The sequence below is a fragment of the Cynocephalus volans genome, chromosome 12 (assembly GCF_027409185.1).
Source record: "Cynocephalus volans isolate mCynVol1 chromosome 12, mCynVol1.pri, whole genome shotgun sequence".
NCBI classification, from domain to species: Eukaryota; Metazoa; Chordata; class Mammalia; order Dermoptera; family Cynocephalidae; genus Cynocephalus; species Cynocephalus volans.
Genome location: NC_084471.1, coordinates 65,782,671 through 65,924,446, shown reverse-complemented (window position 1 = coordinate 65,924,446; position 141,776 = coordinate 65,782,671). Strand labels below are relative to the sequence as shown.

Below are 141,776 nucleotides of genomic sequence, written 5' to 3'. Positions count from 1 at the left end.
TGTCATGCAGCAATAGATAACTAATACAACTGGATATAGTACAAGGTACATAGATGAAGTTAGCCTTGAAGAGGAAGTATACCTCTGAGAAAAAGGAAGAGAGATGCTGTAAGAGTTAAATAGTAACTTCAGTTTGATAACCAGTATTTTCTCAAGGAAGTTAGAGGCAAAGTCATCTGCTGAAAGTGGGAGGTGGGAAGTAGGGACTACAAAGCTGAGGATAATAGTAAGAGAGTTGCAACAGTCACCAGGTCAATCTGAAAAAGCCGAACAGGAATGAGTGCCTGAGTTGAGAAATCATACATCTGCAGTAGATTCAGATGGCATATTTATGTGATTTTTCTATAAGTATGCTTAAAAACCTAGAAGGAAAAGAGTAAAAGATGGTGGGTTTCACTTGACTTGGGAATTGATGGAGCAGAGACAACAGAAAATGGGGAAGGGGGTGTCAAAGGAATTCAGGGTGCTGGTTTAGGCTACTAAAGTAATTATCACAGAGTCTACGCTGGCAGACATGGAGAATGAAAAGTTGAACATAGAATCAACATGTAGGGAAGCAGGGTGATACCGAAGCCAAAAGCAGTAAATTAGAAATCAGAAATCCCTGGTTATGGTCACAGATCACTAGCAACAAGTTGAGTATCCTCAGCAAAGATCAAATTTTAATGGCCTGTTTTTTTTCTCTCCTGGGTTGAAATATGTAATATGCTAAGAACAGTGACTTGCCTACAGTGACCACTCTGCAACTATTTTAGCAATTATTCTTAAATGTTTTAAAATTATACAGTATTTAAGACACACATATGAAGTATAACAAAATAAACACCAGGAAACCCACTATCCAACTTATCAGACTACTACTAATACTCTGTTATTTCTTCCTGATCTCATCATCCTGGCCTCTTCCCTAGAGATGACCACTGTCTTTAACTTTGTGTTTATCATTCTCTCTCCTTTTTTAAAAAAGTCATGGTTCACATTTATATAAGGCCTATTTTTTCATATGTAAGATGGAAGCTTTGGATTAGGTGCTAAACTCTCTTCCAGCTCTATATGAGATTATGATAGGTAAATATCAAAGTTACATACCTAGTGGAACCATATCAATGCTTATTTTTCAAGGGGTTTATAAAACACTGACATCTGTCAAAATCTCCAATTCAACAAAAGGATATCTCAATATAGTTTCTAATCTCAAGATCAAGACTTTCCATCACTTTCAACTTGCACCTCTGCTATAAAGATCTACTCAAGAGAAAATCAACACAAGGAGCTAAATAATCTAAGCCCCTGACCCTGTCCGATGAAAACCTCAAACCCAAGTCTGAGTAAATAGAACTGAAACAGATGAACTTGAAAAGCACACTTTATCTCAGTGATAAGCATTTTAATAAAAAACAAGAGGCATGGTCGGGTTCATAAGCAGTAGTGTTTCATACCACTTGATTTCCTCTTTGTATATATATAAAATATAAAACAACTAAGCTTGTCTTCTTCAGGTTTTCTCAAAGTTTCTTAAACAGTTTTTAAATAAGGTAAACACAAATGCAAATCTGATCAAATAGCTATCCAGCCTAGGATGCTGTTCTTCTCAGCTATAAACAATCTTAGATTTCATATTTGTCTCACTAGTTACCAAGTTAGTTGGACCAGGCAGTGAATTGCTGTATGCCTTGGACTGAGTCCCCCCAAAGTTTGACCTGCACTTTGACAGTGTTAAGAGGGTGGGAAATCCTATTATGGTAATTGAAATGTGGGGCCTTAAAGAGGTGATTAGATTCTGATGACCATGCCCTAATGAATAGATTAATAATGGTGGTCATGGCAGTGGTTCTGAAAGCTTTAAAAGGAGAGCACATGAGAGTCTCTCTCTCTGCTCTGCCATTCTCACCATGTGACAACCTGTACTGCCGTAGAATCACGTCAGGAGATGTGTTCCCTGGACTATGGACTTCCCGGCTTCCAAAACTAAGCAATAAATTTTGTTTTCTTACAAATTACCCAGTTCCAGGTATTTTGTTGTAAGCAACAGAAATGGACTAATACAGAAAACTGGAACCAGAGAAGTGGGGTGTTAGGCAAAGGTTGGAGGAGTTTGGAGGACTCAGAAGATGACAAAAAGACAAGGGAAAGTTTGGAATGTCTTAGAGACTGGTTACATAGTGGCGACCAGAATGCTGATAGAAATATGGACTGTAATGTCCATTCTAAGGAGGTCTCAGATAGAAATAAGCAGTTTATTGGAAACTGGAGCAAAGATCACCTTTGCTATGAGCCTGCAAGGAACCTGCCTGCATTCTGTTCATGCCCAAAACCATGGAATGTGGAACTTCAAGGCGCTGACCCAGGGTATTTGGTGGAAGAAAAAAATTTCTTCTTTTTTTTTTAAAAATTTATTTTATTATTTTTATTAAAAAGATGACCAGTAAGGGGATCTTAACCCCTGACTTGGTGTTGTCAGCACCACGCTCTCCCAAATGAGCTAACCGGCCATCCCTATATAGGGATCCGAACCTGTGGCATTGCTGTTATCAGCACCACACTCTCCCAAGTAAGCCATGGGCCGGCCCTCAAAAATGTGTATTTTCTTAAAGGTCTCTTCCTACCAAGGCCAGTCCAGCTTTGATCACTTAGAATATAACATAAAAATTGCTTTTTATAACCTCCCTCTTTAAAAACGGTAAAATTAAGTATAATGTTATCTCCTCATTTTTTTTCCCATTTTGGAGCTTAATGTGAATTGTAAAAAGTACAACTGAAGGACTCCAAGAATGCCAGTATAGTATATACTGTACACATTTTGTCTAAGAGACTAAAGCAAGCAGCTGCCGTTCTGCCTCACCAATGAAGGGGTAGTGCGATGTATTATTTGAAATTAAATCCAAATAGTCTCCCTGTTTAGCTCAGGAACAGCTACCAAGAGAGCTAAGCATCACTTATCACCTACATTTGTTTATTCCTGGTGAGAACATTTGCAAATCACAATGGCACCTCTAGAACCCTTACAGAGAAAGGCAATCTCTCAAAAAGCAAATCCTCTCCTTTAGGTAGAGTATGGAAGCTCTGGTTAAGACCAGAATGCAGGACTCAAAGTTTAGCTGTCTAGGCTAAGCTTTTTAAACACCCCTGCATTTAACCTTTAACCATAACACCTGAAATTGAGGCAGAATATTCAACTATTTACTTTCCACTATTCACATTCCAAAGGAAGGGGATCCTCTGAAAAAGAAGGTCTCAAAGATAAGTAAGTTTCTGACAGCAGTAGAGATAAAGAACTACTTCTTTGTACTAGTTCTTGGGATTCTCCAAAAATTTCTAGCAAACTAAATCCAGATTAGTGAATCCTAGGCGCAATAAAAACCCTAAGCAGTCTCTTAATGCTTTGGACCAAATTGGCAGCTTTAGTCATTGGTGTACCAAAAAACAACAGGATTGTCTATTCTGTGAGCTAACAAAATTAACACAGGAAGGCACTCTCCTATAATGAGTGCTAATCACACTCCAAAAGATCAGATGTTTTGTGATTAAGTTCTAGTAGTCATGAGCAAACAGATATCCTCCTAAAATAACAAAATTAAGTTTTTCATGAATGACTGATGTGCTTTAGATATTTAAAAAGCACAAAGTAACTTTTCTATTTAATTCCTTGGTTGAGTTGTAGTCAAGTAGGTAATTCTTTGCAGTGGGACACACACCATTACTTGTTTTTCCTAAACTAGATAGGAATTCTGGGTTACAAGTGTAGTACAGTTTTGTTGTCATCACCAAAACAAAACAGAAAGGGTTTTGTATTTTCCAGTAACATGACTACTTTAAAATAAAGTTGTTGTGAGGTGTTGATACACAAACATAAATGATCAGAATAAGGGGGCATATGGTTGTTAATTTTTTCCTCCTCAATATATTACCACCCTCTCCAGAAGAAATAGTCTAATTACTCACTTAAGATCACACAGCTAGAAGCAGAAATACTATTATATTGGGGCTTATCTTGAGCCTGTTTTTAGAGCTTGGAACAAAAACAGAGAGCTCTGCTTCATTAGGAAAGAATCCTATTTTGAGTAAAACTCTTGAAAGGAGGCATTCCACAGAAGCCCACTCCCGCTTCTTATCTGTTAACTGCAAACAATGCTAGAGAGATCATTTTTGAAAATATTTGTCACTATGCCTCATCCAAGTCCCTATCTATAGAGATGCCAAATTCCTCCCCACACTAGTTTTAAAACCGAACTAAACCTGAAAACACACAAATAAAAAAATAATCCAAACAAAAAACTGGTCCAGGGAGATTATGAAGTCTCCTTGTATGGGCCCATAACATGCTAGGACAGCCAGAGCCTTGAGTGTTTCAGAAATCTAACTTGTTATACACACATCCCAGAGTAGTCAGCAGGGCCCTAACACATTTACACTTTGAAGCTTAATCAAATTTCACACACAGGTGGAAAGCCTATCTCTTTTCTCATGTACACTAGTTTCTCCCCTCCATTTCAATCTTCATCCCTACACGATCCACACACCTAGTTCGACAGCTAGTACAACTCCTAGCTGGAATGTGGGGAGATAAATAAAATAAACCTACTCTAGGTTAGAAATATTGAGGTAGCAAGATGTCCTAAAAGATTCTCAAAGAATAGGGTGTTTTGTTATATAAATGGAATCGACATCTTAGAGACTATGGATAAACAGGTGCACTGATTAGAAAAAGACCATTTCTATAAATGCTAAAAAGAATTTGGTCCACATGTGTCAGAGAACACAAATACACACTTTTTCCAACTCAAGTTTCCTGTGTACTTTAGCTGGACACTTTAGATAACTTTAAATCATTATGTTTCATTAATATGGAATGAGACGTGATTTCTAATCTTGTGGCTGCAAGTACTTAGTCAAACTACCAAGCTATCTACAGTGATGATTTATTTGGAAGTTATTCTGAATATGAGGGTCCTTGCATCAAAGTGGGGAGAAAAAAAAAGTTCTTTTTCAGTTTGAAAGTCACAGTTTACTTGCATCAAAGTGGGGAGAAAAAAAAAGTTCTTTTTCAGTTTGAAAGTCACAGTTTATCATTCTATAATTAGATTAGAAGAAAAACGAAGAACCCACTGATAGCAGGAAGAAGCAAGAGTCTTCTAGGATCTGGCATCTGTGAGGAAATGGGGGAAAAAAAAGAGTTCTTAGTTCCTTTTGGTGACAAAAGCACCACTACATCTGACAATGGGCCACACAAATATCTTCTGGAGGGGTGTTCTGTTGATAATAGAACACCAAGTACCTTCCGACCCTTAGATCTTTAGTACCACTAAGCACACAGAAACTTGTTACTTGAATTAAAAACATTCTATACAGACATCAATGTACACTCCTTGTGTCAACGGTTTCCCAGGTGAGGAGAACATTAGCAATGATTATCCAGGCAACTGACTCCTTCAGACAATTGTGGGTTAATTCTAATTAACTTGTATCCATCTTTTTCTCCTCTCATATACTCTACTCATTCATTTAACAATATTTTTTGAGCTGTTACAATGTACATTAGGGGACAAAAATTAATGATATCACCTGCTTTTGAGGTACTTATCTAGCAAAAAGTAGAGCTGGTGATAAAAACACAAATGGGATAAAGCACATTAAGTGCTAAAAGAAAAAACTCTTCTCATGTATGTACATTCAAGAAAATTCCACCCACATTTAACTTCCTTAAGGGACTAAGTCATGTCTTCTATTTCTTTTGTATTATTCCAAAGAAGCTAGAGAATTCTGCAGCAGGCATTCAAAAAATGATGCTTCATTTTTCTTAAGAGGATAAGAAGGTCTGTGGCTTCTTAAGAATTATCTCATCTAGGATAACTTTTTTCCTAAGGGGTTACATGGAAAAATAAATTTTCAGTGTATAAGGAGCTTAACAGCAAAGAGTTAAGTTCCAAAGGAGAAAAGTATCTGGTCTTTTTACAGAAGTTTCTCCTAGGTTTTCATCTTAGCATAGCCATTTTTACTGGATAGCTATCTATACTGTATAATCTCCAAGTATCTTGTGCAGTACATTGACAGGAATTCAAAGTTCCCCATTTATCCAGGTCTGTTCAATGTATGATTTCCTGATACACCCCAGTGCTGTTGAGTCTCTTTCCCTTCTGGGGCCAAATCCATTTTCTGGCTTCCAGATGTGTTTAACAATTTGGTATCAGAACCTACCAACAAAAATGGCTGGTAACTAAAAGCAACTGATAAATATTGTTGTCCATAGTTAAGGGGTGTTCACTTTGTGCTTCTTCTTACAAGAAACATCAGTTTTCTTACAAAATGAACAAAGTTCATTTAAGTTGTCTTACAAAATGAAACATCAGTTCTCTTACAAAATGAACCCTTAACTCAGAGATTCATCTGTGTCACAGTCCAGAGAGTGAATGGACTGGAAAGCAACAGGCCAATTTTATTCATTCATTCAGTATTCACTGAGGGCCTGCTGTCTGCAAGACAGCTGGGATATTATCCCATTCCCAACCTTTATAATATTCCCTTTGCCAAGAGCAATGTGGCTAGGCAACCTCAGCCAAAGTAGCATTTGTAGCATCAAACTTGGTTCTCCCATGACACATGGGGTAACCTCAAGGAAAGGCTTCATCTGTGAAAAAGCGGGAGATTTTAGTCTCTTCATACAGATTTTGTGAGGTTCTGCTAAATCAACTACTCAGATAAGATCAACAGTTTAAGACTTTTAGGAACCCAAAACTTTTATGTGCTCCTTAAAAAGAGTATGAATTTTTTTGATGAGTACTAAACTGTACTGTGTAAGGAATTTCAGAGCAGTGAAGCACAGTTGTCTGATTAATATCAGTCCATTAAAAGAGGTGTGATATAGAATGCAACTTTGATAAAAAAAAAGAAAAAGGTAATGTATAATAATGTTATGGAAAACAACTCGGCATGTTAACACAATTCTAATTTAACTAGTAAATGCCTATTCATTAGCATGTAAAGCCATACAGAAGCTACATACTTAAAAAGAAAACACATGCACACACACAAAGCTTTAATTTGGTATCGTAATCTGAAAGAAAATTGGACCCAAACTGCTTTATGTCCAGTTAAATCTTAACTACCATCTGAAGAGATAGTGAAATAAAACAGAAACACTTACTTGTTGAGCTAGATATTCAGTTACTGTGCATTTCCATCTAGGAGTAGAAATATTTAAAAATAAATACACCACCTCAACTGAAATTCACTATTCTTACTAAACACGAATGACTTATTCTTGGGGTATATTGAATAATAATATAAAGTAGAATTTAAAATTAGTGATTGAATTCCATTCAAGAGCATGGGAAAAGAAAACGCTCCTTCCCCTACCAAACTTTAGTCATATAATTTGATCTCATTTTTTGGGAAATACAAGTATTCACAGGAAAATATTTTAAAGGGAATCCTATAGCCACCTAAAAATTAGCTCAAACAGTAGCAAAGAATGAAAGGAAGGAAATGTAAATTTGGAGGTAACAGGAAAAGAAAGTTTGTGTTAAATAAAAATGACAATATCTTTGGTGCTTTGTATGTGAGAATTTCTTTAACAAGGTAGTATGATACAAATTTAGTACTTGTTTACCCAGCACAGTCTTTGATGTCTAGAGAAGACATGTGAATATCATTCTTTATGTTGGTTCTTATAACTTATCACTTTCATTTTCTCTCCACCTATTTCCTTTCGGGCCCCTGCAGTCCAATTTCTGATCCCAATTCCCCAATATTAAGCCTTGAAAATCAGAGATGACTTCCTCCTAGCCAAAAATGACTAGCCTTTTTAGTGGTCCCCAAATTTACTCACGGTATTTGATGTCAGTGGTCACCCCATCTTGAAAATATTCTTTTGACTTCTATGATCTTTCACTTTCCAGCTCATAAATTCTTACCAGGGCCAGGAGGGGGTGAAGTGAGTAAAGTGCTTAGGGCACAAAATTTAAAGGAAGCACTCACTTTCAGGGTCATGAAAATTGCAAGGTTCTTAGACTGAACACATCTGAATAATCAAGACCAACTGTATTTTGCACAATGAAAAGAATAAAAACGTTTTGTCTCTATTTCACTTACTGTTTTTCCAAGGCAGAACATATGGCAGAGATTTGGGAACTCTCATGCCTGAAACCAGGTTACTCTTATGTTCCATAACTATGTTGCTTGCAGGGCTGGAAAAAAAAGACAAATCTGACTATGTCGACATATCTATATTCTTCAGGCAGGCACATAGACAATTGAAATGTGTTTTTTTGTAATTTTGGGGAAAACAACAACGTACATTCATCTGAAATGTAAATCCATTTCCATCAAAATGTTACTGCAATCAGAATGATTACCATTTCTCTGGAATGTGCCCCATTCTGTACAGGCATTAAGATGGGTCTAACCATTTTCATTTTCCAGAAGTTGAGATAAAAAGCAATGCCGTCTACTGTTCAGCTGTATGACAGGCTCATCAACTCACTCAATAAATATGAAATAAAATAAAATGCCAAGACAGCCAAACCAAAGGCAGTAAATCTTGAACTGAGGTAAAATTATAGTAGTAAACCATGGAAATCATCCTTAAGTTTTTCTATCTTAGTGCATATAAAATAGTATACACTTAAAACTATTAACTAACCTCAGCAACTAAGAAATAAAAAATTGATAAATATTCTATTTGTGGGAAAAATGAAGTCTAGCATGTTATTCCTTCATTTATCTAATTCGGAAATATTCTCTCATTTGGGTTTTCATTGAAACTTGATCTTCTAAGGTCTGAGTCTTGGTGGTAATAACAAATCTTGTAGTTTTAAATTAGACATAAAATCAGTGGGAAGAAGAGATGCATTTTCTTTCCTACTCAATAGGTACTCTGAATTTCCCAATCTCAAATAAAGAGCTTTTAAGACAATTTTTTCCTCAGACACTAGTTACCTGGAGTAAAAATGATCCCAGTGGGGTATAGCTGCAGAAATTATAATAATGTAAAACTAGCAAAACACCCAACTGAAACACAAGCATGTCTGGTACCACTGTCTCCCTTGCTAGACTATAAGGTAGTATTTTTGTATCCTCAGTGATTAACACAAAGCAAGCAAACTTTTCATGAATCAAGAAATAAATAAGGGAAGGAAACCCACCAAAACAATACCTAGACTAAGCTACCGTGAAGGAACATCATCAAGGAAAGAATTCAATTCATACTTGGGTGGTGTTTGTGGTAACAGAACACTCTGATTTTGGGAGGACGTGCTGGGAAGGAAATTGTTTCATTTACCTGTTGTTGCCACGGTAGTTGGCTGTGCCCCAGACAAATGGGGCACTGGTCTGTTCCCACAAATCTGCCAAAGGAAGCAAACATAGTTTGTAGTATTACTAGACACCAGTTCATGCTAGTTGCATTTGTAAGATGGGAAATAATACACCTAAGTTTGGAGAAGTAAAAATTGATCAAGTACCCTACCTAAGTGACATAGTGGCAAGAATTTAATTGAAGGATATAAACACAAGTGACATAAATAATAATAAACGTACCTAGTAAAAATCAAGCACAGACGGTACAACACAATTTATGGAACAAAACAGATGTAAAGAGGTGCTTTTTCTAATCAAGAGGGAGAGGTTGTTCCATGTGTCTGCACAAAGATACAAATGTGCTCATTTGGAGGCCCAATAAAAATAATGATGCATTCTGAACATGGTATATTCATAAAAAAGGAAAATATTCCTTCTGTCTTAAGCAAATGCCTTGAGATTTAGACATTGTGAAGAAAAAGATGTAGAAGCACTTCACCTTTATCCCAGTCTTCATCACAAGGAGGGCACTCCCAAGTGCTCTCAGCTACAGTCTCTTGTCCAAGGTTCCTGGTTTGGTTAACTGCAAGACGACAGAGATTTGACATAAGGGGACACTGACAAGTTATTGTGTTTAAAAGAGTTAGTAGCCTAAAAGTTTGCAGGATAGCCTAATGGGTCTGTTTCTGAAGAATGGATAGTATGAAAGCTAAGATCTTATCTTTTCGCTGACAGCAGACAAGAAAGAGAAGCAAAAACAAAGAGGTTTACCATATTTATGGCAATAAAAGGATTTTTATTTTTATTTATTATTTTTGGGGGTGGTTGGCCAGTATAGGGATTGAACCTTGAACCTTGGTGTTATCAACATGATGCTCTAACCAACTGTGCTAACTGCCCAGCCCAGGATTTTTATTTTAGATGATTAGTAGAACAAATCAGGCTGTTCAAAAGAGAAAGCAGACTGACACACACAACCTGACAGCCTATTGTAGCTATGTGATAAAATCTCAAAGGCAGAAAAGTATTGTTCTTCTGAAATGATGAAAGCCAAAAATCAAGCTGACAACGTGTACCACAATATAAATTTGAAGGGGGCTAACCTTCAGTCCTAAAATATTTTAGCTAGTCAGTCTTACCAACATCTTGCTCAATACAACTTCTGTCGTCACAGCTTGTGATATGATGACTGATTTCAGTGCGAGGAACCTGGTGGCGAGCATTGAAGGGACAAGTGGCCAATTTGTTTGCAACATCAGGATGATTCTGTGGAATCAAAATAAAGAGATCTGTCAGTTCTTGGGATCTCTTCAAGTCCAATGGGAAAGGCTCAGCCTTATTCTATAAATGGTTCCCCTAAACCTGCTCAATAAACTTACAGCTTAACTATGGTAGGCAAACTCATAGTAGAAAATTAAGGGAATTATTTATGGTTCACGTAAACCATACAGACATTGCTTCAAAAATCATTAAAATGGGCCGAGCCCGTGGCGCACTTGGTAGAGTGCTGCGCTGGCAGCGTGGTGACGCTCCCGCCGCGGGTTCGGATCCTATATAGGACTGACCGGTGCACTCACTGGCTGAGTGCTGGTCACGAAAAAATGACCAAAAAAAAAAAAAAAAAAAAAAAAAAAAATCATTAAAATGTAAGCCTCTTTGTTACAATTGTAGAGATTGACATACAGATACTGGGGTTTAAGTCATTTATAGAGAGCTAAACAGTGAATTTAGAATTGGGTATTCGAAACATATCTTTTCCCTATTTATTAGGGTCACGACATTCAGGCGGCACAGTCTGTAATGGTAGAGAGCTCCCTGGATATATTTGAAAGCTGATATTCAGGATGAATTGTAACACTTAAATACAATTTTAGTCTGCAATGCAGTAGCGTCCCTGCTACTGCAATACAATAGTGCTGGAAAATAGGTGTTGTAAGAGAGCTGCAAAAGAGGCAAACCAATGATTTTTCAGATTAATACAGTGACACTTGTTTCAAGCAATGATGCCTGAAATGAGGCTCTGAACAATTTGACCTTTATTTCAGCTATTTCACTAAGGAAAAAGCCCAAATGATAGAGTCTACTTTGCTGACCAAGTTCTTTATTTTAAAACAAAACAAAGAGGTTAATAGAACCCAAATTTTATGACAGATATACCAATAATTAACAAATTTATTAAGAAAAAGTTATGTCACAAATGAAACTCAAAAAATAAAAATAATGTAAAGCAGGGAGAATATAGGATGGAGAAACTTGTGATGGCAGCAATCTCCATCATTTTTATCAGGCATTCAATGAAAGGTTTTGTGGCCTAAGATTAAGAACATTACAAGAGGGGAGTTATGATAGTGTCTTTTTATCACTTAGCTCCCCGTCCTAACCTTTATCCTTGGGAAATGTTTAAGAGCCTAGAGGAGGAAGTTGTAGTGGTATCTGCTGATCCATAATTGCCCAGGTTTAACCTTAAGGGTTCCTTCCTCCGGAGATTAAAAAAAGCTAGAGAAATAATCAAAGACATATTATGTTTCCAGGTTTATAAGAGAAATATTTTTTTAAAGGATGTTAAATCTGAGTTGTATGCTGTTTACATTAAATACCAAAATTGTTTCCAAGCATAAATCCTGGCAGAATTTTTGCCCTCTAGCTGACATCTGCATTCTAACAACCTTGTCAAAGTGCCTTGATTAATATGGCATTAAAGTAGTTTACATCATCTAAGTCTACAAAAGAGTGATCAGACAGAAAACCTGATTTTTTTTTTTCTTTAAAGATGCTTACTCTTGAAACTTGGAGAAACACAGAGGTAGATTCCCAAAAACAATTCTGGCATTTGATTAAAACATTTCTGCTAAAATCATTTGATGTTTACAAACCCTGGCTTTTAAAAAATCCAGGAGGGCATCAGAGGACACATTAAGAAAATAATACCTTTCTGCACTTGATAAGATGATAAGGAAACCTGCAGGCCCTGATCTGGTGGTTTTTATCGTAGGGGCACTGTAATAGCTTTTCAGGGTCCAGGGAGTCGACTGAAAAGAGAGAAAAATACAGTAAGCATAAACTATAACAGGCCCTTGTAAAACTACAGCATTCCAGGCACATTGGATTTTTTCAACAGAATCTGTAATAATAGAACAAGACAGTTTAAAGAAAATGGATTAAAAAAATGGGGGGTGGTGAAGGGTGACTAAATATTTAAAAATGAAAATGTAACTCGGAGAAGATAAAATTGTGCTATCACCAAATCTTATTAGGTCCAGTGGAACTGGCAATTGTGGAGTGAGGTCTCAGTTCACATTTGATTGAACATAAACATTGTTTTCATTATTGGTTACCCTTTCTATAAAACAAAAAGTTAAATGAAATGACATCTACTTAAAAGTACTAACTCAGGGGCCGGCCCATGGCTCACTCGGGAGAGTGTGGTGCTGATAACACCAAGGCCATGGGTGTGGATCCCGTATAGGGATGGCTGGTTAGCTCATTGGGTGAGCATAGTGCTGACAACACCAAGTCAAAGATTAAGATCCCCTTATCAGTCATCTTAAAAAAAAAATAAAGTACTAACTCAGGGTCATTCCTAATCTCTAGCTAGTCCAATCAGAACTTCCCAACCAGTATGCTGAAATTGGAATGGATTGCTGGTGTGCCAGTATATTGATTTGGGGGCCCACTACACCTACACATTCCCCTCCCCCCACATCAGAAATATTAGTGGATAAAGATTTCTTGTCTGTCTTCTTTAACTTACTCCTATAAGTAGTTCCTCATCTTGGTTACTCTATATACCTCTCAAATGAAATCAATACCTTTATCAGATAAGTGGTTTTACTTTTCATATTCTGGAACACAGGTGAGGAAAAAAACAGGAAATTCTTTAATTTAGTGATTACCAAACTGGCCAGCTTAAAAAAACAAAAGAACAATCTGCAAAAACAAAACCTCCTGAGGTTAAGGTAACTGCAAATGTATGGAACCGCTGTGTGAAAGAAAGCCCTTAACCTAACCTATAAAATGCTACCCTTAGGCAATATGAGATGTCCAGGCTAAGTACCAAATTTTAACAAGCCTGGTTAAGGAAGGGAAATTAAATGGCTAAGCACATTCTCAGTATATTATGAGGACAAGAGGCAACCTAATAAAGTGCTCTTGCCACCCTGAAGGCAATGATAAAAGTGAAATAAGATAAACAATTTACATTTGATAAGAAGCTTATAAACCTGGAGACTGCTATGAAAATCAGAAGCCAGTGGGGAATTGAAACAGTTTCACTGGAAGAGTGGTAAACATGGAATAAATTGCTAACCATGATCGTGATGCAAATAAGCCACAAAGGTGACTTGAAGGACAGATGATTAGGAAGGAAAAGTCTTAGAGGACAGGCAGGCTTATTATGCTAACCAAGATCTTCTTGACTAGCAATCTTTTCATATTTCCGAAGCTTCAGGACACCGAGAATTTACATATGAAATTCTTATTAGTTTCCTTTCATTTAATCTATTCCATCACTAGCAAACATTAGGCCATGTTAGCTGACAGACTGGATGTACCTTATGATTCATATACATTATAATCCCCATATAGTGGTATATGTTAGAGTTAGTGAGAGTTTCTGACCATAAAGCTACTTCTTGGTTTCTGGCAATTTAGGTCAGTTCTGATCTGATTTTCTAGATTTTAAAATATTTTATTTTTAATTAAAAAAAATTTGTTACAAGTAAAATACATATAAAATTGAACATTTTAATCATTTTAAAGTGTATAGTTCAGTAGTGTTGAGTATATTCACACTGTTGTGCAATCAATCTTCAGAAATCTTTCATGCTGCAAAACTGAAACTCTATGCCCATTATACATCAACTCCCCATTTCCTACTCCCCCCAGCTCCTGGCAACCACCATTCTACTTTTTGTTTTTATGAATTTGACTATTCTGAATATATCATATATGCAAAATCGTACAATATTTATATTTTTGTGGCTGGGTTATTTCACTTAGCATAATGTCTTCAAAGTTCATCCATGTTATAGCATGGGGCAGGATTTCCTCTATCTTCCACTTTGCAATTTGCTTTTTTCTTTTTATGTAATGTATATTGGAGCTCCTTCCGTGTCAGTATGCAAAAGAAATATTTCATTGCTGCATATGGATGCACCATAGATTTTTAATTAGTTCCCCTATGATGAACCTTTAGGTTGTTCCCAGTTTTTTACTACTGTATACAATGCTGTAACTAACAATCTAGTATATACTTCTGTGTGCACTGTAATTCTCTTGGGCAGAGACCTAAGAGTGCTGCACTGAAGTGTATGTGCATTTAAAGTTGTAATAAATACTATCAAACTGCTCTGCAAAAATTTTGTCTGGCTTTCTGGAAATATAACTTACTTTGGAAAACAAAGTAGGTCCTGTTGACAAGCTTCCTCCAAAAGTATACTCAGCTGTTCTTTATATTTGGGTAAGACCTGGAACCCATGGTGAGAAATGTAGAAAACTTCATGGAAATAAGGAAGTATGCCTGACAAAGTATCATCAGCTAAGAGGTACAGCCCAAAGACAGAAGCTGGAGATCTTCAGGGATCTATCAGATTAAGGTTGGAGTTCCAGGTCAATTTGGGAAAGAGATCAAGTATATTCTAAGGCAGCATTTCTCAAACTTTAACATGATCCCCAGGTATTAAATCACTTAGGGATTGTTAGCAGATTCTGATTCAGTAGGTCTGGAACGGGGCCTGAGATTGTAAAGTATATTCTAAGGCAGCATTTCTAACATTCTACCAGGTGATTTTTTTTTTTTTTAAAGGAAAAGTAATTGTGGCTGAGAAAAGTAAGAACTGAGAGATAGAAAGGGGAGACATTGCTTTCTAATTTAACAGAGTAGTAAGCTTCCAGGAATAAATATATATACGATACAGGAATTTCATATTTTAAGCAAAAATGTTTTAAGAAAAATTAAGAGGCAAGGGAGCTCTAAGGAAGATCAAGGAGAATCAGCCTTCTAGATCACTGATTTTCAAAGTGTGATCCTCAGATCAGCAACATCAACATCAACCTGGGAACTTGTTAGAAATGCAAATTCTAAGATCCCATACCTTCTGACTCAAAAACTCTGGGGGTGGGACTCATCAACCTGTGTTTTAACAAGCCCTCCAGGTGATTCTCCTGCATGCTAAAGTTTGAGAACCACTGTGTTCTAGATATTTAATAAAATAAGATTATTTCTATGTAGTTTCTATATTTTGGAGGTAAAGATTTCCACTGGACTCTTCCTACAAGGTAGGATTGGGCTAAAATATTCTTTTGTTGGATAATATTATAAGGAGATTCTGAACAAGACAGCAAAGTAGGAAAATAACGTAGGCCCTGTTGACAAGTTTTATTCGCAGGCATTGACTCCTCCTCAAATTTGGTCAGGGCCTAGAAATCATAGTGTCTGTGGTATCAAGTAAGGTATTAGGTATAAACAATATAGAAGACTCTGGTTCTGACTCTGTCCCTAACTAACCAGGTAACCTTGGGCAAATAAATTAATCTAAGTTCTATTTTGTTGTAATAAGTTAACGTAATTTTTCAGGTCCCTTTTGATTCTACACTTGTATGATTCTAGATGCTGGCTCCCCTTTGATTTTTTTGGGCCATTTAAGGTTCCAGGATTACTTGAGAAATAAGAATCCTTCCCAGGATTTATCTAAAAACTCAACGTACATCAACATTATTATGTATACCATGTTACCCATCAAAATGGAAAGGTTACTACTCCTTTGTCATACAAGGAGAAGCTGAAGTCCTAAGGAGGTAAAAATGCCTCATTTAATAAAAATATAGTTTCACAGAGGTGCCTTAACTGCAGCCTTTTCAAACTTCTATGACTTCCCATACCTCTTTAATTAAATTTCAAATGTTTTATTTCAAATTTGGGCACTTCTCTACATCAATAACACACAGACCTTTCCTCCTCAGCAGTTCAGGAAGAAATATGAGTTTTTTCCAACACACTAAAAGTCGCAGATACAGAACTATACGTAAATGATTTAACTTATTTTCTAAAAGCAACAAGAAGTACATACTGTAAGTTTCTTCCATACTAGAAATGAGGGCGCTGAATCCAAGTGCTGGGGGAAAAAAAAAAAGTATGGTTTAGGGAATCAGAAATGAAACGTACCGAAACGTAGCCCTAGGAAGTGGAGTCACTTCTGGAATTGAAGTTACCCAAGTTCCATTAAAAAAACAAAACAAAACCCTTAGTTCCTTGCCCCTCCCCGCCCAACATTTTCTCCTCTTTAAAACATTCTTTACTTCTTTGAGACATTTTAACATCATTGTGTAATTCGCATTCTTGTAATAAATTCTAGGGCCTGCCAATAGTTTAAACTACTAATTTAAACTGTATTTTGGTGACAAGATGTCACTCTATTTTAAATGCGGTTACAAGTCTATTACCATCTATTAGGTTTGATGGTATTTAACATTAGAGAGAACAAGTCAAACCACAAGAATACGGTTATTTAAACTTCTGGATAAACACTGGAATAGTGTACTTTTTATTTTTTAATTTAAAGCTCAGGAGACAATAGGGTACTATTTTAAAGCTCTCCTCTCAAGTTCTTAAAAATATAATAGGACAGGCAGGCTACCAGCCTTGCTCTCTGGGATCTGAGAATGCCGGAAACCTATGTCAGACAGCTCACAACCCATCCAATTTGCTTAGAGACATTCTAGTTTACCAACTCTTCTTAAAAAATGATCAAGAAGTGACACACTGACATTCCCCTTTTTCTAGTGATGTTTCATTTCTCTTCCCTCAAGGTCCTATGCAAAAATGGCAAGACTTGCTGATTTAAGCCTCTTCAGTTAATACACATTTCCTTTATGCACTGAGGGAAAACTTCTGAATGTTAGGACTTAAGAACTGTCCATATAATGGATAGCAGAGTCATAAGAGAACAAATCTGTAACAGAAATGTGAAAATAAATGGTTTCACAGTTTGAATTCTCTTCTACTGGAGATCTTTATTGAGCATTGTGACTAAAATTATGGGAAAAAAATTTAACTTATATTAAACTACTCCCATAGGAAACTTCTGGAAAATGGCTAGATTTACAGCTGTTGTCTCTAGAGCAAGCTCTCCTTTGGCCCTTCCTACAATTCCACACCCCTTCCCCCCATTCTATGACATAAGCAATGTTGGAACCTATGACAGGAAATACAAGTGATCAGCTGGAACTCTAGTAATTTGCTGCAGAGGCTATTTGTTAAGAATAATCATTAGTAAAACTGTCTTAAAAAATATCTGTCATGTTTGGATTAAGAAATCCTGACTTTTTTTTTGACAGGTTTTACTTATCTATAGTTACTTCATACTTCTTCATTACAAATTAGAGGTTCGGAAGGAAGAACCAAGTATTATGTTTCTTGGGTTTAAGTCATATAAAAGAGTGATGAGCGCCAGATCCAGCAGCTTCTAGGAAGCCGACCTTGTCTTCCAGGGTAAAACAAAACAAAACAAAAAAAACCTAATTACAGTACACTAAGGGCACTGGAATTCACAGTATCATCGTTCAGTCATGTCCCTTTAAGTATCTTCCACATCAAAGTGTTAACAAGGGACTCTTCACCTTTTCCTTAGTATTAGACCACAGAGAAATGGACAAACTACACGAATCAGTCAAGTTTGGGGACTGGATGTAGATGGCGTTCCTGGTTAAACTGTTAACAGAGCTCGGGGCCTCAGTAAAAGAATCATTTTTCTTCCTTTAAACAAAAAATCTGAGTAGACTTAAACAAAGGGACTAAATAGGAGAAGGTGGTTAACTTAGAAAGAACGTAGAATTGGTGGGAGCTAAAAATTATTATATAAATTCACACACACACACACACAAAAAAAAAAAAAAACCGGGGGGGGGGGAGGGAAGAAGATATAACAACCACAATTACTTGAAGTTGATACGACAAGCAAACAGAAAGGACATTGTTGGGGGGGAGAGGGGGAGGGAGAAGGGAGGGAGGTTTTGGTGATGGGGAGCAATAATCAGCCACAATGTATATCGACAAAATAAAATTAAAAAAAAAAAAAAGAAAAAAGAAAGAACGTAGAAAGACGCTAGGGAGGCCCTGCGGAGCGGAACCGGCCGGCCGGTAGCCAAAACAGCTGCGTAAAGCCCACAAGGCCGAAGGCTACCGGCCCAAGTCGGAAAGGGAAAAGAGACGACATTAGACAGCGAAGGATCCCAGGACAGTAAAGGTGAATGGTTTCGAGGCGCCAAGCAAGAGCCCACACGCCTTTCTTACCTCAGCCCACACACACTCTCCCCACACAGGCCTTGGCCTCACATCCGTGCCCCAGCAACGCTCACTTCCGGTGCCTCACGTTGGGGGCTGGGGCCCCCACTTCCTGTGACGAGCAGCGTCGACGCTGGCTGAGCGTGAGGCAGTGATATCAGCTGTGGGCCTGCGGGGCCTTCCTTCTTTGGGCCCTTCCCCCCCCCCCCGAGAGGGGGGTCCCTTCTCGAGCCCATCTCTATTAGTCCATCCTCCTCTGGCCCCAAGAATGATGGCGGATTTGCGTGGGTGGAACTCGTACTTCCTTCCTTGGGCTTTGTGGTGGCCATCTTAGGAAAGAGACCTGGGCACTTGAAGGAATGGGCCTAGTTAGAGGTCTTCCTGGGAAGAAACCTTGTTTGTGAAAGTTGTCTAGATAGAAAGGGAACTTATATTTTGAGGGGAGAGAAGAGGAATTATAAAGGAGATAGGCATAATCAGCCACAATGTATATCGACAAAATAAAATTAAAAAAAAAAAAAAAACATTGCCAAAAAAAAAATAAAAATAAAAAAAAATTAATTAAAAAAAATAAATAAAGGAGATATGCAGAACAGCCAAAAAAACAATCATCAAGGACAGGAATTCTTTGTCTAGCTGTTTTTGTTTAGCATAATGTTGTAGAATCTCCAAATTCAAGAGGCAATAATAGTATCAGAGTGCTTGGTAAGAAGATGGATGCCCTAGTCAGATTAAAGGGAGTTTTAGGATTGGGGGGAGAGCTCGATGAAAAGAGTTGGAGAGAACAAGAGGGACAGAAAGCTACAGATTCATAGTGGAAAGCCAAACATACTCTGAGCTTTTGTTCTGAAAACTGTGATCCTCCCGCCTCCACCTTACAAAAGCATAAGAACCAGTGTTTATCCCCAAAGTATTTAGAACAGATCCCAAGGTGGATGAAAGTTTAGATGGCAGTACAACAGCTGCTAAGAAAGTGTTAGACTATATTCCTATAAGGAAGTAATCAATGGGGTCTAAAATGACCTGGAAAGGCATGGAAAAGACTTATGGCCGTTGAAGGTTAGACAGAAAAAAAGGTGTGGACACTACACATAAATCTGGATATTTTTCAGAACCAGGAAATAAAAGATGTGATAAGACAAAAACCTTTGTGCTGTCTAAGGTATAGGAAGCAGTCTGGGAGATTAGTCTGGTTGCTGAAATACTGGGATTTCTGAAACATTTCAGTGATTAGTGCCTAAGTATGACTCGAAAGAACCTACCCCTGACAGCAAAAACTGAATGTAGCTTTAGTGAAAAGGATCATGGGAATTGGACATCTTATTTTTACTTGAACAGTTTGTAAACAAATTGTTTTTTCAAATTAGCAGTGCTTAGGCTGAAGAGACTGCTTCACGGCCTTCCGGCCTTCCGTTCAGACTGAAACCCTGGAAAGAAAGAGGTGTTGATGGAAGCTCAGCTTAAGCTCTCCTCGTTGTAGACTAGTGGTTCTTAATCTTGCCTGCACATTAGACTCATCTGGGGAGCTTTATAAGACATACGATGCCAACTTCCCAATCCAGACCAATTAATCAGAAAGAGGCAGACTTGGTTATTTTTAAAGACCTACCCAGATGATTCTAATGTGCAGCCACGGCTGAGAACCACTGATCTAGGCACTGTTTTGAATTTACAAAAGCTATTCTTTCACCTGGGTGGCCTGGATGATTCATATGAAGGAGAAGCAAGCTGTTAAAGTGCTTCTTGAAAGATAATTGCTAAGAATGAAAGCTTTATTGCAGGTTTAGCACAAAGCATTTTAGAAAAATCTGCTGTTTTGGCAAATCAGTTTTAGATTGTTAGGAAATATTTTAAAATAGTTTTTATGAAATCCTAAATGTCTGGATTTATAACATTTATGCAGATTAATGGGGCTAGTGTGATTTGAACCAAAATGTGATTTTTCAGGCTTTAAATTGCAGTAATCTGGTGAAATTGCTGACACGTTCCTATGACCCATAAGTACTTTTCATTCAAATATCTGCAGATGGAAGTTTCTGAGGAAGAAAGAGATAAGGACTTGGGAAGATGGGGAGTGGGTACTAAACCAGAATCCGAAGTCAGACTTCACTGCATTCAGTAATGCTTTGTCAGGTTGACAGGATCCCCAACTGATAAAGCTGTTCCATTTAGCACCAGTGAACAAGCCCATCAACTTTCAAACAAATGAAAATCACACCTGCCTTTCAGTGGTGACTTTGAAGTAAATATGCACCACACATCTGTTCTTTCTATTCTTAAATGCTTTGTTCGTTCCTTTCCAACCCAGAAATTTCCTGCTTTATTTGAGATACCTGCTGAGCTTTCTTTCAGGCTGGTTTCCCAGACAGGTTTATTATATTTGAAAAGGAAAAAACAATGAGAGGCCAAGGCATTTACACAAAGGTCATTCTGGGAGCTAGCGGGGGATTAATATTCTAAACTAAATCTGATCCTTGCTGGTTGTATCTGAGCATGTATCCCTAAAATATAGATTATATTTTTAGAATTAATAATTCCTAGTTAAAAATAAGGTCCCCCAACTAATGAGAAAAAAGACAGATCTGTACTCTAGTGATTGAAAAAAACGTTGTAAGAAAAAGTTTTCTCAGCTCTTAGGATTGAAGGAATAATTTCAGTAGTCCTTGAGATTCTTTAGAAACTTTGTGTTTCAGAATACCTAAAAAAATTTTGCCTATGGAAAGACTAAAAAATTTCTTTGTTTCTGGCTTGAATTTTATCAACTAAGTCCTGGTTCTCTCATCTAATTATAATTTCTGATTGGTAAAGTATATAATTAAAAATAGAAAAATTATTCAATAAATGCAGTTGCAAAATTTTTCAAAATGAGCGATCTATGTGGGAACATAATAGGTGTTCTCATTGGTGAGGATAGATTGGGAAACATTGCTTAAGAGGAGGCTGAAAAGTTGGGTTTTTTTATGGTTGCTGAGGCAAGGTAGCAGGGAAGAGGTAGTAGGAGCCAGCGAAAATAAATTTATTTTTATTAAAGAGTTACTAATGGGAACTTGCCAAGAATAGCCAACATCCAGCTCTAGAAAGCTAAATTAAGATACAGGATGAGTGAAAAAAAAAAACCTCAAAAACCAAAACGTAGTGCTATTTTGTTTGTCTATACTTTAGATTGTGTCCTAATATGTAAATATTCTATACCTCTGTAATAATTCACATTGCTTGTAATACTTACCAGTATACATGAGAAATGTGTTCTGTTTTTCCTTGACTTATAGGTAGTTTTTTTCCCCCAGGACTCAGCAACAAGTAGCTCCTTATACCCTTTCTAGTGCTGGCATCTAAGATGTAAATTGTAAGCCAGTTTGCAAGCCATTGTTAGTATGACTTTGAAAGGTTTAATGAACAGATAGGTAAGTAAATGGGAATGGAAAACATTGTTGAGAAGATGGTAGAATGGCAGAATTATGCTTAGGAAACTTCACCTACTAAAAATTGTGTCAATACTGGTCTTGTACAGAGCAGTCTTAAAATTCCACTACTGTCATTTTTCGGATCTGTTATATTAAGGACTGTCAGATGTTTAAACCCAAGGGTCATTTTCTCTGTTAAGCCTTCTTCTAACCTCTACCTGGAATTAAGTCCTTACCTTTTCTTGTAGCCATCCTCCACCCTCTTCCCCTCCCAGCACTTAAACTGTGCCTTATACCGGTGCTTTTCAAAGTGTGGCACCCAGACCCAGCAGCATCAGTATCACCTGGGGACTTGAAGAAATGCAAATTCTTGGGCCGTACTACGGACTTGAATGTTTGTACTCTTTGACCAACATCTCCCTTTTTACTACGGACTTAAATATTTGTACCCTTTGACCAACATCTCCCTTTTACCCCATGCCTCTACAGTTTTTAAATAGTGTCATAAACGTAGTAGACACTTGATTATTGGACTTGAGAACATAGGTATAATATGTCAAGTGCTGCAGCAACTGTAAGACATCATCTATCTTGTAAAGAACACGTGGGAAGAAGAGACTAAAATATTTGAAGTTTTTTTCCTTTCCTGTTTTACTTTCCACAGCTGATTGGAAAGCCTGCATGAAAAAGGACCATAAAGTGTGGACCAACCACAGAATAAAGATGTGGAATCAATGGGATATGTTTTGGTATGTATCTAGGACATGAATAATAGGTCTTAGCAATTTTTTCCCCAAAATTCATACTATAATTGTAAGGGTGAAAACTTTAAAACCTAATTTTAGGAAAGAAACTTTGTAAGTAGAAAGTCTTATTACTATTCCATAAATTAAATTGCTTTAATAGGACAAAAATGGAGAAGAGAACCTGATTACTAAGGTTTTGGAAAGGTTGATATATTGTGAAAGAAATATTTACCCCAGTGTACTGAGTCTCTTTTTACTCCATGTCTATAGAGTATAGATTCTCCACATTCAACAATCTTGATTGTTTATGGGCACAGGACTAGTATATAATCAAGATCATGTCTATCCTAAAGCATCTTATAGTTTAGTAATAATAAAGTAGGATGAAAGGTTATATAGAGACTTAAACTACATGTTATGGGAGCATGTGGGAATAGTTAGGACTTTGGGGAATCTAGAAAGGCTTTGAGGCAATTGCTTTTAAACTTTTCTTTTTTAGAAAATAAATACTTTTCCCCCAAGTTTATTTGGTTTTTCTTGAAGCTTAGACCAAATGTTATGTTAGAAGCCAAAAAAGTGATGTTTTAGCTTCTATTGTGCCTTCTTCCAACGGGTTAAAAACTTCTTAAATATTTGAGTATCTCTGGCACCCGTATTTTGAATGACACAACTGCCTTTTAAGAGACGTTTTCTCTTAAAACTAGGGTGGCCAGTCTGGTTTGTCTGGTTGTCCCAGGATAATTATTGATAGTGTCCCCTTTCATGCTCAAAAGTATCCTGGTTTGGAGGAAAAGTTATGTGGTCACCCTACTGAAGACTGCATGGCCTTTTAGGGGAAGATTCTATGTATCCAAAATATGATAAAGGAAGACATCTGATATTGGGCCTTTTCCCTAGGGAACATCCTTTTGTTTTTATAGTCTGATAGTAATATACCAAAGTGTAATTTAAAAAATTGAAAGTATGTGTAAGGCATAAGTCAAGAGATGAAAGTAAATCTTATTAATATTATGTAAATTTAAGGGAGAAAGTCAGTAGCCCTCCTTTGTGCAAAATATACTAGGATGTACTAAATATTAAAAGTGCCAAGTTTTATCCCCTGCCATTTTCTGCTTTAAGTGAAGAAAAAGATAATTTGAGAAGAATATAGAAAATACTTAGGTAGGAATGAGCCTCCTAAGGGCAGAAAATATTTGACTGTAACTTCTACCTTTAATTGTAAATCTAAATACACCTGAGCCAATCACTAAACTAGCAAAACCCAGTGTCACTATTTTAAAAGGATTAACTAACTTCAATAAAAAATTACAGCTTAAGAGGAACTGATTTTGGCCTGTGATAAATTGGTTCTTGGTTCAGTATAAGCACCAAGTATTTGAATATCTAATAGATGCATAGCACTGGGCTAGTTGTTTAGCAAATACAAAGCAATACATGATTCTGACTTCCCTCATGAAGGCTTGGTATGGTTGAGGTTGGAGAAAGTTGTCTATATTTAACTGCCACGTTAAATTTAAAAGACAGGGAAGGTTTAAATGAGGTGAGGAATAAAAGTTGGATTTTAAAAAATCTAGAACAGGGATTTGAGTGGTTGAAGGGCAAGGGGTGACATTTTAAAATGAACTGAGTGAAAAAGAATAAGGTGTATTTAAGATGGGAGTAAACTGATTGAAGGGCAAGGGGTGACATTTTAAAATGAACATAGTGAAAATAATAAGTCATATTTAAGATGGGAGTAAATTGACTTTTACAGAGTTAGGAAGGCCATTTTCCAAGCTCAGCTTCTCATAAAAACAATATCCTTTAAGCATGGAAGATTTATATAGAGAGGTGATTAAAGAAGGTTGATCTGATGGTGTATTAGTTTTTCAAAATACACAGAATTGGGTAATTTGCAAAATAATAAAGTTTATTGCTTACAGTTTCAGAAACTGAAGTCCAAAGTCCAGGGAACACATCTGGTGAGGGTATTCCTTGGTCGCAGCTTTACAGCAAGGCAGGGGTCTCACATGGCAGAAAATGGCAGAGCAGAGAGAGACTCTCACATACTCTCCTTTTAAAGCCCTCAGAACCATGCTCCTGACCACTATTATTAATCCATTTGCTACATTATGGTCCTACAGTCCAATCACTTCTTCAAGGCCGCCCACCTTTCAATTATCGTGATGGAATTTCCCACCCTCTTTACACTGTCACAGTGAGGACTAAGCTTTGGGGGGACATCAGTCCACAGCAGATGGTCATATTGTAAGTGATGGAGAAAAAAAATTGGAGGATAAAGAATCTAATTATGGAATAGCTTTGTAACCCCATGCTGAATGTATTTCCCCTACTAATAAGGGAAATAGGCAAATAAGCCCTATAGCCTTTTGGTTGACGAATGAGAATATGAAAACAGGAATAATAATAAAAAAAAATGAAGTTTTCATAGGAAAAATATTCTTTATTTAAATAAATGAAAACTTGTTAAGATGCCAACAATGACAAGAATTTTTCATAAAACTTGACAGTTAAGATTTCCCCAAAGTTTAAAAAGAGACTTAAACCTTACGTCTGCTGTCTCTTTAATCTACAACTTCTCCCTCAATTTTCTGACCTGTGGGGAGAAAAAGATTGAGGTAGTGTCATTTTGATAGCGACTGTTTTTATGGAAGACCTAAGCTTGACATGTGTTAGTAGCATTTCAAATAGAGCCCTAGACAGCCCTTTCTTCAAAGTCTGATTTAAAGCTATCAGGGCTTTCCCTGTGTTTTATTGTGGGCGATGGAGGGATTGTAATAGAAAATACAGTTTAAGGGCCAGTCCTGTGGCTCACTCGGGAGAGTATGGCGCTGGTAGCACTGAGGCCGTGGGTTTGGATCCTATATAGGGATGGCCGGTGCGCTCACTGGCTGAGCGTGGTGCAGACCACACCTTGCCCAGGGTAGCGATCCCCTTACCATTGAGGAAAAAAAAAAAAAAAAAAAAGAAAATACAGTTTAAGAAGAAAAGTTTGTCTAAATCTTTGAAGATTTAGGACACATTAGTGATATTAGTTAAAACCATGATATTAGTTTAAAAAGTTGTTTTACCTTTTCTGCAGGTCTTATGATTGTTAGGATGTTTATTATCCAGAGCCTCTTTTTTTTTTTTTTTGGTCTCTTGAATCACTATAGGAGATGACTGTAAGAGAAAAGTCATTTGAAAACCAGAACTGGAGAATTAGTCTAGATAACCAACTCTAGGATATTAAAGTTAGTAATATCTTCTATGTTTGATTAAGTGTCAGAGTAGGAATCACTGATTTTTTGCTAACTTCTGTTTTGTTTAGTTCCCTTGCACCTTCCCTACCCAATGTGGTGGGTAACCCCATTAATGGCTCCTGTAACTCTTGGATGTTCCCTTCAAGCTTGTTTGGTTGGGGATCCTGACTTGGTTCACGTATAGTATGCTTATTCTTTCTCCTTCTGTCTTAGGAATTGGTCTTTTATTCTTTGAAAATCTCACACAGAATTAAGAACGTTGTGTATGCAAGTCCTTGATGGAATTCAGTCCCAAGTGACTTCCACTGAAAAGTAATGGAAGTACTCCGAGCCCACCAACACAGATCTTTTAAGTTTTTAATTGAAGCTTAGGCATCTGCCATGCCTATGACCTAATGGCCACCTCACTTTAAAAGTCCAGCTATAAAGGTATTTTGTTCTCTATTCTGGCAATGAAAAGATGGTTTATCTTACCTTTCACAAACCAGCATTTTTGGAACAAGAGGCTTAAGAACAAAGGAAGGAGTATGATGTGTGTAATTGTAAAGTAAGGCAAATCATAACTAAAGCCGAAATGTTTCATTATTTTAGTTATACTAAATTTCCATTTATATTGTCAGAGCTAGGCCTCAGACCCTTCAAACCCATTGTACAGACTGGGTCACCAGATCCTTCACATGCAGGTCCATGCTAGGTAACTGGGAAAGATTCCGGGAGCTGTTGGCAGACAACACGACTTCAGTCCTCAGCTTCCTCAGTGGCAGCGGCTTACAGGTCTGGCAGCTTACAGGTCCGGTGGTGGCGGTGGCCTTGCAGAGGGTCCCAGGGGCACTAACAGCAGCAGCAGCAGCTGCTAGCCTCATGTTCCTTAAGCCTTTTGATTGGGACCACATGACAAGCATTATATTTGTAGTTAGCCATCTTTTTAGCTATCTTTGGATTTTCCTAGAAGGAAAAAGTTCTTACTAGGTTTTGTCTGTATTCTACCCTCCACTCCTTTCTGGAAGTGCTGAAGAGATACCATGTTCCAACATTAAGAACAACCAGGTGTTACATATGGTCAGAAGCTTGTTGTTTTTTTTAAAGAAAAACTGTTCATATTAGCTTATTTTCTCCCTCAAGTGATTTAGTTATTATTAGGAAAACTTACCTTTTTGCATGATGCCAGGTGGTACTGTAACCTACTGGCTGGCATCCTGTGATTTGAGTCATAAGGACATATTTCTAAGGCTTGTGGCTCCATGAGGCCTAAATGGCAGGAACCAGGGGTTGGCAAAGAAAAGATTGACATTTAAGATCAGGTAGTCTTGACATAGGCCTATTTTCTATTCTCAGAGTAAAAGTGATGTGAAAGATATGGGTATCTCGAGTCTTACCTATGAAAGTTTTGAATAAGCAAAGCAATAACCTAGCCAGTAGTAGCGGAAATTGAAGACTGAAAATTCACATTTGTACATGTTTTTAGTCCTATAGGTTGTTTTAAATGGAGTTCTTGGCTCCCAAGTAGAGTATTAAACAGGGAGAAATCCTTGGAAAACTCAGTCCTGGGGTAAGATGAAGTTTAACACTGTGAGCTTGAGTGTTGGAGGAAGAAAGGCTGGGGCAGCTAGTTCCTTTACTATTCAATATTCCTCCTTTCCAGCCCTTCTCCAACTTATGTAAATTAGGCTCTTTGCCAGGGAAGGATGCTAATTGTCAGATATGTCAGTATAACCACTTTTGGGGAGAAGGAATCAGAAGAATGGACTGTACAATGTTTAAGTACAGGCTACTTTATAATTACCTGAGAACACCACTCTGAAATCTCTACAGTTGTATGTATTAAGATATGAAGACTTCAGGCCGGCCCCGTGGCTCACTCCGGAGAGTGCGGTGCTGGGAGCACCGAGGCTGCGGGTTGGGATCCTATATAGGGATGGCCGGTGTGCTCACTGGCTGAGTGTGGTGTGGGTGACACCAAGCCAAGGGTTACAATCCCCTTACCGGTCACACACACACACACACAAAAATGATATGAAGACTTCTAGAAGTGAACCAAGAATCTATCTCAAATCTGCTGCATTTTACTGCCAATAGGAGGTCTGTTTTCCCCTATAGCTAGTTGTCTTTAGCTATCCTAGCAGATATTCATTTCAAGGCTCCCAAGTTTCCAGGCAACAGCTATAGCTGAGATTTCTCCAAGACAGGGACCTTATAGCTTGAAGGTGGGGAGGGGGGTGGTTTGAGATAAAGGCAGACTGGCATAAGCAGTAGGGATAGAAAATAGTCTTAGAGTAGTCCATTTCAGTTCTGCTTTGCATCATGCCTAGGGCATAGACAAAGGGCACAGAATTAGACTGTCAAATATCAGGTTTTCCTGAGGGCATTTTGGTGATTAAATCCAGGAATTTAGACTCAGGTAACTTTCAAGAACACAAGTCAGGGTGTGTTTCACTGCATATTAATGATTATATTAGAGCCATAAACACATTATAAAGTGAATTGGCTCTCTGGAAAGTAAAGGCTGCAGTATAATCCAATATTGTATACTATTATCTTTAGGTTCTGAAAGGTAAGGGAAGAAAAGCTTCAATACCCAAATGTAGTCTTCAGACAACCCCAAGCTCTTATTTTATTTTATTTATTTTTTTTTAAAGATGACCGGTAAGGGGATCTTAACCCTTGACTTGGTGTTGTCAGCACCACGCTCACCCAGTGAGCGAACCGGCCATCCGTATATGGGATCCGAACCCGGGGCCTTGGTGTTATTAGCACCGCACTCTCCCGAGTGAGCCACGGGCCGGCCCCAAGCTCTTATTTTAGTCAGCAGCCTAGAAAAGTATAAAGTTGACCAGACTGATAAAGCTGGTCTTAATAAACAAAGACTGCTTCAGAATAGGCAGCGAGAATTGGCAATGCTCAATCATTCATCTGATTATCGATAGTCTCCGTACATGGGATATTCAGCTAAGAGTATAATGGAGGCCATTTGGTTTAATACATTAGATTTGGCAAGTAGAGTATTCCAACCTTGATACTATCTTGACACTAGTCTAAAGGATCTTGAGACCTACCTTATTCTTGAAGCAGTGTCTCTCAAGAATCTGAAGGGCAGTGTTACTTGAAGAGGAAAACAATCCTTCTGTAAGGCAAAATAAGGCAAATAGCTAAAGTTTGAGGAGAGGAAAAGCACAGTACCTTTCAGTCAAGTGATGTAAATTAACTTTCTGTTCAAGCTACTGAATTCTCTCCTTCCACCATATCTTTTATGGTATCTCAGAGGTTTGTCAATTTTTGATGTCATAGTTAAATCTTGGAGAAGTGGTTCTTAACCCTGATTGTGCATGAGAATTATTAAGTAGTTTTAAAGAGGCAGATCCTTTGTATCTTTTGGATCAGGATCTTCAAGAATGGGGTCTGGCTAACTGTGGCTTTAAGAGTTCCACATGGAATTCTGATTTGAAGCAAGGGTTATGAGGCCCTGCTCTAGGGTAATTACATTTAGAAGGGCTCCTCCAGTTTACAGGAGGAACTGCTGCATGTTCTTTCCAATAAGGTTTCTCTAAAGACTACCAGTCGGCATGGCTAGTACCATCTTTAAGCTTGGCCTTTTTCTTTATGGGGTGCCAAGTAGAATTACACAGAAATATAAGATCAATACATACTAAACAAAAAAAAATCAAAATTTTACTTTATTGTTGGCATTCCTAATCCAATGTACCACGTCTTGAGCCAAACGTTTATATATACCGTGTCATTTAATCACTTCCACAGTTATGATTGCTACCATTTTATAGATTAGGAATCCTACTCAGTGTTGACAGATAGCCTAAAGCTACAAGCTAGTAAGCATTTAGCATTATTAATGTTATTTGAGGAAATGCATGTAAAGCATTTAAAGTACCTGGTAGCTAGCAAATAACTAGGTTATCACTTTATATGTACTAAATTAATACACACAATAGCCTCATGAGATAAAGACTATTATCAATATCATCTCCATTTTACAAACAGGGAAACTGGGCTAGAGCTGGTAAGTGATAGAGTTGTGATGTGAACTCACGCTACCTGGCTGCAGAACCTGGGCTCTTAGCCATTAAGTCATAAGGCTCAGCCCATTATACTCCACAGAATTGAGCCCAATTCTGTCTCATGCAAAGTATAGGCTTTTCTCATATACCAGGTAGAGGAGAATAAGTGGTTCCAGGCTCTAGCAGTCTTTCAGTTCAGGTGGGGAGGAAGTATAATATGAGATGGGAACCTGATTTAGATGGTAAAGTAGGTGGCACAGACCAAGTACTGTAGGAGTTCAGTAAAGGCTGGAGTTGAGACTATTGAGCTAGACCCTGAAGACTGAATAGGATTTGTGTCAGCAAGAGGGAAAATATTCATAAGGAAGTCAGAAAGGTAGGTTTGAATATAGCATATTCACAGTAGACTGAGAACATGTTCCCCACTAGGATGAGAAGTAAATATTAGGGGACAGCAGAAAAGATTGCCTTGGTAAGGACAGTCTTCAAGTTTTCAGGATAAGAATAAGATATGCAAGTGAGACAGACCCAAGAGAATTACACTACCCTTAAGAAGGCTATGGTGCTATGCTGCTACTCAGCTTCACAGATGTTGGTCTCTTACCACCTGCTCTTTATTCTCCTCCATCAAGGTAGAAGACCAATAGAAGTCCAAAAAATCTCTTTAGTAGAACTTGGGTTTGTTTGATAACAGGAGATGATTTAAATTTTCAGGGCCAGTGTCACATTATACCAGGCCTACAGCTTTCTAGGGACACAAACCAGTAAATAAAGTGGAAGTCAGATTCTTTTATTTATTTATTTATTGAATCATAATTGATTATACATATTTTTGGGTTTCAATGAACTATGTTGATAAAATCAATATTACTAGTATGTATATTGTTATAAATTGTACTTATTCTTTATGCCCCTTGTCCAATCTCTCCCAATCCCCCCTTTCTCCCCCCTACCACCACTGATAACACTAGATTTCTTCTCTCCCTCTGAAAGAGTAATGGTTACTCTGATTTGTTGCCTAGATGATCTGTCCAAAGCTGAAAGGTGTGTTCAGGTCCCCCAATATTATCAAAGAGCAGATGCTTCTTCTGTCACTCTGGAATGGGCTTTGTGGAGAGAGACATCCTATTCTTTTCTTTGGTCTCTCCTGGTGACTCTCCTTGTGTCAATGAACTCCAGTGGCTGGTGGACCAATTGCGTGGTGGTTGTGAAGTCTACCTACTTTCGCGGCAGCTGTGGTTATTGTGGTGCCTGTGGTGGACCACCCAAATGGAGGTGATGTTTTTGGTGCTGGTGGTGTGCCTGGTTGTGGGAGGGGGATCCGGTCCCCGGCTCAATGCCCTGGGCCCCTGGGCAGGTCTCTGAGGTACTGGTGGTGTGCCTGGATGTGGGTGGGGGGTCTGGTCCCCGACTCCAGACCTCAGGTCCCCTGGTGGGTCCCAAGGCGTTAGTGATGTGCCTGGGCCAGAACTAATTTTTTGTCCTTTGCTTACTTTTAAAATGGGGGAACTTCCTGTGGGAACCAGTACTTGAGATCTGTGGTTGAGCTAAATTGCTGCTTTGCTGCTGTTTCCCTAGGGAAGACTTTTTATGCAGCTCAGGGTTTGATGGTTGACCTTATAGCTACTTCCAGCCCTCCAGAGACCAGGTGCACCTGGGTGTGTAGAAACTCTGTTCTGGGCCTGAGTCAAACTGCACCCCATGCAATTCTGCATACCTGACCAATCTCCTCTGAGTGGTCCTTCGCTGATTGGGGGTTGAATCAGCTGTCCTTGCCATGTCCCAGTGTTCTCCCAGTGGGCCCGTTGCCTCCATGGCCCATGCTCCAAACACTTCTCATGGGATGGGCCCTGTGACGGTCCCTTGAGATGACTTACTGGCCTTGGAATGGCTCCCCTTTTACAGCTGTTCTGGCTCCTCTCTCCTGGATAGGTCCATGGGAACTCTATTAGTGGTCTTGCTGTCCTGGGCGCCACCAAGGCCCTCTTCCTCCCTGTCACCTTCAGGTAACTCCATCCAAGGGCACAGTTGTGGCTTCTGCTGGCTCCTGCTATGTGCATTCAGCAGTTCCAGCCTTAAAGTGGCCGTGGCCCAAAATGCTCTGAGCAGTTTTTTCTTTCTCTCATTGTGGCTTTTCCCCCTTCATGAGCTCCGTAGGTCTTTCCTCCTCTTTCCCTGAGCTCCAGCGGCCCCAGCTTGGCTGTTGTTACAGTTTTATAGTTGTAAACTGGTTGATTTGTGTGAGAGAGTGATGCTGGGGACTGTCTATTCTGCCATCTTGACTAGAACTCAAAAAAACTGGAAGTCAGATTCTATTTTCCAAAAATAGAAAGTATCCCTTAGAGATATTTCTTTTTTTTTTTTTTTTTCATGACCGGTTAGGGGATTGTAACCCTTGGCTTGGTGTCTCCTGCACCGCGCTCAGCCGCACACTGGCCATCCCTATATGGGATCCGAACCTGCCGCCGCTCTCACAGCGCCGCACTCTCCCGAGTGAGCCACGGGTCGGCCCCCCTTAGAGATATTTCAAATTTCATGTGTTAAGCATTGCAATCTTGCTGTTTCTTAAAAAAAAAAAACAAAAAAACATTCTCTTGGGAGCAAATATGGTTTAAATAATAATGCTGATAAGCCCTGTCTCCTCCCCTTACCCCCTAGGATTTATTGAGACAATATGAGAGCTCTGGATATAGACAATGGGAATCATTGAAAAGTGGAGAAAAGGTATAGGAAAGGAAGTGGCTATAAAAACAGCTTTGTCTGATTTAGAATTTTTCCTAGGACCTTTTGCTTTGTGCCTTGAAAAAAGCTTGAAATGAATTGACAGTTTTTTTGAGTTAGGGGTTTAAGGCCTGGTTGGAATGGCAAGAATTTTAGTGCTAAAATTCATTCAATCCTCTAAGACTTAAGGGCTGTTAGTAATTTCCTCCTGTTAATCTCGATTAATTTGATTCTTCATGGGGTCTGTTTCCCAATTTAGTCTTAATAATTCAACAAATAAACCAGCATACTTATTACGTGGCTACTGTACCTGAGAGGTGTTGTTCTGGATCAGTATTTCTCAACATGTGTTCCCTGAAACATTTGCACCAAAACCTCCTAGGATACTTACACATGCAGACTTCTAGGTCCCACCACAGACCTACCAATCCTGAATCTCAGAGGAGAGGGATTGATTTAATTTCTTAAGCACCTTTAAGTACTATTATACTAGGGCAGTAGTTTTCAAACTTGAGAGTACATTAGAATCACCTGGAGGGCTTGTTAAATCCATGGAGTACTGGGACCCACTCTAGAGTTTTGGATTCAGTAGGTTTGGGGTGGGGTCTGAGAAATTGCATCTCTAACAAGTTTCCAGGTGATGCTGATGCTGCTGGATCACACTTTGAGAATCACTGTACTAGAGCATTGTGAGGGACATGAAGTATTAGGTACAATACCTGTCATTAAGGAGCTTATGATGTATTGGGGGAGATAAGATATACTTAAATATAAAAAGGAATATAATATATATATTTGACAATATACAATAGTATGGTACAATATAATATTTGACATCGAATGTGGTAGTTAGAAGATGGGATTTGATCTGAGCCCTAAAAGATGACAGAGCCTAAGGTTCTGTAGAGAATAAGGCATTCTTGATGGGCCTATAAAAGAGGGAAATTACTGAGGTGTATGGGGCTGGGGTGGTAGATACTCGTTTGTCTGGCATAGAGCTTTGTATAGAACACTTGTGGAGTGGTACGGCCAAAACACTGGTGCCAGTCTGTGGAAAGCCTTGAAAGCCTCTCCCTCTCCCCAGCCTCCACCCACTTCACAGCCTTACCAGAAGTGCTGCACAGCCAGAAAGAGGAAGTCTCCACTGCTGAGTGTGCAAGAGGAAGCACAAGGAGGCTCTGAGGGCCTGTGAGCCATAACGACTGCTTTCACCCATGAGCCAATTGCAGAGGCAACAGGAAGACCAATGCACCAACCAGGCTGGGCCCCTCCGCCCAGAGGGTGTCACCATCCAAGCTGAAAGTGTTTGGGGAGTTTAGGCATCACTATCTGGGTGCTCCTACTCTCTCAGTGGCCATTATGTCTTTGACCTCTGCTTACCAGCATAAATTAGCAGAGAAGCTCACTATCCTGAATGATCGAGGACAGGGGGTTCTCATCCGTATGTATAACATCAAGAAGGTAAGCTTGAACAATGGAACCAGTACTAGTTATTCCAGCAATAGTAGGGCAGGGAACCCTGAGGCCGGCAGGCCCCCCAGTTTTCTGCTGCTTTAACTGGCTTTCAGTCAGATTATATAGGCCAGCCAGTTTGGGGAGACAGAAGGGCAGGCTTCTCTTCAGGGCTTTTAAAGGTATGATTCTCATCCCAGTGAAAGCATCTGCTGTCTGCTGGGGATGAGGGTGGGAGAGAAGGGAGAATAATTGTGTTCTGAGTGACTTGGATAAAGGTCTGGTGTGTAGAATTCTGGGTCTTATTATTTATTGCTGATTCCTCCCACTGAAGAGATCTGAATTTGGGTCTCTGGCAAAAACTTTTCTGTGGAAGTACTTCTCTAAAAGGAAAAGAAAAATAGATATTTAGATAAGAAAGGGCTGGTACCTTCCGAGGGACTTAGTCTGGGGCAATTCATGATGTGGTTGTAAGTGTGTGTTTAGAATAGAACTGTGGAATTGGGAGAAGCTGGTGGCAATAGGTGGGCTAGCAGCTGGGTAAGCCACAGGAAGTAAAGAGATAAAGACTGGGGGGTTTATGGGAGTTCCAGGAAGACAAAATAGGGACTTGGGGGAAGGAACTTTGGCACATTTTGTAATAAAACAAATCATGGTTTCTTTGTCTCCTATATATGCCCTTTGGGATAAGATATTTATATAATGGACATAATTATGACATTGAATTTTGCATGAACTTCTGAGCAGCTGGTTTTCTCACTCCTTCCGGCTTCAGTTAAGGGGCGGGGAAACAGCTTCCTCTTTGTGCTGGGGCCAAGCAGACATTAAGCTTTACCCAGCAAGATGAGATGCCCAGGTTGTTATTTAGCTCTTAGACAGTTGGCTTAATGTTTTGGAACTTGTTCCTTACCTACTTTTGTGCTTTTATGATTGATTCCTAGATTGCCTTTTCCTAAGATAGATTGTGAGAATGAATGATGCAGGAAGAGGTAATGTTTCTGAGGGGCAGGAGAAAGGGTTGTAATATAGTGCGGTTTATCTGTGCAGACTTGTTCAGATCCCAAATCCAAGCCACCTTTCTTACTGGAGAAGTCCATGGAATCATGTCTCAAGTATATCAACAAGAAATTTCCCAACATAGATGTTCGAAGCAGCACGGTGAGAACTCGGTCCCTTTTCTCTCATTTCTCTGAAATAACTATGCTTGAATGACAGATATTCTCCTCTTTTTGACTGCCTCTCTTTAAACTTGTCAGGGGATGGAGTAGCCCTCTTTTAGATTTCCTATGTTTGATCACAGGGCTTCGGGTCCTTACAGAGCTTTAGATCTTGAGAATTCTGAGATAAGATTGGATTCTCCCAGAGTAAGCTGGAACAAAGCATTGCCCCTTCCTCCATTACAAGATTCATGAGAACACTTTGTTCTTATAGGAGGAAGACAGCTCTGTCAACCCAGCAGGGTGCATACATTATTGTTCCTTTTTCCCGTTTGGTGTTTCCTTGCTACTTGTCTTAAAATTATGCATCTAGTGGGATACCCCTTAATTTTCCCTTATTAAATGTTAGCTCTAGATTTCTCACCGGTTGTACCCATAGCATCTTCTCATTCTGTGACCTGGATATAAATAGTAAACCTCTTTGGCTAAAAGGGACCTTGAAATTTCCTCTCATTTAGCCCTCTATATCTAATCAGGATCACATGCAACCATCCTCCGTAGATAGAAAATCTCCTCTGTTTAAAGACCTTTAAAGCATTTGAGAATTTCCAACTTCTTCTGTCAGTGTATTTCAACCTAATTTGAGAATGTTTTAGCAATTACCTCTGTTCTTCCTGAGTTACTTTGATTAATTGTCTTTTTTTTTTTGCTTCTTTTGTTTTGTTTTATGTTTCTCTCAGCAACATTTAGGACCAGTACATCGCGAAAAAGCTGAAATAACTAGATTCCTCACCAACTACTATCAGTCATTTGTTGACGTCATGGAATTTCGGGTGAGCTCTCTATAGCCCAAGTCCCCAATGTAGGCATGATTTTTCAGAGGCTATTCCTTCTTTAGAAGATGTCATTTATGTTGCTTAATACAGGTTCTTGAAAAAATGAGAAAGAAGTACTGACATGGAAAGATAGCTAAGTTGTATTGTTAAATGAAAGCAAATTTCAGAATAGTATATATATATAGTATATATAAATATATAGTATATGATATATTTTTATTTTAAAAGATACACAAGCTTATATACACATAGTGTTAGTATATACACAGGAAAGATTTGTAATATTATACATTAAATTGTTAAATAATTATGTTTGGGGATGGATTATGATTGGCTTCAATTTACTAAGCTATACCTTTTTTTCTATTTTATTGTGGTAAAATATATGTAACCTGAAATTTACTATCTTAACCATTTTTTTTCCTTTTTGGTGGCTGACCTCTTAACCATTTTTAAGTGTATAGTTCAGTGGTATTAAATCCATTTATAATGGTTTATTATTATTGTTAGTATTCTTTTTGTGGCATCTGGCCAATATAGAGATCTAAACCCTTGACCTTAGTGTTATAACATCACACTTTAACTAACTGAACTAACTGAACAGCTCCTAATTTTTTTATTTTTTAAAATTTTAGTTGACACATAATTGTACATATTTAAGAGGAACTGTGTGAATTTTAATACATGTATACAGTGTGTAATGATCAAATCAGGTTAATCAACTTATCTACCACCTCAAACATTTATCTTTTTTTTTTTTTTTTTTTTTTTGCATTGGGAACATTCAATATCCTCTCTTCTAGCTGTTTGAAATTATACAATAAATTGTTGTTAATTATAGTTACCCTACAGTGCTATAGAACACTAGATTTTACTCCTCCTATCTAACTGTAGTTTTGTATCTGTTAAGTAACCTGTCAGTATCTCCCCTACTCCCTACCCCTCCCAGGCTCTGGTAACCACTATTCTACTCTCTACTTCTATGCAATCAACTTTCTTAGCTTCCACATATCAGTGAGAACATGTGGTATTTCTTTCTGTTCCTGGCTTATTTCACCAAACATAATGTCATCCAATCTCATCCATGTACAGTTCAGTGGTATTAAATACATTTATAATGTTTTGCAACCATCTTTTTATCTTGTAAAACTGAAACTCTATACCCTTTGAGCAATAACTGTCCATTGCCCCCTCCCCCCAGCTTCTGGCAACCACCTTTCTACTTTCTGTTTCTGTGATTTTGACTACTCTAAGTACCTCATGTAAGTAAAATCATAAAGTATTCTTTTTGTGTTTGGCTTATTTTGCTTAGTGTATTGTCTTCAAGGCTCATCCAATGTTGTAGCGTATTGCAGAATTTCCTTCCTTTTAAAGGCTGTATAATATTGTATGGTTATACTACATTTTGCTTATCCATTCATTGTCGATGAACACTTGGGTTGTGTCCATGTTTTAGCTATTGTGAATAATGCTGCTGTAAACATGGTTGTACAAATATCTCTTTGAGACCCTGCTTTCAATTCTTTTGGGTGTATACTCAGCAGTGGAATTGCTGGATCATACAGTCATTTTATTTTTAACTTTTTGAGGAGCTATCATCCTGTTTTCCATAGTACCAATACCATTTGATATCCCTAACAATAGTGCACAAGAGTTATAAGTTCTCCACATTCTCACCAACATTTGTTGTTTTCTGTTATTTTGATTGTAGCCATCCTTTCACTGATGATTAGTGATATTGAACATCTTTTCATGTGATTATCAGCTATTTGTATATATTCTTTGGAGAAATGTCTGTTTCATGTCCTTTGCCTGTTTTTGAATTGGGTTGTCTTGTTGTTGAGTTTTAGGAGTTCTCTGTATAAGCTATACATTTTTGCTTTATTTGAGTTTTAAAAATCTCATATATTTTTCCTCAATATTTTATAACAAACCTACTGAGAAATTCCAAGAGCAGTACAGCAGTACAATGAATATTGTTGTACACTTCTATTCAATCTCCTAATTGTTAGTATTTTGCCACAATTGCTTATCCCTCTTTATTTTTTCCCCCAAAAACATTTGAGTTAGTTGCAGACATCATAACATTTCTGTCCCGAAATATTTTAGCATACATTTGCTAAGAACAAGAATATTTTCTTAGATAACTCTAATACAATTATTGTTCTAAGGAAATGTAACACAGCTACATTATTATTGGCTAATACATAGCCCATATGTACATTTTTTCCAGTTGTCTCAAGGATCATACATTGGATTTAGTTATGTCTCTTTAGACTTTAATCTAGAATAACTCCCCAGCCTTTGTCATTCATGACACTGATATTACTGAAAAGTCCAGGCTGGTTATTTTTCAGAGTATCCCTCAATTGTATTTGCCTTATTGTTAACAGTTTTTGATAGCAGTACTACTTGGGTGATTTTTTTAAAAAAAATTTTAAATAACGATTATGTACTATTTTTGTAAACATAAAAAATATTTAATACAATGTTTTTGAAAGGAAAATTGATAGTGTTTCCAAAGTTTTAAAAGTTAATGTAGTAATTCTATTTCTAGAAATTTGTCTTAAGGAAACAATTAGATAGAAGTGCAAAGATGTATGTACAAGAATGTACTCTGCATTATTTGTGATAGTGACAACTTGATAGTTGATATAACCAATAAATAGAAGTTTGATTGAAAGTTCACTGTGTATGCCTATAAATGAATGTTATGCAGCTGTTCAATATGATAATATATATTATATTAATTGGCATGGAAAAATGGTCTTTTTAAATTATTTAATGTAAAAGCAATTTGCAATACTGCTTAAGATATGATATGTCCCTAAAATGTATATTACATAGATAAATATGCATATAAAGAAGTTTGGAATATCAGATTGGTGGGATTATGGGTGGTTTTAAAAACTAATTAAAATTAAGTTTGTATTTTCTAATTTTTCTACAGTTAACATGTATTATTTATGTATTCAAGAAATAATGCAAATTTTAGCCCTCTGAACAATCCAAGTCTGTAGTGGTATTATAGTATTTCTTCAGATGCTGCTCACAGACATGGAGCCCTGCCTTAGGTGCCCTGTGCATACTCCAGGGAGCTCATCTAGGACATTCATTAGGTCACACAATGAAGAGACAAGTGGGGAGATGGGGGATGGTAAGGTCCGAAGGCAGATTAGGTCAGAGTATATTAATATTGGAATTGAGAGTAGTGGCTAGGAAGAAGGTAGGTAGGCACTGGTGAAGGCAGTGGAAAGAACGCCGGAAGCATATATAAAAGCCTCTTACTAGGAAAAGCTGGAGTCCAGAGGAGATTTTAAGATACCTGCTGGTTGCTACAGTTCTGAGCCCATAGTATTTGGTATGACTCATTTAAGGCAGGATGGGAAACAGGGACACCAAAGTATGGTGCATTGTAAAGTGGATAGGCACTGAATCAGACAGACATGGTCAAATCTCACGTTTACCACTCACAGGCTATATGACTTTAGACAAGGAACTCTTTGAATCCTGGTTTCCTTATCTATAAAATGGAGAAATAAGATTTACTACATGGGGTGTTTGTGAGAATTAAATGAGGTGATGTATGGAAAACATGTAGCTCAGTGTTTATCATATAGTAAAGTAATAGGCCAACAAATGTTAATTCTGTTCCCTTCTGATTCTTGTCTATAAGACATTGTGCTGTGTAGTGACATTGGTTGTGTGAGTGAGTGAAAGTGAACCTCATCTATATCCTGTGGGCATTGGGTAGCAAATGAGGCAGCACAGACCTAGACAGAGGTCTAGAGGTCATGTAGCATACAAGAAAGATCATAGGCTCTGGGTTCAAATTCTAGTATTATCTCTTGCTAGCTCTGTGTTCTTGGGCAAGTTTCTTTTTCTTTTCTTTCTTTTTTTTTTTTTTTTTTTGTCTTTTTGTGACCGGTAAGGGGATCGCAACCCTTGGCATGGGTTCGCCCGCACCGCCCTCAGCCAGTGAGCGCGCCGGCCATTCCTATGTAGGATCCGAACCCGCAGCGGGAGCGCCACTACGCTCCCAAGCGCTGCACTCTCCTGAGGGCGCCACGGGGCCGGCCCTTGGGCAAGTTTCTTAATGGCTCTTAGCCTTGGTTTCCCCATCTGTCAATTTAGACATAGCCTTTTTGGGAAGTTAACCTGGAAATATTTTTTCCTACTCATTTTAGTAAGTTTTCAAATGTATATGCCTATGTAACCATCACCAGAAAGTATAGAAAATTTTTATCACCTCAAAGGTTCCCTGTAACTTTTCTCTTCTAGCTATTTTTTTTTTTTTTTTTTTTGTCTTTTTCGTGACCGGCACTCAACCAGTGAGTGTACTGGTCATTCCTATATAGGATCCGAACCCGCGGTGGGAGTGTCGTTGCACTCCCAGTGCTGCACTCTCCCGAGTGCGCCACGGCTCGGCCCTCTAGCTATTTAAAGTATACAATAAGTTGTTGTTAAGCACAGTCACCCGACAGTACTATAGAACACTAGATATTATTTCACTCACTATCCCTGCCCCCCTACTTTCTAGTCTCTAGTAATCACTATTCTACTTTCTACTTCTATGGGATCAACTTTCTTAGCTTCCATGTGTAAGTGAGAGCATGAATATATCCAAAGGAAAGGAAATCAGTATATAAAAGAGAGATTTTCATGCCCATGTTTATTGCGGCACTGTTCACCATGCAGAAGTTATGGAGTCAACCCAAGTGTCCATCAACAAATGAATGGATAAAGAAAAAGTGGTATATATACACAGGGGAGTACTATTTAGCCATATAAAAAAATGAAATCCTGTCACATGCAGCAACGTGGACGAGCTTGGAGGATATTACATTAAATGAAGTAAGCCAGGAATAGATACATTTTTCTCTTCTATAGTTTCAATTACATGGAATCTATACAGCATGTATTATTTGTGTCTGACTTCTTTCTTTTAGTATACTGTTTTTGAGATTTACCTATGTTGTTGCATGTGTCAGAAATTCATTTCCTATCTTTGTGAGAACTGTTTCATTGCATGGATACAATTTATTTATTCATTTACCAATTGATGGACATTTGGGTTGTTTCCAGTTTTTGGCCATTATACATAAATTGCTATAAACATTCATGTGCAAATCTTTGTGGAGACATTTTTCATTTCACTTGGGTAAATAATCTAAAAGGTGAATTGCTGAATCATATGGTAAGAGTATGTTTAATTTTGTAAGAGACTGCCAAAAGTTTTTTCAAAGTTGTTCTATTTTGCCCTCCCACCAGTAATACACAGGAATTCCAGTTGCTCCACATTCTCATGAGCACTTATTATTATCAGACTTAAAGTTTACCCATTCTAGTGGTGTGTGGTGATATCTTATTGTGGTTTTAATTTGTATTTCTCCAATGACTAATATTATTGAGCATATTTTCATGTGCTTACTGGCCATTTGTATACTTTTAATTTTGAAGTGTCTGTTTAAATTATTTGGCAACATATTTAAAAATGGAAATATATATACTCTTTGATCTAGCAATTCTACTTTTATAGAACTGAAAATACCAATATGCACTGGATAAGGCTGGGAGGTGGGAACAAAACAAATGCCCATCAGTGGGTAAAAGGCTGAATTAATTGTGGTATGGCTAGGGCCAGCCCCGTGGCGCACTCGGGAGAGTGCAGTGCTTGGGAGCACAGCGGCGCTCCCGCTGCGGGTTCGGATCCTATATAGGGATGGCCAGTGCGCTCACTGGCTGAGCCCAGTGCGGGCGACACCAAGCAAAGGGTTGCGATCCCCTTACCGGTCACAAAAAGACAAAAAAAAAAAAAAAAAAATTGTGGTATGGCTATATCATGTGTTATTAAGCAGCTATCAGAAAGAATGCATTAGTGCTCTACCAGATGACTTCGAGGGCTTTCAGCAAGTAAGGTTGAATGAGAAAACAAAATGACAAGAAGGGCGTAATATTATTTCAATTTTGTAACACAAAATGATTACCCTCCAAAATCTGTTTTTTTCTCTCTCTCTTTCTTCCTTTCTATTTTTTTTTTGTAGATTAAAAATGAGCACATTAAAATGAAAATATTTATTTCACAAGAACTCGTGTAAAAAAATAATAACATTAAATACATTTTGATGCACTGGTAGGGGAAGAGTAATGGAAATGTAAAATAGAGAAAAAAGAGTCTTCCTTTCTATTTAAATGGGATTATGTAAATAGGGAGAAAAATAAGAAAGAACATACCCACTTGTTTAAACTCATTTACCTGGGGATTGGGGTCAGGATGGAGGGTGGGTGGTGCTGATGTATGGGGAGGGAAGAGTCCACAATAAAACTGCATATTTATTTAGGTAAAATTATTCATGAAAAGAAAAAGAATCCTTATTACAATGGAATGAGAGTTAAATGAAGTATATGGAAGTCATTTAGTAAGTACTTAACACATAGTAGGTGGTCCGTAAATAGAACACATGGAAAGTTGGGTAGGATTCCCATTTGTTAATGATTAACTTCCAAACACAGGTGATCCAAGAACAGATTTATTTTGGCGTTTGTTGATAAAAATGGGTTTGATTTTCGAAACCGCCTATTTGATGATCTGCGTTTTGTAACCTTTTTTTGTGGAGGAACGGGACATGAGAATGATAAGATCCAGGGAGAGTGTGCATAATATAGTAGTAACTTGTGCCTATGGAAACATGGGCATATTGGGCAGGGTGGCCTGATAGGGGCCCACTGATGGCTTACTGAGGAGGAAGGAAGTTTCTCCCTCTTTTTAACAATGCCTCCCTCTGTTACTTGGTTGCTCTCTAGGACCTTAGGGGAGAGGTTCCTTCTTCTCAAATTCTGCTAGTACATGTCACCTTCTCTTTATTCTTTATTCACTCTCATCTTCAATTTTACCCCCAGGATCATGTATATGAACTTCTCAACACCATTGATGCCTGCCAGTGCCATTTTGATATTGTAAGATCCTTTGCAATTCTCTTCTATTGTAATAAAAAAGAAAAGGCCAGGTCTAGGTTGGGGCAGTATGGGGTGGGATGGGACTGGAAGAAAGGCTATTTTATTTGTTCTATCTTAGGCCAATAATTCTTTTATAAGAAGTGCTAAAGTTAAAATGTATTTACATTTTAAACAGATCAGCAAGGGCCAGCCCGTGGCTCACTCACTCGGGAGAGTGTGTGCTGATAAACAGATCAGCAATGTGATTTAATTAATATAACAATTACATAAAAATCTTCTTATGCCACTTCCTCCAACCCCCAAATGCTACCTTATTTCCTAGCCTTTGTTCCGATTTTCTTTTTTATTAGCATATTCATTGTTACAAATCATAGTTATCCTTTGTACTTCTTATCCAATCTCTCCCCATCCCCTCCCCTTCCCCCTCCTCCCTCTAATAACCATAGATTTGTTCTCTCCATCTGATAGATTAACTGTTCCTCTGTTGGTTTGTTGCCTAGATGATCTGTCCAGTACTGAGACTTTTGTTCCAATTTTCTTCTTCTGAATTTTCAATCCTGTCAGTTTCTACCTCTAAATAGGCTCATTCAGAGTCTATTTAGCACTATCTGAAATGGTCAGGGAAATAGAAAGATCCAGATTAATTGGCCATGCTGTCCTTGGATTCCTATGTATTTTCTTTGCAGAATCTCAACTTTGACTTTACTCAGAGTTACCTGGACTTGATTGTGACTTACACCTCAGTTATTTTACTTCTGTCACGGATTGAGGATCGACGGATACTCATTGGCATGTACAACTGTGCCCATGAGATGCTGCATGGGCATGGGTGAGTTAAGGGGATATATTATATGAAGAGTCTCATACATGGTGCTATACAATACAAAAGAAGTAGATGCCATGATTTCTCATATGAGAACCTATAATCTGCATGGTGACCTAGGCAAAATAAGGTACATGTTTACATATAGTTAACTCTTGAAAATCTGGTAGTGGATTATCCAGTTTGCATTATCTCTGATCAATTTTTAATCCTGGACTAGCTTCTATTCTGCTTTTTGGGTTATCACAAAAGGCAACAAAAATCTTTTTAATATTGGTAGGAATAATATTTGTAGTAAGGTAAAGCTACTGGGGTAAGTAATGTCTGATAATACATTTGAAGCCAAATATAAATGGATTTTGGATTATCTGCAATTCTGTCCCCCTTCATTAGTGCAAATATAAGCATTTAAGGGCTGAAAAAATACCAGTGGGATCAGAATGGGCTGTAACATGTTGTTCTATGTGTGATGTGTATTCTTATGTATCTACATGGATACCTAGGCACATGCTATTACCTGTTAGCTTTGAATGTTTATATATCTTTTTGGGTTGTAGAATACAGATTTGGGTCCAGGCATATCACTTGATTTCTAACTGATTGACACAAATTTATAGAGTACCTATCCTGTCCACCCTATTTTGGGTGCTTATAAGGAAGAAACTTTCATGGACCTGCCCAAAATTGTATGGTTCTATCTAAACATTGCTTAGTACCTGTATTCCAGAGAGACAGAATCAATAGGATATGTTATAAATATATGACAGGGGCTTTCTTAAAGGAAGTAGCTCATGCGATTGTGTGAAAAAGTCCCACTATAGGCCATCTGCAAACTGGATGCTGGTATCATGACTCAGTCCAAGTCCAAAAGCTCAAAACCAGAGAAGCCAGTGGTGTCCTTGGTATAAGTCCTGGAACCCAAAAGCTGAAGAGTCTCAATCTCTGATGTTCATGGACAGGAGAGAGAGTATCCCAGCTCCATCAGCTAGAGAGAGCTTCACCTTTTTTCTCTCTCCATTCTTCATTCTCTCTGGGCCCCCAATGGATTAGATGGTTCCCGCCCATATTGAGGGCAGGTCTTTCCCACCCAATCCACTCAGGCTTTCATGCTAATCTCTTCTGGAAACACCGTCATGGACACACCTAAAAAGATAGCTTTACCTGGTTTCTGGGCATTCCTTAATCTAATCAAGTTGACACCTAGAATTAACCTTCGCAAGTCCACCCCTTGTCAACTTGGTGTCCATACTATTTCCTTAAATCATACATAATTTTCAAAGGGACAATAACATAATAGTTTCACCTAACATGATGCAACTATCCTGTGTACAACTGAAAACACATTAATCCCTTTCCCAGAAGAGGAAGTAAAATTCTTAGATAATATTACCCTCTCTTGATATCCCATGACTTAAATGCTAATAGTATGATACAAAGTTAACAATATTTAAATGCTGATATAAAGTCATTAAGTCTCATGGTACATGAGAAAGAATAAGAGGAACAAAAACAAAGATAATTGCTTAATATATGTGAAGTATATATACATAGAGACATATTCTTAACACAATAGGGAGGACAATTACAATCCTCATTTCTGTAACTGGTCATGTGGTTGAAGCTGGTATTCATAACTACTTTCTACTACCCATTCTGTATTCCCTTTGTCTCCAGCAAGCAGTCCATTTCTGTTGCTTGTAACAAAATACATGAACTGGGTAATCTGTAAGAAAATGAAATTAATTGTTTACAAAAATGGCAGCTAGGAAGTCCAGAGTCCCAGGAACACATCTGGTGAAAGTCTTGGTGGTGGTGACAGTGAGGGCAGAGTATCACATTGCCAAAATGGTGGAGTAGAGAGAGAGATAGCTCCTCCTACACTCTCCTTTTAAAGCCCTCCGAACCACACCCATGACCACCATTTTTAATCCATGGTCCTACAATCTAATCACCTCTTCAAGGCCCCACCTTTCAATTACAATAATAGGATTTCCCACCTTCAACAGTTATAGTGGGGATTAAGTCTTGAGTAACATTCAACCCAAGGCAATATTCCTGAGCCTGGAGCCGGGTATCTGTATATGTGATACACAGTTTAGTATGTATATCTTTGGAGGTGGTAGGGAATGTCAGCCTAAGCACACATCTTTATTCTATATGCAAACATAAGAGTTTACGTTCTGGTTAAGGGAGGCCTGTAACTCCTCTTTCCTTTGCTTTCTTCTAGTGACCCCAGTTTTGCTCGTCTGGGTCAGATGGTCTTGGAGTATGAACACCCTCTGAAGAAGCTGACGGAAGAGTTTGGGCCTCACACAAAGGCAAGTTCCCTGAGCGAGTGGAGAATTCCTTGGGAAGAAGTACATTATACCTATCGTTGACATTAAGGATTCATTTCCTTTTTCCCTGCAGGCTGTGAGTGGAGCCCTCCTCTCTTTGCACTTCCTCTTTGTCAGAAGGAACCAGGGGGCTGAGCAGTGGCGCAGTGCCCAGCTTCTAAGTCTCATCAGCACTCCTCCAGCCATGATTCACCCTGCTAATTCAGACACAGTGAGTTCCCTTTTCCTTTTGTTAGTGGAGGTGTTCTCTTTGCCTAGTAGACCATCTCTTTAGAGGGTGCTTCTTTCAGGAAATATCAGCCCTAAGAATGCTTTAGCCCTCTTCTAGGATATGCCTCTAAGTTGATCACTTCTTGTAGCTAAAACATGTTTGGGTTGGAGCTTTTGTTCAGATCAGGATTAGTGTGTGCCTGCTCATGGACAGAATTTAGTAAATATTCATAGAGTGAATGAATGGATGAAATTGAGTCATTAGGTACCTATTTAGCCCAGTAGGAACTTGGGTTTAGGAATCAATTAATTAATAAATGCTTTTGTCCAACTACTATGGGCTGAAAGTCCTTCCTTCAAAGAACTTATAGTCTAAGAGGGAAGATATGCCATGTGGCCATAAAAACACAACTGATGGTGCAAGATTAGTGATAAGGACCCAGTGATTTACACTTTAAGTGGTAAATAAAATCCAAAGGAGGGAGAAATCACAAGGTTTTGAGTCTTGTTCTCCTGTTATTAAAAGGATCTGGACTGTTGAAGAGAAGGTATGTTAAAACTTTTGTTTGTCCTGACTTTCAGCCCACTCTCCTTTTCCTTTTCCCAACAATATTTTTTTCCCCTCACTCGACTTCCAGTGCCTCCCCCGCATTATTGGCAGGTTTCTTGACTATGGGCTTATCAAAGTGTCCTAATCCAGTCTGGTAAAGTAAAAGTTGGTTTTGATACTCAGATTCTAGCTTGATTTTTCTTCTGTAGGTGATAACTAAGTTAAATAACTGCTTGACCATCTCTGCCTCTATTCCCACAGATGGCCTGTGAGTATCTGTCCATGGAAGTGATGGAGCGCTGGATTATAAGTAAGTTTTGTGGGATTAGGAGAGAATGGATGTAGCAGCATGTTACATGTAGAGCAAGTTCTGAAAGTCTTTCTATGCCCTGTTTTATGCACCACAGTTGGGTTTCTTCTTTGTCATGGGTGCCTCAACTCCAATAGCCAGTGCCAGAAGCTGTGGAAGCTGTGTCTGCAGGGCTCCCTGTACATCACTCTCATCCGGGACGATGTGCTACAGGTGCACAAGGTCACTGAGGACCTGTTTAGCAGTTTGAAAGGGTGAGAGATGTGAGAGCCAAACTGATCTTCTTTCAGGACATCCTTTTTCATTTTCCATGAGTATTCCCAGAGTATGGGTGGTAAGGATTAATTCTAACTATTGAATAAATACTTATTGAATACCTACTATTTTCTAGGTATTTCACTGGGTTTTAGGAATATAATAATTAAAAAGATACATATAGAAGTTAAGAGCATGGACTCTGAAGCCAGACTGCTTGAATTTGAATCCAAGCTCTACCACTTACTAGCTGTGACCTGGGCAAGTTACTTAACTTCTCCATGCCATTGCCTCAATTTTCTCGTCCATAAACTGCAGATAATGGTAATACCTCCTTGTGACCTACCTCATAGGGTTGTGATTACCTTTTTAGTAATTAGGGTAGAGAAATGGATGATCTGCCAAGATTGGCAAAATTGTCAATATTTGATAAAAAATCCAATTTTGATGAGGATGAAGAAAAAGAGATGCACTTATACTCTTGTTGGGAATACACATTGATACAATCTTTGTTGAAGAAAATGTAACAATATCCACCAATTTTGAAATACACATTTCCCTTTGTCCACTCTTTGGAATTTGTCCTATGGGTATACTTGCAAAAGTATGGAAAGACATAAGATGCTTATTGCAACATTGTTTGTAAGAACAATAAAAGAGTTACTATTTGTAAAGCATGTAGAAAAGTGCCTGGTACATTTTAAGTGCTATGTGCTTGTTAAAAAAGGCAGAGTCTTTGCTCTCATGAAGTTTACCAATTGGTGGGAAGTAGACAAACTGTTGTGATATAGTAAAGGGATTATGGTGTGTAAACACAAAGTGCTGTCCAAGTGTTTAGAAGGATATTTACCCTGGCCTCGTAAGAAGAGAATGTGACAAACCTCTGGGCACATTGATATTTAAGGGCCAGGCCAAGGCAGAGAAATCAGCAAGGGATATTGAGAAGAAGAGAAAAAACAGAAGCAAGGGAAGAAAGCAATCCAAGAAGGGAGGACTGGTTATCTATGTTAGGTGAATGACCTCTAAGCTCTATGAGTCATTTATTAATAGGCTAGGGTGAGAAGTGGGGTTTGGAAGGATCCACTAGTGAGGGCTGCACATGCTCCCCTTGCTGTAGGTTGGACTCTCTGAGGACTAAGAAGGTGGGGTAAAGCCTCTAACCAGTGGTCTGGCCAACCCTGCTGTGCTTGTGTCAATCCGTAGGTATGGCAAGCGAGTGGCAGACATAAAGGAGAGCAAGGAACACATGATTGCAAACAGGTAAAGATGGGAAATGGGCTCTCTGGAATGGGATGGAATAGGAATCTCTTCTGACTTTTATTGTTACCTAAGCCATCCCCAGTTTCTGTATAGCCTTATAATTTGCTGGTGCCCCACAGATTTTTTTTTTTGTGTGTGTGTGTGTTTGTGTTTTTACCAAGTCTAGTGATATATTGAACCTTCCTCCTGCTTGACACTCTTCCTAAATGCAGCTGTCTTCTGTACTGCATGTGGATGGTTCTTAAGAGTGGGAGAGGCAATATTCTCTAGTTCCTCTTTCCTTCCTCAGTGGCCAGTTTCACTGTCAACGGCGGCAATTTCTGCGGATGGCAGTGAAGGAGCTGGAGACGGTGTTAACTGATGAACCAGGACTATTGGGTCCCAAGGCAAGAGAAAGAAATGTTGGGAGGGGGATGATGACCAGTGATAAGAGACTTTATGTGGGGAGTGACTGTGCATTCATGAAATTTTACATTTCTGAGTCTTGTAATCTATTTGTATGTGTATATTCTGATTCTCTTGAATCTTCTTGGAGTACCTGAAAACTTTCTGTTTTTCTGTTTTGACACTATCATAGTATGTCACCTATTATTGCTGTTTGGGTACTTGTCTTATCCTCTTTAGAAGTGTGAACTAGGGCTGGCCCGTGTCTCACTTGGGAGAGTGTGGTGCTGATAACGCCAAGGCCATGGGTTTGGATCCCTATATAGGGATGGCCGGTTAGCTCACTTTGGAGAGTGTGGTGCTGACAACACCAAGTCAAGGGTTAAGATCCCCTTACCGGTCATCTTTAAAAAAAAAAAAAAGGGAGAAGTGTGAACTAATTGGAGACAGAGCTTCTTGCTTTTTTGTTCTAAACCACATAAATGTCCAGTGAATATTTCTAAAATTTAATTTCATAGGGAGGAAGGGGTACTGACTGTGAGCCAATGTCAACACACATGCGTGTCTGATTCTGTGTCACAGAGTTGAGGATTTTTGTGAATCTGTGTATTGTGGCTACACAACTATATCCATTATTACCTTGGAGTTTTCTTTGTGCTTTGAAATCCATTTTTTTTTTTTTAAACCTGTAAGAGGATTGCTCAGCCAGTGAGCACACCGGCCATCCCTATATAGGATCCGAACCTGCGGCCTCGGCGCTACTAGCGCTGCACTCTCCCGAGTGAGCCACGGGGCTGGCTCTGAAATCCATTTTTACAGTTGAAAATTCTAATAGTCCCTGTCTTCTCCTTAGGCCCTTTTTGCTTTCATGGCTCTGTCCTTCATTCGTGATGAGGTCACGTGGCTGGTTCGTCACACAGAAAATGTCACCAAGACAAAGACACCTGAGGACTATGCTGACTCGTTAGTACTTGACATGGCTAAGAACCTTGTCCTTAGATGGATTGGGAAAAGGGGTCAGGGAGGCATCAGATGACCTCACGAGCTTCCAGTTCCTTCCCTCTGATCACTGTGTATGTTTCAATTCGTATTTCTAGTCTCATACATCTCTCTGTTCTCACCTTCCAATTTATAGGAGCATTGCAGAGCTACTTTTCTTGTTGGAGGAGATTAGGGCTCTGGTCCGAAGGCACATCAGAGTGATACAGCAATACCACCTTCAGTATTTAGCCAGATTTGATGCTGTTGTGCTCAGTGACATCATTCAGGTATGTTTAATTGATTAGAGGCTGGAAATTTCAGGGTGGTCCCTGGTCATTTTCCTATTGGAAACATCCTGGCTGAGTCTCATGCTCTGTAGATTGGGTGTTGAAAAGCCTGATATTCCCTTCTACATTTGTTAAGTGAAAAAAGACTAATCTCAGCAGTGTTTGTTTTGTTTGTTTGTTTTTTTACTCTAAGTGAAACTACATAGAAATAGGAGAGAAAAATAAAAAGAAACTGGGTGCTAGCGTGGTAGGGAATTCAGGCAGTTTCCTCCATCTCGTGCTTGGTGTTTTCTCTCTGGTTTTGGCACTTAGTAATTCATTCTATCTTTTTATAGTGACTGAACTTTGTGGTCCTATTTTTGATTGTGGGGGAACCTATGCCCCCTTGATGGTAACTCTAACTCCTTTTTTTAGAACTTGTCTGTGTGCCCAGAGGAGGAGTCCATCATCATGTCCTCATTCGTCAGTACTCTCTCTTCTCTGAATCTCAAACAAGGTAACTAGAGAGAGGTGGGAGAGGCATGGCTTATATGAGGGTGAATATCTTTTTTCTAGAAATCCTGATCTTTGAGCCAGGGAATGGGGCAAGATGACTTTGAAGAGGACCTACCATTCTACGTGGTGGATATTAGAGAGTTGTTTCATTGTTTCCTTTTAAACTTGCTTCTGTTTTTCTTGCAGTTGATAATGGAGAGAAATTTGAATTCTCTGGATTGAGGCTGGACTGGTTCCGCCTACAGGTAATGGTCTGTTTTTGTTGATGGTTCCCATCCTCAGATTCTTCCTCCCCACAATCCGTTTTTTTTTTTTTTTTTAATCTCCTAAGCTCTGCTTTATGGGGTGAGCACACCTTGAAAACTGCTGTTTGGACAGGATATATATACCTAAGCCAACCTGAAGTCCCAAGGCTGGAGGCCCTTTTCATTTATCTTGTTTTTCCTCCTCCTTTTCCCCAACTCCAACCACAGGCATACACAAGTGTGGCTAAGGCCCCCCTGCACCTGCATGAGAACGCTGACTTAGCCAAGGTGATGAACCTCATTGTCTTTCACTCTCGAATGCTGGATTCAGTAGAGAAAGTGCTGGTAGAGACTTCTGACCTGTCTACTTTCTGGTATGTCCTGGCTCAGAGCTCTTTATCAATTCACTTGATCTCTTTCTTGGCCTCTGTGGAGGACTGTAATTCTCCTAGACAGATGGAACAGTCTTATTTTCTTTGAGCTCTCCTTAAAGGCAGATGCTCAAACTTTATAGTTTACTCATGCCACCTTCTATCAATAATCCTAAATGATAGAAATTTGAAGTTGATTCCCTTTTGTTCTGTATGCATCCTCTTGAGGAAAGCCATTTGGACTTTACACAGCCGTTCCTTCTTTAGGATATTCATCCACATATCTTGTTCTAATCTTTTCTTATCTTCACTGTTATCTTTGGAAGCTTTCAGCTTTTTTTTTTTTTTTTAAACTCTTGGGACACTGTGACTTAAAAGAGACATGAAAAAACTTGGAGATTTAGTAGAGAGAACTGAAAATAATTGAGAGGGCTGGAGAATAGGGCCTTTGGAGAACAAAATTAATTTGTCCTCCTTAGGTAGCATTCAACATTTATTGGGTGACCACTACTGTGCATAACTCTACCCTTTGAGGGATCAAACAAACAAAAACACAATATGTTGTTTCTGCTCTCTGCCATCAAAATAGGTGGGGAGAGTTAACACTCATATGTGAAAAGGACATCAATATTATACTTGCAAATGTAAAAAAGTGTACAAGGAGTACATGAAGTTGAGAGGATATAGCGTTGAGAAAAGGTCAGTCTCATGGAATTAATCTGAGAAGGTTATCTGGAGCCTGAGTGTCAAATTTGGGGAGGAATGTGAATTAACAGTACTGAAGGACTTCTAGATTGGGGGAATGGCCCAAATCGTGCAAGGATTCTGAGGGAGGAATAGCGAATTTTGTGTAAGGAAAGAGAAGATTATCACTGAACTGCCCTGGTGTCCATTATAAAAGTCTGAAAGGATTAAGTTTCTTGGGTTCCCTTCTACCTCAAGAATAGGGAAATGAAGGAGAGAGTGGTGAATATCAATAAATATTTGATGGAATGAATATTCTCTCTGCCTCAAAGAGTGTGGCACCTAAGCCCTGGTGCTGAATCTCCTTCCCCTTTCTCTGCAGCTTTCATCTTCGTGCCTTTGAGAAGATGTTTGCCATGACCCTGGAGGAACCTACCATGTTGCGTTATGCCATTGCTTTCCCCCTGATTTGTGCTCATTTTGCCCACTGCACTCATGAGATGTGCCCAGAGGAGGTGGGTATCCTGAACTCCAAACCCTGTCATCTTTTGAGTCATATCTCACTCTTATTCCCCCAAACACAATTCCAAGGGTTAATTTTGGTCCCAGGAAGGGCACATAGATATGTGATATGAGTCCCTAAATATCTCAGCTTGATGTAGAGCATATCCTCTCTCTCTGGGCCTCAGTTTCTTCTTCTGTAGGGGTGGGTGGCTCAGGCAAGGGGGTCAGAGCAGTATTATGAGGAAGAAATGGCTGTCCTGGTGATGACAATTTTTTCTTTGGTCTTTCTTTCTCATAGTACCCCCACCTGAAGAACCATGGTCTTCACCACTGCAACTTCTTCCTGGAAGAGCTGGCCAAGCAGACCAGCAACTGTGTCCTGGAGATCTGTGCTGAACAGAGAAACCTGAGCGAGCAGGTAGGCCCAATAATCACCGTTCTGCCTGCCCTCAGTGCCTTTCCTTCTAACTTTGTTTCCCTCTAGATGACAAGTTCTCTAACTCTTTCCCTCAAGGAGGGCTAGGGCTTTTGTGTACTTGAATTTATGGCAGGATTCTTAGTGTAGTCCCTTCAGTATTTACGCCCCAGGACTAGATAGAGGTGTCTGAAAATACTCTTATTTGAACAGCTGCACTCCAACAAAATCTGTGCTCCTTTGCAGAGTTCCAAGAGATTTGTCAGCTTTCTAATTTACTTCCTCTCCTCTCTTTGCCCTGTGTACACATGCTTAGGACAGTGGCCCCCAGATCACCTGTCTTGTCTGATCTTTCTGGTCATGTGCATCCTAATCTATGGCTATCTGGACATTTTTGTGCACCTTTTCTGTGTTTATCTTCAGAGTTGCTTTCTTATCTTCTTGTTTTTCCCCTTCCCTCCCTTGACTGACTCACAGCACCTGGTCATGGTTAGCTCAACCTAAATTTCAGAAACTTTGAAAATGAGGAACTTGTTTTTGCTGATGCCCTGGCGTCTGAGATTTCCCAGACTATCCACCCTTCCTAGGTTTGAGTGAGGCTCTGTAGCAACTTTGGTAGAATGGGAGCCAGGGTGTGTGAATATGTGTACAGATGTACAGTTACATTATTACTTAACCATTTCATTTTCTCATGTGTAAAATGGGGATAAAAGTACTTTCTTCATGGAAGTGTCATAAAGATTAAGTAAAATTTAATATTTGGTATACAGCACTCGATAAATATTAGCCATTGCTACTTACTGGGCACTAAGCCCTGTGCTGGGCTTTTGGGGTGGGGATCCAGCAGGAAGGTACACAATCCCTTCCCATGGGGAAGTTTCCAGTTTAAAGGAAAAGGGAGTACAAATACATGTTTGAAAGAAATTTAAATAGTGCAAGGAATATATGCCAACAAATACAATTGTAGGTGTATTCAACACTCAGTAGGAATACCTACTACATGCAAGGGACGCTGATAAAGAGATTTGCTTAGTGCTGTATCAGGGATGACTAAAATATGATATGAATAATTGTTTTCACACATACCAGGACTTTTGCAACCAAATGAATATTGACCCTCCAAAGTTAACATTTTGAGTAAATAATTAGTGATGTTGCCATTACTGGTAGAGTTGCATTTTTTGGAACTGCTTTTAGAATCTACCACAGACACTTTTACATTATCTCAGGGTTGATATATCTTTGCCCATCCAAGTAGACTTGAGGTTTTTTTTTTGAAGTGGCCAAGATTTTGTATTTAAAAAAACAAAGTGTGACTATGAAGTAACAAAACCAGTTTTCTTGTGTGGTTCTTATGCTGCTCTAAGAGTAATTCCAGCTGAGGAGTTTCCAGACATGCTCTGTACATGCTCAGCAGCACTGGAGTAAATGGAGAGAATTCTAATTATCTTGAAGGAGATACACCTGGATATTTAATTCTATCTTAATATTTTTTGAATGGCTGAGTGGGGAATCTCAGGGAGGAGAAGAGATGCTGAGTTGACGTTTAAACTTACTAACAAGAAATATAATATTGCCAAAAAAAAAAAAAAAATAGGAAGAGTGCCGGCCACATGGTGAACTGAGTCTTTGGAGGACTGTGATGGTGTGGGTAACTGTCTCCATGGGACAAAATATGAAGGAATTTAGCAAGTGAGATGGTTGTTCCATTTGGCAAAAAAACTATTTTCCCAGGTTGGAAGATCCTAGAAAGCACAATTGAGTGGAGCTCTTAGATCTTATTCTTTGTACTTGATTTTTTCCCATTAGGAAAGGAGCTGTCAGGATGGGGTGAGGGAATGATGCTCTGATCTCTGAAAGACACTGCTGTCTTGAGACTTTGAGCCTACATAAGGGCAGATATTTATGAGAGCTAAAAGAGATGAACGCATTTAAAACAGGCCCCCATTAGAGAAAGAGATATGTGAAAAGAGAGTGAGAGAGAAAGGCAGAAAGATAAAAGAACAGACAATACTGAAGAGACCTTTTTATAACTATTACATGGGCTACTTGGTAGTTTTAGCAACAAAGTTTATTTCTCCATTCACCTGTGTTTGTTTCTAAAGCTTCTACCTAAGCACTGTGCCACTACCATCAGCAAGGCCAAGAACAAGAAAACCATGAAGCAGAGGCAGACTCCCAGGAAAGGAGAGCCTGAGAGGGACAAGCCAGGAGCTGAGAGCCACCGGAAGAACCGCAGCATTGTCACCAAGTGAGGACCTGGGCTCCAGAGGGCCAACTGGGCACTGCATCAAAGAAGGGAGAAAAGTGAAGAGGGAAATTGATACAGCAAAAGATTGTGGAAGTGGAAGTGGGGGATGACGATATGGAAAAACACTTAAATGTTTATTTTCTACTTTGCCTTGAAGTCAGCATCAATGTGTACTCTTCTAGGCTGAATACCCCAAGAAGATGAAAGGGGTCTGAGGGTCATGGGCATATCCCACATATCCTTCCCAGATACTAGCAGACAGTTCAAGACCTGTAATCAAGGCTCATTTTACTTTCTAGCATGGACAAGCTGCATCTAAACTTGACAGAACTGGCAATAACAATGAATCATGTATATAGTTTCTCTGTGTTTGAACATACTATCTTCCCTTCTGAGTATCTCAGCAGCCACCTGGAGGCCAGACTCAACAGGTATTACTAATTCCTTGTCTTCTGTGTTTGCATAGTATAGCAGTCCTCAAAGTTGGGTTCCATTAGATTCATCCTGGTGGTCATGCCACACTCTGGAGATTCTGATGCAGTCAGTCTGGCATAGGTTCCAAGCATCTCTGTTAAGAGCAGAAAAACAAAATGAACCTCAAACCTCTACAGGTGGATTGATGAACAGTCAGAATTGATCTCCACTGGTTTAGTAGAATGAGCAGGGTTCTTGCAGTCAGCATACCTGTTGTTGACATCCTGGACATTAGCTAAGACACTGGAGCAGACTAACTTATTTGAACCAATTTCCTTTGCTGTGAAAGAAGGACAATGATATTTACCTTATATATAATCGAGAATTACCTGTAGTTAAGAATTTGTAGAGAATTAAAAATAATAATGAATGCAAAGTTCCTGAAATATAATAGGCTTTAGTAAAATATATTCCCTTCCCTCTGCTTTGCCCCTCATTCCATTGCCCCCTAAAGTAGGAGGAACACCCCTTATATTGGAATTGGGCACTATAGTCAGCAATTAGGGGAATGGGGGGAAGAATTATTATGAATAATTTCCTAGTCTTCTGTATTTTGTCTTGAAATATGTAGCTCATTCATTTATTCATTCATTCAACAAGTACATATTGAACACCCACTGTGTGTCAGGAGTGTTCTAGAAGCTGTTGATATAGCATTATACAAAACAGATAAAAATCCCGGTCTCCATAATGCTTACCTTTTAGTGGGGGAGACAGATAAACAAAACAAGGAAGTAGAATACTTAGTAGGTAAGATAGTGATAAGTGCAAAACAAAAATAAAGTGGGAAAAGGAGATAGGAAGGCATGTGTGTGTGTGTGTGTGTGTGTGTGTGTGTGTGTATGTATGTGCGTAGTGGTGGTAGTGGGGTGTTACAGCTTTAGATAGGGTGGCCAGGGAAGGCCTCCAAAGTGACATTTGTGTAAACCCTTGAAGGAACAGAGGAAGCCAGGCATGTGACTATCAGGAGAAAGAACATTCTAGGAAGAGGAAACAGCAAGTGCAAAGGCTCTGATGTGGTCATGGAGCAGACCAGTGTGGCTGCAGCAGAATGAGTCTTGGGTAGACTGGTAGAATGTGAAGTTAGAGATGTCAGAGAAGGGGCAGGTTGCGTAGGTGTTTATATATCACTGTAAGGTCTTGGGCTTTTATTCTGAGTGAGGTAGGGAGGCTTGGCAGGTTTTGAGCAGAGCTGTAAGAAGATTTGACTCAATATTTCACTTGGGCTGCATTAGTGGAGGCAAGGACAGAAGCTGGGAGACCAGTTATGAGTCTGTGTTTTGATTGTAGGGGATATAGATTTATTTATTTAGAAAAATTTAAAATTTATTTAAAAATTTTTTTATTGTGGTAAAATATGTACATGTAACATAAGGATTACCATTTTAAGCATTTTTAAACATACAGTTGTGTGGAACTGATTACACACACAGTGCTGTTTGTCTACGACCCCTATCTATTTCAAAACATTTTTTGTCATTCTAAACATAAACTCTATATCTGTAGCAATAACTTCCCATTATTCCTTCCCCCAGTTTCTGGTAACAACCTCTAATCTACTCTGTCTCTGGAAATTTTTTTTCCTTTTAATTTATTTTTTCTTTATTGGCCCATGATAATTGTGTGTATTTATAGAGTACGATGTATATTTGGATACATACATACAGTGTGCAATGATCATATAGGATATTTAGCATATCCATCACTCAAACATTTGTCACCTCTTTGTGTTGGGAACACTCAAAAATCCTCTCAATTAGCAACTTGAAGTTATACAGTAACTTGTTGACTGTAGTCTCCCTATATTGCTATAGAACATAGACTTATTTTTCAATTAGGTTTTTGCTCGGGTGGAGTAAAATTAATTTGTTTTCATTATATACACATTAGTATATGGAAGAAAGTGTCTCAGTAGCATACATAATGTCAAGAAGATAACAGTTTGATAATCACCTATGTGCAAACCTTTAGAAGCTGGCCCTGTTTTCTAGGCCCTGGAGCAGCATGGGCATGATATTCTAGTTTTCCCTGAATATTTCTGATACTTAGTTCACTGACACCATTGTTTCCAAAGCCCCAAGGTTGGCCTACAGGTTTGACCTCACTGAAAACTCTAACATACATTAGGCTTGCCCTTAATCTGTCTCTTCTGTATTATTTTCCCTGAGGGTCTTTTCCCTTTTGTCTGCGGAGCAGACCCTCCTGTTCCCTTCCCCTCCTGTGCCGTAAACATTTTGTCAAAAACACAGCACAAACAAAATTCTCCCAAACATCTGTGGATTTAGGAAGAATGTAATGGACTCATTCATACTGGGGTGCAAATGACTAACAAAGGCTTGAACTGTGATGTTCCTCTTTTCTTTGTGTTTACATTTTAACAAGGAAAAAAGCCTTAATTCAAAAGACTGACTCTAATTGTGAAATCTTGGGGACCTGAGGAAGGTATTTTGGAAGAAGTTGTGGGTCGGTAGGGAGGACTCTTCCTGGTGTGCTGCTGCAGTAACATAGTGTAGACTGTTATTCCACCTTCTTTAAGATAGGCTATAGCTGCATGCCAGCTAAGTGTGCTCTCTGTCCAGCCCTGGCATCCCATGGCCACTTGGGATTGTACTGTACTTCCATGGATTTCTAAGCATGGTTTTCCATTTCTGACAGTGGTTGGAACTAATTCTTTCCAAGGAGAAAAGACAAATTTTGATACCAAGAATGCAGGTGATATGGGCCCTCAGGTAGAGTTAGATGGAATTTGGGAGCCCAGGTTTTTTATTGCATAACCTGATTTCCCCAGAGGAGGCAGAAAAGCATAGTGATCAGGAATCAAATGCTACTAAATTCAAGTCCCAGCTCTGCCACTTGCCAACTTTGTGATCTTCAGCAAGTGATTTACTATCTTTGTGTCTCAGTTTCTTCATATGTAAGATGAGGATAATAACTATCTTTACCTTATTGGGTTGCTATGAGGTTTAAATGAGATAATATATGTAGTAAAATTATGGCATGACACTCAGAACACAGTATATACTCAAATAATTGTTATTATGTTTATTGTTATGATTGTAATTATGATTTTTATCACTTAGAGCCATTGTGTGGCTAGCTGGCTACAATGCCACGACCCAGGAGATCGTAAGACCCTCTGAGGTGTTGGCAGGAGTCAAAGCGTACATCAGTTTCATACAGTCTCTGGCCCAGTTTTTGGGTGCAGATGCTTCCAGAGTCATCCGCAATGCCCTCCTGCAGCAGACACAGCCACTGGACTCATGTGGGGAACAGACTATCACCACTCTCTACACAAATTGGTCAGTGTTGCTTACCTTTTTTTTTTTTTTTTGCAGCTGGCTGGTAAAGGGATCTGAACCCTTGACCTGTGTTGTCAGCACCACACTCCAACCAAGTGAGCTAACTGGCTAGGCCTAGTGTTGTTTATCTTTTCCCACTGCCTTACTTTTTTGTTAGCAATTTTTTCTTTACAAAATAGAACCTCAGGGCCCAAGCATTTTAGCTCCCAGGGTTGTAGACCTTGTTTCTGCCCGAGGACTGGAGCTGGGGCAAACCCAGATCCCCTTTTGTCTACCGTGAGGTTTCTCTAACCTTCAGTGTAACACTATTGACCTACCCTGCAATTATTTGACCTTTTTCTTCTTAATCTCCAGTTCTTAACCTTCCTTTTCTAGATTCTTACTGTTTGAATTTCCTATGATCTCTCTTTCTCTTTCTGAAGTTCTCTTATTTCTTTTTTTGCCTTGGCTTCTCCCTCTGAAAACCATTCTGTCTACCACCATCTCTCTGGGACCATGTTGAATATAGTAGACTATTTTTAATAGGGAAGGGGACCTCCTCCCCCAAACTGAAGAAAGTGGTAATCAGCACCATTTCCTTTGAGTTTTTTTTTTTTTTTTAAAGATGACCGGTAAGGGGATCTTAACCCTTGACTTGGTGTTGTCAGCACCAAGCTCACCCAGTGAGCAAACCGGCCATCCCTACATGGGATCCGAACCCGTGGCCTTGGTGTTATCAGCACCACACTCTCCCGAGTGAGCCACAGGCCGACCCTCCTTTGAGATTTTAAGGAATGGAGAGGAGCCGGATTCCTACCTCCCCAAGCCACTGGGTGGCACTCTTAATTCAGTATCAGCTCAGCAGGCGACAGGCTGCAAAGAACACCCCCATTCCCACCCCCTTCCAGTAAGGGGGAACAGAGTTTGCAAATACAGATGCCAACAGGGGCCAGGTAGGTAAGGTAGGTGGATGTTATGGGCTAGGTGGGAACTTTGAGGAGCTGGAAAGGGAATGCCCCTCTAAAGGGGACAGACACCACTTAGCTCCACTGGATTGCTGCCCCACTAAATCCTTATTTTTTATGTAAAATCTCTGTTTCAAAATTTTGACAACTAATTCTCGATCAGCTCCAGAGAAGGCAATCAGCTCCTCTTCCCTTCTGTCAGCCATTTTAGCATTAAATTAAAAGGACCCCCCCCCCACACCAAAACCCATGTTTGACGGTTGGGTTTGGCTCTGTGGAGGTTAGCTGTGATATCTATAAGATACAAACCCAGAGCTTGTGCTCGGGTGAGTGGCAGGGGTTGGTCAAGCCCTCTTCTGCTGACACTGACTGCAGCTCAGCCCCTCTAAGCTTGCCCAGAGGTCAGGAGGAAATATTTGCATACTGGATGACCTGTGTTCATGGGGCTTCTCTCTGCCCAGGAGGTTTGACTTGAGACTGGCTTTCAGGATCCTAGGGCTTCAGTCCAACATTCTCATTGGAGAGGTTGAGGCTAAGTATATTTCAGAGGATCCCAATTAGTAGTTTTTTTGTTGCCAGGTTGAGTCTGTCTTACCTGACAGATGGTAAGGGTGAGGGGATTGCACTTGTTGGAAAGAGCAGGGGTTGAGGGAGGAGAGCGCACGCCATTGCATTTGACAGCACAGCGAAAATACTTTGCAGGTTAGAGGCAAAGTGGAATTACATTACTGCCAGTTGTTTTTGATCCAACAGCTTGGGGAGTTAATTAGAGCATTGTACTGTCTTTGAGTTTCTTCTCCCCACCCCAGTCTTTAGCGGAGTTTCTCTTCCTGAGCCCAGTGGTAATGGTAGGGAGAAGGGATTGTACACTAATCCTCTGTGCTTTCTTGGCCAACCCCTTAGGTACCTGGAAAGTCTGCTTAGACAGGCGAGCAGTGGGACCATCGTCCTTGCTCCAGCCATGCAGGCCTTCATCAGCCTCCCCAGAGAGGGGGAGCAGAACTTCAGTGCAGAGGAATTCTCTGACATCTCTGGTGAGTCCAGGGCCTGGTCTCCTGGCCAAGGAGCTGAGCCTTTTTGCTTAGTACAATACCTCAGCCTATGGACCCCATCTAAATTCTCCTATCTTCCCGGAGACCCATACTACACTCTCTTCAGCATCTCTGCTAGACTACACCTTCAGGACAATAAAGATTCTAAGTGAGGCTCAGAATTGAGGATTGGCCTGGGGGTTGAAAGTGGAGGGAACATAAGGAGAATTTAGAAGTTAGACTAGGGAACTCAAGTCACTGAAGGGATTTATTCTTCAAAAGGTAGTATATGGTTGTTTTCCATTTCCACAAAGAATAAAAGAGTAGGGCATATAGTGAAAGGTAAAGGATAAAGTGTAAGGAGGACATTCTCATGCTTGGTATTATTAAACAGTGGTTTGACGTCATGGCATTTTCTTCTTTAGGGATAATTTTAGAGCCTTAGCCAATGTTTGGATTGCTAATGTTTAATAATAATGATGATGATGAGGTAAATGACATTTATTGTGGGCTATGCCATAAATACTTACTCACATTAACTCACTTAATCCTCACAACAGCCTTGAGGTAGAAACTCTTTATTATTCCCATTTTTCAGATGAGGACACTGAGACAGAGAGAGGTTAAGGAGCTTGCTTAAGGTCACACATTCATAAATGGTAGGATGGGGATTTTAACTCAAGGAAGATGTTCCATTGACTCTGCCCTCTCCATTCTTCTCCTTTTCTGGGGGTGTTAAAAAAGCCAGAGTACACAGTTCTGTTTTCCAGTATTGCCTCCTTACTGTCATCCTGACTCCATCAGTCAGCTGACCCTACTGTTTACCTGCTGGAAGTTTCAAATGTCCCCTTCTTATCGACTCTGCCCACAATCTGTAGGCAGCCTCTAAAACCAGCTATAGGTCTTGCTGACAACTGACAAGCAGCAGGAGGTAATGCTGATTCCCCCCTCTACCACCCCCACCCCAATTTCCTTGAGTTGCCATGGTAATGGGGCAATGCTACTGCAAAAATAGATAGCTGGAAAGAGAAGGATGCCCTAGGGTTACTAGCTGGGGGTAGATAAGACTGGAGTAAAGAGGTTTGGCAGATCCAAACTGTATATTAATGTGTCTCCTCTCCCAACAGCTCCAGAGAAGGGGATTCAGCCCCTCTTCCCCTCTGTCAGCCATTTTAGCATTATCTAAGTTGACCAGTTAGAAAATCCTTTTATAGTTCTCAGCTCAATTCTTCCTGTTGTAAATAGGTGACTCTAAAAATGTCGTGTCATATTAAACCACGATGATAGTGCCTGTGCCACATACCTCAGAGAGCTGTTATTAATTATCATAATAATATTCTCCTATTCATATATATCTTTATAGTTTTCTAAGGTTTTTATAATGTGGTATCTTATTTACTCTCATATGAACTCTGTAAGGTACTCATGGCAGATACTAATTTCTTTATTTTACAGAGAACTAAACAGGCTCAGTGGTTCAATGACTTGTTTAAGGTCTTACACCTGATAAAGCTAGGACAGCTAGTGCAGCAAGAGTAAAACCCAGGCACCATGGAAAGGGACTTGGGAAAGTATAGATTCTTATAAGAAAACAAAGTAAAAGTTATCGTTTGTGGTAAGTCTTGGTGTGAGTCAGGATAAATTGTCCCATAGGCGGGCCAAACCTGTCAGCTGAATGTAGGATTTCAGGTTATTTCTACTCCTTGACTTCCCACTTCCTTTCTAAGCTGGAAAACATTTAAAATATTCAAATTACCCTGTAGCTGTTGTGCAAATGCTCCAGTGCCTTCTGAGTCCCCCCTGGGATCTCTGTATTTCTATTCCAGAGATGCGGGCCTTGGCTGAACTCCTGGGCCCCTATGGCATGAAATTCCTGAGTGAAAACCTGATGTGGCATGTGACCTCTCAGATTGTGGAGCTAAAGGTACTGTGGAAACAGGCCCCCAAGAGAAAGGTCCCACCTTGGAGAAAGAGTGTTAGGTGTAGAAGACTGGGGGGGAAGATGGTCTCTTCTTTTCCTGCTTAATGTTTCTGTGTTCCTGGGCTGTAGAAGCTGGTGGTGGAAAACATGGATATACTTGTTCAGATCAGATCCAACTTTAGCAAGCCAGACTTGATGGCTTCTCTGCTGCCCCAGCTGATGGGTAAGCATCTTCCCCTACAGTGAGAAGGAACTATGGGGATAGCATTGTGAATGAAAGGGGTTTTCAGGGATCTGGGGGCTAGGCTGGGTCTGAAGAACCAAAACCATCACAATTCTCCTAAGTTCTCTTCTCTAGCACCCTTCTTTCTCCTCAGGTGCTGAAAATGTGCTGAAGCGCATGACCATCATTGGAGTTATCCTCAGTTTTAGGGCCATGGCCCAAGAAGGACTTCGGGAAGTGAGTTGTTGTGGGGGAGGGGCTGTCACAGAGTCACAGACAGTTCTGTGGGTAGGGTTGGTATGAGAAGTTGTGGAAGGGGTTGGTGAACATTGAGGAAAAGAAGCTTAATATCAAAGAGGTCCTGGAAGATTCCTGGGGATAGATGAGCTTGGAAAACCTAGAGGCATAAGGAGAGAGATAGCTAGAAAACTGTCTAGATTCTTACTGAAGCCAATGCCCTTTCTTTGTTTCTACCTATTTTTGAAGCCACTGGCTAGTGTCCTGTGGACTAATTTATCTTCTCTTTCTTCCAGGTTTTCTCCTCTCACTGTCCGTTTCTTATGGGTCCCATTGAATGCCTGAAGGAGTTTGTCACCCCAGACACAGACATTAAGGTATGGAGGAGTGCAAAGTGGAACCCAATTGGGACATTTTTGCTGTTCAAATAGATGTAGCTAGGATCTTGTAAAGGGAGCCAAGGCTCTGAAGAATACTGTAGAGATAAAGGCCAGGATTTTGAATAGGAAAACTGGTCAGACAGATATCCTTGGAAAGAGAAGGCAAAGCTGGGGAGACATGGGAGAATGGAGAGAGGTGGGAGCCTGGGAGACCCTGTGGGGGCTGGGGAAACATTACCGGAGGGGGAGAGGTAAGATCTAGGATAGTATCTGTAGGTTTTCACCTGAAATGAACAATGTGCAAATTAGATGCCTAACTGTGCAAACAAGTCACTTCTTTAGTCAGGAGCTTAGGTAAATTTTGTAAAAAGATTTGTTCCTTCCATTCACACCCACCCTACCTGCCCTCAAAGTTTCCTTTCTTTCCCTGGCCTTTCTTCCTCCCAGTTCTTAAGGTTTTTGGTTCCTCTGTGTCTGTATCACCTGCCTCAGCCTACCCTTTACTACAGGAGATGGAAAGAAGAAGAAGGGCTTTTGCAGATAACCGGAGTTAAACATCCATTCCCTAACCCTCCCCTACTTTTGAGTCATCTTGTCTTTTTTTTTTTTTGGCGGCTGGCCAGTAAGGGATCTGGACCCATGACCTTGGTGTCCTAAGGCTGTGCTCTAACCCACTGACCTAACCAGCCAGTTCTCATTTTGTCTTTTGAATCATCTGGAACAAACAAGTATGTTTTGCTGGAAGTATAGCCCAAACCTGGAAACAAGGTCCTTCAAATGCATGGGCTTGGCTATTTCTCTTATAATTGATTCTTTTATTGGAGGGAGGCTTGTGATAAGAGGAAACTGTTTAGCAGGAAGAATTAAAGTTAGACATTAAGAAAACCTTTCTTACCTTGAGATCAAAAGAGTTACAAAATTTCCCCCTTTGTTTGCCTGAAATCATATGAGGGTCAAGTGGTCACCACAGCGATGAGGGGGTGATGTTTCACTGGGATGGCTGCCCCTCTTGAATGGTCTTTGATTTTACACTGAGCCTGGGTTTCTGGTAGCTGCTGATGTTGGGGCCAAATGCTCTAGGTTGTCTGGAGCTTGTCTAGCTCATATCTCCTGAGCAGCTCCGATCTTTAGGCTCTGCTTACTGTGAAAATAAGCAGGTGGGGCAGAAGTGGGGATGGACTGTCCATCAGAGATACTGTTACTGCCTCAGAGGGGTGAGAAGATTAGGAGAAGAGAAAATAAGAGCCCTTCAATCATCCCTTTCTTCCTCAAGAAAACCACAACTTATGAACCAGGTCCCTGATCTCCTAGGCTATAGTTGCCACAAACAGGGTCAACTAGGTAATAGGGGATTTAAATAAAGGGCAAAGCAGAAGATGGCTAGGGTTTGGCTTCTGTGGCAGTACCATAGGCAAAGTGTGTGTCTGTTGTTATGTCTGTGGGGTTCTTTGCATAAGATACTTAGTTGTCTAGTATTGAAACAATTGTCCTTGTCCTCTCAGAACATTTTAAAGTTTTTTCCTTTTAGGGGCCGGCCCATGGCTCACTCGGGAGAGTGCGGTGCTGAGAACACCAAGGCCCCGGGTTCGGATCCCATATACGGATGGCCGGTTCGCTCACTGGCTGAGCGTGGTGCTCACAACACCAAGTCAAGGGTTAAGATCCCCTTACCGGTCATCTTTAAAAAAAAAAAAAAGTTTTTTCCTTTTAACCTCAAAAGGGGTCTGACTACTTGTGGTCATGGGGGTTTGGGGATATGTCCTGGGAACATGATTCTAATTTACAATGAGGGATTCAGGTATCAATCAATCAATATTTATTGAATATCTTCTATGTGCTTAGCATTGTGTTAAACAACACTAGAGAAGATAAAGAGAAATGCAAAGTTCCTGGCTTTGAGATAAACGAGGAGGAGGAAAAGGCTTTCTGCTGCTTATAACAATACCTGGAACTGGATAAGTTATATGAAAAAAAAATTTATTGCTTACAGTTTCAGAGGCTAGGAAGTCCAAAGTCCGGGGAACACAGCTGGTGAATGTTTTCTTTGGTGACGACTTCAGTGACGACAGCGTATCACATTGTGAAAATGGTGGAACAGAGAGACAGACTCTCCTTTCTCTTCTTTTAAAGCCCTCAGAACCATGCCCCTGACCACCATTTTTAATCCATTCACTACAGCTTGGTCCTGCAATCTAATACCTATTCAAGCCTCCACCTTTTAATTACCATAATAGGATTTCCCACCCTCTTGACAGTCACAGTGGGGGCCAAGTTTCTAATACATAAAACGTGGGGGACACAATTCAGGCTTCAGTGAGTTTTGGGTAGACACAATTCAATCCAGTACACTCTGTTAGTCACTAGGGTAGATGCTTTACATGTGTGGTCTAATTTAAGTTTCACAACAACTCTGTAAGGTAAGTATTATTATCCCCATTTTACAGATGAGAAAACTGAGGCTCAAAGAGGTTAAGTAACTTTTAGCCAAGGTTACACATTTAATAAGTGGTGTTGCTAGGATTTGAACCTAGATCTGTCTTACTCCAAAGCTGCCTTCTCCCTTCACTGTGCTATGTATGAAGTTTTAAAAAATTATAATCTATTTGGTGAGATAAGCCATGTCTCACCTCCTATCTGAAAAGATAACTAACACCAGCTACTGTGTGTAATCAATGCTAAGTCTGTGATAAAGATTTAAGGAGGGAGAGATGGGTTAGGGCTGAAATAATCAAGGAGAGCTTCATAGAGAAGGTGAAATTTGAGTTAAGCCTCAAGGGATGGGTATCACTTAGATATAACTAGAGGAGAGGAAAGGACACTCTAGAAAGAGGGAAGTATGTGAACCAAAGTATGAAAGTAAAAAAAGGAACTTATAGTTTGGGGACAGTGAATAAATTACCCTGGCTGCATTGAGTGAAGGAAGCATTTAGAGAAATCATGTTGAAAAAGTAAATTTATACTATGAAATTTCCTGAATGCCAAGTTAAAGCATTTTTCTCCCTCTGTAGGCTAGGGAGATCTGTGAAAGGACTGTCTAGAAAAGATGATAGTATATCAAAAGTTTAAAATCTGTGATCCGGGAATCCTGGCTACTCAGAACTTCTGCCAAGCGCTTCTATCCTGGGAATCCTTTCCAGAATGTTGTTTTTTTCTCTGCCAGGTGACCTTGAGTATCTTTGAGCTGGCATCTGCTGCAGGGGTGGGTTGTGACATTGACCCAGCACTGGTAGCTGCCATTGCCAATCTCAAAGCTGGTAAGATTGGGGAAAGGGGTAAGAGGGGGCTTGGGCCCTATTTTTGGGTGGGAAAACGTCAATCTCAAAGAAGCCTTTATTTGGGATTGTGACTTTAGAGGATTTAAGCTGGGGGCTAAAGAAGGACTTCAAGTGTAGACCCTAACCTCCAGAAAATACTTATATAGGTAATTTAGGTTTCTCTTCAGGTTCCAGCTAGTTGATTTACCCATCAGCTAAAAAAGTAATAAGTGAGAATCTGTTTGGTGCTCAGCAGGTGCTCAAAGGAACTTACAATCATGTTGAGGAAATAAGATTTATGCAAATGAAACAATGAGAGAACAATACAAAATAGTACATATATAATTTCATGCTAAGTTGTTGGGTATAGGATCTAAGTGATTTCAGGTCTCCCGTTCCACATAACCATCTTGACATTATTCACTTCTTCCCCGGTCTCACATTTAACTTCTGTCTTATCCATTACACATTTCCTCTGATTAGCACATTCATACTTTACTCACTCAGAATGGGATGGAACCAAGGGGCTGGTATTAAGTCCTTTCAAAATTGCCAGACTCCCCCCCCCTCCCACCTTCTTTCTTGGTCAGTGAGAATCTTTCCTCTCCTTCCTGCCTCTCCACCCCATCAAGCAGCTGACAGGTGTGCTCAGACTGCGTGTCAGCAGGGCCCTCAGCTAAGAGTTATGCCCTGTCATGGGGGAGGCCTCCAGGACTCAGGCTCCTCACTATAAGTGGATGCTGGTCCTGTCCCCTTCAGTGATAATAACTTACAGTTATGCCTGTAATGCTTTATAATGTGTTTTCATAGATGCTTTCTCATGTGGCCCTCACAACAATTCTGTGAAGTAGGACCCCTGTGGATGAAAACTCCTGTTTGCTGACCTTATTCACCTTTCCTCTTTTCCTTTTTCCCTCTCACCAGATACTTCATCCCCTGAGGAAGAATATAAGGTGGCCTGCCTGCTCTTGATCTTTCTTGCTGTTTCCCTCCCACTCCTTGCCACTGACCCTTTGTCCTTCTACAGCATTGAGAAGGATGGTAAGTAAGGAAAAGATCTGAGGAACCAATACTATTCAGGTTAGTATTTTGGGGTAGGGAGATGGGATGGAGACACTTGCCTGGAAAATACAGACTTCTGATTCAGGTATGAAGTTCTGTTTCAGGGCCCGCTCATGGCTCACTTGGGAGAGCGTGGTGCTGACAACACCAAGTCGAGGGTTAAGATCCCCTTACTGGTCATCTTTAAAAAAAAAAAAAAAAAAGTTCTGTTTCAAAAAGCACTTGAGAATGAACTATGCGGAAAATTCTATTCCAGTAAAATTTAATAGGACTATTTCCCTCCCCTCCAATCCCAAAATGACTTCTAGTCCTTTTGATGTCAAATAGGGTGGCCCGGCATGAAAAAATGAGAAATTACTAATTGGGGTCAGCCTTGGATGCTCACTTTGTCATTTCCTTTTGCTTCTCTCCCCCTCTATCAATAATAACCTAGGTTACAACAACAATATCCATTGCTTGACCAAAGCCATCATCCAGGTGTCTGCTGCTCTCTTCACACTTTACAACAAGAATATTGAAACTCACCTCAAGGAATTTCTGGTGGTGAGTGAGTCTGGGTTATAAGTAATGCAAGATTGCAAAGGGCTAGAATTAGTTTGACTTAAATCCATAGATATTAGGGCCGGCCCAGTGGCTCACTCGGGAGAGTGTGGTGCTGATAAATCCATAGATATTGTTCAACAGGCTTGAGTCCAACTTCCCACCTAATTCATTTGGTAAATAGTGAAAGACTACTTTGTGAAAGGCAGGAGTTTCTTCTAAATTCCCTAATAGCCGGTATTTCAGCCTCTGTCTAAATACTTGTAAAAATTATTGGACAAAAAGTCAGAAAATCTGAGTTCTAGTTCTGGATCTGCCACTGAGAAGTTGTGTTACATCTGAAGAGCCAAATTTTGGGGGCCTCAGTTTTCTTATTTATAAATTAGGGAGATTAAACTGAATCTATGATTCACCACCTTGGTATGCCTCAGAATATCCTGAGGAGCTTGTTAAAATATGGATTCATGATATTTACACCAGACCTACTGAATTAGAATATCCTAGGGTGAGTCCAGGCCTCTGTTTTTAATAAGGTTTCCAGGAGATCAGATACACATTAAGGTTGTAGAGACACTGAGTTTTATAATCTATAAGGTCCTTTTTTACACTGGCATTAATAACTTGTTCTTAAACTTTAGTGAAAATCAGAATTACCTGGAGAGTTTCTGATTCCATAGATTAGGGTGGGACTGGATAATTTACAATTCCAACAAGTTCTAGGTAATGTTGATGCTGCTTGTCTTGGAATCTCACTTTGAGAATGATTGGTCCAGATTTCTAGGGATTGTATCTTACAACCAGGCAGCGGATTCAACTGTAGGTGACTCCCTGTAACTATCTTCATTGATCTTAGTTTGCCTCTGGAAATATAAAGAATAAATATTCTCTTTGTAGAGTTGAAATAGGCCCTACAGTTTTTCATTCTAAATCCTTCATGGAGAAATCCTATCCATACTTTTCTGATACATGGTCCATTACCCACTGCCTGCTTGAGCATTCTCAGTAATAGAGAGCTTATTCCTTTGCAAAGCAGGTCCTGATTTAAGAACTAGGGTAGCATCTGTCTCCTTCCAGGAGGACACACAGTACATTGTACTGTTCTCTCAGGAATTGTACCCTTGTCCTGAGAAGTACGTCAGGGACCAGAAGCTTAGTTAGAGGGTCTCTATTTAAGCTGGGACAACCAACCAGACAGAATAAGCTCTGAGCATCTTCAACAGAAAGAAGATTCATATCAGATCTCTAAGATGAGGTGAGAGGGAATTTTTTACCTCTTCCCTTTTATCTTCTTTGTTTGCTAAATGCAGGTAACCTGGGCCTGAGATAAGATGAATCACGTTTCTTTCTTTCTCTTTGATCTGTTGGGGGGCTGGAGGTAAATGGAGATGACAGCCATTTGGGAGTTGACAGGAGGAGAATACCAAGAGCACTGTGTCTGAATCAGAGGCCCAGCTCTGTCTCTCGTTGGGTAGGGAGTCAGCTGTAAACAGCCTGATGACAGTGGTGTCTGGAGGCTGCATAGGAAAAGAGAGATTAATCTCCTGGCATGTAGCATCACCTGCCTTTGTTCTACATTCTTTCCTTGCCCCTGGCAATCTCCCCCACAGAACCCCTAGCAACCTCCTGTTGTCTACATTGGCAGGCCAATGGGATCCAGGCTGGTTTGCAGGCAATGTGTGTCTGAAACCTAGGGGATTTGGCACTTTTCACCCCGAGTCTTTAGGAACATCCTAGTACTTCTTAACACTCCTCCGATTTTTTCTTAACTTTTTGTAGCCTGAGGCTGTCCTTTTCTGACCCCCATAAAAATCTGCTTTTTTCCAAATTATCCCTTACAGGTGGCCTCTGTCACCCTCTTGCAGCTGGGCCAGGAAACTGACAAACTTAAAACCAGAAATCGGGAATCCATTTCTCTGCTCATGCGCTTGGTATGTATCTTGTTTAAGTTGGTGTGGAAAAAGAGAGAGGAAGGGCCAGAGGGGAACTCCTTTTCAGGGTCTTCAGGTTGTCGCTATTGTCACTACCCTAAAGCATTAAATAAAAACTTAATTTTGCCTGATCCTCTGGGTCTAGTTCTTACATTCTAGTTAACATTCTAGGCATGTCCCATAATCCCAGAGTAGAGTCTTCAAGGACTTCTCTGCAGAAGAGGGCCTTCCTGGCCCCTAGATGACTGGGACCCTGTCCCTACAATGTTCCTTAATCTGACCTGATGGGGCAGTTGTGTCCCTTATTGGTAACTACCTGTTTAGTACATGTTTGGTTTTACTTGACAGTTTCCTACCACTGTATTTCTTTTCTTTAAGGGTACTATGAAGAGGGTGCTGGATAGCTCAGAGCTGAACTGAGGGGATTGGGGGAAGGAGTCTCAGAGGAGAGAAGGGATTTTATCTGGAAAGCTGTAAGGGAGGGAGCCCCGTGGGCCATGAATCAGACAGCTCCTGATATCTCTTCTCCTCGCTTTCTAAGCTGTGGGCTTTTCTCTACCCTGGCAGAAAGTTTTGGGAACTCTGACTCAGTTAACTTTTAAAAAGTTTTTCTCTCATGACCCTGTTTCCCTTTTCAACATGCTTACTCACTCTTTTGCTCTAAAAGTCTGATTCTTCAGGTTAGTGCTGCACTTCGATATGGACAGATGGGGCTTCTGCCCTGGGCCCCAAGGTTAAGAGGCGTTTTTTTGGCCCTTCTCTGGCCTATAGGGAGAGAACATGTCCACCTGGAGCCTGTGCCCCACTTCAAAGCCCATACTAAAGACATCTGGGACATCAGAATTCTCTGCTAAGCAGCTCCAGCCCACATGAAGGTCCTGCATAGAACTTCTACCCCAAATCCATCCTGCTGAGGCAGGCTGTGCTACTTGCAGATGTACCTCTAGTGCCCAAGGAATGTATGCAGAGAGGGAATTCTACATGTGTATATAAAATCCCTCAAACTGGGGGTGGGAAGAGAAGGTGGACTGGGCTGGAAGCTAGTTTCCTCTCTTCACCCTGTTCTGGTGCAGAACGCTGAGGATTGTGCAAGAACTCTTAATTCAAACCTGGACTTCCATGAAATTACAAAGATATTTTGCGAAGGTCAAAAAATAGAACATAATAGTTTGTTAGTTTGATAGTTTTGTTAGTCATATGGTATATGGACCTTCATGTGCACTCTTGACCCAGGCCCAGATATGTTATGGGAAGGCATTTCTGGGACTCCCTCAAGGTTGTCTTCTTTAAATACACAGTGGCATCTATGTCTCAGTTTCTCCAGCTAGAAAAAGGCCTAGGCTGGGCTGATTAAGGATTATGATGGAGAAGAGAATGGACAAGGGTGTGTGTTTATGATGAGGGGTGAGATGTCAGAGGAGGCAGATGAGGGCAGAGGGAGGGCAAATGCAAGTAGTGGGCTAGGTGGAGCCCAATATGTGAAGCAGCATGATCTTGGCAAGGTAATTAACCCTTCTAAGACACTTATTCTTTATCTGTAAAAGTGGGTAATAATCCTTACGATAGAGTGCTTAGAATTTATGAGATAATGAGATAATGTGTGTGAAAGTGCCTAGTACATAGTAGATGCTCAACATATGTTAGTTCTCCCTCTCTGCTGCTCATTTTAGTTTCTGGATGATTTGATTATGCCTCTTCATTTCCTCTGGCACTTTTCACCTCTGTAAGGTTGGAAGTGATTCTGTATTCCCTCTCAGCCCTATCATCTTCTTCTGCTTTGACACCCCCCTACCCCACGCCAAAGTGTAGGAAAGCATCTACTCCTTGTGGCCTGCCAGTGAGGCCAGCAGAGTGACAGGAGCAGAGCCAGGACCAGGCACTTTTTGTTAGAGGGGGAGACTGAGGGGACTAGCTGCTGCAAAGCAATTTAAATGTAAATATTTCTACAGGGATATTGGAAACGACTGAAGTGGAAGGAGCTGTACTCTGAGTTAAGAGGCTACTCATGTATCCCCAAATTCTGGCCAGCACTTCTCTCCCTGGGGTCTTTCTGTCTTGGCTGTCAAGGCTGGACAGTGCCCACCCCCAGTGTTTCCAGCCTGTTTTGGCATGGATTTCCTGGGGGAAGATGGCCCTCTCATAGAACCGTGGGATCCTAGATGTCAGAAGCAGACCAGATCCTGGCAGTTAGTCCAGTATTTACAAGTCATAGGTGAAGAAACCTAGAAAGAGGGAGGGAAAGATGACACTCAAGGTTTCCCCTAAAATATATGGGAAGATTTGGGACTAGAACTCAATTTTCTTGATGCTCACTCTAGGCCTGTTTCCGTTACCACAAACTTCTATCAGTTCTAGGCCTGTTATTTCCTTGTGCTTCATGGAGAATGGAAAATCTTGGGCCAGTGGGTCCTTCTCGAAGTCATCACTCATTTCCCTGTACCTGAGGGTAGTGTCCTGGAGATGAGATCTCATCTCTCTCTGGCTTACAGTTTGAAAGTTTTGCCTAGCAAGGAATTCTTTCTGCTATCAAACCTAAGATCAGGGCTGCAGTTTTACCGCAGATTTCCTTTCCTTCAGCCTGTAGTGTCTGCTCCTCTGGGGCTGTTGTGTGTATGTATTATATGTACATGTGTTTGAGAATAGCAAAACCTTACAAATTTTAAAACTTGAAAGGACACTCAGAAAGAGAAACATGTTAAAGTAGACATGGTAGATTCTCTTTCCTTAGTAAATTTTTAGGACTTGAAATACGAGACATATTGGGGAGGGCCCATCTCTGCCAGAGGATATAGGACACTTCTCTCCAGAGTATATTTTTTTAGTCCCATAACCTCTTGGATGAGGAGGGTGCTGAAGGAAATACACTTTGCTCCTTCTTCAGAGATAGGGATCCTCCAACTCAACACTGGTTGTGCTGCTCTTTATGATCATGCCCCCTCCAGCCACCTCCAGCTACCTCCCTGCCTTCACCCTCACCCTCACCCAGGCATCATGATCTATCTTCCTGCGTGGCTCTGGGGGCTGCTTGGATTACCACAGCATGCAGGCTTCTAATTAAACAAATTAATCATGCCTCCTCCTTTATGCAGTATCCTTACTGTTCCCCAAGCACTGTACTGAGAGAGAGACGAGACTGAGGTGCAACACAAGAGGACTCATGTGAAGTCTAGGCCCCTATTTGTTGGCCTGCAGTGGCGATTGTTTCTCTCACTGCAAAGCTTTATAATTAGCACTTTATCCATCTTCACCTGCATCTGTGCTGCCCTGCTACATACAGTTTAGCATCTAGAATGGGAGAGAATGAGCTTTTTTGGCAACTAGGGAAGTGGTTCTTTCCTGCCTTCTGCTTCTATGCCGTTCACTTAGCCCTGATGAGGGGGACAGTTCCACTATAATGGAGCTGAAGAGGCCACATTGCCTTTCTGGAGTCAAATGAAGTGAGGAAGGAAGTGGGGGAGTGTGAATTGGAACTCTGCTTATAACTCTGTGAGCCTCAGAGGGCCCAGGAACTGCATGAAGAAGAGCAGGATGTCACAGACATATGCCCTACCTGACGTTCTCATCTTTTGGCTCTGTCTCTTCCAGGTGGTAGAGGAGTCATCCTTCCTGACCCTGGACATGTTGGAGTCCTGTTTCCCTTATGTCCTTCTTCGAAATGCCTATCGGGAGGTATCCCGGGCCTTCCACCTGAACCGGGTGCCTGCCAGTACCCACTGAAGTGCCCTGTGAACCTACCTAAACCCACGCCATAGTGGAAGCTGTGGTCATTTTCTCAAAGGGTAGAAGTGGAGGTGGGGTCACTAGAGAGAGGGTCAAGAGTCAGAGCTGACAAACAGGTATATGGAGGAATGACCGAGGGCTGAGAAATCAAAGAGAAGTGGGGGCAGGCTGGGGGCATGGAGGACAGTTTATAGAAAAAGTTAGGGGATTGGGGCCACATGTGTGAATTTTTACAATGAAGAAAACGAGTGACATGCAAGTATATTTTCTATCTTTTGGTGACTAGAGCTTGAGCTCTGACAGGCATGGTTTTCTCTGACCTTCATCACTATTCTAGGATAATGCTGGCAGGCAGAGATGATCAATCATCATATTAAACCATAATGATCTTATAATCCTCCCACTGGAGCTGCTATTGTCTCCTGCACATTCATTAGGATGATTATCTCCTCTCTTCCTTTTCCAAATGTGTTCAGCAAACATTCAGCCTGCTCCTTCTGTATAGTGGTTGCAGAGAAACCCCTCTTTTCCTTTGGGTCCCTTCCTTTGCCTCCAGCTTGACTGCCTTTCCTACTGGGGCAAAAGGAAGTACTCTTCAGAGATTTTCACTGTCCACCTGCTCCAGTATACATTGTGGGTAATGAGTAAGTTCTCTTATGCTTTAAACCCTCCTGCTTTGTCTTTGATATCTCCACAACCCAGAGCAGAGGATCAGTATAGATCAATTCTAGGTCACATGGCAACTGATTGGACTAGACTCACGTGGTCAAATTTTTTCCCTCCCATACCATTTGGGGGAACACTCCCTCCTATCTGGAAGGACTAATTTAGCCCCAAATCCTCTTGTCAGCCTGAGTATAGCTGTTGCTCCAGGCAGGGATTTCTCTTCTAGATCTTAAATTTCACAGACCTCATTAGGTTGTAGGGCCCTGAAAGTAGGTATCCTTGAGGGAGTACAGGCTGTTTCAACTTAGCTCTTTTCTGAACTAATTAGAATTTCAAGTGTCTAGAGCCCGAGGCATTCAAGATAGCACAAAACTAGGTTTAGTTAGTAGGAAACAGTGGCCCCATCCATCACTTCTGTGCACCCACTGCTAGGGAGGACTGAAGCAACAGATCATATATGTCACAGGTCTTAGTGGTTTGAATGGGCAAATATAATTAGCTAGTTTATTAATTAGGGTCATGTCATACTTCCATGATGGAAGGGAAGTAATTGTTGGTTTTCAGCAAAACCATCTGGTCTTCATTAAACCTATTTGATAGCTGTTTTTGGATTTTGTATGTGTGTTTGCTTTTCATTTCTTGAGACCCAGGCTTATTCAATACTTTCTTAACTTGGCATCCATAATCAACACACACATTTTTCTTAGCAACAGTTGTCTGTTCTTTGGGATAGACGCAACAGAGAATCCTGTTTCATGCATCAGCTAATTGTCCTTCCTTTCTATGGGAAGGACATTCTAAGGAGTGATTCAGTGTCAGGCCTACTGAGACTGAGAGCAAAGCTGATGGGGAAGAGAAGGCTTGGAAGTATCTGAAACACTACCTTATACCCTTATCTCTCTGCTGGGTTCTTGTGTTTGAGGGGATGGAGATCACTCTTCCATCTACATGTAGAACCATGTAAGAGGAGCCTCCCAGAGAACAGTTAGACATGTTGCTGCAGGGAGATAGAATGTAGACATAATACCTTTTTTTAATTGAAAATTTTATTGAGATAATTCACATACATTTGTAAGAAATAATACAGAGATCCTGTGTACCTTTACACAGTTTCCCTCAATGGTAACATCTCAAAACTATAGAATGCTATCACAGCAAGGATACTGACATTGATATAATCCTCCGATCTTATTCATATTTTCCCAGTTTTACTTGTTTCTCTGTGTGAATTTAGTATTTTTAAAAATTTAGTTCTATACAGCTTTATCACATATGTAGTTTCATGTATCTGCCACTGCAGTCAAGATACAGAACACTTGTATCACCACAATGATCCCTCATGTTGCTCTTTCATAACCACACCCACATTCCTCCTGCAACTCCTTTCCCCATCCTAATCCCTGGCAACACAGATATGTTCTCTATTTCTAAATTTTGTCATTTGACAATATCTTTTTATAAATATACAATTATATGCACACATTTTTCTACCACCTATACTTTTAAAAAGTGCTTTTGCATCCTTATAGCAATTCTGCAAGGTAGCCAGGAAGACTTCCCTATTTCAGGTCAGGAAACAGATTCAGAAATGTTAAATGACTTAACAAAGGTCACATGTTTTGCAGTGGAACTAGAGCTAGGACCCAAGTTTGATGTTCAGTCCTAGACCTTTTCTACCTGACCAGACTGCCCCTTCATAAGGGAAGACTTAGTTGTTAGAATCCAGAGACTAGATTGAACAAATAGGAGGTGAGGACAAGATGGCCTTTACCACCTGAAAAGTGAATGTCTAGACATGAAGGGTCTGATGAGATAACAGGACCCATCAGCACTTCTGGAAATTTGCTTCTTTCAGGAGGGTCTCTGACCTCTTATAACCTGGGACACAAGTATGAACTTCTTTCTGCTCTCAAATTCCCACCTTGCTTTACTTAAGCCCAAAAGGAACTGAGGAATGAATACCAGGGAGAGAATCTGACCCCAATTGTTTTGTCTTTGCAGGCAGAGAGTAGACTCCAGCCTCAGCATTTCATTAGTGCAGTGTTTTCATTAAAATCTCCATTAACTTGTTTGAAGCAATGAGATGGAATTATCCCTCCCACCAGGCCTGAGGCAAGATGCTTGCAGAGGAGCTCCGTTTCCTTTGGGCTGTAGAAAAGCTGCCTCCCTGCTTGCTATGGTGTTCAATCCAGTGGGCAAGTGAAGGCAACCTCAAAGTGCAGAAGGTCCAGGGCCAGGCCAAGGAGACTTTGCCCTCTAGCACTTTGCCTTGTAGAAAGGGAACAAGTGTGGTTTGAGCACCAGGCCTCAGGAAAGAGGGAGGTCCCAGTTAGAAACAGGGCTTCCTTAATCTTAGGTCTTCATACCTATATCAGTTTTTCTCCAACAAAGTTTGACTTTCAGAAGAAGCTTCACATGGTTGAAATGTACTCACGTGGTTGGGGGAAGAGTGCTCTTCTAGTCCTCCCCACAGGGCCTCCTGCTTCTCTTAAGTACCTGTCATCAAAGGATATGAAGATGAATCCCCCCTCAGCCCCCACACCTCAATGAGTTGTCAAGTACTCTCCCTCCCACCTGAATAGGAAGCAGGAGCAGCAGGCCAGGTTGCAGGCTGAGGAAGTCAGAAGTTAACTTGAGCTGAGTTTGCAGCTCTGGAGAGACTGAGGAGCAGGCTTTTCTCTTGTCACTTTGGAAGGAGAGGATTGTGAGGCTGCCCCTTTAAATAGCATTTCCGTAGGAGGCAGATCACATCCATCCGTCACCTGCTGCCAAAGCATCATTTTTGGTCTCTATCAAACTCAAAGCTTGTTGGAATGGATTGTGTGGATAGGGGAGTGAGGAGGCAGGGTCTCCAAGAGGTAGGGGACAGTTCAAAAGCTGAAAAGGAGAGGAATGAGGTCAGGCAGAAGGAGCCTGGGAAAAGGTGGGGGTGAGGGACAAGAGAAAAGGGAGAGAGGAATAGCTCTTTTGAACCTATGAACGGAACAGTATATTCTTATCTATTTAGAGGTGTGGTAAGTCAGAAGTGGGATTGGACTGCAAGAGGAATGCAGTTGAGGCTAAATACCAGGACTAGTGACTAAAGAAAGCCACAGAGTGGAAAAGGCAATAGAAAAAGATTGGGAGACTTGACTCTGGCTTTATCACTCTCTGTGGGATCATATAATTTTTCTGGGCTTAGTTTTCCCATTTATTAAATTAAGGGGATTAGACTAGATGGACTATAAAGACTGTTTCATGAACAACTTTTTTGGGGGGATTTCCCCTTTTAAAAAAATGGGTTAGAGGGCCAGCCCGTGGCTCACTTGGGAGAGTGTGGTGCTGATAGCACCAAGTAAGGGGTTAAGATCCCCTTACCAGTCATCTTTTTAAAAACAAACAAACAAAAAAAATAAAAATGTGTTAGGAGTTGGGGTCCTGAGACAGCAGGATGTGCCACTGTGTTGATGAGAAATGTTGAGAGATCCCTCTGGAAGTATATATATGCCTCTTTCCTGCCTCTTCTAGTTTGAATACCTGCCTAAATTGGCAAACTCCTTAGCTCTAATCCTCATTTCCTAATTAGAGCTCTTTAGCTCTAACCCTAATTTGCAATTCTTCTGTATTTTCTAGCTCATTCCTTTTTCAGTTGATAAGGAAGGAGATTGTTTCCAAGTTTTGAGAAATGGGTTTTGTAGGAGTGTGACTAAGGTCTTAGATGCAGTTATTTCTTGGCTGGGACTATACCTCTAGCAAGGAGGAAAAAGGGGAATATGTGCTGAGGTTAGATGGACAGAGAGGTGGAAGTCCCAGTATTTTTATCCACTTTTTTCTCCATCTCTGATTCTGCCATCTCCTTCTCTGTACTTCTGAGAGCTAGTTCTGCTGATACATCTGCCTGATTTAAAGCCCTGACCTAACTTGGCAATTCTTTTACATTGAGAGTTTCAGCTGTGACAGTCCATCTTTTTCTTCACCCTACCGCTTCACTTCACTTGTTTTTTTCTCCTCCTTTGCCTGAAAAAGGGGTGCCTCCAGCTGACATTTAGAATAAATACCATCTCCTGATCACCCCTCCTTACAACCTCCAGAGTTTTTCACATTCTGGGATCTTGATTAAAATTTGCATTAGTGATCTGTTTGGGATCCAGCAGTTAGTGAATACATTCCACTTTGTGTTTACATAGGAGTTTCCCCAGTGCCAGAGTAAGTGGTCATTAAGGGGGAGAACAATACTAAGGAAGAGAGGTGATTCCTACAAGAGTCCTACGTAGGCCAGTTGGATGGAAGAGGCTTTTTTCTATTACAAGGTCCTAGGCCCAGTTGGATGGAAGAGGCTTTTTTCTATTACAAGGTCCTGAGTACAAATTCCAGTTCACTCATTCCACAAATGCTTATTAAGCCACCAAGCTGTTTTGTGCTGGGCCTTTAGCTCTTAGATATCTTTCTCTGAAGACAGAATATGGGGAAATGAGCTGGAATGGCTGCAGGAGGGGTTGAGATGAGATATCAGAAATGATTTCCTGGCTGTGTGGAGTTACTGTGTAGTCAAAGAAGATGTGGTGCTGCCTGTTCTGGAGAGCTTTAAACTTGGGAGAAATTCCCACCCGCCTGGCCAGATGGGTAGTTAGAGGCACCACGGAGAAGGCCACAGTGATGGAGACAGGTCAGGAAGATCAAACCGAGGGAGCTGAGGAGGGGTATGGGATGCCATTCACATCTCAGAGCCGACCCTGAATTTTTCCCTTCAAAGACAGGAGCACAGGTGGGGTCTGGTCTGGTTGGTGGCTTTACTCAAACAGTGTCAAGGTCCCCCATGGAGAGATGCGCCCGTTCCCTACTCCTCGTGCACACATAGGACACACAGGCAGCTAGGCACACGTGTATACATGAAACCACACACACACACACAGAAACTCAAAACACACACCGAGGGAACCACATAACCACCCACACCGTCCTGCCCGCCGCCTGCGCTGCAATCTGTAAACACGCACTCACATCCACCCGCGCAGGGCACGCGCAGCCACTCGTACCGGGCGCCTGTTCTGTGTGCGTGCGCTCGCCCTTGGGCGCTTCTGTCTGTGTGTGCCCCCAGCATCCAATCGTTCCTCAGGAGGAGGAGGAGTGTGGCTGCGAGGAGTGAGAGACTGGCGGGCAGGCCGAAGAGAAGGGAGGGGGAGCAGAGGAAGGGGGGAACCCGACCCAGGGAGGAGGAAAGAGGAGAGGAGGCGGCTGTGGCAGCGCGCGGCGGCGGCGGCGGCGGCGGTGGTAGCAGCAGCGGCGACGCGGAGAGCTTGGACTGTAAGCCCAGAGCTCGGCTGGGCGGCGGGAGAGGAAGGAGCCGCAGGAACTGCAGCTCTGCCAGCTTGGGCCGAGCCTAGAGACACCGGCCTGGCTGGTCCACGCCAGCCGCAGGTGGGAAGGGCCTGGGATGGGGTGTGAGGGTCTCTTGGCTAGGGGCCGAAGCTGAGCCGAGGTGCTCTTTTTCCTCTGTTCCGTAGACGGCTGAGCATGGAGCTGTCCCCTCGCAGCCCTCAGGAGATGCTGGAGTCGGATTGCCCGTCACCCCTGGAGCTGAAAGCCCCCAGCAAGAAGATGTGGATTAAGCTTCGGTCTCTGTGAGTCTCTGGCCCGGGAATGGGGGGAAGGGACCTTAGGGAGCCGGAGGGGGGGTCCAGGGGGAGGAACAGCTGGAGCCGGACTGGTAGGTTCACTTGGTCGCACACATGTTGGTAGGTGCGGGGAAACACGGCCCTGACACGCGTGGCCAGGCCACATGTGCAAGGCATGTGTGGAAAGCCGGCTGGTTGGAGCGGGTTTAGGAGTTGCAAAGCTAACGATGCGCCTGTGTCTGCGGACCCCCGGTGACACACGCAGCGCAGAGAGGAGACACAGTATGTGCAGTGTGGCAGGGCTGCAGATGGGCAGCATTCAGGAGGTGCCAGGCTGACTCACACGTATCCATGTGCAGGGCTGTGCACATGTGAGACACACCACATGTGTGCATGAGTCTTGTGGGTCACAGAGGTGTGTAGAGTGATTGCACACAACTGCAGATCTAATGCATGGGGATACTTGTGCCAACCTGTGGGTCATATGTATCTCAGTTGAGGTTGTTATTTCTGCCTCCTGCATCCTACGGGGAGTGAGGGTGCCCCATACCTGAGCTGCTCATCTCTCTTGGGACCTGGAAACTCACTCTACACATTAACGAAGGGGGACCCACCTAGGATCTGGAGGAGGAGGATGGAGAGCACACTTGGGAGCTGAAGTGGTGGTGAAGCAAGATTGATTGACAGGGGCAAGGTAACTGGCTTAGTCAAAGCCTTTTTTGTTTATATAGGGTCTCCCAGGATCTCCAAGCACATCTAGTCATCTTTTCGTATTGTTGCAGGACCAGGGCATGCGGGGAGGAATAAGTGGGGAAAGCAAAGACTCAGGTGTGCCACATTCCAGTCCCTGGGGAGGAAAGGAACTTTTCTTCCTGCTCCTCAGAGAAGCAGAGGATTGAGTCCAAGATAAGCCATGTACCATGTTTATCTCCCAGTCAGCTACTGCCATTGGGTGATCTCTGCAGTCTGTTGATTCTTAATCAGAACAAAGGAAGATGCTCTTCTCCCTGAGATGACTCCCCACAGCCCTGGGAAAGAGGCACTAGATAGAAAAGTATGGATGTTTAGTGAGGAAACAGTAAACACAGCCCCTGAACCCAGTTCCTCCTCAAAATTTTCAATAGTGAGCACTGAAGTGTTCCAGTTTTGCGTTCTGGTAGATGGAGAGATGAGGGTAGAAGATGGATAGATGCTTATGGTTCTGATGTTCTTTAAATACTTCACCTGTGGTGATGAGATGATGCCTTCATATTGGGCAGGTGGATCTGATTTGTACATTAGCTGCTTAGAGAAGCCTTAGGGAGAACTGAGGCATAGTGGGTAACAAGGCTTGGAATCCAAATGTGCTTCTCAGTCCCCCTCCTTTGCTGCCTCTGGCCAATGCAATTTGCCAGGCTCTGTGGAATAGAGCCTAGGAATGAGTTCTAGGATGAAGAAATGGAAAACTGGGTTGAACTAATTTTGGTCGGGAGGAACACTGGGTGATTCTTGATAAAAAATGATGCTCTGTTAGTGGAGATAAGCTGGGAAGAAGGGCAGGTAAGGAAATGGTTGAAAGGCAAACAAGGGGCATCAAGTTCTATGAGTGGTAGAATTCAAGGTATCTCACGATGGCTTCCCCATAGCACTAGAGGCTCATATACTTGTCTTGTCTCCATTCAGGCAATAGGGCCCTGCAAAAGAGGTTTTTTTTTCTTTTAAAATATTTTTATTTAAAATTTTTATTTATTATTAGCATATTTCATTTTACAAATCATGATATTTCTTTATGCCCTTTGCCTGACCTATCACTTCCCAAACACCTTCCCTTGGGCTGGCCCGTGGATCACTTGGGAGAGTGTGGTGCTGATAACACCAAGGCCACGGGTTCGGATCCCTATATAGGGATGGCTGGTTAGCTCACTTGGGAGAGTGTGGTGCTGACCTTCCCGCCCTCCCCTCCATTTCTCATATCCTTTGGTTTGTTCTCTCCTTCTGAAAGTTCAATGTATTGTTGTGGTCTTTTCTTTCTTTCCTTCGTTTTTTCCTTCTCCCTCCACTCCTTCCTAGCAGCCAGTTATGAGTGAGAGAACATGCAGTATTTCTGTTTCTTTGTGTGGCTTATTTCACTTAACATAATTTTCTACAGACTCATCCATGTTGCTGCACATGGCAGAATTTCATAGTTTTTTTATGGCTGAGTAGTATTCCATTGTGTATATATACCACATTTTCTTTATACAGTTGTCCGTCGATGAATACTTAGGTTGGTTCCATAGTTTGGTTATTATAAATATAGCTGTAATGAACATGGAAGTGCAGGTATCCCTTTGACATGATAATTTCCAATCCTTTGGATATATACCCAGTAGTGGGATTGATTTACCAGTTTCACTATCTCCCACACCTTTCTAACCAAAAGTCTTTCCTGAAAATGAATTGCTGTTTCTTCCTTTAGTGTGAGTAGTGCTCAATGGTGAGAGAAGAGGATTCCCAGAAGGAGGCATTAAAACCTGGGGAGAGCAGGGGGTAGAGGCAGCTACCCCTCCAGAGTTCCTTAGTTGAGATGTCCTCACATGAGATCATGGTGGACAAGGATCACCAATCTTAATGATTAGATTATTTTGGTCTTCACTCACTTCAGCAATCTGGTCCTTAGAATGCTAGCTACATTTAATAACTTAGAAAAACACCATTCCTGATTATTAATCACCAGGAATAGGTCCCCAATCTCACTTTCTCAAAGCAGTGAAAGATCTTGATATCAAAGAAGATCCCAAGTTGATGGCTTTCTGGATTTGGCCTTGTTTAACTATTGGGGAGGCTTTGACAATCAGATGAAGGGGAATACAACGATTTAGAGCTTTTGCTGGGTAAGAGGACAAAGTTCCCAAACTGTCTGGGTCTGGTTTCTGAAGAGGTGAGAAAGGAGGTGTTCCCCCTTTTAAATGGAAATAGAGACCTTCCCCGTGGGCCAGGGTGGAAAGAGGTTGTTTAGTCTGCAAATAAGGGGGTAAACATAATTACCTCAGGGCTGGGTACTGAATGGAAATGAAGACAGATGGAATATGTGTTTGTGTTTGTGTGTGTGTATATATATTTATAGATTTCTCTACTCAACACATCTGATTCCCCCACTCTACCCTTTTAATTTCTAATCTAGGACATCTAGATGCTCCCCAGGGAGCTTGGGCCTCTGGATAAAAAGCTTACACTAATATAATTGTGTAGGGCAATTTTCTATTGGGAAGAGCCTCCAGGAATTCTGTTTCCCATACTAGGACCCTATCAAGGATAAATTCAGAATCTAGAGCATATGAGCTTGAGAGAGACTCTAACTGTGGGATTTTACCTCTAGCTAGCAGGAAAATTTCCCTAACTAAGCATACTAAGCCTAGGCATGAGGGAGGCTGGGCGAGGCAGTCTGGAGATGATGGGTTGGCCAGGACAATTTTCAGCATCTCTAACCCTAAGATGAAGGATTTGACTTGGCTGTTCACTCTTCTCTGACTGAGACCAGAGGGCCTTGGGGAATGTTGGGAAGGTTAGTAGAGGTAGAGAGAGTTTTCTGTGTCTTTTGTGAATCAGGAAAAACTACGAGTAGTGACCAAAAAAAAAAAAAAAAAAGAAAAAGAAAAACTGTGAGCAGATATTGGTTTGCTATCCATTCATTCACTCATCCAGCAACTATTCATTGAGTGCCTCCTGTGGCCAGGTGGTATGTTTGATGCTGGGGATACAGTGGTGGACAAAATGGACATAGTTCCTGCTCCTTGGAGCTTATAATTTGGTTCAACTCCATCAGTGGTGTGGAGAGTGGGGGTGGCACCCTGTTCCTTGTTTTGCTATACCCACAAAGTGGTGAAGTTCTACCACTCTGGATTTCTGCCTAATTTTTTCTTCTGGGGGTTACACATACGGAGAAAGCATAGATATGAATTCTCTCTCTCCCAGGATAGTACAAGTATCACTCTCTTCTCTCTGCTCCAGTTTCTCTTGCTATTTTATATTTTACAGGTAGAACTTCTCCCTTCCTTTGGGACAGTATAGACATAGTTCTTTTCTTTTCTTCTTTCTCCACATGGTACACACTCAGGACCCCCAAGGTCTAGGCTCAACGTCCTATGCTGTGGTTCAAGGTCATTATAGCTGAGCTAGAGCAAGAACCCAGCTGGGGATTATTTTTGCTCATCTTTGTTTGGTACCTTGGACATAATAGCCACTTGATAAATGCTGTTAAATAAAGGAATGAACACATGAATTAATGAATATACATCTATTAGTCATGGAGCCCAGTTCTGTCTCTGATTCTGTGGTGCATTTATACCTCCAGTTGGGGGAGTGAGGGAGTATGAAATGGAGATGGAGGAAAGGGAGATGATGATGTTGCTTTTTGAGAGAATGATGCTTAAAGGGTGTGGGGTTTGGGACCTCAAGATAGAGCCTGGAACTGAAAAAGTTAGAGAGGATACAGAAACTATGACATTCAGATTGTCTGAATAAGATATATCAGGATGAAATTGTACCTAACATGTATACATATATGTCTGGGTAAAGGTTGACGTGCATGCTGGGGACAGTTTGTGGAAGCAGAGCTCCATAATGATGTCTCTTAGTATTTATGTTTTTAAATGACATGTGTGATAATAAATGTGTTGGGAAGGTATGTACTTACCTAAATCTCTGAAATTGTCCTAGGTATGAATGAGATAATGTATGTGTGTGAGTATGTATGTAGGTAATGGGATATGTATGATCTTGTGTATGTATTTGTGACACACTCTAATTTTTTGATAATGCTGGGGAAATCCAGTGAGCAGGAGGAGGAAGCTGAGGGACTGGGCTGGGTGCCTCATTGATTTACTCTGCCTTTTGCCCTCATTTTATATATGCCTCATGGAGTGATCTTCTGTGGCTCTTACCAGTCTTGAGAATCATGCTGCTATCACCCTTTCTATGCATATGGCTATGGAGCTGCTGTGAAGACTGCAGGATAACTGTAGTTCCCTGGACCTCAAGAGAAAAAGGAGCATCATTTCTCCCAGTCCTTGATGGGGATGATTTTTAGTGCTGTCCTCCTGGATTAGCCCTTCCTCCTTTATTTTCAACCATGACAAAGGGAATCTCTCCTTCCTGGGTTTTATACCTAATTTATATTAGGTAATATGCATTACCTAATAGGTTCAAGTCCCAGGGTCTGGGACATGATTTGGAAGAGTCTTGTTGATGAATCTTTATCTGGAAGGGGTGAGGGCAGGTATCCAGGCTTAGAGAATAGAAGGCTGGATGGGTCTGGAGGAGGGCTGTACTATGAGGATGTTGGCCACTGAGGTCAAAAGAAAGGAGAGGGACTTACTCCTTATCATCTCTCCCCAATGGTCAAACTAGAAGTGGATGGAGCAGTTGCAGTTCTGGGCCATGGTGAGTGTGGGGAGCCCAGGGGCTGCCATAGGTGGGTTCTATGAGCATTGGGGAATTTATCCTTAGTCCCTGGGCCTGGAAAATGTCATCAGGTATGCCACATACTATTTTAGAGAGTCTCTAAAGTCCCTCACAACCCAAATATCACTCTGCTTGTCCAGGAGCCTCAAGAGGCAGTTTGGAAAAAAACAGAGAAAAGACTCCACATTTGAGGTTGCATTTGTCAGTTTTGCCCAGAGGAAGGTGAAGGAGATTGGGGATACTATGGGACTGAAAGGCCGGTTGAGGGACTCGGTAGGAGAGAAGCCTGGATGTCTCCAAACACTTCTCCACCTATCCCCTGCCCAGGGAGTTCCTGAAGTCAATTAAGTGAGTGGCTGTCTCCCAGCTTCTTCTTCTTCTTTTTTTTTTTTTGCCATCTCCCACCTTGGACAGGGATGGAGGGAAGAAAACCTTGAAACTGGTCTTCTCTCTCTTTTGAGTCTTTAAAGAATTCATGGAGGATTTGTCTCCAACTCCTCTGTTCACTCTCCTTCCTCTTCTTTGATTCTTTTTGAATCCTCTCCTCTTTCCCTTCCCTTCGTTGCCCCTATCTTCCTCTGAGTTCCCTTTCTCTGCTAGGTTCCATTTTTCTCTGCTTTCTTGTCTTTCTTCCTCTTTCTGTCCCTATTCCCTTTGACGTACCCTCTCACTCTTGCCTTCAGTTCTCCTAGTGCTCCCTCACCTTGGCTAGGAGTCAGAAAATCCCTGGGGCTCCCTCCCTCACCCAGGTGTTGCTGTGGTGATAGTGCGGGGTAAGTTTGCTGCAGGCACACTTTGGGGCCTTCTTAGGAGCCGAACCCGACTCCAGTCTTCTGCGAGGCCTTTCTTTTGCCTTCTCAGCGACCTCATCCTCTCAGCTCCTCTGGGGAGGAAGCCAAGTAATTGCCTTTGAATCTCATGGGGCTGATTTTCTCAGGTATGGAAGTTGAATAGCTATTTTCCAGCTCCCTTCAGGACAGTAGCAGAGAAGGAGGGATAAAACCAGGGCAGCAGATGGGGTGGAGCTGAGACAACTGGGGAGAGTGGAAGTTGTTAGATAATGAGATTGTCCCATAAGGGAGGAAAACTAAATGGTCCCAGAGAACTGGGAAAGAATCCTGGGAAGGGGTGTAGATGGGAGTTGAGGGGAAAAGAAGGGTTACTGAGAAGAGAAAAGAAGAAAACTGAATTGTTATCCACTCAGTGCAGGGGGTTCCCTAGTGCCAGTGCTCTAGTCCCTCTGCCCTAGTGTCCCCCAGTCTGGCACCTGCTCCTCTTCCCTCAGCTCCTGCTGCAACTATGGAGCGTATCCCTGTCTAGGAAGAAAACATCAGGTTAGGATTCTACTTCAGCATCTCAGACCTGGCAGAGTCCACTGAGGGAGTTGTGATGGGGTTTTGGTAGAGAGACAGGCTTGGTGGGAAAAGAGCCAGAGTGTGTTCAGGGTGAGGCCTGGAGGCATGGGGCTGGGAGAAGAGCTAGAAAGGGGGTGTTTTGGGTGGTGCTGTAGGATAGACCAGGTCAGTTGATTCCACAGCTGCAATGAGAAGTCAGATTTGCAAATAATTATGGTGGCTGCAGTGGGGTGATTAGGCTGCCAGCTGGTGTTGGTGCCAATTAGTTTCGGAAGGGAGGTTGGCTTGCTGTGTGGGGTGCTTAGTGCTTCTCTTGCAGGCAGGATCTGGGGGCTAGGGAAGTTTCTCCTTTCATTCCTGTTCTTGGCTTCCCTGCTCCCCTGCTTGTCAGCTTTGCTTGTCTAGCTTGGCACCATCTCCCTAGTTCTCTCCTCTATGCCCACCTTCTTTGGAAACTTCCTGGGGCCTGGGCTGAGTGAGCAAGCATGCCAATAGTGTTGCCAAGCTCCCTAAACCTTGACCATCTCTCTACCAAGCAGTAGCTTTAGAAATTCCTATCTGAAAAATATATAAGTCAAATTGCACTAGACTCACCTCAAAGATTTCTTTGCCCTTCTATTCTTTCCCCTTCTGCTCTTCTTTAACATGCCAAGAAAATTTGCTGTTGTTTTGATTGCAGTGAAATAGATTGAAGATATGCAGGAGAACTTGCTGGAAAATTCATGGAGGTTAGAATGTGACCTTCCTCTGATAAAAAAGAAAGCCACTCTCCTCCTTTAAGTACCGGGTTACAGCTGATTTGGGGGGGAAGCAGTGAGACAGTAAGAAAGGATGAACTCTGAAACTGGGGAATCGAGGCCCAGGCATCCTACTTCCCTAGTGCCTCCAGGTCCTGAATCTGAGAACTGTAAAGGGTTACAGAGGAGGAAACTGACACCCAGAGATAGTTGGTAAGATGGGGGACAGCACTGGGACCAGACCCAAATCCTGCTGATCCACAGTCTAGTGCTGCCACATCACACCTGCAGCCAGTCCCTTGCCAAGCTTCCAGGCTTACTTTCCCATCCCGGCTGCCTTCAATATCTGTTAGGCCCCCTGGAAGCAGCGCACCTGTTGGGATATGGTTTGGAGGGCTGGTGGGGTGGTTCACATGGAGGTGGTTGATAAGCAGAATAACAGAGCAGGGAGGGAGAAGAGGAGTGGACAAATGAACCGAAGGAAGAGTTCTTCTGGACTCAGTGCTGGAGCCTCCTCTTCAATTTGCCTTCATCTGAGCTTCTTGCTTACTGCTTTCAATTCCTCCCCCCCTGAAGGGCTGAACTCTGAGGGAGAGGTGACTCATTTGTGTGCTGGGCTGGGAGCTGGGACACCTGGGTTCTTATTAGTCTGGGCTACAGCTCAAGCTGCTTTGATACTTCCTTCCTCATGTGATCTGAGCCGTGCTGGGCTGTTGTTAGGAACACCTGTTAAGATGGCTTCTGGTCGGGAGGCAGAGGAGGAGTTGTTTTCAGACACAGGCATGGGTGGAAGCAGACTCCCTGACATCCCCCTTCTTCAGTGTTTTCCCAGACTCTCTTCTGCAGCACCTTTCACATCTCCTTTTCTTCCCTCCCTACCCCCTTAGTACCTCCTTCCCCTCTCCCTTATCTCCCTCCACCCTCCTGGTTTCTGTCCTTCTCCTACTATCTTCCAGTCTTCCTCAGGCCTCGCTCCATCCCCTTCCCCACCCCACCCCCCAGCTCCTCCATCTAGTGCCTAGAGATCTCTCACCACTGCTGCCATGTCAACCTGCGGCCTGCTGCCTCCCAGGATGGCACCCCAGCTCTGCCACCAGGGGGGCTATTTTTATCCCTGGAGCCACCCCCGCCACTATGCCCAGCCAGAAGCCAGAACAGGGGCTGCTCGTACAGCAATGGGAAGCCAGGGGAGTGAGGGGAGTGGGAATGCTTGGGTGAAGTGGAGAGCTGGTTGTTCTTCATTTCTGGGGCTCCGTGTTCTGTATACTCCCCAGCCTCTGCTTCTGCTGCCTCCCTGGACACTGAGGAATAAGAAGCCAGAGAGAAGCCCTAGACATCTAGTCTGGAGTGGTGGTAGCAGGGAGACTTGAACTTTTCCACAAATAGCCCAGGTACCATTTGGGGCCTGGGTGGAAAATCAGGGGTCCTGGGTACAAGGGTGGGCATATGGGACTTTGTTTATGAAGCACTCAATGAATATTTGCTGAACTAACTAAAGAAGGGATTGGACTAAATAAGAATCCTTGGCATTCATGTATCACTTTGTAGTTCCCAAGGTGCTCTCATACAACATCTCATTAGGTCCTTGTGAGAATTCTGTGAAGCATGTATTATTTACCTATTTTACAAACAACGAAACTGGAGCTCAGAGTGACTTGGCCAAGGTTACACACAGTGATAAAATGTAGGCAAAAATTTCTGATTTTAACTTGTGTCCTCTTTCTATTGGATCTAGATGATTTCCTGGGTTATTTTAATTTCTGAGATTTTGGAACCTTGAGATCAGCCATTTAAATCCCTTCCCCAACACACACCTTCTCTCACCCCCACTCACTCCTCTTCTCTGACCAGAGGCAGAGTATCCCATTCTTTGTTTCCTACCCCAACTCCTATTCTTCAGTGCAGGTTGGGGAAAGCTGGAGATGGGGTGGGGGTGCAGGGAGGGGCAGGCATTATCGTTGGGCTCCTTTCTAATTTTGAACTATATTTAAGGGCTAAAGGAAAATTGATGCTGGACCCTTTGCTGGGTCATCAAATCTATGTCCTGCTTCCCAGCCAGGTAACAGTTTCCTTAACTTAAGAGTGTGGGCTGTGTGTATATGTGTGAGTGAATGTGTATGTGTGAAACTTTTTCCCCAGGAAGGGATGGTGGTTGACCAATCTCCCTTCTTATTAGGAACAGTAAATAATTACAGTAGGCTAGGATGAGTGGTGCAGCTGCATGCTTATGTGGAGTGAGGTAGTGAGCAGTCATACATCCAACTGGCTTTGGTTCTGCTGGGCAAGAGAGCAGAGGAATGGACAAGATATCCTCTCCAAGGCTTTTCTAGTCTAAGAAATCTCTGCACTTCAGCAGGAGGGTTGAGGTTAGTGCCAGAGTAGCAGGGCCTGGAGTGAGGGGGACAAGGTGAATGAGGGGAGCTGGCCTGGCTTGGAGGTTGTCGGTGTTCCAGGCTGTGTGCTATCACCTGCCCCCACTCCCATTCTCATCCCATCAAGCCAGCATGTCCACGGAACAGACCCAATGGCTTGTCCCTATCCCCCTGGGTGGCAGTTCTAGGATTCTTGACACTGGGTTTAGTTCTTTTTCTCTGAAAGCACTAATCAGCTTGTGGTCGTTGTGGGGAGTGTGGTGGTGGAGCACAGTGAGAAAGAGATGAGCACAGCGACAGTGGGTTTCTTTTCTTCCGAAGTCTGCAGCAGTCCTGCTTCATGGCTACCAGGAGTTCCCTAGAAAACGACTGGTAAATATTGCACCCCCATCCCTCTTGTGGCTGTTGATGCCCACTTCCACTTGTCCCAGCACTCAGTGGGGCTGAGAAACACCAGGCTCGCGGACTTCATTTGTTTATAATCCTTCAAAGCTTTGACACAGTGACAAGGTATTTTAATTTCTCCCTGCTTTTGACGGGTAGAGGTGGGGGGTAGGGGGAGACTTCCCGTCATAAAATCCTAGCTCTTGGCCTGTCTCTTTTCTTTTCCCTTTCTTCTGTCATACTCATCCCCACGAGTCTCTTTTTCTCATTTCCACATCACCCCCAGCGCTTAGACAAGGAGGTTGCAGAGCTCCGAACTCTTTTCGCTGGACGCGTTGGGCTTTGCCCCCTTCTCTCCTTCCTAGCCCCGCCCAGCCCCTCAGCTGACCAATCGCAGCCCCGAAGTACTTGTATCGGTGACGTCATCTCACAGCCAATCCGGAGGCGGGCCGGGGCTGTGTGCGCAGGTCCACTTCGCGCTGCAGAGGCCAGGTTCTTTCCTCTGCAACCTGAGCGACGGCAGAGTCTGGAGGCAGGAGAGGGGGTCGTGGTTCCCAGGCCCCAGGCGTGCCTCTTTTGGTCTCTCCTGAGCCATCTCATCACTTCTCCTCTACCTCTGAGCTGGATTGATCTCTCCCTAGTTAATTCACAGTTATCTCCCAATCCCCGTTTTACAGATGAGAAAACTGGGGCTGGTAGTGTTAATTTGTTCAACCTCTTGGTTTGTATGAGCAAGTTCTCCTTTCATGTACTGCTTGGAGGCGTGGGGTGGGGTGGGTCGGGGCTGGGAGGCTTCCCTCCCTGTTGAGATGGTCTCTGGGTAAGGATCCCCTGACTCCTAGCTTCAGCGAGCCCCTCCCCTTACTTCCCACAGAGTTTCTTATTCTCTGTGGGAAGTTCATCCACCTGTCTTGGTTTTATGCGTTCAGGATTAAAACTCATTTTGAACAGTGGCCCCCCGGAAAAAGACCTTGAGAGGAGCTGAATCTGCTTAGCCCCTCTTGGGGGCTCTTGCAGGGCCCCTTCACCTCTCACTACAAAATTCCTGTCTGGGACAGATTCAGGATGGTTCCCTGTCCCTGCACCGTTAAGCCGCCTACTAACCCCCTTTTCCCAAAGAGAAGCCCCACCTCCTCAGAGCTAGGGGCTGGTCTGTGCTATTTTTGTCCTTTCTGGGATTCTTCTAAGAACAGATTCTTGTTCTGAGTCTGATTCAGATATGAAACTTTTCCCGCGGCCTCTCACCCAGTTCCGGTAGGCTGGGTCTGTGCCTCATCACTCCCTTCTTCCTCGAGCCAGGCCCCTCCTGTTTTCCTCCCCAGAGTTCTCTCTGGACAGTCGCTTAGTTCTGCCTGGACCTGGAGGAGGAAATCAGGGACCTAAGAGGGAGTTGTTCCCCCTAGGGGGCCTGGGGCCCCCGGGTTAGCGTTTTGATTCTCTGAAGCAGGAAACTTTGATTCCCATGGCAAACCCTGTTCCTGTTCAGAGGAGCCACCTCCAGGGCCCCATCCTCAGGTAGGTGCCAGGGATGAGGAGAGGAGAGGGGAGGAGGAGGACAGGTTGCTTGTTGATCCACCAGTTGTAGTTTGATGGAGGGATTAAGACCTGACATTCCCCATATGTTTTGTGTGGTGTGTGTGCCAACTTCTCCACCTTTTACTCCACCCATCTTGCCCTTCACCTTATTCTCCTCCCATTTCCATCTCCCTTTCCTTTTTATCACTTCCTCTTGATTATGGCAGGTGACTTAGCAGCGTTTCTGCCCTTTCTCTTCTTCCTGACCCCCAGCATCCTTAAGAGCTCACACATCCCTGGGAAATTTCCTCATCTTAAGAACCCTAACCAGAAATAGAATTCTTCTCCTGACTCCCAGCCCCCTGGCTTCAGGCTTCCTTGTCCTGAGTTCCCTATTTATGGTGATCTTTTCAGAAGCATAGTTCCAGGGGGCTTTGAAAATCCCCAGAACATCAGCCATGTGGTGATCCAAAGAAATGAACTGGTGGGGGCTGGGGAAGCTGAGCTCTTCTGAGTTATTGGGGTTATTTCGACCAGAAGTCTTCCCTTCCAGCTGGCTACCTAGAGCTAGGAGAGACTGGGGCCTTCCGGGTATCAGGATCTGAGGCTTTTCCCATAGTGGAAGGTAAAGGAGGAAGAAGTGGTGGTGGTAAAACAGGGGTAGGGGTGGAGGTAGAAGGAATGTTGGAGAAGGCTTCCAGTTTTCCTTGGGGCTGGAAGAGGATTGGACTGGGTTGAGCATCCTGTTCTACAGGAAAAGGGACCATTCTTGTGGCAGATTCTGAGGGCTGAGCAAGAAGGGTTGGATTGAAACTGATGTGGGTGGGGGAGAAGGACTTCCTACAGAAGAATAGTGAGGTGAGGACTTTGGGTGGGTTTGGAGAGATGCTAACTCTGAAGGACTAGAATAAGAGAGACCTCTGCTAGGCCGGGAAACATGGTTTGTGTAGGGGCGTTATTTGGCTTCAGGAGGCTGCACTTTAGCACCTGGATCCTTTCAGCTGCCTGAGTCCAGGTCCTCTTCTCAGAGAACTCGTTTTTCAAATTTATTCTTTAATCTTTCTTTTCCTCCCTACCCCCCTTCTTCTGGTGTCTGGATCATGTTTGGTTTAGATTTCAACAGAAGCTATACAAGAGCTCCTGGACAAGATCTAGAGGTGAAGAAAGGAGGAACTTGAAGGGAGGAATGTGCTGAAAGTCAGTCTATCACCTTACTCTTCTCCCAGGCTCTCCATTAGAGTTTTAGAAACTCTGGCTCAGAAATCTCAGTTGTGAGCTCTGGGAGAGAGGCTCTTACTTGATTAATCTGACCCTTTCCCTTTTATTTATTTAAGGAACTTTTACTGATTACATACTGTGTGCTCTGAGTATGGAGGCCAAGATAAACAAGTCACTGATAGTGCCATCAAGACCTTCACAGAGGGCCAGCCTGTGGCTCACTCGGGAGAGTGTGGTGCTGGTAACACCAAGGCCAGGGGTTCGGATCCCTATATAGGGATAGCTGGTTAGCTCACTTGTGAGAGCGTGGTGATAACAACACCAAGTCAAGGGTTAAGATCCCCTTACTGGTCATCTTTAAAAAGAAAAAAAAATATATAAAAAAATAAAAAGACCCTCACAGTCTCCTAAGTCTCTTATGGGCCAACTGACATAAACACTTAGTTAAGGTTGGACTGACTGAGACTGAAGAAGCTGTGGTGGAATGGGTTTCCTCTATTAGGGGGCTTCCTAATTACCAGCCTCCATCCAAACGAGACTTACTCTTTTCCACCTGGACTTGCGATAGAGAAGGCAAGTGCTTGTTGGATTTGAAGGGATTGTGGTTTGAGCTGGGTAGGGCCAGTATGATGCTGGTCATTTATATGTAATTCCTGTTTAAATCACATTTATGGAGACCCTTTATATGTACCAGGTCTTTTGCATATATTATTTCATTTAATCTTCTTACTAATAGGCTTGTGAGGCTGGTTTATTGTCATCCTCACCATTTTACAGATGAGGAAATTGAGGCTCTAAAATAAAGGTTCTCAAACTTTAGCGTGCATTAGAATCATCTGGGGTATTTGTTAAAAATGCAGATCCCTGGACCATATCCTCAGAAATTTTGGTTTAACAGCTGTGGAGTGAGGCCTAGAATCTATATTTTTAACATTTATTCAAGGTGGTACTGATGCTCGTGGTCTACAGGCCACATTTTAATAAATAGTGATTAAGAGTTAGTGACTTGCCCAGGGGCTCACAGCAGGAAGTGATAGCTTTGAACCCAGGATTCCTGCCTCCCAGACTACTCTCATGCACCATGCCACAGCCTCCTAGACTCCTCTCACACATCACGCCATAGCTGCTTCCTGAGCCTTGGTTTCTGCGTTGGAAATAGGAATTGCAATTCCTTCTCTGCCTCCCTCCCTCATAAGCTTATTGCGAAGATAAAATGAGATAATGTAGGAGAAAACACTTTTTAAAATGTAGAGCTGGCAGCATTGTTAGTGATTATGCAAATACATGCAAATGAACACCCGTGGGCTTGGTTGTTCACTTTGGGAGCCTGTGCTAGGATGTGTGTTTCAAGATGTGGGTTGAGAAAGAAACTGGTAGAACTTTGGTGGTGGGCATTGACCACTGGGGGCAGAGTTTTTTGTTGTAAAAAGGGCTGAATGAAGTGGAAGGTTAGGACTGGGGTGGGAATCTAGGGAAGAGATGGGACCATAGGCAGTAGAAGAGGCCTTTCTTTCTTTCTGGGTTGTATGTCTCCAGATTTGAGGGTCCCCGGCCATGGGAACTGATCAGGAGAGGGAAGCCCTGGCTTGTGCCTGGGCCCCATAGGCAGAGCATACCTTTTTGTTCTGTGGTCTCTGGGTGGGTACTCTGGCAGATACTGGCTCATGAGCCCTTTCTAGCTCATTTCTCTGGGAAAGAATTTTATGAGGTCTAACCTCTATTCCTCCTCCCTAATGAAGCCCAAGCTGGGGCTGAGCTTTGCTAAAACTGTCCTCTTTCTTGTTGAACAACCTGCTGTTTCTGGATGGAGATAGTGCAGCAGGAAGGCTGGAAGTGAGATTTGAAGATAGCCCACCAGGAGGCTGTAGTGCCATCCTCCAACTTCTTTATCCTCCCATTTTTGCCCCATTCCCTTCTGCCCCATTTGCTGTCAGATATGTCGGCCAGGACTGCTGGGCCCTGAGGTGAGAGTTGGCCTGTGATGCTTTCTGGGACTGGCTATTTGGGGCACCCCTATTCCAAAACTGCAGAGACCCCAGGATTCTAGAGCTGCTTCTGTTCAGGAACGCCATTGTTCTCCCTTCCCCAGCATCCCTGGGAATTGATGCTAATTTCAATCTCTGGTCCCTGACTCATTCTCTTCTCCTCCTTGACTCATAGGGTGACCTTGGGTATTGGAAGCCCCTCTCAGTGGGGAATTGTGATGGCTACCAGATCACCGTCCCCCCCCCTCCCCGCCCCAGGGAATATTAGTCACTTCCTTTAAAACTTCAAAGTCAGAGATCTTTGTTGGCTTTGTGACTGCCTGAGCTGGACTCCCCAGACTTCTAAGAGGCCTCCCAGTCAATCACCAGCCCCAGAATTCACAAGTGCAAAATATGAGGGGATTGTCCTTTTAGGCAAAGCATCCAGGTAGTGAGATCCCTGGCCCCACCCCACCACTTTTGCCCTGGGAGAAGCAGAGGCACGGGATGCCTACAGAAATTCTTTACCAGAGACTGTTTCTCATCAACACTGGGGAGGCAGGGGTTAATCTAGCTTTGTCCTGGTTGATGGATTCTGGAATCATAATCCATTAGCTCTGCCTGCATGGAGTGAGGCCAGGCGAAAGCATTCAGATTGGTCTTTGTTCTGTCTTTTGCCATCCCTGCCAGGAACAGAGGGGCTGTCTGTGGACATATATCACCCCCCTCTCTCCATCCATGCTGCCCTCCTCCCCCAGGTGATCAAGAGACAATGAAGGATTCTTGGGAGCTATTCTGATTGCTGTTGCTTTTGATCCCCAAGCCTTCTCTCATAGGAGAAATGAGCAGTTTCACGTCCTGGTTATTCAGACTGTGAAACAACTCATCCCCCAAACATCAACCCAGGGGCCTGTACCTGCCTAATTCTGCTGGAGCCTGGCAGTTTAGAGTTTGCAAGAAACACTGACTAAAGGCGGGTATTGTGACATCAGATGGTAGGTAGGGATGGTGGAGTCAGGAAAGCCTGAGATTAAGCTTTGGAGGTAGATAAACTTAATACAGGTAGTGGCAATAGCCTAAGATGAAAAACATTAGCTGTTATTATTAATGTTAGAATTATTAATTATTTATGAAAGACTCAGGATGTTTCTGTAAAATGTACGCTATTAGAGGGTATCCTGTTCTGATGACAAGGTAGGAGAGCCTAAGCAGGATATCTATACCCACTTTCTACAGGCTGCGCTACATGGTAAAGCAGTTGGAGAATGGGGAGGTAAACATTGATGAGCTGAAGAAAAACCTGGAGTACACAGCTTCTCTGCTGGAGGCCGTCTACATAGATGAGACACGGTGAGAGAGACCTATGAACAAAGAAGGAGGAAGATGTCAGATAGACAGTGTTCCAGAGACAGGGAGTAAGACAGAAAGATAGAGATAGGAATGTGCGACAGGGACTGAGACAGGAAGAAAGGGAGGGGCAGATATAAAGCTCTAGGTAGAATATTGGCAAAGATAGAGAGGCAGAGGAACAGACGTGGAGGTGCAGAGATAAACACAGATATCAAGAAGGAGAGAAGAGTTGTAAGGGACCTGAAAGCTCATCTAGTCCTAACCTTCCCGGTGTGGAATACCACTAGACCTGCACTGCCCAGTGTGGGTGCCACCAATTATAGGTAGCTACTGAGCACTTGAAACATGGCGAGTATGAACTGAGATGTGTGTGAAAAATACACACTGGATTTCAAAGACATAGAAAAAATATCTCATTAATATATTTTACATTGATTTCACATTGAAATGATAATATTTTGGAAGTATTAGTTTAAATAAAACTTATTAAAATGAAGTTCACCTGTTCTTTTTCCCTTTTTAATGTGGCTACTAGAAAATTTAAAATTTCACACATGTGGCTTGCATTTTATTTCTATCGGACAGTGCTGCTTTGTAGTGTCCTTGGCAGATGGTATTCCCTTGCCTGCTTGAACACTTCCATAGTTGGCATGCTCACTACTTTACATAGTGACCTGTTTCATTATTGGAGATGTTAGACAGAGGGACAAAAATAAAAAGATACAGCTAAAGAAAGGAAAGGGAGGGTCGGAGATAGAGAGCAAGCTGGCTTGAGAGTTACTAAGTGTGGGCTGTGGCTGGGTGCAGGGTCTCTTGGCTGTGGAAACACCTGCTGTTTTTCCTCTGTGACTCCATTTCTGGGGTCTCAGGCATATCTTGGACACGGAGGATGAGCTGCAGGAGCTACGGTCTGATGCCGTGCCTTCGGAAGTGCGGGACTGGCTGGCCTCCACCTTCACCCAGCAGGCCCGGGCCAAAGGCCGCCGAGCAGAGGAGAAGCCCAAGTTCCGAAGCATTGTGCATGCTGTGCAGGCTGGGATCTTTGTGGAACGGTGAGTTTCGGCCACACTCAATTTCCCCCCCTCTTTCCCAGCACCTTGCTCTTCCGTGTCCCCACCAGCCATATGATCCCCATGCCCATGGCTAGCCCCACAGTCCCACCTGGCCTGACCCCCTCCCCAGACCTTTACACCTGGGCTTCTTTTCATTACTCTCTCGTAGGATGTTCCGGAGAACATACACCTCTGTGGGCCCCACCTATTCCACTGCGGTCCTCAACTGTCTTAAGGTGATCCCAGGGTTTTCGGGAAAGAGGAGAAAGTTGGGGGATGGAATAGTCATTGGGACTTTTGGATTCCGTTTATGGTGTGATTTTTGCCTTCCTTTGTAACTATTTTTTTCCCATGTTCCTCAATTCCACTTTTGCCCATTCCAGAGGCAAACCCCTGCCTTTCTGTCACTCTCATACTGAGAGATACCTGGGAAGAAAGAGGAGGTCCACTTTACCACCTCTTTGTTTTTCTGCTTTCTATGTCTCTGTAATCATTGGGAAATCCCCCTTGAAGTTGAACTTCAGTTCTTGCTGCTGCTGGGAAGCAACCTAGTCCATTGTTTCTCTACAGAACCTGGACCTCTGGTGCTTTGATGTCTTTTCCTTGAACCGGGCAGCAGATGACCACTCCCTGAGGACCATTGTTTTTGAGTTGCTGACTCGGCATAACCTCATCAGCCGCTTCAAGGTTGGGCAGTGTCCTACCTCTGCCTCCAAGCAGGGTTCTCCACTCCTCTTATTCTTGTTCTAAAAGATTCCCAACAAGTAGATTCCCTAGGTTCCCTCACTCAGTCTCAACAGCAGGGAAGCCTTCCCAAGCCCACCCCCAGTCCAGCCTTTCTTTCACTTGTCGCAGTCCCAGCCCCTGACTTCACTGATTGCTTTTTAGGGGAAGATTCTAGGTCTGCAGCTGTCTAGCTGGGGATTTTGCTCTCTCCCCCTTCGCTTTTATCCCCTTACTTATTCTCTTTAGGCTGTCTTGCAGTTCACCTCCCCTTTTCAGCTCTTCTGCCTCCTGCCTGTGGATACTGGAGGCCTAGAGTCCAGAAGCTTTGGACTTTAGCAGTGCCCTTTGGGACTAGAGTCTCTCCATTTGTTTGGGGGAGGGGGAGGGGGCGGGGGAGGGAGAGGATTGGCCACTCCCTCCAGCTCTGGTCTCTGTGCAAGGAATTTTATGGAGAATATCAGCTCTTGGCTGGGCTGGGGTGGGGCTGTATGAGGGGAGGGAGGGTGTGTGCACTCCATTTGCTCTTCAGCTTGACTGGCCAGGAAGAATAATATGGGATTAAAGTCCTCTCTGTATCCTGTACCAGGAGGTAGCATCTTTTGGGAGGAAGTAAGGACCAGCAAAAACCACTTCCACATGGAAAAACCACATTTGGAAGTGGAGGGTGAGGGGGGTTAAAGAGTCGCTATGGGTATATTTGGTCAGCACTTGGTGGGCGGCAGTGCATGTTAGAGGTGGAGGGAAATGTGTGTGTTCTGAGGGGCTATAGAGAGGGACAGTCAGAAGAGTCCAGTTGAAAGGTCCCCTCCATATGGGCTTTGGAAGGTCATTCCACCTACCTTCACTTCACTATACAGACTTATTTGTGTATGTGACCCTTTCCTTTTTCCTTGACGACTCCTTTTATAACTCATGAGTTTCCACAATTTCCTGAGATGCTCAGTTGGGATTTTCTTCAGTACCTTCCTGAGGCCAGTCCTTCTGCAGTTTCATTTTCTTCCTTGCAATCCTGTCCTCTCCAGGACAGACAATAGCAGAGTCCTTTTTTTCCTAAGACTTCCCAGCTCGTGTTTCTCTGAACTGGTTTTCAGATGTACTTCAGACAACAGCTTCACCTAAACTCTGCTTCCTTATCTGGAAGGACTGGGTTCGGGGGACCCCAAGAGTAGCTGCAGTGGGTTGGGTTTGGCCCAGTCCTAGTCTGCCTTGCTCCAAAACCGTTAGAGAAAGAGGGCGAGCTTATCGTTGTTGTTTTCTCTGATGGCAGGACCACAGTCGGAGCTGCGTTTCTCAGGCTCCACAGTCTCTCCCTGGGCACCTAGCCCCTCCCCTGCTCCTCCCTTTCCCTTCCCTTCCCTCCAGGGACGCCATGGCAACATAAAAGCAAGGGTAGTTGTCATGGAAACAGTCTTTTAAAATTCCCTGAATTTGGGGCACAGCCCTCCAGGGGTGCGGGTGGGGGATGTTAGGGTCTGACTAGTGGCACATCTTCTGTCTCTCATCACTCTACAGAAGCTTCTCCAAGTCCTGAACCTTGGTCCCCTCCCAGCCTCAAGCTGTCCAGGGACAGTGAAGACACCAGCCCTGCCCTCTGGGAGCCTTGAGCCTTTTGAAGGAGGCAGACATACCTCCAGGGCATGTACAGAGACAGGGACAGAATTGAGAGTAGCTGGACAGAACTCTGGCACTTGGTGCTTGTGTGTGTGTGGGTGTGTGTGGTGGAACTTGGGGGTGGGGTGTCAGTGCTTATGGAGAGGAGGTGGTCAGGGAAGGCTTATCAGAGGAGGGGGTGATCCACATCTGCCTGGTGGGGTCCTCTCTAGGTCATCTTATTCTTTCCCCCGCTTCTTGGAGCCCTTCTCCATGGTATTGGATTTGGGAATGGGGCTGGGTGGTTGGAAGCTTTCTTTCCTTTTCTTAAAAATCTCTAGGGAAATAATAATAATTATAGCTACTCTTTTGAGAGCACTTACTAAGTGCCTTGTACTTATCTCATTAAATTCCAGATAGGTGGTATTATCTTCATTCTGCAATTAAGTATTCAGGGCACAGGGAGGCACATGACTTGCCTAGGGTCACACAGCCAGCAGGTGATAGAGCCAGGATATGAGCCCAAGTTCATCTGACTGTGGAGCCTGTGCTCTCTGCCTATGCCACACTGACTTCTAAAGAAAGACGGGATTGCTATCTCAGTCCTCAGTTACTGCCATTCTTGCAGGTCCTCAGTGTATCTCAGTTTCCTCCCTCTTCCTGCAGATTCCCACTGTGTTTTTGATGACTTTCCTGGATGCCTTGGAGACAGGCTATGGGAAGTACAAGAATCCTTACCATAACCAGATCCATGCAGCTGACGTTACCCAGACAGTCCATTGCTTCTTGCTCCGCACAGGAATGGTGGTAGGTGCCCTGGAGATCACTCTTCTTGTGATTCAGGGTTTATGGCTACAGAACTGGGAAGTCTAGACTATACTCCCATTTTCATTTTTCTCTCTTTAGTTCTTCTTTAGCATCCTAAAGCCTTTACAGAGTCAAATTGGATTAACTCTAGAGAATTCCCAGGTGGACCAAAACTTCATGGGCAATGCTGGGGACACGTGCTGGGATGCAGTGGGAATGTTGCAGGTTGGAATGAAGGAAGGTCCTGGGCCATTCCAGGAACTGAGAAACCTGGCTACATTAACCCCAGAGCTGGCCATGAAGAATGGAAGAGATGGGCTGAGTGGTCTAGCCTTTATGTGGAGGTCTTTGGGCAGTGACCAGTGGGGGTCAGCTCTCTCTCATCCCCTTTTTCCCCTAGCACTGCCTGTCGGAGATTGAGGTCTTGGCCATCATCTTTGCTGCAGCCATCCATGACTATGAGCACACAGGCACTACCAACAGCTTCCACATCCAGACCAAGTGAGGGCCATGGACGTGGCAGGGGCAGGAGGGGCCAAGTGGCAGTGAGGAGGTTGCCAGAGCCCCTCTTTACAGGGTGCTGGATGCAATGACATTTGGCTTTGCAGGTCAGAATGTGCCATCCTGTACAATGATCGTTCAGTGCTCGAGAATCACCACATCAGCTCTGTTTTCCGAATGATGCAGGATGATGAGATGAACATTTTCATCAACCTCACCAAGGATGAGTTTGTGTGAGCAGAAGCCAGAAGCCAGTACTTGGCATCCCTAAGAGACCCCCTTATTCAACCCTCTTTTCCTACTTGCTGGACCTCCTGCCAACAATGCAGAGGAGGCTGATCACTTCTCTTTTTCTGTTCCTTCAGAGAGCTACGGGCCCTGGTCATTGAGATGGTGTTGGCTACAGACATGTCTTGCCATTTCCAGCAAGTGAAGTCCATGAAGACAGCCTTGCAGCAGCTGGAGAGGTGGCATCTGGTGGGGTGTGGCTGGGGCCAGACCAGAGGGAGGTGTTTGTGAATTGGGGCACACACATGGATAGTTGGTGTGCCAGGTCTTTACCTGAATGTAGAGACTCTCCTGGCTCCAGGTATCTGAGCATATCTCTGTGTAAATATGTGTGATGTATGTGTGTACGTGGCCTGGGTTTATGTACAGCCCAGGCAGCTGGTCTGCTGGAGAGAGCTTTGGACAGGGAGTCTGAGATGGGAGTTTGCATTGCAGCTTCAGGACAGGCTTCCTCTAGAAAGTTGGGAAATCCATTCAGCCCTTCTGGACTCCAGTTTCTTTATCTGTGAAATGGTAAAAATAATATGCCTCCTTCCACAACACCTTGCCACTAGCTCCTACTCCAGTGGGACTATTGGGAGAGTCATGTGAGGTTAAAAAAAAAAAAAAAAAAAAAGCTTAGAACAAATGCCATAATTACATCTGATGTTGCTTAAAAGTAGGTGGGAGTATATAAATGTGTGTATGAGAGACTGGATTGTGTTTGTGTCTGTCCTGGAGGTGTGTGTTAATCTCTGTGTATGGTGTCTATGGTGAGAGAATGTGCAGTATCACAGCGGGTCATTGTTGGGTGTATTATGATAATAATGATTATTATAAATAACATCTAAACACTTATTAGGTGTCAGACACTCTTCTAAATACTTATATGTTGTATATCTGTTAATTCTCAGAACAACTTGACATGTGGTAGAGTTGTTACTTCCATTTTAGGGCTGAAGAAAATAAAATATGGAAATTTTAAGTAACTCATTCACTGTCACACAACTAGTCTGTGGTAGGTATAGTGGGGATTTGAACCCAGGCCGTTTTATTTTAAGAGCCTGTGTTCTCAGTTACTAAGCTATGCTGCTACCTATATATATATATGAGTGTGTGTATGGCCTCGAGGATGTCTGAAGTATGTGAAAGGGTGTGCATGTATGGGTCTGAGAAAGAGCATGTGATGAGAAGTTAGGGAATGATCCAGGTTTCCTTTCCTGAAAGATCAGTCTCCCTTCCCTTGCCACTTGCCCCAACCAGGATTGACAAGTCCAAGGCCCTGTCTCTACTGCTCCATGCTGCTGACATCAGCCATCCAACCAAGCAGTGGTCGGTCCACAGCCGCTGGACCAAGGCCCTCATGGAGGAATTCTTCCGCCAGGTAGTGTGGCATCTCTGCCCACCCCCTGCCCACGGGGGCCTCTTGCTCCTTTTGCTCCCCGAGTTCTCTGCTCCTACTCCAGATCTTCATTTAGCTACCTGCAGCTTTTGACCTGACTCAAATCCATGGGATAAAATCACATTATCCTAGAAACTTGCCAATAGTTGCCAATAGTTGTATTTCATTTGCATATCACTCATTTCCAGGTCTAAGGTGCAGAAATTCCTCTCCTACTACAACCCCCTACCACTCTCAGATGCACCCCAGATCTGGTACATCTGAGGTATCCTCTCCAGCTTTCTTACCCTGTCCTCTCTCTCCCAGGGTGACAAGGAGGCAGAGCTAGGCCTGCCTTTTTCTCCGCTCTGTGATCGCACTTCCACTCTGGTGGCACAGTCCCAGATTGGTGAGTGTCCTTTCCTGCAGGGAGGAGGGGATTGGGAAGGGGAAAGAATGCTGTCTGGGCCTGGGCCAGGATTGCTGCATGTCCCCAACCCCAGAACCATGCTTTCTGTAGAGGCAGGCCTCCTGTGCTGGAGCCTGGGGTTCTGGGGAGGGAGGCCAGGGGGTGCAATGGCAGAGAGGAGTTCTCTAGGGTCAAAAGACATCATCCCAAAGCCTGTCCCCATTGGGAAGTTTTCAGCCCCAGGTTACCTCTTCACTTCATTTCACATGTAGCCAAGGGTCACCGCCATGCTAGCTGTATCCTCTGCCCAGCCCTCCAGGTAAGACATCTCTACTGTGTTGCCCCCTTCACTGCAGGTTTCATCGACTTCATTGTGGAGCCCACATTCTCTGTGCTGACTGATGTGGCAGAGAAGAGTGTCCAGCCCCTGGTGGATGAGGACTCCAAGTCTAAAAACCAGCCCAGGTGAGGGTGGCTGGGGTAGCCAGGTCTTCTGTTTCTGGGGGAGGGAAGTTGGACACAGAGAGGACTGACTCATGGGGAGGAGGTACAGCTGTGGTGGGGAGGCAGGCCACTCCAAGCTTGGGAGCCCTCTGCTGCTTGTCACACAGTCAGGGGCGGAAGGATGGGACCAGAAGGGTATGACCTGCACCTGTGCTCCCCTCCATCATATTTTTGATTTTCTTTAGCTCTGTCTTTATAGTCTTTTTGGCTAATCTTATTTTTATTTTCCTTCTACGAGGAGAGGAGGGGTGTGTGTGTGTGTGTGTGTGTGTGTGTGTGTGTGTGTGTGTGTGTGTGTGTGTGTGTGTGTGTGTGTGTGTGTGTGTGTGTGTGTGTGTGTGTGTGTGTGTGTACGAGGAGAGGAGGGGTGTGTGTGTGTGTGTGTGTGTGTGTGTGTGTGTGTGTGTGTGTAAAGCTGGAGTGAGAGGGACAGGGACTTGGGGGTATCTAGTAGAGGGAAAAGGGAAGTTCTTCCTGATCTTCCATCTCCTCCACTCTGAGGTCTATGAGGTTTGGTTCTGGATTGGGCTGGATCTCACTTTTGGAGTTGGGGTGTGGGGGTATACCCTGCTTCTAGCTTCCAGTGGCGCCAACCTTCTCTGGATGTGGAAGTGGGAGACCCCAACCCTGATGTGGTCAGCTTCCGCTCCACCTGGACCAAGTACATTCAGGAGAACAAGCAGAAATGGAAGGAACGGGCAGCAAGTGGTGGGTGCTGTGGTGGTGAGACCTTGTGGGGGTGGTGAATGGAGCAGAGGCAGGTCCCCCTTTTTTTAGGCCCCTGGAGCAATTTGGTTGAATCCTAGAGTTGGGAATGGAGCTGATCAGATTCAAGTTAGATCACAGGAAATACTGACTGGCTGAATGGCCTGCTCCGTTCTAGAGTTTTAGGGGCTGGAGAGAGGATAGGGACAGCCATAATATTCCTCAACCCAGGAGACCCAGTGCACATTGTGGTCTCTGTAAATGGTGCCCTTGTAGATTGGGGTAACTTGATGGCCCTGGCTGGGAAATCTCTTCTGATATGTGAGTTTTAGCAAGGTCAGAGAGGCTCTTTCCAAATGGGGATGGGTTGAATGTAGCTCAGTTTGAAGGCAGGGCAATGGATGAGAATCCCTTACTTTTCTCCACCCAATCCTTGGGTTCTGGGGAAAATTATGTTGGTCTAACCTCAGCTTCCTTTATGCCCTTCTGCAGGCATCACCAACCAGATGTCCATCGACGAGCTGTCCCCCTGTGAAGAAGAGGCCCCGCCTTCCTCTGCCGAAGATGAACACAACCAGAATGGGAATCTGGACTAGCCCTGGGGCTGGCCCAGGTGAGCCTATTGTGGTGGAGGGAATAGGGAGAGCTGGGTGTCCAATATGGCATCTTTGTTGGGTCATCTCTGGGGTCCAGTGGTTGTGAGGGTCTCCCTCCTTCTAGAACTGAGCCAGGACATGGGTGGGAAGCAGGGAATTCCTCCCACCCTCTTCTGTCCCACAGTCCTTGCGGGAAGAGAGGAGGTAGCTCCTCAGAACAGCAGCAGAACAGCTAGCCTGTACAGCACCTTGGCAAGCATTAGGGAAAAGGAACCCACCAGGGCACAAGGCTCAGTGAGGCCAGTTGAGTGTGACAGCAGTTTCAGCCCCTGCTTACACCCGTGGCTGGACACCCTTCTGGAGGGCATTTTGTGCACAACTGTACTCTAGACTGAGGGGGATCTGGCAGAACTTGGAGAAGGAAGGTCAGGCTGGAGATGAAGGCTAAGATCAGAGCACTGGCGTCTCTCCCTCTTTCCCCAGGTCCTCATTGAGTCCAAAGTGTTCGATGTCATCAGCACCATCCATCAGGACTGGCTCCCCCATCTGCTCCAAGGGAGCATGGAGGTCGCGGAAGAGACAACCCACCCGAAGGCCAAATGCCAGAGATTGTGGGGTTGGGGGAAGGGCCCCTCCTCACCTGACACCCATTGGGGCGCACTTTAATCTCCTGGCAGTGAGACTGGGGAACTTCAGGCTCCCAATGGTCACTGTGCCCATCCCCCTGCTTCTGGACTCCCCTCATGGTCAGATGGCTGCCTTGGGAGGAGCTTCCTGGAGGCTTCCCAGGGCCTAGGGGGAGGGTCAGAGATGCCAGCCCCCTTGGCCCTCCCCTATTCTTTTTGCCTCCAAGTTTCTAAGCAATACATTTTGGGGGTTCCCTCAGCCCCCCACCCCAGATCTTAGCTGGCAGGTCTGGGTCCTCCTTCTCCTCCCCTGGGAAGGGCTGGAATAGGATAGAAAGCTGGGGGTTTTGAGAGCCCTGTGTGGGGAGGGAAGTGGGTTCCTTCAGGGCATGGTACCTTTCTAGGACCTTGAAATGGGGTGTGGGGGCACTTCCTCTTTACCCCAGACTTGTACTGTTTCAGCCCCATCCCCAGCCTGACCCCCTGCACTCTTCCCTGTCTTCCATTCCAAAATGGTGACTGGGGGAAGAGGAGCCATTGGAACCAGGGACTGAGGGGAGACCTTTCCTGGGGCCCTCAAGAACTTGGGACTGCTCTGGGCCCCTGGGGCTTGTCACCTGCCCTGGGTTAGTCCCAAGCCCTTTGCCTCCTTCCTCTCCCCTGGGGCTGGGAGGCTCCCATCCGACCAATGTCTGTAAAGTGCTTTGAGATCTCCCCAGCAAAGCACCTTCAGGGTGTATCTGATGAACAAAGTCAGGAGAGGTCAGCTGGGTTGGGGTCAAGGGTACGTAGGGAGGGTGAGATATAACCCAGTAATCCTGTGTAGCTAACTGAGAGGGTCCCACACCTCCTTCCCATCTCCCAGAGACCTGGCCCAGCTGCAGGCACCAAGAGGTCCTTCCCTTAGGACAAGTGGGGAGTGGTGGGGGGAAGGCAGATGGGGGAGGGGCTCAGGGCTGCTGCTGTCATATCATCAGGAGAGAGCTCAGCCAGGCCTGGTGCCCCTTCCTTTCCTCAGGCTCCTCCTCATCCCCACCTTGCCCCAGGAAAGGCCAAAGTCCAGGTGACTGCCCTTCTCCTTTCTTGTAAATACCAACCATGCATTTGTACAGTGGGCCCTGTTCACGTGAAATCCATATCCACGGTCTCTTAGACCTTGATACTTGTCCCACCCACCCCACCCTGAGTGGGGCAGAGACGCATGTAACTCACCCCTGCCCGTGGTCTCCCAGACCCTTGCTATAGCCAGAGATCAATAAAGAAGGGAGACGGGGCCTGGCTGTGTTTGGTGTTCACTGGGTGGAAGTTGACTGAGCATCTTAATGTACACAGTCTTTCTTAAGCTTGATAAAATCCTGGTGGGTGTTCTCACTGTGTGTGTGTGTGTGTGTGTGTGTGTGTGTGTGTATACATACACACATATATATGAAATCCTGGCGGGGTGTTCTCACTGTGTGTGTGTGTGTGTGTATATATACACACACGGAGGGAGGGAGAGGGAGGGGGAGAGAGAGAAGAGAGAGATGGGCAAGCCCAGGAGATGAGGCCTTGCCTGGGGGCACACAGTTGGCACATGGCACAAGTGGGACCTTATACTTCTTAGGCTCTGCTCTTTTTCCTGTGCACCACACTGCTTCAGCAAGGAGGGAGAAAGAATCTGGCCTTCCCTCCTTTCCTCTATTGCCTCCACTACTTGGGAAAGTCAAAAGCAGCGGCAGCAGAGGCCTGGCTGTGTGAGCTGAGGAAGTTTCTTCATCTTTGCTTGGTTTTTGTCTTTCGTGCAGTACCTAGGACAGGGGAGAGATGACCCTTCCATTTCCCAGCAAGAGCATCTTTGTTAATGACCACTGTGTTCTCTATCCATCTTTGATAACGGGTTGGAATAAGGGAGGTGGTCTCACAGCTGGAGAAGGGAACACATTCTGAAGCTTGGGAATCCAAAATGAAGGCAGCTGAGGCTTGGAGGGCAGGCAAGGAGGCATCCACAGGACACAACACATCACCTTGTCTTTTCATGGGCCAAGTGCCAGGGTGCAGTTCCCCATTTTTTCCAGCAGATGGTGCCCATGGCACAGTCACAACTGGACAGGGCACTGGCCTTAGAGCTGCAAGTCTTCCAGCTCCAGAGCCGCCCTGCCAGCTGGTGGTATCTTTCCTCAATAAGAAAAGAGAACCTGGGGCTATTCTTTCTTCTTGCCTCCCTGGAAGCCAGTCCTCCCACCTACCTGACCCTCAGCTCTCTTCTTGCGGCAAGTAAACGCAGGCTAAGGGAAGAACTTCTTAAGGCTTCTGCCCAGCTTCCCTATTCCTCCTTTCCAGAGGCAGTTGGACAGGAGGGTAGGGGGCTGTAGAAAAGGTAGCACAGGAGAGGAGGGAGAAAGGATTCTACAAGTCGGTAAAGAAGGAACATTCCAAAGACCTAACATCAAATTTATCACTTTTTAAAAACGACATTTCCCCCCAAAGTGAAGAAATAAGAAAGAAATCCAGTGTCTATGCATTCCCAAACTGCAGTTTTGATTCCAGGATACCTCCTTCTCTGTCAGACCTGTTGTGGGGGAAGGGACAGAAAGAGAAAATGAGAGGACAGAGGGTCACCTTGTCCCCTCCCCTGCTGACCATCCCATCTGTCAAGCATCTAACTTCTCAGGAAGCTTGTTCTGAAGTTTGATATCAGACTCTCCCCCTTATCCAGTGTATGCAGGAGGAGTAAGGATTGTAAAATCAAATCTCAGGAGGTTATCTAATCAATGCATCCACCTCCAGGCAGAGAAGGCCACTGCCCACCCAGTATGGGCAGACGAGGATCTCCTTTTGGGTTCCAAATGCCTTTTTTCAAAACATCCATGGACTACTTCTATCACCCATTCCAGGAGCCAGAAATCCTACATAAAATCCAACCTCAATCCCTCCTGCTGTAGCTTACTCCCATTTTTCTTCATTTGTCCATCAGAGGAGATGAAGGCCTGCTCTCCTGTAGACCTGGCAACCCAGCCCTGGGGTCTTACCAAATTGGCTCCCTGGGAATCCAGTGGTGGTATGTGAGTTGAGGGTTCCTCTGTGCTGGGTTCCTCAGTGCCTCTCTCCTGAGTTTTAGGGGTGGATTCTGCAGGCTCTAAGGAGGAAAATTGGGTGATGAGAGGGAGAGAGAGCATTTACGAAGGCCTTGGTTGGAGGTTACTGAATCCTGTACCCCAGTGACCACTGAGAAGGGCCCAAGACCACTGGGTGCAAGTGGGCAAAACCAACAGGTTTTGATCATAATTACTACTACAGTACACTATTTTTTTTACTGGTAATCAAAAAAATTGTGTACAAACTCAATGTGTGGCTAAACCTGACCTGAAACCAGATATGAAGCTGTTTTTAGTCTTTATTTATCCTGCTTAGTGAGGCCATTCATTGGATTGCAGAAATATTAATGTGTTTGTTTACAGGGTGCTCTGCTGGGGGTATTATGTAATACACAGTATTTACACTGTATCACCTTCATGAAATTGGAAAAATTCCAAATTTTCGAATACATCTGGGATAAGGGACTGTGGACATGTATTAACATCCCCGCCAAGTTTCCATTTATTGCATGCTTTGTATGTGTCAGGTGCTGTGCTAAAAAGCCAGTCTCATTTAATATTCACAAACAATCCAATGAAATAGGGACCATAATTATCATTTTATAGACCAAGGTTAAGTAAGTTGCTCAAGGCCTCTTGGCTGGTAAAGTGGAAAGTGGCAGAGCCAGGATTCCAGCCTGTGAGTCCTGTTCTCATTATGGTGGGCTCCCCCCATACAGCCACAGTTGAGAGCTCTGAGGTCCAGGTTGGGAGGGCTTGGTGTCATTCACTAAGGAAAGGTGAAGATTCAAATACGTGCAATACATGCAAATATATCCATATCCTCGAGATAGTTTTTGGCTATTACTAGACCTCTCCCAGGCTCCAACTCTTCTCCCCTTCCCCACTGGGTAAGGCTTGCTTCCTCCTGGGCTGGGAAACAGGATGCCTGGGGCCCTCCCCAGCCTGCACATACTTTGTGCTGTCCCAGAGGTGCCCAGCCTTGACTCCACTTCTGTGTCTGTGATCCCAGGTGGGCAGGACTCTTGGGTCCCTGTGCTCTCAGCGGCTCCCTCAGGCTCCTCTCCTTGCTGCTGTTGCCCCAGGTGATGTTCAACCATCATCTGGAGCTCTGGGGGCACAGAGAAAGGGAGGGGACATTAGTTATGAGTGCCTAGAGACTTCCCTGTAGTCTCCCAAATTCAACAGCCCCACTAAAGGGTCAGCACACATTGCTGGGTGTTTGACTTTCCCATCTACTGACATCTGAACAAGAAAGGGACATAAGCTGGTCTAATAAGGAGGGACAAAAGCTAGACCATAAAAAGTACTTCTTTCAAAGGTAAAGGAGGGGTTAAGGAAGAGCCTTTTAGAACAAAAGATGCCCCTAACTTGGTGGGATACATGTTCTTCACTGGGAGCAGGAGAAAAGAGTCAATTTAGGTTCAAGAAATATTTGAATACCTTCTATGTGCTGTGCACTATGCTGGGTGAGGTCACATATATTATTTTATTTATCTGCCGTACTGAGGTGTAGCTCAGTAGGTTAAGCAGTTTCCTTGAGGCTCCCCAACTAGTCTAGCGACAGCTTCACTATACTAAAGGCAAATTTAATGACATCCCAAAGATTTTTTCCAAATGGTTATTTGTCTACTCCCCAGCTTCAGGCATACAGGGGAAAAGGGATGGGAAGGGTCTTCCAAACCTTTCATTGTGGGTGTGGTCCTTGTCATCTTTTTCCGTTGCCGTGGAGACATTGCCAACGTGGACTGTGAAGGACACAGAGCCCAGATGGGTGCCAGGCCCCTTCACCCTCCTCCTCTGCCTTATCTTGATTTTGGATTGGAGACTGGGGGTAGGTGTGGGCTTCAGAAAGTGGGGAAAGAAAATTCCTGCTTCCCCACCACCTCCACAATGGTGAGCAGGGAGACTGAAGGGGAGTGTGGGAGTGCGTGTGCGTGCGTGTGTGTGTGTGTTATGGGGGAACATGTGTATAGGTCCACTCATGCATACTGTGCAGGGGCGCGGGGTGTGCAGGGAAGAGGGAGTCAAAAGATCATATAGGTGGGGACAGGGTTTTGAGGAATAATCCTCTAGTGAATCTGTGGGTTCTGTGGGCTACACTGAGCAGGAGCAGCTAGCTCACCTTGAGAAGTGGGTTGGGGATCCGGTCTTCATCTATCTCTGAGGGGAACAGGGAAAGGACAAGGTGATAAGGACAGGAAATCCAGGGGACCCCACAGAGCTGACTTCCTGAGGGGAAGGGACTCAGTAATCACCTCCATCCTGATCTTCCCCTTTCATCCACCCCCAGGAAGTTTGTCCTGATGGCTGTCCCTGCATCTAGTGCTGTGGTCAACCTGTGTCTACATATTTGCCTCAGACCTGGAGGTCCCTAAAGACAGGATTTGAGGTCTTTTTGCTTTTTTTCTCTCTCTGAAGTATCTGTGTCTCTCCTGCCACCCATTCCCCTACCCCATGGCCAGTACTGAGCCCTGCATAGGAGGGAACACTGATAGAGAACAGTAAATTTATTCTGTGCAGAGTCCAGGTAGCTACAATCATTTCTGGTAGTTGGAGGAAAGAAGCTGGAGACCCAGGTATCCTGAATTCCAGTCTAGCTTTTTAGCCTGACCACCTCTCCTCCACTTTCCTGTCAAGCTCCCCTGCATTCTCTGAAACCTTGTTCTCTCCTCAGACCTTGATAGGGACACTGAATCCCAGCTGCTCCCTGAGCTGTTTCTAACCTTCTCCTTCCCCTCTGGGGGCTGTGAAGATAGCTGATGGAGGCGGTTCCTCCCCCTCACAGCTGACACTGCCTCTGGGGGTGGGGGCAGCAGCAACGCAGTTGCTGGAGAAACCTGGAAGGCTGTTGCCACAGCAACCAGCACTCAGTTGACCACCCCAATTCCTGGTGGTCTCCCTCCCCTTCCTAGCACTGCTCCGTCTTCCAAAAGCAAAGGAAATCCTGCTAATGCCACCACCACTTTCCTTCCTCTAGGATGTGGAAGTCCCTGACTCCTTAGATCTCCACTTCTGTCTAGCACCCATCTTCTCTCATGGGGACCCAGCAGTCTGCAGCAGCCCCACTCCCTTCAGTGACACATCCCTTGGCTTACCTGGGGATGACTGGTCACTGGTCAGCACGAGGGTGGCAGGGGTGGGGCGGCGCCTCCGAATCTGAAGGAAGGTGAGAAAGGGTGAAGAAGTCAAAGCCCCACCCGTTACCACTCAGCAACATAATCCAGGCCAGCCTACTTCACACACCTCAAAAAATGCCATGTTACACTGACCCACTGTCCCAGGGTGGACATTCTTGGGCCTATCCCCCTCCCCTGGGGAGAACTATTCCTGAGGACCCAGAAGACCACCTCCACTCTCTGCATGCCCCCATCCCCATGTTCTGTTTCTCCACCTCCCCCTGGTCCTGGCCCCAGCTCTCCATCTCAGCAGATATATCTGCTCTGATGCATTGATCTCTGGCCTACTTTCCTTCCATCCATCCTGGATCAATGGTCGGAAATAACCTGAGAGGGCACAGGGCTTTCCCTTGGTCTTCCAGCCCCACTCCAAGCAGACATTAACTTATTGTGGGCCATTGCCTGCAGAGAACATCCCTCTAGCCCACCCAGCCTGGGAGGACAGCACAGAGAAGAAAGGTCTAAATGTGCATCTCCTTTGACCCGTGCCTCTCACTCCCTAATGTCCTCCCTATCCTTGGACATGTCCTTTCTGATTTGCCAAGAAGTAGGGTCTGGGGAAATCCTTGTCATGGTAAACATAACATGAGGAAGAGCCCTAGGCAGGACCCTGGTAGGGCCTACCGGTCAGCTGAAAAATCTTATCCTGGGCTCCAGGTCCCATTCTCAGACATTAACATATGAAGCTGATTGACGGCTGGGCCTCGGAGTGCTCCCCAGCTCTACTGCTGTTCTTTTTTCATGCTGCCAATAAAATTGATTGTTGTTGAAGTCACTCCGAGGACCTTTGGGATGTGTAGTTTTTCCTTTTTTCTGGAGACTTTAGAGGCTTGGAAGTTAGTGGAAGGATGGGGTCCCTCTAGGGCAGCAGTGGGGAGGAAAGGCTAATAGGGCTGAGAGGAGTAGGGTGAGGATACTGAATGATCAAATCCCTATCTTTTTGTGTCCATTATTTAGTATCTGTCACTGGCAGTGGAGGAGGGGAGGTCGTGAAACACTGCCCGTCTTTATGCACAGAAATTGCTACCAGTTATAGCAAGAGGGACTGTTTAAGCCTGAAGGGGACTCTCCCCAAAGAAGAAACAGAATGCATACAGTGGGGGTAGGTGGGGGCAGGGCATTGTTTTCCCAGGAGAATCCAGTGGCATCTGTTTTTGGTGACATTTCAAGGTCCCCAGTCGTAGCAGTCTTTTGAGTGTGTGTGTGTGTGTGTGTGTACACAGCATGCACTGCACAAACATTAACTGTGATTTGTCTCTGTCTATTCCTGGTGTAAATGGGCAGGGGACTGGCAGGCAGGCATGTGTGCTTCATGTATGTGGGGTGGGGGCCATCCTTCCACTAGAAGAGGACTTCTTCTCTCTATTCTTTCCTGTTCTGGGGGTGGGGGTGGAGGCTACAGAAGAGTGGAAGAGACAGGGAGAGCATGCAGCGGATATTGTGGGTTGGGATAACATCCTAGTTGGGAGCCCGAAAGGGAGACCACAAGAATGACAAAAAGGGCCTTTGAGAGGGCAGCAGGGCTCTGTGATCTTGGATAGATTCTTACCTTAACCTGTTTCCTTGCCTTGGACAAGATTTCTAAGCACTCAGAGTCCTGGAGAATTGTGATATCCTACAGCAGGAGGGAGGAAAGCCAGACTTCCTGAAGCACCCCCCAGGCACCTGAACTACCAGGAAGAGTAGATGGTCTGTTTTCTTTTTCTCACACCCATCCTAGCTCTCATGAACATGTGGTGCCTTCTTTCCTGACTTATTTCCAACCAGTCTTGCCAAGGATCTGTAGTTGTGGGCACCCTTCCACCCCCTGCCACTCGGTGCTCCATAACTCAGAGATTCCAACTCCTTTCGTCCTCCTATACTGGTCTGGGTTAGGAGCTTCTGCCAAGCCTGGAGCTTTTTGCCTACACACTTGGTAACACAGCAGGAGGCGCAAAGGTTAGACTGCAGGTAGAATTTAAGGCCTAGGAGACAGATTTCTGAAGATTAGAGAAAAGCATACCTAAGTCCCAACTCTTTTCCCCTCTGGCTCCTTAGCACTGCCTCATGCTCCTCCCTTGCCCCTCAGATCCCTGAACTAGCTGGCCTACTCCCCCTACCCCCAACACACCCACTACACCTGCCTCCTCTAACACCAAACAGATGCAGGTGTCAGGCTCTATCTGTGCCAGTGGGAGGCAGTTCTCCTTGCGAGCTCACCCCCGACCCCCAAGGCTCACATGCTTGGGCCCTTTTTCATGGTCTGAGGTTATCTTAGCCAATGTCCCCTCTCCAGGCGTAATAGCCTTTCCCCCTGACCCCGAGATGCTCTCCATGGTAGTGGCCCTCCACTCTCCTCATCCTCATCCTCAGGAGGTTTGTTAGGTCTCATCACAACCCTCCAACAGTCACACCTGAGAGGTCTGGAGATGTGACTCAGCCCAGGCCAGGAAGAGGATGGAGATGCAGTTATCTAACCCCTACCTCCACTACGGGAATCTAAAGTTATAGAGAAGTGTGTGTACCTGCCCTTTCCCTTCACATCCAGATGTTATTCTACCAAACATTTGGAGCAACGCCAAAACAGAACACTCTCTCCAGCCCATCCCAATAGGTCACAAAGGTTTTTCAAGTTTTTTGGGGGGCAGGGGTCCCAGCTGGAGACTAGCAGCTGGTTGGGGGAAATGGAGAACTGACCTTGAGGGAAGTGGATATTCCTTAGGAATGGGGATATCTAGGCAATTGGACAGAGTATACAAAAAGAGATTGAGCAATGGGCAAATAAGCAAATATTTGGCAAGCAGGCGGTAGTGAGGACTGCGGGTGGTCACCCTCTCTACACACGCTTACTCTCACAGAGACACGCACTTGCTCACACACTGTCATACACTGCCGCCTCTGCCAGCCTGCTGTGAGCTAAAAATAGGCCAGGCCAGGAGGCTGGGCCAGGGACCTGGACTCGCACCCCTTGAGCCAAAGCCCTCACAATGCTTCTCCTTTGCGTAGTGCTCAGCTTGGACCCCTGTCCCTAGAACGTCCCCACCTCTGGCCTCCCAGTGCTATTCCCTCCATCCCACCCCCACTCCCCACTCCACAGGGCAGGAGTTGGGAATAAGGACCCACGCGTCCCGACTTGCAGGAGAAGGAAGACTGCAGATTCCACCACCCCTTTCCCCAAAGCCCCAGTCCTCACTGCTGTCCTTAGCCCCTTCTTGTTATCACTCTCTGAAGCCTGGCAAGGTGTGAGGAGGGGACCCAGAGAGCTGTTTCTCCTCTTCCAACTCCCACAGTTCCAGGCTCCCTCCATTACCGACCCCTCCCCTCTCCCTCCCGCACTGCTACCGGCACCCTCCGCACCGCCGCCCAGCTCAGAACTCCGGCGGGGGCTGGCTGGGTGGGGGAGACGGCGAGGATGCAAGATTGGAACGGGGGAGGGGTCGGGTCCCAAGGCAGCCCCCTTCCCCAGGACTGGGGAGGAAGAGAGCGACTCTCGCGGGGACAGGCATCGAGTGGAGGCGCTCGTCCTTCGGTCGGTCTCAAAGAAGCACAGACAGGGAGATGTGGCTTCGACGGTGGGGGAGGGGATAGAAGACCCCCAAACTGAGCGCGTTCGCCCTCCAAAGGGCGCACTGCTAAGAGAGGACTAGGCAGGGACCCCGGGTCTCACCAGGCCAGGGGTCCCTTGTTCTTTGCGGGCGAGTCCCTTGCTGCCCCGCCCTGCTCCTCACCTGCTCCGCCGCCTCAGGGTCGAGGTGCGGCTCCAGCAGCGGGACCGTGAACTGGATCTTCCGGGGGCTGTTGTCTGGCTCCATGGCTGGGGCGGCGGCCGCTGGGCCCGCGCTGCGGCGGGACTCGGGGCTGGGGCGGGCGCGCTCCCCCTCCGCTCCGCTCCGCTCCGGCCCCGGCCCCAGCCCGGCGCGCTCGGCTCCCGGCTCAGCGCTCCCAGCTAGCGGCTCCGGGGACTCTGCGGCCGCCCATTGGCTCCGCACCCGCCCCTCCCGGTCCCCTCCCCCGTCCCCCGCCCGGAACCTTAACCCTGTGGTGGCTGCGCCGGCGGCTGAGGGGGTCACCGCCCCGCGGGCCGGCGAGCGCGGGCGTGGCCGGGTCGCAGTCCTGTTCGACAGCCCTGGCGGACACCTAGGGGACTCGGAGTTCTAGGCAGGGAGTGAGGGTGGGGAGCGGCTGCGAAGAACTTCTCCAAGCCAGGGCAGGTTTTAGGGGCTGGGAAAATGGAGGGGCGCTGCGGAAGAGCAGGCGGCAAACGCGACAGGAAGATTTCAGTTATGATCTTAAAGGGGGTTGTGTTACAGAGAAAAGATGGAAAGGAGATTTAGGCACGCAGCAGGAAGGAATAAGGTTAGACTTGGAGAGGGACTTTCCCTTGAGAGGAAAACACTAGAGAGCAGGTGAAAACTTGGAGGGGAGGTGCGGGGTCTGGACACCCGTCCTGTGTTCACTCAGCAGCTAGGAGAGAGAACTGAAGACCTCAGAAGGTCTCGAGAGGGAGCACCTCTCTTGAAGTTCGATGGGAGTGGGTGGAGGGCTTGGGGAGAGAGGACCATCTGGGACTCGGCAGAAGGAGTAATGGGGGTGGGGAGCCAATATGATGCTTGTGAAATAGATTTCACTTTCTGCTTGCTAAATTATGGGGACCATAAAGTAGGTGAAAGACCTGTAAGGGGGGAAAGCTGGGGAATGGAGAGGAAAACTCCTTTGGTGGGGTGGCTTGTTTACAGATGGGGTTGGTTTCCAATTTCACTATTGGCAGAATAATGAAAATGGTGTGCTGTAACTGAAGGGATTCAGGTTAGACCATGTGAAAAACTTACTAGTTTGGTGTAGGACCAAGTTGTCAATACTAGTGAGTGAGAGAGATAGGATACTCATTGGACCTGGTGTGCACTGGACAGAGAGAGGGGAGGTGCTGGGGCACTGGGGAGGAGCAGGGCTGGATGAATCTTTGGGGGAGGAGAAGGCAGGGAGACGGAGTGGGGTGGGGAGAAGAAGAGGCAGGGAATGCCGGGGGAAGGGAAAGGGCCGGGGCCAGGAGATCTATTTCTTTAATCTTAAACCAAGCAACTGGCAAGTTCCATACAGATTTACCCCCGGTTCTCTGGGGACCCTGTGATCATCCTCTCCTCTAAGGGGTAGTAAGCCTCAGTTCTCACTTGCCTCCTCTCTGGGGCAGCCCTTCCCTGGCCTGTATTTTACATGGACCCCTCCCCTCTTACCTCCCAAAATAACCCCTCCTGCCCTGGCCCCCACCCATCCAAGCCGTATCTCTTTACACATGCCAGGCTCAGTTTTCTCAGGGCAAGGCTGAGGTTATAGGGACCCAGTTGGCCCTGAAGGCTCTGGCCAGCTGGACCTCCATTTGCATGCTAATTGACCCCTGTTTTGCTGTCACCTGGGTTCCAGAAATGATTCCCCACACCCAGCCTGCACTTGCAGGTCCCCTTTGCTCTCTGTTTGGTGTAGCAGGGCCAGCCGGAAAACAGCTGGTTGGGCCTTCCCAGTCTCTCTCAACTCTAACCTCTGTGCACCCCTCTTTCCCCCCCCCCAAGTGACAGTGGAGGGAGAGGCTGTGAAGGCACTGAAGCAGAGGATAAGGTGGTGGTGGGGAGATGGCAGGCCCATCAGAACCCAGGTGCTTGCTCGGGGCTTCCTCTGCACTCATCCCACTCCGTACTACACATACACAGAGCAGGATCCAAAGCATTCTCCAAATTGGTGTCTTGTCTATTCCTTATCCCATTCTACCAGGGCCATGGGACTTGAAGCCAGGATCTCTATACCCCTACCTCTGGGGGCTCAGAGTCGTCACTGTGACTCAGTCTCACTTGTAAAATGGGCAGAATAGCTTTTACTTCAGAGGGCCGAGTGTCATATGAGGTAAGGTACCTGGCACATAGAATGCCCTCAATTAATTGATAGCTGCTAGTATTATTGTCTTGTTATCTGCTGACAGGACAGCAGAGTTAGGGGAGTCACCTCTCCAGGCTTTCATAAGAAGACCCTCCCTCATCATCCAGTTTGCCTAGGCTTCTTTCATATCCCCTTCTTTCTCTTAAACTTTGGTCTGTCCATGGGAATTCCTCCCAAAGTCTCACACCCCCAATTCATTTTACCTTCTAAAGCTCCAGATTCTCGTATCCCCTTGTCCTGGAAAGCCACAGGTAAAGAGAGGGAACCAAGAGAGCACAGGTTTTGGAGAGATGGCTGATGAGGGCTTCCTGGGAAGAGGGTCTTGGGAGCAGCTGGTGCTGGGGAGGAAGCAGAGGAGGAGAGAGCAGGGAGGGGGAAGAGAGAAGCTTCAGGCACTGGCTTTGGAAGGAGGAGACTGGGGCAGATGGGGGAAGAATTTATGGGTAGCAGGGAGGTGGAGTGTGGCTGGGTGCATTCTTTGCTGCTGGGCTTGGCTGGAATGGGTCTGTCTGTGAAGGTGTGTGTATATCGTTTTGACCTTTATTTATGCCCAGGGCTGTGTGAGTGACTGTGAGTGCCTGCTGGGCTTGTGGGTGTAAGAAGACATGGGTTGCTCATACACAGGGCTGAGTAGCAGAGGGCCTGCCGCCTGCTCTTGGAACCCTTCCTAGAGTGAGCAAGAGGTAGAGCCTGCCCCATCCCAGCCCTTCCCCCAGCTTGCATGTGTCTATGTTAGGTGTGTTCCAGTGTGCAAGTGTTCAGTCCCTGCTGCAGTCAGAGCCTGGGCTGGAGGGGCAGCAGCTGTTCTACATGGTATGCTTCTGGGTTCATGAATATTTAAGGTTCCAGGGATGTGACTTGGTGATGCAGTTACTTAACAGCTTCCACCCTCCCCTACTCTCGCACTGGACTCTGGGTTAATGGGGTTGTTCTTTGTCTCTCTCAGTACTTTTCTGCTTTTTATTTTCTTCCCTCCTCACCCCTACAAACCTCCTTCTGTGTCAATCCACTAATCCTCACAACCAACTAGGAGAGAGGGCAGGAGAGTATAGAGAGGAGTTGCTGAGATGAGCCCCTGGGGCAGAATTCTAGAGATTAGGGTTTGATTCCTCTCTCTGCTACCAATTCTGTGGGTGATTCTGGCCTTGTTCCCCCTGCAATGTGCTAGGTTTCCTCATGTGTAAAATGAGGGGGACCAGGTAACTGCACAGGTTTTTTCGTGTTCTAATATTTTGTCATTCTGAGTTCAGGGTCCTGCAGTCACACAGCCAAGAAGTTTCAGAACCAGTGTGAGAACGAGCAGGCAGGGACCTTTCTTCTCTCTTTGCATTTCTCTGTGCCCAGCCTGCGTGGCAGGGGCAAACTCTGGCTTGTTGAATACATGATGCGTGCATACTTTCCACACACAAACAGTTCTGTGGAGGTGAGGCTAGAGACTGCTTTTATACACCCAAAGGAGCAATGACCCTATCCAAGTGATCCCTTTGGGAAGCCATATGCGCATACCAATGTGCTGCTGTTTCCCAAACATTTCTGAAAACTATTTTGGAATAATCTCAGAGCTTGTGGCATATGCTCTGAAAATCTTCACTGGGAGTGAATCTTTTTCCTTTGGGGTGGCTTTGCTTTTTTGGAAATGACTGAGAGCCTTTAGGGGCCAAGCCTATGGAGGAGGGAGGCCAGGTGGGGAGCAGGCTTTGATCTGGAACAGAGGTGTGGGCATCCTGCAGTGAGACTGTGTGTCCTACAGGGATCCAAAGCCCACTTAGAAGGCCTCTTTGCAAGAAGATTCCAGAGCTTCTTGTGAGCCGCAGAAACAGTACTGCAGTACATGTGTGGCCTCTCAGGGGATGACTTGGAAAGTCCAGCCTCTCCCAAAGGTGTAAATCCTGGTTTGCCTGTGAAAAAGCCCATCACTGCAATATTGCCAGGCTTGGGTACACACCCCCCCTGCAGCTGGCACTCTTGGCAATGGGACCAGATCTGGTGATTCAAATAGAGAAGATGCTCATTTCCAAAGTGCCTTGCCTCTTTACAAACCACAAAAACCACCGGCAGAGGTGGAAGAGACTTAGAGATCAGCCGACGATCCAACCCCCTAGGGCTAGAGAGGGGATACTGAGACCAATAGAGAGGAAGTGGCTCTCCTAGGGACTGAAAGCCATGCATCCGTTTTCCTAGTAAACCGAGTTTGGTGGCTGTGGCAGGGTGATGGCATGAAGCATGGGCATGGATAGATGACCTCTTTTCTTTCTTTTTTTTTTGTGACTGGCCGTGCGCTGTAACCAACTGAACCAACCAGTCAGCCCCCAGATGACCTCTTGAGGTGCATTTTAACCCTATGATCATCAGCAGTCCAGAATATCTAGTCTCTAGCTGGCCTCTAGCTAGCCCCTTCCATTTCCAACCCTCTAATGGGTTGAGTTTACTCTTCTAACAAATATTTATTGGGTATTCATATGTGCCAGGCATCATGCTAAGCATTGGGAATCCAGTGGAGTACAAAACAGATACAGTCTCTGTCCACTGACAGCTTACAGCCTAGCAGGAGACAGAGTGGTGGGGTGACCAAGGAATGATCAGCCATGAGTATTACTAAAGTGGCACGACAAATCGCTGTGGAACGAGGGGCATCAGGAAGGAGGTCCACATGACTTCTGACTGCTCAGACCCCACTGGCCTCTCCCCCTGCCCCCCACTAGCACTTTTCAGCATGGTGGTTAAACACCCAGTCTCTGGAGCAGTCTGCCTGGGCTCCAATCTCAGTTCTGCCACTTAGTAGCTTTGTGACCTTGGGCAAGTTGCTCAACCTCTTTGAGCCTCAACTTACTCACCCTTAAAACTGGATTAACAACAGCTATCCCTGTTATGTATAGTAAGGGGTGGGAAGAGGTAAAGTCCATAAAATGCCTACCACCCATTAAACACTTAATGTTTTCTCTTTGACTCTTGAAAAAGCAGGGGTGAAGAATGGGGATTTCAAAGCTTTGAGAATTTTGGGTGGCGGGGAGGCATCTGCAGGAGGACTCTCCCTGCCCCTTTTCAGCCAGGTCCTGCTCCTCCCCACCCCTGTCAGACTAGCTGTTCTTGATGTCCAGCTGTGTCCTCATCAGCATGGACGATTACCCTGACCTGCTAATGAATACCCACCCTGTTAATGATTAGATCTGATGACTTTGACTTGGGGGTGGAAGGATGGAAAATTCCCTAGCCACAGGACAGGATGAGGGCAGGTTGCCAGGAGTGGGAAGAGAAGGGCCCCCTGGGCTTTGGACATGCTGTTGTAGGCGGCTGGGGTAGCAGATGCCTGGTTTTCACCTGGGGCTGCTCTGCAGGGGAGTGTGGATGGAGGGGTGGTCGTTTGGAAGTTATAGCTCTCCCCTCCCCCTCCCTTCCTCCCAGGTTTGGCAGAGGGCACTGGGCCCGGCCCCAGGCTTGCATTCCTCTTGCCAATGGTCAGCCCTTGATTGCTGCTGTAGCTGCAGTGATGGGGGTGAGACGGTGTATTACTTTACTTTACTAGGGCGACTGTAACAAAGTGTCACTAACTGGGTGGGTTAAAACAACAGGAATTTATTCTCTCATGCTTCCAGAGCCTGGAAGTCTGAATTCAAGGTGTTAGCAGGGCCATGGGCTCTAGGGAGTAATATTTCTTTGCCTCTTTCAGCTTCTAACGGCGCTGGGTGTTCCTTGGCTTGTGGCAGCATAACTCCAATTTCTACCTCTATCTTCACATGGCCTTCTTCCCCCTTGTGTGTCTCCCTGTGTCCTCTCTTCTTCTTATAAGGACACCGGTCATTGGATTTGGGGCCTATCCAAAGCCCGGGATCATTTCATCTTGAAATCCTTAATTAATTACATCCGGAAGCACCCTATTCCCATATTCTGAGGTTCTGGGTGGACATGAATTTTTGGGGACAATATTCAAGTTGCTGCAGATGGTGAGAGTCCCTGGCAGGGAAGGGAGGTGAAGAGTACTGCAGGGTGCTAGGGGGCCATGCTGGAACTGGCACAGGAGGCCAGTGGCACTGCATCTGTCTCCCCTCCCAGGAAGTGGAGGAAGCGATCAGAACCCTGGCTGGAGTTGGGCTGGGTCTCTCCCCTTGAAGTGGAGGCTACTGGTGGTAAATAGGAAGAGGTGGAGCAGGGGTGTTCTAGATTGGAGGAAAGAAGGTTGAGGAGACTTGAAGGCAAAATCTTGAGTCCCTGTAAGTTAGTGCCAGTGGAGGGGAGATTGTAACCTTAGTGATGAACAACGACAACTTTTCATATAATTAAAAACAAAGTTGCATTTTGATTACATTCTAAGATGTATTTTGATTTTATGGTACTCTATGTTTCCTACCATCCATTTATACTTTATTGGAGGGTGGACAGGAGTAGTTTTTTTCCTTACTCCTGGGTAAAAACCCAGGGAAGTCTCTTTTCAGCTCACTGTCAGGTAAGGCTCAGTCTCAATTCAGAAATGAGAGCAACTGGGCCATTATGTGAATCAAAACCTGAAAATATTTAATGTTACTTCTCCAGCTACTGGGCCCTGCTTTAGTTGGAAGCCTGCCGTGGGAAAGGGGCGAGGGGCTGGCTTCTATCTGTCATGTTCTCTGCCTCCTGCCGGCTCTGCTCCACCTCAAACCTGGCCCTTCTCCCACTCTCACTAATGCTGTTTCAGAGTGGGGTGTGTTGATGAGGGGTGGGGTGGTGCAGAGCAGACAGGCAGGAGCGGTCAGTTTTTGCATCACTTGGTATACTCAGCTTCCTTCTCTATCAGCTGGCACCATCCTCAGACTCTTTCTCTGTGTTCTCTGGTGGCTATTCTCTCATGGGGGCTTTCCTGGCTCCTCAGAGCTCCCCCACCAGCCCCATTCACCTGTGTTCCCTTGTCTCAGGAGCTTGAGACTCCTTCCTCAACTGCTGGGGTCCTTTTGTCCTTTGAGGATAGCTCTATTCTGCAGGACTAAAGATTCCCCATGGGATGCACCTATCTCCCTGTCTTATGGCCCATAGCTGGTTCTTCCCTTTCCAGGAATACTCTGGGAGCCCAGGGTGTCTTAGTAGCAGCTCTGCCAGGCTGACCACATGTCAGTTCCCCAATCCTCTCACTCCTTCTAAACTTCTGGGCAGCACCCAGACTCCAGAACACTGCCCCCAACTCTACGGGCCACATAGTCAGCTCTTGGGGTAACTGTGTGAGTGCCCCACTAGGTTTGTTGGAAGGGGGCAGGCTCCTCTCTCCTTCCTTGTGAGATGGGACTGACAGAACAGCTTTCTCCATACATTTCCTCCTCACAAAATCCCACCTCTTCTCCATACTATCACCCCTTTATATAGCCTTGATCTGGTTGAGGGGGTCAGAAAGTAGTTCTTAAAAATTTCCTTTGAAATTCTTCACATGATGATTTGGCACCTCACTTTGAAATTTCATCTATTGTATCTAGTTGAAATTATAATTTTAGTATCCTGTAACAAAAGCAAGTAGGGTAGTTAAGATTGTGCCAAGAGAAAGCGGTGTCAAACTCTAAGACTATACCAGCAATTTAACTTCTCTTTGGAGAGACAGACACAAAACAAACGGCTCAGAGGTGGAGTGGCCACCAGATGGCAGCAGATCCTGCTTCAAACCTTGGACTCATTGGCACTAGTAGAATTCATTCCATCTCTAGAGGCCAGGTCCCCCCAGGTGCTGGGAGCTCAGCTCTCACGGTGTCTCAATCAGTTCTTGGTCATTAGCCTTGCTTCCTGGCTTTCTGCAGTCTAACGACCATTCTTCATTCATTTTTGATACTTCGTTGTAATGGGTGCAGAAATTAAAGCCATACTCTGCTCTTGAGAAGCCTGCCTGGGAGGGAGACCTATGAACAGATACTATGAACTGCAAAATGGAAACTCCTTTTGGAGAGGCAGAATCAAGGGCCATGGGAGCACTGAGTAAGGAGCAGCCTGAAGGAACTGGAGAAGGCTTTGCAGAGGAGGGCAATTAAAGTTAGGCTTTTTAAAAAAAAAAGTAAAAAAAAATTTCTTAAAATTGATAAAGTTTTCTTAAAGGATGTGTAGGACTTAGGGGATGGGCACTTTGAGAATAAAGGCAAGGCAGACTGACAAATTCCTGGTGGACAAAGGAGGTGAAATGTAAGAAGGGAGGTGGAGGGAGGGTAGCAGGAAGGGGTGGGGTTGTTAGGGCTGAGTCTGAGGACTGAGGGGGACGGGGGCCCAGTGGGGGCACTTTGGGAAGACCCCATTTCCTGCTATCAGCAGAAGCAGAGCTTCCATTTCCACTCCTAGTTTCTGGGAACTGTGGCTGCAAACGTGGATGTCGTCGGAGATAACGGGGGAGGATGGGAGCCTTGAACTTCTCCAAGAAGAAATGCTTGAAGGATTTGTTGTTGTTTAGCCAGGAGAAAAGAAGACTGTTAGGAGTGGTGTGAACCTGGCATAACAAAGGGGCTGAGGGCTTGGTTTTGGGCTTTGGATGGAATCAGACCAGTCTTGGAACAAATCCTGATTCTTCCAATACCCGAGTGACCTTAGGTTGGTTGCTTTACGTCTCTGAGCTGATTTCCTTATCTATGGAATGGGAATAATAATTCTTACATTCTGGGGATGTTGCAGGTATTGAATGAGATAATGTACATTAAACTCTTAGCACAGTTCCTGGTAAGTGCTTGTTAAATGCACTTACCAGGAACTGTAAATAAATGGGTATCATTTATTATTAGAATAATTGTCTTCAGATCTTTTGAATGTTGTCATATAGAAACAAGAACTGATTTACCTGTGCTGCTTCACCAGGCTGAACTATGCAAGTTAAAGGGAGACAGATCCGGGCTGGCTGGGAGGAAGGATGCTCGATCAGAGCCCCCAGAGCCTGGAGGGAGCTGCCTTACATGCTGGAAGTTCCCAAGCAGAGGCTGTCTGGGGATTCTTTGTAACCCCATGTTTTGGGCTCCTGGTTTGTTCTGACACTATGCATCAGAGCCTATGAGTGAAAGATCCTGTGATTCCACTTGAAGGAGAAGGGCCCCTGGGACAGGGGAGAAGGAGCTGGTAGTGGAGAGAGTCAGTGCTTTGCTAGTTTAGGATCTTGTCCTTCTCCTTGGGTCAGGGTCTCGAGGCAGGCTCTGTAGAGGTCGTCCTGTCCCTCCTCCCTCCATGTGGTGGAACTCCATATTTTGTGTAGGAAATTTGGGAGCGGTGGGGACATTCTTCCCTTATAAGTCCCTTCCCCCACCCTTAACAAGAGAAAGTCGTGGGTCCCTCTACCTGTATGTGTTTGAGAAGCCCTTCCTAAGACATAACTTCAGTCTTCCTCACTGCAGTGTCTGGACCCCTGGTACTGTGTCAACTTCTTGGGGTGCGGGGGAGAGGGAGGGGGGCCTCTTCTTACCTCTACCTTAATCCTGTAGAAGCTGGGAGGGGAGCACTGGGCCTTTGAGCAAGAAGGCTTCCCAGCCTTTCCCAGGATCTTTTTTTACCCCCAACTACTTTGAGAGAGGGAGAAGCTTATCTGGCACCACTCCCCTGTGCGCATTTCCATTAGAGGAGAGGATTTTGCTCCCTTGCTCACACGGGGGTGAATGTCAGAGTGAGCCCCTCTCGCCTCTTTCTGTTTCTTCTTTTTTTTTTTGGTGGCTGGCTGGTATGGGGATCTGAACCCTTGACCTTGGGTGTTATAACACCATGCTCTAACCAACTGAGCTGACAGGCCAGCCCCTGTTTCTGTTTCTTACTCGCTCTCTTCTAGGAGAGGAGCTAACTTCACTGATCACCATTCATTCATTCAATTCACTCATGAATTCAATTCAAATTCATTCAATTACTGTTCAAGTCCTGGAGAGAAAATAGTGAATGATAGTAATTGATAATTTCCCAGGTTTTATGGGGCTTACATTTTTGTGAGATAAAGAGTATATAAACAAGTAAACAAATGTATAAATAAGATATGTTCAGAGCATAGTAAGTGCAATGAGGGTAGTAGTAAACAGGGTGAGGCGTCAGAAGTAACTGGTGGGAGGGTAGATGGGATAGGTGCTGAAGGGGGTGGATAGGGAAGCTCTCTCTGAGAGCTGAGACCTGAAGGATGACAGGGAGTCAGTTTTGTGAACATCAAGAGGCAGAAGGTTCTGAGCAGAGAGAAGCACAAAGATGAAGGCCTTGAACTGGGAAAGATGTTGGTGTCCAAGGAGCATGAAGGATGCTAGCATAGCCACAATGTGTTGGGCAGGAGAGTGGAACGAGATGAGGTTGGGGGAATATTTGGGAGTCAGACCACAAAGAGCCTTGTAGGGCCTGGTGAAGAGTTTGGATTTTATTTGAAGTGTTTTTGGAAACCACCTAAGGGTTTTTAGTAGCAGATAGGTTGGCATGATCTGATATCTGCTTTGAAAAGATCACTTGGCTAAATGCTAAAAGGGGCACGGATTAGAAGGATAAGAATGGAGGCAAAGAGGTTAGTCAGGAAGCCCTTGCCAATGACCAGGTGATAAATAATGGCAGTGGAACGAGGGCGGTGGCGTGGAGATGGGAAGAGAGGAATGAAGTCAAGATAAATTTTGGAAATAGAGTCTATAGCCTTGTTAATGTATTGACTGCGGGGACTGAGAGAAAGGCAAAAATCAAGACTGACTCAGGTTTTTGGCTTGAGTAATTGATTACGTGGCGGTGGTATTTAATGAGATAGGAAGATGAGGTGGGCACGTATGTTGAGGTACTATTTCAGGTGTGGTGACAAGGCCATAATACCATGGCTTAAACAGAACAGAAGTTAAACAGGTTGGCTCCACAATATTGGGACTTCCTATCTTGTTACTCTTTCTTTTCAATATGTGGCTTGCACTTGGTGGCCTAAGATGGCTGCTCTAGCTCCCACCTCTTTATCTCATTCCAGTCAGCAGAAAGGAGAAAGAGAAGATATGCTCCTTTTCTGTCAAGTGCACCACCCCTAATTTTTCCTTATCATATTTGCTCATACCCTATTGGCCAAATCTAGTCACATGACCACATCCATCTCCAAGGAAGCTTGGGAAATGTAGTCGTTAGCTACATAGAAAAACATGGCAGGGATGGTGAATTGAAGGTCTGGATCAGGCCAAAGAGTGGTTACAACTGGACTTCTAGAGTAACAGAAGGGTAAAAGGTCAGGAGGTTGTGCACAGAGGATGGGATCTCTGAATTTAGGACTTTGGAGGTTACTGTAGCAAAGTGTATGCGGAGGTACAAAGGTCAAAGACTGAGGAGCCTGAGTGTTGGAGAGGTCATTGATATGAATGTTGAATGACAAGAGGGATGATAGGAACAAGTGGGAAGAGGAGGACCAGGTGCTGAGATTATCAGTGAATGAGGAAGAGGGGATGAGATGAGGGGCAGCCTGTGTTCTGAGTTTCAAAGGAGGGGAGCTTTTGATGTAGGAAGGAGGGGAAATGGTTTAGAAGGGACAGTGGGAAATGAGAACTCTTCCCACCTCTGGCTCTGAGGCAATTAGTGGTTAAAGGACAAAGCAGCTTCCAGGATGCAGAGAGGATTGTAGAGGCTGTGGAATTCTCAGAAAATGTAAAACTTACTTAAGATTAGGCAATAGAGAGAACATTCAAAATAAGACATTGGGAATATCAAGGAGTTTGCTGATCACAGATGGGAAGTTCTAGAGGGCACAGTAAAAGGGTTTAGGAGGGAGAGCCTGGGCAGAGGATTGGATTGGATTAGGAGATGACAGAGCCAAGTGGGGATGAGGGTTTGGCTTGGACCTAGTGATGACTGAGGGCAACAGAAGAGGCATGACAGGAGGGACTCAGTGGCCCATCTTCCTCTATGAGCAATTAGAATAAGGTATAGACCTCAGTACCTATGTGGATGGGATGGGGGCCTTTGGTGACTGACTCCTGTGGCCTAAGTGGGAATGTGGGTGGTGGCTGATACCATGGGGGCAGGAGATGTATGGGAGAAGAATAATGGCCCTTCTAGAGATGTTCAAAGCCTAATCCCCAGAACATGTGAATATGTTAGGTTACATGGGAAAGAGGAATTAAGGTTGTAGGTGGAATTGAGATTGCTAATCAGATGGCATTAAAATAGGGAGATTATCCTAGATTACCCAGGTGGGCCGAATGTAATCCCAAGAGTCCTTAAATGTGGAAGACAAACTCAGAAGAGAGAACCAGATTGATGGCAGGGTGGGAAGGAATTGGCTAGATGTTGCTGGCTTTGAAAATGGAGGAATGGGGCCAGGGGCCAAAGAATGTGGGCAGCTTCTAGAAGCTCAAAAGGGCAAAGAAATAGATTCTCTCCTAGGGCCTCCAGCTAGGAATGTAGCCCTGCCAACACCCCCTGATTCTAGCCTTGTGAGACCCATCTGGGACTTCTGAACTATAGAACTGTAACATAATGAATTCACGTTATTTTAAGCCAGTAAGCGTATTGTAATTTGTAATTAGAAAAACACTACAAGATGAAAGGCTCTCCTCTGCTGGGTGACTGCCTCCTCCTGCAGGGTGGGATGCTATGACAGCTGGTAGGACAGAACATTGACTAGACCATGCTTCACAAGGGAGCGGAGTTAATGCACTAACAGAATGTGCCTGGATAGCTTTGCCTCTTTCCCTCCTGCCCACTTTCAGGAGGGCAGACACTTGGACAGGGCTTCTGCTCCCCGCCTTGCCCCTGGGGGATGTCTGCTGTTGCTCTCTCTGTTTTGTGGCTCATGCAGGAGGATGGAGAGGAGGCCATTTCTGGACTTGTGTCTCAGTTGCATTCTCCAGCTCAGCTTTGCCAGAGAGGTCAGACTGCTGTGGGTTGTCTGGTATTTGTCTGACTGTTAATGCAACTGGTGCTTTGGTCTCCTTTTTGCCCCTGTTCTCTGGGCAACTTCTCCACTGGCTGGGCTCAGAAGGGTGGAGGGATGACATGCTGATGAGCCTCCCTGGAGCCTTGGTGGTAAACTCAAAGACTGGCCTTGGGGGACCCAAGTACGGTGGGCTTTAACAGGCAAAGACTCTGAAGGTAACTCTGCAGCTGAGGCTGGAATGAAATTACCCCAATTCCACATAGGTACAGAGCACAAGACTGTGTGAAATTTCGGCTTCGGATTATATGTGCTAATTGTTAGTAGGTAATGCTAGTTGGCTGTCCCAGTTCCTGGTCGTCTACTTTGTTATGAACTGCGTTTAGGGCCACAGAAGGAGCCAAGGAGGAATTTTATTTATGACCTGATCATAGGCTCCTGAATTTATTTCCTACCACAGTCTCAAATTGGTTTGGGGCTGTCATTTATTAAGCTCTGACCAGGGTTACAGATTTCAAAGGCCCACTGTGGGATAAATCATAGGGGAGAGGTGGGCTTCGTACAGGTATAAAGGAACAGGATCCCTTAGATAGAGGAGACGTCATTGTGGGTAAAGGTAAAGAAAAACTCAATGGAATTACTAAAAACTTGAAGGATAACAGAGAAATGAACAAGTCCTGTGCCTCGAACACTGTCTCTAGAAATCAGGCTCACTCAGAGAATCAAGGAGACATGGACTCCACATAAGATACAAGTCTTGGTCTTAAAGTCAGAAAAGTCAGGGAGAATGCGAAAGAAAAAAGGCAGTTCTGTTGATAGAGCTGGGAGAAAAGATAAGATTTTCCTGGGAGAAATGTTGAGTTCTTAGAGCTCATGCTTGAGATATATTAAAAGAAAAAGGAAATGTCTCCATGTCTAAATAATTTTAAGGACTGAACTAGAAAAGAGCAGAATATCTATTCATTACTAGATAAGGGAGAGTTAATGGCGTCTAATTTAACAATGATGTAAAATGAAGTGAGGCCACTAGGGGGAGCATGGACCCGGGAAACTGTTGTAGACAGTCACTGGTACAGTGAGGGAAGACCAGGAGGTTTAGAGAGGAAACCGCAAGCGTTATTAGGTAAGTTACAGAGGGACACAGTTATTTTTTATGTTTGTGTGTGTGGGGTTTTGCCCTGAGGAAATGTGCCCAGGAAACATGCCCCATAGTTACTGAGAAGATAAAACATGCTGTAAAGGGAATTCATGCAGGAAAGAAATAGAACTAGTCAAGTTCAAGTTAAATTGTGACTGATAGAAGCATTATTTTAAATTTCTTAAAAAGTTTTTTTTTAATTGTATATATCACTGTATATATTTAAGGTGCACAACATAATGGTTCTTTTTTTTTTGGCAGCTGGCTGGTATGGATGTGAACCCTTGACTTTGGACAACATAATGTTTTTAAAAGAGATTCTATGTTTTTAAAAAAAATTTGACTGTGAAATCATAGTTGTATACATTTATGGGGTACAATGTGATGTTTTGATATATGTATACATTGTGACATTAAATCAAGCTTAAATTTCAAAGTATCACAAGATAGAAATATCTTAAGAGCCCCACTTTGAGAGAAGAGACAGTATGCATGTTGCCATCCTACAGTGGTAAACTTAGTGCCAAAATTAACTTCTTCATGAGAGATTTCTCCCACTTGAGGGTTAAGTTCACGTGCTGAGAACTCTAAAGAGCTGGCACGGATGGAGGGCATCCTGGTGACCTGAAATCTAGGCTTTCTCTCTTCTCTCAGATACCATGAAATTTCTGCCATGGTGTGTTGCTGGCATTAACAACAAGATTCCTGCAGAGCTCAAGGGCTCCCATGTGTCTTTTGGAATTTGAGGAGGAGGAGACTGTCATTGAGATGACTTGCCATCACTTCTCCCATTTCAACTGCATTCCACCATGGCTAAACAAGACTCATTCCTGCCCCTTGTGCCGCTGAGAGTTGCCCACTGGTGCTGATGCATAGGAGGAGCCCAGGCAAGATGAGGCTCCCAAGCAACTGCAGGAGCTTGCTCCAGACTTCTGTGGAGCTGTGTACACATGAGGGGCTGCGGCTGAGTGCCAGTCCTCCACAACATCTTTCTCTTGTATCTTGTACATGCATTAAAGGTTTCTTTGCTGCCCACTCTCCCCATATCTACAAATATGCTTGGGTCTGAGAATATGCTTTTTTTTTTTTTTTTTTCAAAAGATGACCGGTAAGGGGATCTTAACCCTTGACTTGGTGTTGTCAGCACCACGCTCTCTGAAGTGAGCTGACCGGCCATCCCTATATAGAGACCTGAACCCATGGCCTTGGTGTTATCAGCACCACACTCTCCCAAGTGAGCCACGGGCCAGCCCTGATGCTTGTGTTTTTAAGTTATGTTGGTGCCATGGTATTCCATGTGTCCTAGTTACTCTGACTTTGAAAAAGAGGGATCCATGAAGCTGCCCGGGGACAGATTAGATCAATTTTGGAGATGCTGGGGGAACTACACACATTTCAGGGGGAAAAAAGACCAAGATGCAGCCAGTTCCTCATTTCCAGGCATAACAGCATTTCCCCTCTCTCCAAGGCAACACTCCCCATGCTTAGTGGCTCTCTATTCATCCTCAGAAGGTTTGTGAGGTCTCATCACAATCCCTCCTACAGTCATACCTTAGAGGTCTGGAGATGCGGCTCACCCCAGGCCGGGGAGAGGATGGAAATGCAGGTACCTACCCTTTACCTCCACGTTGGGAAGCTAAGGTTATAGAGAGAGTGTGTGTACCTGCCCTTTCCCTTCACGTCCAGGCCTTATTCTACCAAATAGCTGGAGCAAAACCAACAACAAAATACTGCTCCAGCACATCCCAAGAGGTCATAAAGTTAAAAAAAATTTTTTTTTTTTTTGCGGGGGGTGCAGGCAGCCACAGCCTGGCAGTTGGTTGAGGGAAATAAAGAACTGATCTTGTAGGAATTGGATATTCTTTAGGAATGGGGATATCTAGGCAGATGGACATGCCTAGATTCCTTTGGAGTGGGACCCCTTCGCTAAGAATGAGCAGAATAAGAAATTGGGAAGGGAAGAATTTTGGATTTTCATTTCCTCGTATTTTAATTTAAAAGAGTGTATTTCAATTTTGTTCTTTGTTACTTTTGAAGTTAGGAGGCTGTTTATGTTCAAATTTAGGACATTTTTCGTTGTTGTTGCTGGTGTTGAATTATAGCCACGTGTCACTTAATGATGGGGATATGTTCTGAGAAATGCTTTGTTAGGATATTTTGTTGTGTGAACATCATAGAGTGCACTTACTCAGACCTGGATGGAATAGCCTGCTACACGCGTAAGTTATATGGTATAGCCTGTTACTCACAGTCTACAAACTTGTGCAGCATGTTCCTGCTGAATACTGTATGCAATTGTAACACAACGGTATGCATTTGTGTATCTGAACATATCTAAATGTAGAAAAGGTGGCGGGTTGTGCTACGACTTTACTACGGCTACGATTCACTAGGAGTTTTTCAGCTCCATTATAATCTTATGGGACCACCGTTGTATACATGGCCTGTCATTGATGGAAACGTCCTTATGTAGTGCATGACTGTAATTGATATTTTATAGTGCTGTGTCCTGCTTATTTTGTAATTCTCAAATGAACTGTACTGAACAATGTGCCTGGGCTGATTGGAGAGAGTGAATAGAGTCTAGCGCACAGTACAGTGTCCTACATGGACCCAACTCGGGGGCCTTGGGGGCCAACAGTAAACTGGCCACCCAACTGATTCCAGGATGATACAAAGAATAGTGGGTGAGAACTCATACCTCACTTTCTTCATCTGAAAATGGGGATAAAAAACTTTTTAAGTCTTTTGTAAAGATTAAATGTGTGGATATGTGCAAAGCATTTGGAAATAGGACCTGCCACACAGTAGGAGCTGTGTAAATCAGCAGGCCATTTGATAAGGGCCACTTTTGTAGGTCACAAATGGCCAAATATCTGCAAAACAGGAGATAGCTCTGATGCACTGCTGGTCATCTCTGTCGCACCCCTCCAGCCTCACCTGTGGTTGATGACAGATCACAGGCCCACTTAGTAAGCCCAAAGGGTTGAGAAAAGAGGAGGCTGCTCTTGTTGGGAATTTGCCTCCTGCATGTCCCCTCCCCACAAGAGGAGCAGGTTGGAGGGAATACTTTGCAGCCTACCTTTCTATTTCTTACTTATTCTTTCCTGGGGGAAGAGCAGATAACCTTATGGGTTAGAGCCTGACAGTGGCTTCTCTAGCCCTGTCTCTGTTCATTCAGTGAATCAGCCAGGGGTAGGGGTGGGGGGTGGGCGAGGGAAGAGCAAAAGGCCCCTTTAGCCCAAGGTCTCCTATCCAGTCTTAACAGAGAACCCTGCATTTCTGGTTTGTGGCACAGCTGTCCAGCCATTAGTAAGGTGGATCCTTTGATCCCCATTGGGTAATGACCCTCATGTCATTTCCTTTTTCTGAAGTAGCGATCCCAAGGATGAGTCTGGGGCTTCTTAATCTCCAAGATACTTTAATTTAAAAACTCTAATCTTCTCAGGAGACTTCCTCTCCAATTCCTTCCTAAACTCCCACTGTAATCTCCCACCGTTCCCCCTCTGTCATTTTGGCAAGAATTTTTGCCTTGTCTTAAGCTATAGCTTGAGAAAGACCTGTAACAGAACTTTCTATCTAGTTTGGGAAATGGTGGTGTTGTTGTGTGTCCTTATACCAGGGGGAGGTCGGGTAAACTAGGGGAAGTGGGCCAGGGCATTTAGGAACAGGACAGGGACAGATAAGGGCATTCACAGCCAGTCCTTGAGCACAGGGTTTCAGCTCTGCATGCTTATTTCCTAACACACCTAATAACACACAAATTGAGAGCCCCGTCATCTTCAGACCAGGCTCTCTGAGCAGTTTTTCACTGCTCTTCTGGCCTCTGGTCTGTCTCCACTACAGTCCCTCCTCTGTGCTGATGCTGGAGGAAACTCCTGAAGCTCACGTCACTTCTTTACTCAAAAGGCTTTCATGACTGCCCATCACCCGTAGGATAAAGGCCACACTCCTTGGCCTCCCACCTTTCCAACCTCACTCTTCCCTCTGAGTTATTCCCTGCTCACTGAAGTGTTACACCTGGGTTCATGCTGTTCGTCTGTCAGTAATGCTCTTTCCTCTCCTTTTGTCTGGTGTGTTCCTACATCATGGTCCAGACCAGACAGAGATCACGTCCTCCCTGTAGTGAACCTGACCTCGTCACCATCTCGCCTCCCTTGGTTAGTCGTCTCACTTCTTTGGCCCCACAGCACACTGCTTGTATCTCCGTCCTTTTATCATTACATTCCACTACTGTTTATTGAGTGCCTGCCATGTGCAAGTTTTGGAGACATAATGGTGAACAAAATTGCCTGATTCTTGGCTTATGGCCTTTATTTTCCAGTACTTATCACAGTCTATTGTAATTATCCCTTTTGAAATCTATAGCTCTTGTTCAATTACCATTTTGAGGACAAAAGCCATAGTTTCTTTATCTCTGAATCCCAATTTATTTAGCACTTGCTAACACTTGTTAAGTGATCCAGTCTGGTTTTGTTGAATGAGGCAATTTGCTTGTTCAAAGCTGCCCCCTGGGGGATATGTTTGCCCAGTGAAGTGTCTTCTTAGTGTGTGTGAGACCTCTGAGAGGCCTTCTTCAAAAAATAAATATTTCAACAAGAAATTGTTGAATGTCTACTATATACCAGGCATGATGTAGGTGCTGGAGCTCTAACACTGAACAAGTCAGACCTGGTCCCTGCTCTCCCAGGTAAGGGTGCCATGTAAAATATAAGTGAAATTTTTTTTTTTTAGTGTAAGCATATCTCAAAAATGTCTGAAATTATATTTAACTGTGTGTTCTGTATTTTATCTGTTAAGTCTGGCAAATCTTCCCCAAGCCTCCTGACCAGCCTCAGACTAGCATGAAAAGCAGGTGAGGCTTTCCACATCTACCCTTCCTGATCTGTCCCTCCAAGAGCCCAGCCTCATCTTGTGTGCTCAGTTAAGGATTCAGGTGTAGGGGAAAGATGGAGAGGTGACCATGTTTCTGTCACACCTATGACTCCCTTCTAAGAAAAGTCATGGTCATTCTTTGCATATGAGTTGCCAGACTTTAGGTCAGATGACGCTGTTACCCTGGCCACTTCTGTTTGGTGAGGAAGTCTGGCCTTTATCCAGAGGCAACTGTCAACATGCTGGACATAAGGAAGAACAGTGACTTCTGGGGAGGCCTGGGTGAGAGACCTGTCCATTTCTGGTGCTCCATATTGGATGGTTTCTAGCCAAGTCAATGAGATCCCTTCTAGTGAATTTTGAAACAGAGAGAAATAGAGAAAGAAAACTCAGATATGTACAAAGAGTAGGGGAGAACAGGAGTAAGCAGAGAGGTCAAAATGGACACAGAGGAGCTCCCGGGCGTGAAGTTACAACAAGATGACCATCATCACAGGAGATGGAGGGGCTCACAGCCCAGCCACGGTTGTATCCTGCTGAGTGCTCCAGGAGACCTGCTGACATGACTTCCTGATCCTCCTTCCTTCCCTCTGTCCATTGATGTTGGCCCAGTGAGTCCTGTAAACTTGAAAAAGCCTGTTTCAGAAGGTCCACCCCACCCCACCCCACCTCAAGCATCATTCGCTTTTAGTAGGGTATCTGCATCCAAGTTTCAGCTCTGCCATGACCTCACTGTGTGGCCTTGACCAGCTACTCCCCCTTTCTGGGCATCCTTTTCCTCCTCTTCAGTGAGGAGAAGGAGGGTCCAGATTGATCTCCAGGGATCTCTAGGATTCACAGGTGACACAGGATCTGAGACACTCTTGAGTCAGGGTAGAAAACTTCTTGGGAGATTTTCATTTCAAGGAGAATAGCACCAGGCTGGTATTCTCAAACTTTAGTGTACATCACAATCATCTGGGGAGTGAACCTCCTTTCTGTTTAGTAGGTCTGGGATGTGGCCCAGGAATCTGCATTTTAAAGCCAGTGTCCAGTGCAATTCTGATGCAGAGGTGTTGTAAAACTGGCCCGAAAGCACGAATCTTACTTGTTGGGAAGGCTCATCTCACAAAGACCAGGAGACAGAGATTGCTGCAATCAAGCAAGAGGTTTTTTATTCCAGCATGCTGGGGTTGCTCCATCTTCAGGACAGAAGTGGACCTGAGCTCTTAACACGAGCACTTTTTATACAGTTTGGTAGGCAGATTTTGGCAACAGGATGAGTTGTATACAGCTTATTGGTCACCTGAGGTGACTTTTAAATTCATTGGTGGCTTTCAGTGGGGTGGTATACAGACGAGGAACTGAGGAATTGCCCAACAGCTCATCCCTTGTGTGGTTAGGCCCTTCCTGGAACTGGGTGAACTTTGGGCGGTTTGGGAAGTCCTTCATCTGCCCTTACCAGAAAGTCCCACCTGCAGGGGCTTGTAAAACCTTGCGCAAGCTAATTACAGAAGCAGAAAAGCTAGTCAGTTAATATTTAAGGGTGGGGGAAGGGGTTCAGGTCCACAGTGTTGAGAACAATATTGCCTTAGGCTGACAGAATGGCTTCTAAGCAAAAGCTCAAACTTCTTTTCTGGTAAGGATTTTGGGAGGTAGAGAGTCTGTTGTTTCAATTGTGTGTGTGTGTGTGTGTGTGTGATCACCATGGTGCCTGCTGCCCTGAGGCAGTGGGGGCTGCAGAATAGGAGGAGAAAAAGAAGATCAACATTCTGTGAGGTCTAACCTGAGACTGATATATGATTATTTAATTCTTATAATAACATGCAGAGCAGTATTGATAGTCTCTGACAGATTGGGAAAACTGAGGCTCAAAGAGATTAAGTAAATTTACCAAAGTGACGTAGATGGCAACTGGCATGGCTGGGATTTGAACCTTGAACCATTTGGCTCTAATTCCCACATTCTTCCCATAATGCCTCACCTTACCCCACCCCACCCCAAGCATCACCAGTGTCAACTTCACAGCATAGTAACCATAAATCCTTGGTTTCCCAGTGGAACTGCATTTCACATGTCCTGTGCTGTTTCCCACATATCCATGGACTATGCTGGGAAATCAGTGTTTCTGCCTTCAAACTCTTCTCAGACTTCATCTTATCCCCAGGAGCAGTAGGGAAGTCTGTTACTAGAACAGGGAGGAAAATAAGGCCATTGCCATGTGAGCTTAGAGGGTAATAGCCAGAGGGAGAGGGTCCATGTTAGAGATGGAGGAATGGAGAGGGTCAGGAGAGAGACAGCAAGGGTAGGAAATCACAGAAAGATTCCACTTCCACTGGACAGTGGAGTGGGTGGGGAAGGAGAGCAGCTTCTGTCTTGTTTCTACCAGGTTCCAGCGGTTCTTCCTAAGTGGATCTTTAGTTCTCTTCTTTAGGGTTCATTGCTGATGTGTCCCTTCCATCTATACCCAGTTTCTCTGCAGGAAGATCTGAGCCAGGAATGGCTCAGTCTGGGCAGTGAGTGAAAACACACTTTCTCCATCTGGAAGATGGGACCTTGAGAGTGTTGCCCACATGGGCTGGCTGCTCAGTGTCTCACACATAGCCCAGTGAACTTGGCTGGGAGTGTGTGAGCGGCCATGGGTGTGAGAGCTGGGTGGACCAGCTACACTGAAAGCTGCAGTTACAGGCATGCTTTGTGATCACCGCCTGCCCGGGGGCTCCAGGCAGGCTTTTCTCCTCTCCTCTTAAAGCCCTTAGGAACCACTCCTCAAACTACAAAAGTAATATCCAAACTGGATGCTTTGAGTCAACAGCTCTGGTCAGTGGGGTTATATTTCAGTGTGAGGACTGAAGCTTACATGTCTGGATAGTTGGAGGTTAGACAACCTGGAGGCCAGGGCACCTGTCCTCCCCACTTGCACATTGGGAGATGAATTAAAACAGCAGAGTGCACAGTGGGAGGGATGGAGGTTGTTCTCGGGGAGGACTGAGGATCAAAAAGTTTTGGAATTTTGGATCTGGAAAGAGTCATGCGACTTGTTAATCTACAGAAAGGATCCTAAGTGAGGTATGTTTGTGACCCACATTAATTTCCTTATGGGAGTGAGGAGGCGAGTTTAATACAGGCCCTTGTTTAGGATGTACTGGCTTTATAACATAGGCTTTGAATGTAACACAGTGCATTTAATTTCCTGGATATCCTCAGGTGGTATGCTTTTGCCTGTGAATAAAAGTCCAATTCAGCTGGCTCAAACAGTAAAAAAGATATTAACTCATATTGCAAGAATGCTAGAGGTAGGCTTTGCTAATTCAGCAGCTCAGTGAAATCATCAAGGACTTAAGATTCTTTCCCTTTTACCACACTGCTATTCTCTGTCCAAGAGCCTTGTATTCTGGCTTCTCCCTTCAGGTAGCAAGCTGGCTGCTGCAGCTCCAGTGTCACATCCTCTCAATACCCAGAGGCAGGAAAAGGATTCTTCTCTTCCTGTGTTACTTTTTGAGACCAGGAGAACCCTTTCTCAGGAGTCTTTATAGCAAACTTTTCCTCATGTCTCATTAGGCAGAATTGCAGTACGTGTCCTTCTGTGACACATCAACCAGTCTTTGGCAAAGGGAATGGGACCACTTTGATTGGTTTGGCTGACTGCGGTCCATCCTTTGATGTGGCCTGCCTTCCCTGAAACACATAGCCATGAGGAGGTTGCACTAGGAATAAAGTCAATCTGTCAACAAGGAGAAAGGGAGTTTTGGCTATTGAGTAGGCAACCAACAGCATTTAGTGGGTATATTCGACAGTCTGAACTTGATGTGTTTCAAATATGTGGTTCCTTTAATTGCTGCCTTTAAAAATGCTCCATGAAGCCTCTAGTTTCTGGTCCTGTAAAAATATCTCAGGTATGTCCTGTAATTATGTCCAGTTTAAAATTTGAACCTCATCCATTCAGCACTCACTTTCTCCACCTTCACGTTCCTCCCAGTATGTTTAGGTCGAGAGGAGGGACTGGATCAGTGAAAAGAAATAAACATCTCCTATCTGATTGCTCTCATAATCTCCCCCTAGCTAGAGCTGCTTCTCTGGCCAAGAGTGGCTGATCATGTCCTCTGTATGGCAAAAGCCCACATATCTCAAGGAAAGGGGTGCATCTGTGAGTTATTGGGGGGCTTATGGGACCTCCCCACTGCACAGTTTTTCTTTCAAACCTCCCCCCCTGCCCACCAACAATCATTCCTTGCAGTCTAACCTAGATCTTCTTACATCTGGGGTCCCTTTGTTGAGAAACCACTCCTTTTGGGTGGAATGCCAACGAGATTGCTCAAGCCAGAAGATCTGTTTGGCTCATGGGAACTCTTGCCTCCTTTCTATACCAACCTCTGGGATAGCAGGCTGCTCATCACGCTCCCCGCCTCCCTCATCCTGCTGTGTATCTCTCCAACTATTTTCTTCCTCTGTTCAAGGAGGCACACAGGGCAGATCAGCAAGTCTGCTGTGTAAGCAGGTGTTAAATTTGGAATGAGACTTCATTCTTCTGGCAGGCACCAAGCCCTTGCTGCTTGGCTTAAGGGTGGAGGGAAGGCATGACCACTCATGACTCTGATAAATTTCCTACATTTTCCTTCTCACTCTGTTCTTTACACATACTGGGGAGTAGGGTGTTGGTGACAGGACCAGTTTTGTGACTTCTGAATCAACCTTGAGGGATGTGTCTGGCACTCCTTGCTGGCTTTCTTTAGGTTACAGAGTCTAGCACTTACTGTTTTCAGCTTGTAGCTATAGTCTCGATTATCAAACAATAGGAATTTTTATGCAGCATCTTATTTCAGATGACTGCTACAGTTCCACCTTTGGCTGTTAATCACTTACAAACACCATTCACCACATACACACAAGTAAAATTTTTTGTGCCATAAGAAACATGTCGCCTTCTTTAAAAGACACCTCACAGTTTCTCATCTATTTACTGCACATAATTGCAGATCCAGATCTCAAGCCTAGTTGAAACTCTTTGATGTCCTGTGACCTATGGTAAAAAGATACCACCCACCATCAGAACATCCAATATGTAATAGAGGAGAAGGAAGAACGCAACTATAATAGAAAGCCCCATTAAAAAGGACTGAAGGGAAACTTACCTCCAGTAGCCAGCGATTCACAGCAAGTATTCTGCTGGGCAGAAATAGCAAGGGTACCCTGCCTGGCACTGGAATAATACCCTTGGTTGGCCAATCTGGCAGCCCTCAGTTCTGTTCCCTGGGAGGAGCTTCCTTGTTTATTGTCCTTGAGGGCCATATCTAGGGTGGACATTGAACAGAATGCCCTTTCTGGGAAGCAGCTCAGCTCTTTGCTCTGCTTTATAGCCAAACCCATTCAAAGAATTATCTGTACTTGTTTTTGCCAATTCCTACCAAACTCACTCTAAATCAGGCTTTCACCCAAGCTACCTTATCAGCATAGCTCCTGTCAAGATAGCCACATTATTAATGCTAATAGTTCTCAGATCTCTCTACCTGTCAGGAGCATTTGATACAGCTGATCGCTTCACCCTCCTGGAAACATACTTTTTCTTTTGGCTTCCAGGATATCACATTTTTCTGGTTTTATTCCTACTTCACTGGTTGCTGCTTCCTCGCTGTTTTTTCTTGATATTCTTCTAGAAAATAATCAATTTCAGCAATGTTTAAAAAATTGATTTGCACAGCTTAAGCAAAATAATATTTTAATTATTTGAATTTCCTTTGTACCTTTGTTATGTACCCATTCTAATTTTTTATTCTGGTTTCTCTCACATCCACCTTCTTTCTCTCTCTTTTTTAAAAGTTAGATAATGGTTTATCTATTTTTTCCCTAAATAATTAGCTTTTATATATTTTAACTTTAGAGTCTATAATTTTATGTTTTCTATTTAATTAATTTTCGCTTTTACTAATTTCTTCTTTCTGTTTTCATTAGATTTAGTTTGTTTAATATTTTGAGTTGAATGCTTAATTAATTTTTTAAACTTCTTTGATTAATGTTAACATTTAAGGCTTTGAATTTTATATGAATATTGTTTCAGCTGCATTTCATAGATTTTGATATGTAGTGTTTTCATTATTATTATGTTGTAGATAGTCAATAATTTCGGTTTTGTTTTACTCATTGAATCAAGAGTTGTTTAAAAGGTTATAAATTCTCCTATGATTAAGATTTTTTTTTGATTATCTAGTTCTGTTCTTAATTTCTAATTTTATTGTTTTATGATCAGAGAATGTCCATCTGCATTATTTCTACATTTTAGAATGTATTAAAGTGTTGATTAAGAGTGTGAACTCTGGATCCGGACTACCTGAGTTCAAATCCTGGTCTTACCATGTATCACATGAGCTACATGAACTCAGGAATCTTATTTAACTTCTTTGTATCTCAAGTTTTATCATAAAGTTCTTATAAGGATTAAAGGAATTAAAGTCTGCAAAGTGTTTAGAATAGTGCCTGATACATTTTTAAGTTTCATAGATGTGTTAGCCATTATTATTTCTATAGCTGTTTATTATATAATTTTTGATGCATTTTTACAAGTTTTTAAAATAAAGGAATATTCTTTCTTTTCAGGAGTATTAAGTTAACTCTATCTTTCTATATGGGTTGCTTAGATACTCCATAG

The 141,776-nt window shown here is 43.7% G+C and overlaps 5 protein-coding genes across 6 annotated transcripts; 2 read left to right on the top strand and 3 right to left on the bottom strand.

Moving 5' to 3' along the window:
- Window positions 1-7,141: 7,141 nt before the first annotated feature.
- Window positions 7,142-16,377, bottom strand: GTSF1 (gametocyte specific factor 1). The gene is made up of 7 exons (XM_063076360.1): window positions 16,362-16,377; window positions 12,223-12,323; window positions 10,434-10,560; window positions 9,794-9,877; window positions 9,278-9,341; window positions 8,089-8,183; window positions 7,142-7,178 (listed from the first exon to the last, which is right to left on the bottom strand). The coding sequence occupies exons 1-7, from the start codon at window positions 16,375-16,377 to the stop codon at window positions 7,162-7,164; spliced, it is 504 nt and encodes a 167-aa protein (XP_062932430.1). The 3' UTR covers window positions 7,142-7,161.
- An 8,930-nt stretch (window positions 16,378-25,307) lies between these two features.
- LOC134391697 (gametocyte-specific factor 1-like) lies at window positions 25,308-27,209 on the bottom strand. Its single transcript, XM_063115674.1, has 4 exons — window positions 27,117-27,209; window positions 26,803-26,911; window positions 26,441-26,495; window positions 25,308-25,320 (listed from the first exon to the last, which is right to left on the bottom strand). Exons 1-4 carry the CDS (start codon window positions 27,207-27,209, stop codon window positions 25,308-25,310), a joined length of 270 nt encoding a protein of 89 aa, XP_062971744.1.
- Window positions 27,210-34,056: 6,847 nt separating this feature from the next.
- Window positions 34,057-75,652, top strand: NCKAP1L (NCK associated protein 1 like). Its single transcript, XM_063075313.1, has 31 exons — window positions 34,057-34,158; window positions 35,197-35,307; window positions 36,047-36,139; window positions 43,043-43,099; window positions 43,786-43,928; window positions 46,150-46,240; window positions 46,332-46,469; window positions 47,280-47,328; window positions 47,426-47,582; window positions 48,787-48,843; window positions 49,133-49,229; window positions 50,081-50,190; window positions 50,363-50,495; window positions 50,910-50,991; window positions 51,177-51,235; window positions 51,464-51,609; window positions 52,673-52,805; window positions 53,093-53,212; window positions 55,315-55,460; window positions 55,760-55,891; window positions 59,015-59,233; window positions 61,081-61,211; window positions 63,035-63,132; window positions 63,259-63,352; window positions 63,507-63,589; window positions 63,886-63,966; window positions 67,130-67,223; window positions 68,148-68,264; window positions 68,719-68,828; window positions 70,664-70,753; window positions 74,339-75,652. The coding sequence occupies exons 1-31, from the start codon at window positions 34,057-34,059 to the stop codon at window positions 74,468-74,470; spliced, it is 3,405 nt and encodes a 1,134-aa protein (XP_062931383.1). The 3' UTR covers window positions 74,471-75,652.
- A 4,980-nt stretch (window positions 75,653-80,632) lies between these two features.
- PDE1B (phosphodiesterase 1B) lies at window positions 80,633-106,113 on the top strand. The gene is made up of 15 exons (XM_063074691.1): window positions 80,633-80,739; window positions 96,936-97,049; window positions 97,919-98,101; window positions 98,271-98,337; window positions 98,672-98,788; window positions 101,084-101,224; window positions 101,625-101,725; window positions 101,833-101,958; window positions 102,091-102,192; window positions 103,256-103,376; window positions 103,701-103,782; window positions 104,139-104,247; window positions 104,864-104,994; window positions 105,484-105,604; window positions 106,071-106,113. Exons 1-14 carry the CDS (start codon window positions 80,633-80,635, stop codon window positions 105,585-105,587), a joined length of 1,605 nt encoding a protein of 534 aa, XP_062930761.1. The 3' UTR covers window positions 105,588-105,604; window positions 106,071-106,113.
- Window positions 106,114-108,627: 2,514 nt separating this feature from the next.
- PPP1R1A (protein phosphatase 1 regulatory inhibitor subunit 1A) lies at window positions 108,628-116,398 on the bottom strand. 2 transcript variants are annotated; one of them, XM_063075105.1, is made up of 8 exons: window positions 116,174-116,398; window positions 114,016-114,081; window positions 112,386-112,446; window positions 111,413-111,450; window positions 110,972-111,035; window positions 110,243-110,398; window positions 109,222-109,328; window positions 108,628-108,761 (listed from the first exon to the last, which is right to left on the bottom strand). In XM_063075105.1, exons 1-8 carry the CDS (start codon window positions 116,255-116,257, stop codon window positions 108,756-108,758), a joined length of 582 nt encoding a protein of 193 aa, XP_062931175.1. In that variant the 5' UTR covers window positions 116,258-116,398; the 3' UTR covers window positions 108,628-108,755. The 2 variants fall into 2 exon arrangements, with proteins under 2 accessions (XP_062931175.1, XP_062931176.1); XM_063075106.1 differs by lacking the exon at window positions 114,016-114,081 and having other exon boundaries at window positions 116,174-116,390.
- Between the last annotated feature and the right edge of the window lie 25,378 nt (window positions 116,399-141,776).

Coding starts and splice junctions, on each gene's coding strand:
- LOC134391697 (XM_063115674.1), bottom strand. CDS start 27,209: ATGGAGCCACAAGCCTTAGAAATATGTCCTTATGACTCAAATCACAGG. Junction 26,912..27,116: donor ACCTGGCATCATGCAAAAAG/GTAAGTTTTCCT, acceptor TTTTCCTTCTAG/GAAAATCCAAAGATAGCTAA. Junction 26,496..26,802: donor TAGCAGCTGCTGCTGCTGCT/GTTAGTGCCCCT, acceptor ATTACACACATC/ATACTCCTTCCTTTGTTCTT.
- PDE1B (XM_063074691.1), top strand. CDS start 80,633: ATGGAGCTGTCCCCTCGCAGCCCTCAGGAGATGCTGGAGTCGGATTGC. Junction 80,740..96,935: donor TGGATTAAGCTTCGGTCTCT/GTGAGTCTCTGG, acceptor CACTTTCTACAG/GCTGCGCTACATGGTAAAGC. Junction 103,783..104,138: donor GGTGGCACAGTCCCAGATTG/GTGAGTGTCCTT, acceptor CCTTCACTGCAG/GTTTCATCGACTTCATTGTG.
- PPP1R1A (XM_063075105.1), bottom strand. CDS start 116,257: ATGGAGCCAGACAACAGCCCCCGGAAGATCCAGTTCACGGTCCCGCTG. Junction 114,082..116,173: donor ACCCTGAGGCGGCGGAGCAG/GTGAGGAGCAGG, acceptor CTCCTGCTGTAG/GATATCACAATTCTCCAGGA. Junction 112,447..114,015: donor AGGCAAGGAAACAGGTTAAG/GTAAGAATCTAT, acceptor ACCTTCCTTCAG/ATTCGGAGGCGCCGCCCCAC.
- GTSF1 (XM_063076360.1), bottom strand. Junction 10,561..12,222: donor ATCTTATCAAGTGCAGAAAG/GTATTATTTTCT, acceptor TTGATTCCACAG/AATCATCCTGATGTTGCAAA. Junction 9,878..10,433: donor TTGTATTGAGCAAGATGTTG/GTAAGACTGACT, acceptor GTCGTCTTGCAG/TTAACCAAACCAGGAACCTT.
- NCKAP1L (XM_063075313.1), top strand. CDS start 34,057: ATGTCTTTGACCTCTGCTTACCAGCATAAATTAGCAGAGAAGCTCACT. Junction 43,100..43,785: donor GCCAGTGCCATTTTGATATT/GTAAGATCCTTT, acceptor TTTTCTTTGCAG/AATCTCAACTTTGACTTTAC. Junction 68,265..68,718: donor CTACAGCATTGAGAAGGATG/GTAAGTAAGGAA, acceptor ATAATAACCTAG/GTTACAACAACAATATCCAT.